The sequence below is a fragment of the Vigna umbellata genome, chromosome 1 (genome assembly GCF_029865625.1).
Source record: "Vigna umbellata cultivar VRB3 chromosome 1, Vumbellata_1.0, whole genome shotgun sequence".
NCBI lineage: Eukaryota > Viridiplantae > Streptophyta > Magnoliopsida > Fabales > Fabaceae > Vigna > Vigna umbellata.
The window spans coordinates 67,627,646-67,771,824 of NC_142165.1; the positions used below are offsets into that span (position 1 = coordinate 67,627,646).

The following is a 144,179-nucleotide window of genomic DNA, read 5'->3' on the forward strand; positions in this document are numbered from 1 at the left end:
AGTTAACCAATCAGATGTTGGACTCTAGTGTTTTTGATTGATTGAATGCTATTACTTTGGAAGCATGATTGATTTTTCCTAATTTTCTATGATTTAACCATTTGCTTGCTTGTGACATATGATCAAGGCCATGTTTTCTTCTCCCTTAGAGCCAATGCCAATAGGTGAACCCAACAAAGATCAATGTTTTCTCTAACCTTTGCACCTTGAGCCTAAATTTGAAAAGTGGAAAAACCCTTTTTGAAATCCTTACCTTGAGTTAAGTAGAGTATGTTTTGTGGTAATGGAGAATGGTTCAAGTTTGGGGTGGTGAGAAACCGGAAAGAACTTTGTGAAATTTATCAAAGAGCATTGCACAAAAGCAAAAAGCAAAAGAAAAAGAAAAGAGAAGAAAAGAAAGAAAGGAAAAGGTTGAGCTCAATGAAAGGAAAGTTGGGAATAAGTTGAAGATTTGCTGAAGCTTGATGAGATGCGGTTGCATGCATATGATTCATCCAGAAATTACAAATAAAAGGTAAAATTATATCATGATAGGAAGTTGATAAAAAAGTTTTTAATCCAGGGCAACAGGTGTTATTGTTCAATTCACGATTGAAGCTGTTTCCTGAAAAGTTGAAGTTAAAATGGTCAAGACCGTTCATAGTGAAAGGTGTGCATCCACATGGAGCAATTGAATTGGTTGATCCAACTGCTAGTGATCCACAGAGAAGCTGGGTAGTGAATGGTCAACGTCTTAAGCATTATCTCGGAGGAGAAGTGGAACGATTTTCCATAGTGATGAAGTTGGTTGATCCTTGAGCTTATTGGGTCAGGCTCGTGATGTTAAACAAACGCTTACTAGGAGGCACCCCAGTGTTCTAAACTAAGTTTTCTTATTTGCTTTTGTTCTCAAAATAGGTTGCTTATAACAGTTGAAAAACCGTTAGTTTAATACTTAATTTTGATATTAAAAACAACCTTTATGACTTAGAAACTAGCTTGAAATCATGCTTTTGCTTAAGTTTTGGAAATAAGAGAGTTGGATGGGTTTTATGCTTGGTTTTCCTTGTTTTGGCAAGAGTTAAGTTGAATTAGATGAAAGAAGTTGAAGTAGAAGGAGCTGGACTCAGGAAAGGAAGTAAAAGTGCACAAAAGAATAGCCGCACTCACTGCTCAGCGCAACTTTTACCGCTGAGCGGCGTTCTGAAGCACTACAGTCACCGTTGACGGCCAAAACTGCAACTGAGCGCTTTTTAGAAGAACCGCACTTACCGTTGAGCGGCAAAAGTGCCGCTGAAAGCCATTTAATTGGGCTTGGGCCTATTTTCTGCACTTTTTAATAAACTATATAAGTGTTTAGTCGATCTAGGGTTGGTATCTTTGGACAGAAAGAGGCGAAATCATACTTTCTTCACTCCTTGGAGAAGGATTTTGGATGCGGAAGCTCCTTTCTTCAAATTCTAGGGTTGTATATTTCATTCTTTCATTGTTTTTCATCTAGTTTCACCATGTATATGGTGAACTAAACCTCTATTGTTGTTGGGGAACCGATGTAATCCTTTGAAACACTCATGTATTGAATTGGTTCTATATTTTATATGCTTTGCTTCATTAATTGTTAGGGTTTTTCCTCTTTACTCTATGCATGCTTTGTTTAACTCATTCAATTGCATGATCATTGATGTTATCTATATGGACACATATAGGTAAATCTAGAACTGGGAAAATTCTCCTGGAAGCAATATTACCTAGACATAGGAATAGGAGGATCGGTTGCCTTTATGCTTCTGTGCAATTGTAATGCATGATTAATTGCTAGGGAGACAAGACATTGTAAACTAGTGATTAGGATTAGGCTTTCTTCACCGAGACATCGGGTTTAAGGTAAATTAGAAAGTGACATTAACATTAATGAAGAAAGAGGAATGGAAGTGAAAGTGCACAAAAGAAGAGCCACAGTCACCGTTGAACGCCAATTTTTCCGCTGAGCGGCAATCTGAAGTTCTGTAGTCACCGCTAAGGGCCAAAACTGCAGTTGAGCGTCAATTCTGAAGACTCGCACTTACCGTGGAGCGGCAAAAGTGCCGCTAAGCGCCATTTATTTGGGCTTGGGCCTATTTTCTGTAATTTTTAGGAAACTATATAAGGTTTTAGTCAAATTAGGGTTAGTATCTTTGGACAGAAAGAGGCGAAATCACACTTTCTTCACCGCTTGGAGGAGGATTTTGGATGCTCAAGCTCTATTATTCAACTTCTAGGATTCTATCTTTCATTCTTTCATTGTTTTTTTATCTAGTTTCGCCATGTCTATGGTGAACTAAACTTCCATTGTTGTTGGCGAACCGATGTAATTCTTTGAAACTCTCACGTATTGAAATGATTCTTTAATTTATATGCTTTCTTTCATTAATTGTTAGGGTTTTTCTTCTATACTCTATGTATGCTTTGTTTAACTCATTCAATTGCATGATCATTGATTTTTTTGTATGTGTCAATACCGAATTTCGTCCGGATTGATTTTTGGCTTTACTTTAATCTGTTCTCCTATGTTTTAATATTTATTTATTTATTTATTTATTTATTTATTTATTATTTTTTTTATCAATTTTATTTTTATTTTTATTTTCGTTTTTATCCCTTTTTATTATTTATTTATTTTTTTTGTTATCTATTATTATTTTTTTTTTATTTTATCTTTATTTATATAAGTTATCTTATTTTATTTTATTCTCCCCTTCATTTATTATTTCTTTTCATTTTTTTGTTTTTTGTTTTGTTTCACCTCTTTATAATTTATTTTATTTTAATATAATTAATATAACTAAAAAAAAAGAAGAAAAATGTGTGCGTGTATTGGAGCGAGAGGGGACATAAACGATCTTCTGCAAAGAGCAAAAGTGGTGACAGAGGTGGCAGAGGCGGTTTTGGCATACGGATTGGCAGAGTCGTTGGGACGTACGGAATTTATACAAGGCAATTTGGCGCATACAGAAGAAGCAAAAGAAAAGGGCACGAGATAAGGGAGAGGGGGAAGAAACCGTTCCTCCAGCAGGTAGAGGCAGCATCATCCTCCCTCACACGCACACTGGCACACTCCCTTTTTTCACTTCTTTTCTCATCCCACACAACACACACACAAACAAATCAAACCTCATGGCCGTTCAAGCTCAATATCCTTCCAATCCTCTCTTTCTAAAGAGGAACAACGGCCATATGCTATACACCGACGACAACAACATCAACAAAAAAGGGCTACACCTTCATCAGAATCATTCTCAACAACTCTTACTGCATGCCTCTCACTCTTCTGCTTTCTCGTCTCTATTGTCTCAAGCCCTGGCTTCTCAAATCAAGCAACAACGTGATGAAATTGATCAATTCCTCCTCGCCCAGGGAGAACAACTACGGCGGTCATGGGCAGAGAAAAGGCAGAAGCATTACCACGCACGGCTGAGAGCGACGGAGGTCGACACGATGACCAACAGTCACTTTGGTCGTGACTCGTGGCGCTGGTGGTGCCCTGGTTCGAGACGGCAGAGCTCGCCCAAGCGGCGTTTGACGACGGTCGTCATGGCAGCGAGGACCAGGCGGAGGGCCTCTTCACGGTAGCCGGTTTGGCGGAAGCGGCTGTACGCGCGCAAGGAGAAGAGAACCTTGAACCCAGCGTCGTGGCTAACGGTGGCTCCGGTGACGAAGGGTGGTGGCGCGATAGCCGTTTCGTCGCGTTGGCTGGATCGGAGGAGCAACGACCTGTGTGCGTGAGCTGACGGAGGCAATCCCCTCCCTGCATCACTGTCTTTGAAGATCGGAAGAGGTGGTGGCGTGGTGACTGGTCCGGTTTGGAGGCAGCAACTGGTAGCGGAGAGTGGCGGAGGTGTGGCGGCCGTGTCGCTGTCTCGCTGTGTCGAAGCGTGCCTCCCGAGCGCATGGAAGGAGAAATGCCGCAGTGTGTGGCAGTGTTACCAGCAAAGACGTTGTCGGCGACTTTCTCGGCTGGCCACAATGACGCACGACGGGCTGGTCTCGTCGAGGGCTGCGACTGCCATGGATGATGAAGAAAAGCAGCTCCCGCTCCCAGTTTTTCATATTGAGAAGGAAGACCCTAGTGGTTTCTGGATTGAAGATAGAAAGGGTATTGGGCCTGGGCCAACAAATACCAAATGTCATCCCAAGACTTCAATTGCACCCCTTCCATTTGGGTTGAAGCCCATTTTTTGTTTCTGCAAGTCAAAAGAAGATTGGATTTGGACACACATTTCGGGATGCACCTCTATTTTCATCTTCACACCTTGGCAGATACCAAGTTTAAACAAAAGGGATATGGGCTCAAGCTAAAGAGCCTCAATCTTACCCCACACCTCTGGTTTTTATCTCTGCACCCCTTTTCCTATTGGGATGTCCTCTTGTTTTTATTTCATTTTTATATTTGTTTTGCTTTTATTTTATGCTTTATTTGTTTGATGGTTAGGTTTTTATTATATGCAACCCCTTGTATGATGGTCCCCCACCCCTTTTGTTTTATTTATATCTAATTGGATTTTGTTTGTTTCGTTCTACACAAAAATTACAGAATAAAAAAAAGAGAGAAAGATAAAATATTAAAATCATGAATATTTTAAATTACAAAAATACATTTTAAAGGTTTAGGCACATGTGTGATCGCACGCATCGTCCTTGTGCTAAAACCTTTTCTTCTTCTTCTCTAAAAAAAATAATAATAAAATATTTTAAAGGTTTAGGCACATGTGTGATCGCACACATCGTTCTTGTGCTAAAACCTTTTCTTCTTCTGTTCTAAAAAATTACAAAAAATACGTTTTAAAGGTCAAGCACATGTGTGATCGCTCGCATCGTCCTTGTGCTAGAAACCTTTTCTCTTTCTTTTATAAAAATACAAAGATACGTTTTAAAGGTTAAGCACACATGAGACCGCTCGCTTCGTCCTTGTGCTAGAAACCTTCCCTTCTTCCCTATATAAAATTTACAAAAAATACGTTTTAAAGGTTAAGCACACGTGTGACCGCTCGCATCGTCCTTGTGCTAAAAACCTTTTTCTTCCTTTTTTTAAAAATAAAATTACAAAAATACGTTTTGAGGGTTAAGCACACGTGTGACCGCTCGCGTCGTCCTTGTGCTAAAAACCTTTTCTTCCTTCTTAAATAAATTTACAAAAATATGTCTTAAAGGTCGAACACTCGTAAGATCATCCGCATTGTCCTAGTGTTTGATACCTTTCTCTCCTATTTACATAAATTTAAATAATGGTATGAGTGCTCGTGTGACCGACCGCGTCAGCCTAATGCTCATCACCTTCTTTTTCTCGAAAATATTAAAAAACATAAAATCTTCAAAAATTAAAAACATCTGGTTTTTTCAAACAACAAACAGTCTTTCAAGCCAGAACTACGTGATCCTTGATTCTCCATCAAAAGTGGAGATACGTAGGAGCAAGGTTAGCCCTTGTCAGGTTCACTTCCCTAAAAATCCAAATTATTCATAATCATTTCCAAACAAATTCTCCCAAACAATTTTCTCAAGTAATTCTCCAAACAAATATTCTCAAACAGATTTTCAAAAAGAACTACGTAACCCTGATTTCTCATTCTGAATGAGAATACGTAAGAGCAAGGTTTATCCTTGTCGGGCCGAAAAAACTAAAAAATATATTTTGTTTCTTTAGAGTTTTATTTTAGGGGATAGTTAAACATTTTGAAAACCACATCATATTCGCGCATTTAGTTAAAGGTACTGCCTTAGGGCAGGCGTTGTAGGGTGTTAATACCTTCCCTACACGTAACCGACTCCCGAACCCAGAATCTAGTTTTCGCAGACCGTGTCTTTCTTTATGGTTTTTCCGTAGTTTTCCATAATAAACTATGGTGGCGACTCCAAAATCTCTTTTCAAAACCCATTTTCTTTTTGGATCGTCGTCCCGTCGCGATTCCGGTTGCGACAGATGGCGACTCCATTGGGGAGTGGTGGTGTTGGAAGTGGGGGTCATCTGGTCGTCACGTGAGGACAAATTCAAAGAGTCAGCAGACACGTGAGCCTGTTGGTGGGTCCTAATCATGGAGCCAGTTTTGCTCATGGTAGCTCCCATTTGGGCTACTTTCTGCAGCAACGCTGTGGCTGACATGTGAGGAGGGGAAGGTGCTGTTGGGTAGGGAGGGAGAGTGGGACCACCTCCACCACCACCACCTCTAGGGTTAGGGTTTTCATGGAGACTGCTCACATGATCCTGCTGAGAGAAGAATGAGGAGGAGGAGGAGGAGAGATCAATGGTGGAGGGTGGTTGTCCAAGCCAAGGGGGCATGAAACCTTGTTGCTCTTTCTTCAATGGGAAATTGTTACCATGGATGTCTTCATCATGATGATGATGATGATGATGATGATGATGATGAGAGGATGAAGGGATCACTACTCCTGCTGCAGGTGCTTTGTGAGGTGTTGTTGACGTTGTAGCTGAGTTGTTGGGAATGCCAATGCCAATGTCCATGCCTGTCACAGATCTTGCACTCTCCTCTGCTAATGCATCACAGAAGGCTCTGTGGGTTATGAAACTGTCCCTCCTTGAGAAGAGAGTTCCGCAGTCACATCTGTACTCTATTGTGCCACAGGTTTTTGAGTGAGCTTTCCAATCTGATTGAACAACATACTTCTTGGAGCACTTGTCGCATTTCCACTTCTTCTCGCCGTGCTTTCTGCAGAAGTGCTTCTTGATGCCAGTTAGGTCCCCCAGGGCCCTTGAAGGGTCGTGGTGGACGCAACTTGCTTCTGGGAAGACATAAACCTTCTTCCTTATCTCCTTGCTCGTTCTCTACTTCAGCTTCCATGGCAAGTTGTGCCCTCTTCTGTGGCAAGTTGCGACGGTATGGACACATATAAGTACATCTAGAACTAAGGAAATTCTCCCAAGAGCATTATTACCTAGACATAGGGATAGGAGGATTGGTTGCCTTTAAGCTTATGAGCGAATGTAATGCATGACTAATTGCTAGGGAGACAAGACATTGGAAACTAGTGATTAGGAGTAGGCTTTCTTCACCGAGACATCGGGGTTTAAGGTAAATTAGAAAGGGGCATTAACATTAATGAAGAAAGATGAATTCTTGAATACATGAGAGTGGATAGGATTAATTGAAAACCCCAACAACATCATCATTCCATATATTTCAATCATGTTTTGCTTCTTTTGTTCAATTGATCAATACATGCATTCATATTTAATTTTCAGTATTTGCATTTAAACCTACAAGAATTTGTTCACAAGTCTAATTTAATCAATAAATCACATAACTGTTTAGGTCGTGAGTCTTTTAGGAAACGATACTTGGTCTTACCATTTTATTATTACTTGATATGATTTAGTTACACTTGTCGAGGGTTAACAGGCATCCATCAGTAGACGCCTTCAGTAGCATCCATCAGTAGACGCTTAATCACATAGCATCCATCAGTAGACACTATCATTCATCACCCTCATCATAGCAGCATCCATCAGTAGATGTTGTCATATGAGTCCTCATAGCATCCCCTAGTAGATGCTGCCCAAAATCAATCAGTAGATGTTGTAATTCCTACAAAGCAAATTCAAATCCAAAAGAAAAAAAAATCAGAAATTGGGTTGCCTCCATTAATCACAATCTTCACGAGCTTGACATTAAGCACAATCTTCATCTATGATGTTGGTGTTCCTTTTGCTGTCATCACACCAACTTATCTGCAACATCTTCTTGTTCATCATCTTTACCCTCCTAGAATAAGGAGCCTCAATCTCAATAAATCCATTCTCTTTTATATTTGTAACCACTTCATGCACAAAACTTGGTGAACATGACACTTCAAGGATGGCGTTCAGCGCCCTTAATGGGGCGCCCAGGCGCGCCCTGCGACCTTCTTTGTCCTTCTTCTCTTGATGATCATGTACTCCTAGTACAAATTTATGAATTTTATCCTACAAACACTAAAGAACACTACACTAGAGCACCTAATTATCACAAGCAGATAAAAAAAATTAAAATGATAAAAAGAGGAAGAGATAGAAAGATAGAAAGATAAAAAGATAAAAAATTAAAAAGAAATGAAATGAAGAGATAGAAAGATAAAAAAATAAAAAGATAGAAAGATAGAAAGATGAAAAAATAAAAATAAAAACGTAAAAAGATAAAAAGATGAAAAGATAAAAATAAGAATAAAAAGATAAGTAGATAGAAAGAAAAAGATAAGTACCCTATGTGTATATTCAACACAAGGGAGATTAATCTCATATCTAGTTTTATTATATTGAACAAATATAATCATTTTTTGGGCACACAATTGATGAGTATGTAACTCTTAAGGATAAAATAGAGGAGCTTATCCAAGTTGGCCACCTTAAGAGGTTCTTGAGGAAGGATGATGTTGATAGCTCATGCGTTGAACTAAGAAGGTACAATGATTCGAGGGAAGGCTATTGAGATAGAGAGATGATAAGGATGAAAGGAATAAGGAGAAACTAACACATGGTGAAGAGAAATGTGTCGATAACAAGCTCCTACTTAAGTGAGCCATCAAAAGGGTTTGTTGGAGGAAGGTCATTGACAACAGGAAAAGGCACCTTAGAATGGTGTAGTCTATCAATGTAGTGTCTAAGACCTTTAGGAGGAAGAGGATGTCTCTTATCACCTTCACAGATGTTTACTTCCAAGGTGTTGATCCTGAGCAGGATGTCTTTATTGTCATTACAGTGGAGATTGAGAACTTCGTTGTCAACAAGATCTTGATGCACCAATCCAATTTAGTAGATATACTTTACTAGAAGCTATACAAGAAGTTGCAGTTGCTAGAAGAAGCTATGACCCCATATGACAAGCCCATAGTTATCTTTTTAGAGGAGAGGGTCAATATCACGGGGTATATTGACTTGCACCACTTTTGGAGAGAGAGATTTGGCAAAGACTATCATGTCCTTTCTTCATTAAATTCGTTACTTTTAACAAAATTGCACTGGGATAATCGATTATCATAAGTGATAATCAATTATTCCCAAGAAGCTCATAATTACACAAAACATACTATAATAATCGATTATCACTTAAGATAATCAATCACGAAGGTCACACTTGCCAACAAAAACTTGCCGCAAAGATGCTAAGGAACCAATTGTCACAAAGAAAGTGTCGTGCTTGAGCAACCAAAAAATGCCTCTCCTTCCTTGCAAAAAACCCCAACCAGAAACGGAAAAGGGAGAAGGAGCATAATGTCTTCCTTCCTATGAAAGACCAGTAACATAGTAAAGAGGAAGAAAGTCTCCCCTCTATGCGAAACACAACATATAACCAAAATAAAGGGGAAGAAGGAATAATACCTACCTTTCCTGCATCACGAGCTCGAACCAGAAGAAAAAGGAAGAAGGAAACCCTCCCTGAGTGAGGATCTTACACGAGACCGCTATGACACCCAAGGTTGGTCTGTCTGCGAACCATCAAACAAAGTTTGGGGTTGATTAGAGTTCTTTGAGAATGAATCCCATTTGAGAGTTAATTAGGGTTAAGGGGATTTAATTGAATTACCCGATTAGGAATATTATAGGTAATTAAAAATTTTCATTAAACAATGATTAAAAGACCCCTAACCCCTAATTATTTCTAATTGTGCTTGAAAGGAAACCTCAACCCCTAATTATAATTAAAAGAAAACCCTAATTCCTAATTTGTTCCTCTAGCCTCACATAACAAACTTTTCTAGTAATTACTCACTTTTCTTTAAACCATTATTCAAATATTTACTTGCTAAAATTAGATTCATGTGTGCTCATAAACAAGAACCAACATTTATTGGTCCTATAGTAACATTTCCATGGTATAGAGACTACCATAATCTCCTAATTCACCCAAACAATCACACATACTCAAATGAATCATTCAAAACATTCAAAATTACAATCGATCAAATAAATAAATAATTACATAAGGTAAGTTTCCCATACTTTAGCCAATTCTAAGGTTTTATCTACACAAGATCAATCAATCCCGAGTCTCTCACGCTTCGATTATCTATAGAGAAATTCCTCTCTCCTCTTTAAATTCGAGTCTCTTTGTCTCATAGTGTTCTCTTTCTTTTCCTTTCAATTTTTTAAGTGTCTCCTTTTTTACTTTCTCTCTCTCTCCTTTTTATTTCTAGTTCAGTGAAATATCTTTTTTTTTAAATTAATTAATATTATAAACTAAAAGTAACCGTCTAGATAATGCTTCCTATAATATTCCAACTGGTTTTTAAAAACATAACTGCTAGATTTTAAATCTTTTTTTTAGCTTATTTTATTTCAAGTGTAGACCTTTACTTCCTATACCCTCATTTATAATTCTTGCACCTCAATACACAAAGGAAAACGACATTCTAGCCCATTCATTTGAACTCCCATCCATTCGATCCTAGACAACCATCTCTACCAACAAGCCAACACATCACATTGAGAATATAAGACATCACAAATTTAGCAACCATAAAATAACATGTGGTGCACTTATATTAACAAAATAAATAACTAACATAGCATTTATGTTCTAACAAAGAAGTAACCACAAGACCATTTAGCCCATCAAGGAGCTCTCACCAAGTGAGCTACATAACACCCTGTTAAACATATGAACTCTTACAAGAAATATACTCAAGTCTTAATACTACTTTATTCTAAAATGCTATATTTTCTCAGGTCTTACAAAAGATAACCATTAATCGAAGATAATTGACTTTGTTGAGATTATGTGGCTTCTCGTATGAAGATATGTACTTTTCTACACCTTGAGAAGAACAATATTGCTTTCACAGTTAGAGCTTGTACAACTATGGTAGGAGATAAAGCATTAGGAAATAATTTAGGAATGTCTTCCTCTCTCACAACGTCTTTCTGATCCTCATGCAGTGCTTTTGAGTATATCTTGGTGTTATCAATATTTGCACAAATAAAGAGAAAAAAAGGAAGAGTAGACAAGGTACGATACATAGATGAATTTAATGATCTACACGTTCATATAATGTTGAGACATGAATAGTATGATAAACGTTTAGTACAAGTTTGAGCTTTTTCAAGTAATGACCATTAACAAGATGTAGTATTTAAGGCTTCTTTTACTAAACGTGTTTTTGACAACGGTTGTTTATTATGTTATACTTGCCACATCATGATTTGTTTTATACGCGTTTAGCAAGACTATTATGATGTGCACATTGTCCAAACGTCTTTAAACGATATTTCGTTGAATGTTGTTTAATAAAGTTCAAAACTACGAGATGCTAGACAATCTATTATTTTTAATTGATTATGTATTAACAATATATATATATAATATATATATATATATATATATATATATATATATATATATATATATTGTATTTGCCCCCTTCGAGTTAAGAATAAAATTAAATAAATATAATATTCTCATTAATAAATTAATACATCAAAAAATATTACACCATAATAAACATAATTATGATCACATTATACCAGAAATATCATTAAATTTGATAATTTATATAGACATATAAAAATAATAAATTAAATGGAGTATAATATATCAATCAATGATATTGGTAAAGCATAATTTGTCAATAAATTATATTATCAGTTAATTACCTTAACTATTGACATCTACCTACAAATATGATAAATATGATGTATTCTTGGAGAGAGTACTCACTTTCAATCTCATATATTCTTCTATACTTATAATTTTTATGTTCTTACTTACTTGGGCATTAATCTTCTGCATGTGGATCGTGCGTTAGTTTTATTTACATATCAACGATCTAGTCTCTTCATGTCACTTTGGATTACCCATGCTTTTTCTAGTAAGATTATTTGGTGCCCACTTGGTCTATATGAAACTCTTCTCATACCCTTTCAAAGTATTAAAAAAAATTATTTGTCATGAATGATGTTATTGCATTGTTCATTTTACACATTTGGGAATATCTTATGTGTTTTTCTTGCTTCTATTATACAAAGTACAACACAAGAACTAAAAAAAGAGTTACTTAATCCTTGGTCTTGCAATAAATGAGTTTAAATTAATACAAGGTTATTTTATATTCCACTTTCAACGTAATTATTTATATTCATTTGTTAAAGTTTTAAATATTTTTTCAAATAAGTGTTTAAGTGCTTTTGGGTTAAATGGTCTTTAATAAGTGTTAAACACTTAAGTATTTCTCTTAAGAGCATTTATGAAAACTTTAGGAAACAAAAGTAATAAGGCAAACTTATTTTTATAATGGTTCGCTCCAAACTAGTTCTCCCTTAAGCACTCTTAAGGGGTTTCACTAATCTTTCAAAAAATTACACCACTCCTAGTTTTAGGTTAGACAAGTTTCACCACTCTTTGTGTCTCACTTGGTCTAAGTAACTAGACCATTTAATTGCACTTAGTTAAACAATCAATTGTTTTCAATGCAAATAAATCTGAAGACTAGTAGTAAACTTTTCTTTTTCAATGACAATGTTAAATGATGAAAGCTTGAGAGAAAAAAAGACAGCGCATAAAATTCATATAGTGTTCTTCTGGTCTTCTCTTCAAGCAATCCTCTTTATATAGCCTTTTCTTCCAAAAAGATCTGTTACTCATATGCATTAGCTTTCTCGTAGGTAGATAGCCTTTTTTTTATGACGTCAGATGCTATGTGCTTTTGCAGAGATAACTTGTATGGATGAGCAAAGAGTAAAGCACTTGAAGAAATATTCCTAGAATGTCTTTCTATCTCTTAACGTTCTTTTGATCCAATGCAAAACATTTGAAAAAGCTTTGTACTTTTTGTGATCAGCATAAATAAAGAGAACACAACCCAACAGACAAAAGAGTACTATATGTACATGTATTTAATACTTTAGACATTAAGCGTTTAGCCAAGGTAACTTAGTGTTTGAACAACTTTTGATTTTAGAGTAACACTGAGTGTTTAGGATCATGTTAATATGATTATGGTGTTTAGCAATCTTATCCTAGACTGATAATTTTATTAGATGTTATTTCATTAAATATTATTTGTTAAACTTCAAAACATGAGTTGCTAGAAGATCTTGTCTTATTAAACGATCTTGTCTTAACGCAATCATGGTAGAAGTATAAATCTCTACCAATAAAGGTAAAAGGATAAATTCTTACCAAACAATCAAGGTAGAACTATTTAAGGCCCTCTACATTTAGAAAATCATATACTTGTTGTTAATATGTCAATCCATATAATTTTTAATGGCGAATTCATGTACACTTTAAAACTCTATTTCATCATGAATTCGGACGTGAGTTAGTTACATATTAGTATAAATTTTGGATTCATTTAGTAGAAAAAAGCTCATAGGCATGTTTCATGGTATATTATTAGAAGAATCTATCCAACATCATCTATTACCAATGTCTCAAGATTTATTTTCTAAAATGATTAGATTTATTTTTTTTATAGTTGACAATGAACTAATAATAGAATTGTATTCACCACTCTTCTTTATGCTTTATTATTTTTTATTTTTAACTCCATTAGCCAAAGACTACAAATGTTACCCACAAAGTGTAACTTCGAACAAAAGTATACTAAGTTAATCAGAATTATTTTTTAACCTCTTTATATATATATATATATATATATATATATATATATATATATATATATATATATATAAAGGTTGAGTAATGATTCTAATTTAACTCAGTGTATCTTTATTCAAGTTTAAACATTGTGGGTAGCATTTATATGTATCACAACAAATTATTTAAATTATGAATGGATTTTAAAGTTTCAATTATTAACGGATATAAATCTATCAATAATACAATTTTGTTTTACTAATAACAAAAATTCGTCAACAATTACATACATTAAAATCCATTTTAAAAAAGGAGCAGTAATTTTCCCACCCAATCCAAATCCCTTATTTTTCGGTCATAGAAGCTTTTAAGGTTTCTCATTCCTCTCCATGGCATCACTACACATGTTCTCATCTCCACCACAACTTCCATGACTTTCTCCTTCCTTCACATTTCCTTCATTAGTCTAGTGTGGTCGTGAGCATCGTTAATTGCTACTAGGTGCTTTGTTAGTATCTACTTTACTAAAAGTCACCATCCAGAGCACTACCACTAATACCTTCACAATTCCGTAGAGTTGTTATCGCTGTGATTGAACCTCACGTCATGGGAATACATCTCTTTTTCCTCTCTCACATTGTGTGACATGTTTGGCAATGTCGCTGGTGTCACTAACATCATTCCTTCTCTTCTCTAATTTTAGTTGCAAATCTAGGAACACTATAGTGAGTAGTCGTTGTGCTTCCATCTTCTTCACATAAACCATCTTCTCTTCTTCTCTTGCGAGATCACTATCCAAGCTTGAAACCACTACCATAACGTCCCCCACCCTAGACTTCACCATCAACGATGCTAGTCTCCATTCACGCAAGATTAAGAGCCATGATCCCCATCTTGACTACCTTGTTATGCTTCATGTTTCATCTTTATGTCTTTGAGCTTAGTATAGTGATTGATAGAGTATACATATGATATATTTTGTCTTTATATTATTGGTAAGGATGAGGAAGAAAATGAATCAGTTTGCAATATTCATTTAAGAATTTTATCGGTGAATTTTTTCTGTAGGTAATTACAGATGAAATTTCTATTTAGTCAATAAATTTTACTAATAAAGATTTTACCTAAGAATGTTTGACCATTATTATTTTGATTTACTGACAAATTTTGATGGTTAATAATATGAATTTTTCTTGTAGTAAATGTTGAGTAATGATTATGATTAACTCATTGTACCTCTATTCAAAGTAAAATCTTGTGAGTAACATTTATATATTTATTTATTTATTATGTTACTTTATAAATTATGAGTATTTTGACAATTTAAACAAAAATAAGAATATTGACAAAGATGGATATTGGCACGAGTACGGCGACGAAGACTATATATATATATATATATATATATATATATATATATATATATATATACCTCATAGTAAATTGAAAAAAAAAATAGTATTTCCTATATCCATATTTTTATCCTAAGGTATTTTGTCGAAACAAAAATACTTTTAATGGATATTCACATAAACGAGTTCATTTGTCATCCATATTTATGTATCACTCTTTAAAATATAAATAAAGAGTATTTTATTATATAATCCTTAAAAAAAGAATGATGTGGCTTTAAATGTCTTTATATCAATATTTATATTTTTACATTATTATATACTCTAAAGAATATGTATTAATTTTTTTTTGTTTCGTAAGATAATTACTTTTTCTATAATTATTTTACTTTCTTATATTTCATTATTATTTGATATTTTATCTATTATTTATATAATTATAATGTTTTCTATATTTGATATTGAAGGAAAGATAATATTTATTATTTTTATGTTTAATATTTATTATATAAGTTTATTATATTTTATAATTTTTTGATAAAAAAATTATTTATATAATATTTCAAATGATAAAATAATAAATACAAACGTGAATCTAAATATTATTGTTGTCATAATCTGTAAAAATCTACTAGTCAATACGGTCCACAACGAGTTGGATTGAGTTTAAGAAAATTATAAATTTCAGCATAGGTCAAAATTGGACCTAGTCCACCAAAAACTCATTTCACCCGGATTCAACAACTCATTTCATCCGGATTGAATCTGTGGTGAATCGGATTGACTCATTAACCTATCCATAAATTTTAAATAAATATTGAAAACTTTAAACCTCCTACATTGTAGATTATTTATCTAAGACTCTAATATTATAAATACATAAGTTAAAGATAATAATTTGTTTTGTTATTTTGTGTTTTTAGATTTCATCTAAAGTTTAACATGATTTTGAATTGTATTTGAATTATATATATTTTTATTTTATTTTAAACTATATTTAGATTATATTATATTTTTTTATTTATTTTAAATTATATATGAAATTTAACATAATTTTATATTATATTTAAATTAAACTTTATTAAAATTTTAATTAGAAACAATTTGTTACATTTTAAGATTGAAAAAAAATATATAATTAAATAAATTATTAAATCAACTCATTTAACTAAGACGTCAATCCATATTGGATTTGAATGTTTTAAATTTGGTAACAAGTAAACTGGGTTGGATTTACGTTGGTTCAGTGATTAATAAGACAATAATTTCATATTAATTTACACTAAAATCGACAATGAAAATGAATTTTATTTATAGATCTGATAACCAAACACAAATCCTCGTACTACCCACTTCCCATCATAGTTTTTACCAGATTACAAAAGATAAAATTTGATCCTGTCAAACTTTATGAGCAAAACTAAATTTATTCAGGGTTAAGAGAAAACCATCCCCATTGGCATCCATTACAGAGAGATTTAGATTTTTCACTTTCACAGCAGACACATAACTCAAACAACCTGCGAGACTTTCCCATCATCATGGAAGGGCAAGCTAACATATTCCTTTCCAAACTCCTCTACAATCTCAACGTTATTTGCCTTGCAGTATATGTACAACACTGTAGTAACAGCAATCTTAGCAAGCATAACAATAGCCTGGGTGTAACAAAATAACAGAATCAGCGCCCATTTCAACCCCGCAGCAAACCAACTTTCTGTAAATCCATCATGACCCCTCGTCAAATAAAGCAAGTTCCAAATCACGATCAACCCCAAGAATCCATAGAAGAAGATACAAGATAGGGCCACTCCTTTCATTCCCTTAATCAATTTCGCACTTCTTCTCAGGGGCTTTATACCCCAACACGATTCCACCACCACAATAACACTCGCTAGGATCCAGTTAACTTCCAAATACGTCTGCACGACTATTATAGGAAGAACAATTAAGAATCCTATGATGAAGGGTGAGGAGTGTGGAAGAAGCGTTAGATGGAAAAGCTTGGCCCCGTGAATGAGAAGAATCAAGAGAAGACCGTAGAAAAAAGAGATGAAGAAGAAGATGAGTTGGGAAACGATGCTGGTGGCGAGGAGGGGTAGGAAGGAAGTGGAAATGGACTTTATGGCGGATAGGAGGTTCACGGGTTCGTCATGGGAGAAGTGGAAAACGCTATAGATGATGGTGATGATTCCACAGTTGGAGGAAACCAAAAGGAAAAGAGAATAGAGGAGAAAGATGGGGTTGATTGTTTGTGGTGGAAGAAGGCTGGGAGAGTTTTGGGTGCAGAAGTAGTCGAAAAGGTTAGAGATGGTGGGAGAGAGGAGGAGGGAGAGCGAGAGGGGATAGAGGAAGATGAGAGATAGAATATGGAAGTGACGAGCATGTGCTTTGAGGATGAGCTGACTTTCAGAAATGAAGTTCCAGAGGCTCTTCTTCGGAGTCATATCGGAAGGAGAGAAGAACAGCGAAGTGAATTTGATCCTCTTTCTTCCCATATATAAACTACTTTTGATTTTAATAATTATTACATTTAGAATTGACTTGTTAACGCGTTTTATTTATTGATTTTTATTCTAGTACGTTCGTGGAAGCAAGTCTCCTCATACGAAATGACTTTTTCAAACAGGAAAAAGAAGCGAGAAAAGTCATATTAAAAAAAAATATTTTAACAACCTAATTTTGACAAAAAATTGACAACACCATGTGTCAGCGTTGTATTGGACCATTTTAAACAATTTTTTTTTGAAGAAATCTCATTTTAAAAAGGGACAGAGTTTCATATTTGAAAATTCTGAAACCACCCTTCTTTGTTCATTACTCTCTTCTCTCTCCATTTTAGGTTTTTAGTCTTTATTTCAACTTCTCTCTCCATTTGGTGAAGGCCTCGAAGTGGACGTTCAACAATCTCTCTCAACGTTGAGGAAGTTTCGTCGTCGCTGGCCTCGAAGTCTCTCTTTCTCTCTTGAGTTCGTGATTTCAACGATTTACGTTCAATGATCTCTATGGTTGGTCTGATCAAAGTGTCTCGTTCAGTGTCCATTGTGTCGAAGTTCTGAGCTTTTTTTGTACAATGGGTTCGTCCGCTGACATTGGTTTTTCGAACAAGGTATGCACTTTTTCCCTTTTCCGTATTCGTATTTTAGGTTGGGTTTTTGCTTTTGGCCTTTGTTGGTCATTTTGCTGGTTTTTTCTTTTGGGTTGTGACCTTTGTTGGTTATTTGTAACAAGAAATATTAATTTTTTTTACAACTGTTTGTTCATCATTCATTGAAAACGAAATGTGTTGCTACTTTGAATGGAATTTTGAGTGAGGAGCACAAGTCCATTATTTCGAAGACGCAATTTGGATGGTTTTTAGAACTAAATGATAACCTTAAGATTGGTAGGAATAGTCCCAAACATGACTAATTTATGTAATTTATGAATAGTGCAGTATTGGTAGATGTTCAAGTATAGATATAGTTGTATATGTATTGCAACAATTATTTTGAATGTTAATAAAGAAAGTGGTTATTCGAATTGTGATTGTTATATTCATTCCATTTGTTGTTTGATAGTATTATTTAAGATTCAACCTTTGTGAATGTTATAAGAAATGTCCAGTTCTGTCACCCTTATGTGAAGGGAAGACCCACTAAGGGTGTTTATAGTTTCAGAGATTAGGTCCTGCACCATTGACACAAGAATAATGCACTGGTAATCGATTATATAGGGACCTTGTAATCGATTACCAGTGGAAAAATCCTCATTTGTACCAAAAGTTGAGGAGTGCTACCCAGACATGGCTTAAGCACTCACCAGCAGTCCTAACGACTGTGTTTTCAAGGTTTTGTGGATTGATCCCCTTGTTGGCCATGGTTTAAGGTGTCCACAATAAGCAATTTAAAGTTTGATGAGTCCTATATGGATGAAAGACCCACTAAGGGTGTTTATAGGTTGAGAGGTGAGGTCCTGCACCATTGACACAAGAATGATGCACTTGTAATCAAGGTAAAATAGTAGTATAATTAAGGTGTGATGTGATTCTACTAGCACAAGCCAAACACTTATATGGACTTCACCTACCTTGGTTTAAACACCTATATGAACTATTTTGTCCACAATTGAATGGGGTAAATTGTTTTGATGCACTTGACACATATTTGAAAGCTCTTTGAGTCTAGATTCCAATAAAACAAGAATCAAGTCATTTAGAGTTCGGTGGAGAAAGTTAAGAACAAAACAAGTAGCAAAGGTCAGAAAAACAGAGTTGGGGAGTGTTGTTCATCCAGGTGGGGAGTACAGATGAAGTTTCTATACAAATGACAATTTTTCATTTGGTAATCGATTACAAGGGTCTTGTAATCGATTACTAGAGGAAAAAGGGTCATTTGTACAGAAACTTCAACTGTACTCCCCAACTAGATGAACACTACTCCCAATGCTCTATTTTTGTTGATTTTTTCATTTTTTGAGATGGGTGAGTGAGTTCAATGTTATTGGGTGTGCTCCCTGTTAGACCCTCGGCAAGTGTAACTGAATTGTATCAAGTAATAAACCTGGTAAGACCAAGTATCGTTCTCCCAAACTCACAGCCTAGACAGTTGTGTGATTTGTTGATTAGCTAAGACTTGTAAAACCGATTGATTAATATTTAAATGCAAATACTCAAAAGTAAATATGAATGCATTGATTGATCAATGGTAAGAAGAAACAAAACACGTGAATTGAAATATATGGATGATTATGTTGTTGGGGTTTATCAATTTCATCCTATCTACTCTCATGTATTCAGGAATTTATCTTTCTTCATTAATTGTTAATGCCACTTTCTAAATTACCTTAAACCCGATGTCTAGCGAAGAAAGCCTAATCATAATCACTAGTTTACAATGTCTTGTCTCCCTAGCAATTAATCATGCATTATAGTGAACAGAAGCTTAAAGGCAACCAACCATCATACTCATATGTCTACGTTTATACTACTATTGGGAGAGATTCCCTAGATCTAGATTTCCCCGTATGTGTCCATATCGACAAAATCAATGATCATGACATCGAATGAGTTAAACAATGCATGCTTTGAGCAAAGAGGAAAAACCCTAACAATTAATGAAAGAAAGCATGTATCTTAAAGAAGATTTTGAAGAACAAATTCCATACATGAGAGTTTCAAAAGGATTACATTGATTCCCCAACAACTATAAATGTTTAGTTCACCATATTCATGGTGAAACTATATGAATTACAATGAAAGAGTGAAAAGATAGAACCCCAGAAAGTGAGAAAGGAGCCTTAACATTCAAGATCCTCCTCCAAAGGGTGAAATAGTGTGTTTCTGCTTCGTCCCAGCCAAAGATACTTGACCTAGGCTAACTAAAACCTTATATAATATTCTAAAAATTATAAAAAGTGAGCCCAAGCCCATCAGAATGCCGCTCAGCGGTAAGTGCATGACATGTATTATGCCCCTCAGTTGAAGTTTTGCCCCTCAACGGTGACTACGGGTCTTCAAAGTGCCGCTCAGCGGTAAATGGTGTTGAGCGGTACTTGCGGCTTCTTCCTTTTTTTTCAATTTTTCTTCCTTTTCTGAATCCAACTCTTAGCTCCTTCACTTCTTTCACTCAATTAATCTCAAAATCCTGCAAAAACAAGGAAATCAAGCATAAAACATATCCAACTCTCTTATTTCCAAAAACATAAGCAAAAGCATGATTCCAAGCTAGTTTCTAAGTCATAAAGGTTGTTTTTTATATCAATTTTAAGTATAAAAATAAGAGTTTTTCAACAAAAAAATGTCCATTTAGGTGGTTTTCTCCAGCTGAGGTGAGGTGCATGACCATTGTTGTAACACCCCTTCTTGGAGTCTTATAGGAAAATTTTTCATTTTATTAATTAAGAAATATGTCATCTACTGTTGTTACGATGCACAAATTTTAAAAGGAATTTTCAATAAATAATAGATATGTCAACAAGAGGGAAAGATATAGGTATAAGATAACATGCTGTCAACTTTGACCTTTGCTCACTATTTTAATCATAACTTTTTCCACATACCTCAAAAATCCTTTCAATGACTACTAATTTATAATTTTTGGACATCTGAGTAGGTGCAGTTAATTCCTTAAAGTTAACGTTTTATATATTTCTACCACCTCTGATCTTTGCTGGTTGTTTTGCTCATAACTTTCTCCACCGAACTCCAAATGAGTTGATTCTTGTTTTGCTGGAATGTAGACTCAGATCTTTAAAATGATTACTAACTCATAATTTTTAGACCACCTTAGTAGATGTAGTTAATTTCCCAAAAACAACGTTTTTCTAAGCTTCCTAAATGAGTTTACTTTCACGTTATTGTCTCATGTTTCTTATATTATTCTAATTTATTTTCTTTCTTTATAAAATTTCCATAATTCAAGGTAAAATAGTAGTATAATTAAGGTGTGATGTGATTCTACTAGCACAAGTCGAACACTTATATGGACTTCACTTACCTTAGTTTAAACACCTATATGAACTATTTTGTCCACAATTGAGTGGGGTAAATTTTTTTTATGCACTTGAAACCTATTTGAAAGCTCTTTGAGTCTAGATTCCAACAAAAAAGAATCAAGTCATTTGGAGTTCGGTGGAGAAAGTTAAGAACAAAACAAGTAGCAAAGGTCAGAAAAATAGAGTTGGGGATTGTTGTTCATCCAAGTGGGGAGTACAGTTGAAGTTTCTGTAAAAATGACCATTTTTCCTATGGTAATTGATTACAAGACTCCTGTAATCGATTACCAGGGCAGAAATTGGCCAGAAATGCTTATGGAGCTCATCTAACTTATATGAAAACACCTAAATGACATTTTTTCTCAACAATTCAATGACCTAACATGTTCCTGCACCATACACATTGGACACATGCACTTGTAATCGCTTACAGAGAGGCTGTAATCAATTACTAGGTTAAAATTGCAGTTTTGTATTGAAAGTTGATCTACGCTACCCAAATGTGGCAATTGCGCTCCCCATTATTGTTTTTTGTTTGTTATGAGTATCTTTTTAAGATATTGTCAATCGAGGACCCTTGTTGGTCATGGTTGATGGTTTCCACAATTTGTGGTGTGAAGTTTGATAAGTCTTCTGTGTAGGTAAGACCCATCCTGGGTGGTCTTAGCAACGCATGCTAGGTCCTGCACCATACACACTGGAGAGATGCACTTGTAATCGGTTACAGAAAGGCAGTAATCGATTACTAGGTTAAATTTGCAATTTTGTACTAAAAGTTTATCTGTGCTACCCAAGTGTGGCAACCGCGCTCCCCATGATTGTTTTTTTGTTTGTTATGAGTTTGTTTTTAAGATTTTATGAATGAAGGACCCTTGTTGGTCATTGTTGATGGTTTCCACAACTTGTAATGTGAAGTTTTGTAATGAATCAATGGTGTGTGCGAAAAAAGCCCAAACCTTGGTGATACCAACCTCGACGGTGTGTGTGAAAAAACCCCAAACCTTGGGAGAAATACCACCAACCACAATGGGAGACAAAAGCCAAAGACTTACACAATCACGGAAATGCTTCCAACGACAATGCACGCCAAAATCAACAAAATTCCAGAACGGGGGATATATATATCGCCAACGAGCCCACGATCACACCATCAAAAATAGGGGAAATGGGTAAAGAGAGAGACGAAATCCTCGACAATGACCAAATGACCCAATAAACGAAGTAAGAAGAGTCTAACTCAAACTCAAAGGGAAGAAAGAAACAACATTTCAATGGTGAGACAGAGAGTGAAGAAAAGCAAGGAACGAAGAAGACCGAAACGGTGGAGAGAGATAGATGCTTCAATGGTGGAGAGAGATTGAAGCCTCAATTGTGGAGAGAGAGTTGAGAAAACCAAGCTGCGAAAAAGAGTGAATCTGAAAAAAAAAACTGCCAAAAGGAGTTTCTATCCAAATTCTTTCCAAAATTGCCCTTCTAAACAAATTTCACCTTTCTAAAAAAAAATTTAAAACCAACCAATGAAACAACCTCACGTGGCGTTGTCAAAATGTTGGCAAAACATAGTTGTTAAAGAAACGTTTTCCTAAAACAAATCCCCATATATTAACAATTGTCAACTTTATAACTTTATGGCAACACAATGTGTTAGTACAGGATTGGTTCGCTTGGAATAACATTTTAATAAAATTTTAATGTAAAAATGTGACATGGAAAAGAAACTAGGGTTCATAAATTATTCATTCCAAAATTATCCTAGACCTTCATCATCTCTTTCCATTCTCTCATTTTTCATTTTTCGTTGTCTCTTTTCATTTTCATTGTCCTTCCATTTTCGTCCTTTCTCCAAGCTTTGCGTAACCTCTTCATTTGCGTGGAACGGACCAAAAGCTTCTGTTGATGGTATTGTGTGCAATAACATCCTCCGGTGACGTTGGTGGTTCAAGTAAGGTAAATGGGTTTTTCCATTTTCGTGTTTTGGGTTTGACTTTATGTTTTCGCTTTGGGTTTTCATTTTGGGTTTTCGGTTTGGCTTTTGTGTTTGTTTAATTGGGGTTTTATTTCTTGTTTGAATTTATTTGTTATCGTTTTTGGGTTTTGCCATTTTTCTTAATTTGTTTTCTTTGATGCAGTTGTGTGTTCATCATTCTTTCAAAACAAAGTATGTTTGTACTTTGAATGAAAGATTGACTGAAGAGCATAGGTCACTTATTGAGAATACGTCATTTCGATGGTTTTTAGATTTGACTGATAAAGTTAAACTTGGGAGAAATATTTTGAGTGAATTATTGGTTAGAAATGAAGGTTGTTGCTTTGGAGGCAAAGTTGGCTGAAGAGAAGGATAAACATAGGAATAAAGATGATGGTTTACATAGTACACCTCATGAAGAATCCACATGAACACTTCCTTTATAAGTCCGGGAGGCATTTACACCAACCAACCGACTACAGAGAGGTTTGTGCGGGTTGGATCAAGAGAGTGATACATGAGTAGAGCCCTTAGAACTCCGTACACTGGAAATAGGACGAAACATGAGTGATTTGTGTATTTAGTTGTTATAGAAAGTAAAAGATCATTGTTTATAGATTAACAAAATAATGTATTGTAACATTTTCTTTAATGTTAATGAAGATGGATCTTGATTTGCATTCATTATTGTGCATGTTATTTGAAGTGTTATTCCTTTCCCTATTGGCATTGTCAAACGAGTTGTTGTTTGGAATGTTAAAAATAAAGTGTCCAATGTGATTGAGTATCATCCATTAATAATGAGGAATTGACAAAATTTTATTGGATTTCAGACATTTGCAGGGTATAATGTCACTTGTAATCGATTACAAGACCCTTGTAAACGATTACATGAAAAACAAATCTGGTTTTGTACAAAAACTTGTTCAGCAGGACCCAACTGTGGGAACACCACTAACCAAATTTTCTTAATTTTTTCATATTTCTTCAATGGATGAGACTTGTTTTTAGTGTTGAAGTGTGAGTATAGCCTTAAAACTGAGGTTTGGGCAGTCGATGGTGGAGGATAGACCCATTGTTGGTGTGATGACCAAGTTAGGTGAAGTCATGAAACAAGTGTAGGCCATTCTGTCACTTGTAATCGATTACAAGAACTTTGTAAACGATTACACAAAAAAAAATATGGTTTTGTATAAAAACTTGTTCAATAGGACCCAACTGTGGGAACACCACTAATCAAACACATTTTTCTTAATTTTTTCATATTTCATGAATGGATGAGACTTGTTTTTAGTGTTGAAATGTGAGTAAAGCCTCAAAACTAAGGTTTGGGTAGTTCATGGTGGAGGACAGACCCAATGTTGGTGTGATGGCAAAGTTAGGTGAAGTCCTAAAACAAGTGCAGGTCATTCTGTCACTTGTAATCGATTACAAGAACCATGTAAACGATAACACGAAAAATATCTAGTTTTGTACAAAAACTTGTTCAATAGGACCCAGTTGTGGGAACGTAACTCCCAATTGAAATTTAAGTATTTTTTTCATATTTCTTCAATGGATGAGAATTCTTTTTAGTATTTAAGTGTGAGTAAACCTTGAGAACAGAGGTTTGGGCAGTCCATAGTGGAGGAAAGACCCAATGTTGGTGTGATAACCAAGTTAGGTGAAGTCTTTAAACAATTGTAGGTCACTTTGTCCTTTGTAATCGATTACAAGGATCCTGTAAACGATTACATGAAAAAAAATTAGTTTTGTACAAAAACTTGTACTACAGTACCCAGTTGTGAGAACGTCACTTCCTGAAGGCAATTTGAGTGAGATAACATGCTGTCAACTTTGACCTTTACTAACTATTTTAATCATAACTTTTCCCACATGCCTCCAAATGATGTGATTCTATTTTTTATTACAAAATAGACTCAAAAATTTTTCCAATGACTACTAATTTGTGATTTTTGGACATCTGAATAGGTGTAGTTAATTCAAGTTAACGTTTTATATATTCCTGCCACCTCATACCTTTGCTGGTTGTTTTGCTGATAACTTTCTCCATCAAACTCTAAATGAGTTGATTCTTGTTTTGTTGGAGTGTAGACTCTAAGATCTTTCAAATGACTACTAGCTCATAATTTTTAGACCACTTTTAGTAGATGTAGTTAATTTCCCAAAAACAAAGTTTTTCTAAGTTTCCTAAATGAGTTTACTTTCAAGGTATTATGTTTGTTATTTTATTCAATTTTATTTTATTTCTTTATAAAATTTCCATAATTCAATATAAAATAGTAGTATAATTAAGGTGTGATGTGATTCTTTTTTTAGGCACCAACACTCCATTGAATTGGATCTTGTTTTTAGGCACCAACACTCAAGCCTATCAGGGTCGCTTACAGAATCAATTTTTGTACCAAGCACCCATAACCAAATAAAGGTTTCAATATATATGGTCGAACAAGACTAGAAAAAAACGTATAGTAGTATATCAAAATTGAAATTTTATTCATATAATATATTATCAATACATATTACCCAACATAATCATAATCTTTTGTATACAAAAAACATGTACAAGGCTCATGCAATGAATATCTAGGCAACTAATCAACATAAAATTGAAAACCTATAAAATCCTAAGTGTTTCAGCACTGGTTGTCTTCACACGTTGTCATTGTGTAGAATCCAGTCCATACATGTTTTTGTCTAAATACTTGCAACTGCTCCTAAAATCAACACAAGCCACTTTAAGAAATTAACACAATACCATATATGAACACAAGCCACATTACAAAGTTGCAATTAGTTATATGAAATTAACTTTCAACTACACAAATTTCATAATGATTTATTCACCAAGTGTTTCATTTACTTTTCAAACAAACTCAATTACTACATTTCCCTCAAACTCCAATATGCACAAAATAAAAATAATCATGCAAAAAAACCCTTTTCTCACCAAACAAAGCTCAAACCTTGGAGAAAGAAGACACCTTTACTCGTTGATAGAGATCGCGAGAGAGGTGGAATGCTACAATGCTAATGGAGCAATGTTAGGGGAGGTCACCTTGGAGCTCGCAATGGAGGGATGAAAAAGCAAGGATAAATCGCGAGAGAGAAGGGGAAACTAGCGCGACACAAATGAAAAGAGAGAGGAAGAAATAGAAAAATGCTAGTAGAGACAAGCGAGAATGGTAATGGAACAAGGTCGTTGACGAAGGGAAAAGGAAGAGCGAGACAGATAGGCGAGGGAGACAAAGTGAGAGCTTTAGTGGAGAGAGAATGAGAACTTTCGCAAGAGAAGAAGAAGATACAAAACGTAAGGATCTTCTTAAATAAAACTGTTGAACATTTTTCTTCTTCCGAAAATGCCCTTCATATAACATTATTGCTTTTATAAAAACATTTAAAATGGACTAATTCCGTTTCATCATCTGGCATTATCAAAAGGTTGACAAAGAAATAGTTGTTAAATAAACGTTTTCTTAAAAAAAAAAAAGTAACTAAGAAATACGTTAAATTTTGTGTTAATATCTCCGTAAGAAAAGTAAACTGCCTTACAATTTTATTTAAATATTTTATCTACAACCTTGTTTCTTTTAAAGTTTAGTTCTTACATTTTTTAATAAATCTACCGTTTTAATTTAACTGTTAAATTTTGTAGACTTTTTTTTAGATTTTAAAATAAAAAAAAGTACATTTGAATCTCAAACGAAGATTCACTCAATTTCAAATAAATTAAATTAAAGAATACAATTAGCGAACATAAAAAAATCCACATATTAAACAACATATTACAAAAATAAAGATTTTAAATAACTTTAAAACAAAAAATCATATAAAATTTTTAAAGGGACATGGGAACACCTTGAACATTGCTAACTCGGAAGCTATGGGAGGAGTCTCACTGTAAAAATGTTAAATTTTACTAGGGGTTAATTTTTTATTATAAACAATTTTAATCTCTAGTAAATGCATTTCTCTTTTCGCATTGAAAAATTTCTGACAATTTTATGGGAAATCACTGTTATTTGCTGGGATTCTGGAAAAGCGTCACAAATTGTTATGGTTCTTAAAAATCATTAAGACTTGTTAAGGTTCTGGAAAACCACTCGTACTTCTTAGGATTCTTCAAAATCGTCGCTAATTGTTTAGGTTATCTACTAGGAGTTTCTAAAATTGTTGGAACGGGAAATCATTTTTTTTTAATTAGTGAAATTGTAACATCCCAAAATTATACAGTCATCAAACTATATATTTAGAATAATCACATGTATCAATAAAGCAAAACAGTCTTAAAGAAAAAGGGAATCAGAGATTCAAAAGTGGCCGAACGGCCTAATGTATATAAACACAGATGAATTCGCGAGCGTTTACAAAAGAATGAGGACGAACGGTTTACAAAACAATTACCGAACATCCTAATATTTACAATCAGTAAAAGGGCGCTCGCTCACAGCGGCCCAATATCCTAAATATTCTAACTAAAAACCGAACGCGCTACTGTTCGACCTTCACTTCAACCTCAACTAAATTTTCTTCAGCAAGGATCCCATCTTCCAGTGTTTGCTCTAGAGACACATCTCCCTCTGCTCACATCCACACGGATGATCATTGCATTTGACAAGACGGATGTACATAACCAGACAACACAATGGAAATGCAAGGGTAAGCTTATTTAATTTAATTCAAGTCAAACAGATATTTCATACTTATCAAATTCAGCAAGTACATTCACAACATATACATTCAATTCATACATAAATTCCATCCAAATCCTGATACTAGACCGACCGTCCGGACTGTATGAATCCTGTGTAGCTAAGGCGTCCGTGCACCCAGGTGGGGTAACTGGAATGCTCATCAGTAGCCACCTGAGGTTAGTCTGTTCGGTCCAAGTTACAGTTATGGACTAGACCTCCTGCCATTCTCACGCATGACATACTCCTCTCTACTTGAGAACGAGCACTCACGGAATATCAGGATGAACCACCATCTAAGCTTACCACGTTCATACTTACAAATCTATATTTCCAACCAAGAGTCGTTCCTCCCTGGAATGCTCGTTCAAATTCCACAATCACAATTCCAGTTTTCATAGTGTTCACACATCTTAATTCTTCCTCTTAAATACATTTTCATTCTATGTTCCACTTTCATAAAAAGACGAACGTTCAATCCTCTTCATAACGAGGACGAACGTCAAAAGCGAGACCGAAAGGACTTCATTTACAAAGGAATAAAGCTAACTCATCTTTCATGACGAACGTTATTAAAGTTGAATCAGTTTAAATGAACTGATCCTAGAACAATTCAAATTATACTAAGTACCATTTAGTTGGAATAACTGCTTGCCAGTAAATGACCGAACGCGATACGCAATTTACTGAATTTTAGGACGAACGCTATTTTAAGTTTATGGACGAACGCTATTTCAATTCAGGACGAACGCTATTACCGCTCGTTGATAATTACGGAAGGAACGAACGTTCGGTATAGGACCGAGCGTTCTTTACCACATACGAATTTGGACGAGCGTTCGGTATAAGACCGAGCGCTACTTAGGACGTACGCTTTGGGTCAAGACCCATAGCTAATTCAATACATTTGAAATAAGATTTTTCATAAGTTATAATGTTGAAGTTACATTTGGAACAATATGACTAAGTGTTTAAATATATTCTCAGGCTTCTCAAATTTCTCACAAACACTCAGGGTATTTACGTTTGGCCGAACGCGCAAACGTAAGGCTAATATAAGAGGGCGTTCGTCCTCAAAGAGAATCCTTCCCAAATGAAAAGGTTCAACTACTACAAAGAATTTACTTAGGACTACCGAACGGTCAAAGACCGTTTCGATAACGAACGTTCATTTTCATATGATTTTCATATTCAATTTCAACATACAGTAACCATATTTTTCAGTATAAACTTTCATGCATTTAATCACTCATATCATGGCACAAATTCATACTTCTTCATACATCATCTCATCATACAACTCATTTTTCAATTTAATCCAACCATAGCACATTTCATCATTTACACGCATCATTTCAGAATCATATTCGCATACCAAAATACAATATCATGAATCATACATTCAAGCAACACTTAAACGCACATGCAGTACAACACAATCACATGAATTAAATCTAATAAGCTTCCCTTACCCGGATTTGTAGTAATCGCCCTAAAATGAGTGGATCTTGATTCGTCTATAAGAGGCTCTCTCAACGTTTCTCTTAAGCTCTCCAACTAAACTAACCAAAAGAAAATGAAGGGCTTAGTCTACACCATTGCATGCAACTGAATACAGTTTGCAGGAACTCCAGAAACGAGCGTCCAAGTGAAACTTACCAGAACTGTAAGTTGTTCGGTTCAATATGGAGCTCTCGGTGCAGGGAGGGTTTCTGCGTTTTCTGAAATGTGATCGGAGAAGAGGGTGGTGAGTTGCAGAAGAGAGAAAGATCAGAGTTCTAGAGAGATGGAGGAGAAAAGGAAAAGTCTGAGTTTGGAAAGGGAGAAGGTGCGCGTAGAGAGTGGGAGATTTTCCAGAAAGTTACTTTTGTTCAAATCCCACTGTCAGACGGACGAGCGTCCCTCTAGACGACACCTGCACCCCACCACTGACTTCAGAAGTTTCCAAATTGACAAGTGGCGTGCATGCAGGGCTCGTTCTCAGTGAATTTTTAATGCATTAAGTTGCGTAGCATGGTACATTAATGGAAGCTGACAGGTGACTAAGCATGGTATTTAATGAGGCGTGACAGAAATCACTATTTCTTCATAAAAAAATGCTTTAAAATTAAACCAAAATCAAACAATCTGAAACCAAAAAATATTATCATATAATGTAAGCTATCAACATTAGAAATACAGTTTTAAAACTTTCAACACAAGTAACAACATTGTTCAATTCTAATTCTTTTTCAGAAAAAAAAAACATATTCTCAACAACATCTATTAATTTTGTTTTTCGTTATCTTTATCATTTAATAATCTTTTTTATCAGATGTCTATAATAAAAAATAATTAGTCAGTAATATATTAAAAAAATATATTAGACGAATTTAAGAGTTATTATCATATATGATTAAAAAATATTAAAATGTGAAGATAATGAACTGTGATAATTTTGAATCATAAATGTGATCTTTACCTTTATTTCATTATGAAGATATCTTAAACAAAAAAAATATTTGAAAAATAAGAAAAAGTTTAGCCAACAAATTATTCATAATGGATGGATTTATTTATATATTATTATATATAAATAAATTTAATAAATTTGTATGTAATTATTTATAAATTTTACATAAAGATTTATTCGTATATTAGTTATGAATATAAATTTGTAGGCAATGTTTTTAGTAATAATTTTATATATGGATTTTTATCCGTAGATAACTCATAGATAAAATACTTTTATATATAGATTTTTTATATTACATAAGGATTTTATTTAACATTCATAAAATTATAGTTTTTTATATTTCATATTGGAGAAAAAAAATTATCATTTTCTATATTTAAATTATTTGATAATAGTTTTTTGTTGTTGTAATTTTTATATTTTATAAAAGATATTTTAATTGATATTTAAAATAATAGAAAAATGAATCCGACCAGAAATTTAAATATAGCCTCTCAGTGATAGATGATAAACTATGGAACAAGAATTTCATATGATTCAGCGTAAAAACAACAACGAGCACAAGTTTTACTTGGAGATCATACTCAAACACACTCCCCCATCCAGTCCCCTTTCCATAATAGTTTATTTATTTTTTCCTAAATAATTTTTATACAAAAAGATAAAATTTGATCCTGTGAAACTTTATGAACAAAATAAATTTCTACACGCCTAAGTGAAAACCTCATCCCCACTCGCATCCATTACAGAGAGATTTCACAATAAAAATTTTCCACTTTAACAGCACACACATAGCTCAAACAACCAGCGAGACTTTCCCATCATCATGGAAGGGCAAGCTAACATAGTCCTTTCCAACCTCCTCTGTTATCTCAACGTTATTTGCCTTGCAGTATATGTACAACACTGTAGTAACAGCAATCTTAAAAAGCATAACAAAAGCGTGGGTATAAGAACCTGTCAGAATCAGCATCCATTTCAACACCGCATCAAACCAACACTCTGTAAATCCATCATGTCTCCTCGTCAAAGAAAGGTAATTCAACATCACGATCAACCCCACGAATCCATAGGAGAGGATACAAGATAGGGCCACTCCTTTCATTCCCTTAATCAATTTCGCACTTCTTCTGAGGGGCTCCATACCCCAACATGATTCCACCACCACAATAACACTCGCTAGGATCCAGTTAACTTCCAAACGCGTCTGCACGACTATCATAGGAAGAACAATTAAGAATCCTATGATGAAGGGTGAGGAGTGTGGAAGAAGCGTTAGATGGAAAAGCTTGGCCCCGTGAATGAGAAGAATCAAGAGAAGACCGTAGAAAAAAGAGATGAAGAAGAAGATGAGTTGGGAAACGATGGTGGTGGCGAGGAGGGGTAGGAAGGAAGTGGAAATGGACTTTATGGCGGATAGGAGATTCACGGGTTCGTGATGGGAGAAGTGGAAAATGCTATAGATGATGGTGATGATTCCACAGTTGGAGAGAAGCAAAAGAAAGAGAGAATAGAGGAGAAATGAGGGGTTGATGGTTTGTGGTGGAAGAAGGCTGGGAGAGTTTTTGGTGAAGAAGAAGTGAAAAAGGTTAGAGATAGTGGGAGAGAGGAGGAGGAAGAGGGAGAGGGGGAAGAGGAAGATGAGATTGAGAATGTGGAAGTGACGAGAATGTGGTTTGACGATGAGCTTAACTTCAGAAATGAAGTCCAAAAGGCTCTTCTTGGGAGTCATTTGGGAAGGAGAGAAGAACAGCCAAGTGAAGTTGCAAGATTGTTTTGATCCTCTTTCTTCCCATAAATAAACTACTTTTTATTTTATTTAGTATTGACTTGTCAACGCGCTTTATTTATTGATTTTTCTTCTGGTACTTTCGTGGAAGAAAGTCTTCTCATATACCAAATGACTTTTTCAAACCGTGAAAAGAAGCGAGAAAAGTTAATAAAATAAAGTAATAATACGTTAAATTTTGTGTTAATATTTCCGTAAGAAAAATAGTCTGTCTTACAATTTTATTTAAAAAATTTATCTACAACTTTGTTTCTTTTTAAATTTCCTTCTTACATTTTAAAATAATCTACAGTTTTAATTTAATTGTTAATCTATATTTCATTAAATTAAATTTAATTAAAATTAACATTAATTTATATTTTATAAGGTTAAATTTAATTAAAATTAAATTATAATTTATATTTAATTTAATTTATATTATATTTTATATTTTTTTTATAATTTTATTTAAATTTTATTTTAATAATTTATAAAAATATATATATTTTTAAATAATTGCAGGTATCGACCAATATATGTGGGTTTTAAAATATTGACGGATATCTTTTAAGCAGGTATCCATGCGTGTAGCGAATCGAATAGTGGGTATATTTTTTTTGTCGAATTAGGTTGCGAGTACACATGCCCTGTTGTTATCCTAACCACAACTATACTTTAAACAAAACTTGAGAGTTTGTATATATGATTAAGTCTGTGGTGAATTGTCTATATCTGAAATAAGTGTTAGCATTCAATATGATTAGTAAGAAAGGTTATTAGTGTGTGCATTGGGATAACAGTATGTTAGAAATTTTGAAAGATATAAAAATAAAATTAAAAAATTAATTGAAAGAAAAATTCACAAATTAAAAGTTAAATGCGACCATAATTTTAATTTACGAAATTTTAAATATGAAAGCGATATATTATTTATAGTTACTTGGTTGGTAAGATTTTGCTATATAATTCACTGTTATATAATGAATTGTAATTCATAAATATGATCGTGATTATCTCTCCAAAAGAATTGTAATTCATAAAAAAAATAGCCCAGTTTTCTTAAAACATCAAGTACCTGTTAAAAAAAATCAACTAAAACTAAAAAATAAAATAATCAACTAAAACGTAAGAGAATGTATATTTCTTCTTATGACATTTCGAGTACTAAACTTTCTCGTTTGTAATAAGGCAATATATGAAAACTCAATGGCGACGTTTCAAAATGTGTCGCAATAAATATTTTTTTTCTTACTTTTTAGCAATTTTCATATTTTTTCAATGTATACTTCTATTTTTTTATCTTCGAGAAAACCTTTATATATATATATATATATATATATATATATATATGAAAACTCAACGGCGACGTTTCAAAATGGGTCGCAATATATGAAAACTCAATGGCGACGCTTCAAAATGTGTCGCAATAAATATTTTTTTTTACCTTTTAGCAATTTTCATGTTTTTTCAATGTATATTTCTATTTTACTATCTTCGAGAAAACCTTTATATTTATATATATTAAATAATTTTAAAAAAAAGCAAATTAGCTTCGAAACACATGAAAAAAGTTTGAAAATAGAATAAAATTTTGACAACTGTAAGAATAGTTTAGCAAAGTTGAAAAGTATAAAAATAATTCTAAATATAATATGGAAATGTATAAAAATAGTGTATTATAAAGGATATGTGTTTATATAAAATAGATATACTAGAATGACTTAATAAAGTTTATTAGGTCTCTATTTTGGAATCATTTGAACTTACGTTTATTAGGACAATATTCGTATATTATAACTAATATTTTCAATTTGATATTATGATTATTATTTATGATGAACTATCATTTTGTTATTATATATTTGAGATGTTGGCCATTCGACCCAACTCATATGTGGATTAGCTCTTTGGTCAAGCTTTGCAGGTAGATTGGTCATTCAACTAAGCTTATTTGAAAATTGTTGTGCAAGAATAGTCCTTCCGACTTGTGTAGTAAAATTTAGGAAGGATTATGCTTGGCTACCAGCTTGGGCAAACTCTAATAAATGTTGCCGACTTTAGGAAGACTTTGCTTAGTGTTGCCAACTTTAGGCGAGCTCCACTTTAATGCGACCAACTTTAGGTGGGCTTAGTTTTATGTGGCTAACATTAGGCGGGCTACGCTTTTGATGCAGCCAACTTTGTTGGGTGCTGCCAGTTTGTATAGGTCTTGCCGAGTTGATAATGATTTTAATTTCATTCTGAATTGGATTTCTTTATCGTCACTTCACTTCAAGCAATCCTCGTTGCTCTTTAAGTCCTTTCCACACTTATACTAGTGTTTCTTGTCTTTTCTTTTTAATTCACCTAATGTCAAAGGAAGTGAAGGCAGCCAGGTGAAGGGCGAAAGTGACATCCTGGACAACTTGTGTACTAAGGTCGGTCGAGAGCTAATAAACAGAGACTTGTAGTTCGTACAAAGTTGCAACTGTGTTGTTCAGTTGACCTTTGAACTTCCAGCAACCAAGAGATAAGAAGGCAACCTTCACAACAAAGTTTGAGATGGGCGAGATGAGTTCCGAAGATCTGCTTGAATAAACAGGTTTGCTAATTTTGAGGCTGATGTTGTTGGTCTGGATAAGAAGAGTACCAACTTTATGACTGGCGTGTTGGTGGCCTATGCTGAGAGTTTTGAGAAGGCAAATAGGCGGGCCACCTTCTTTAGTTCTAGTTCAGACTTGGGGTAGTGGACAACTTTTGTACTCAGGTATTGTCACATGCTAAACTGTTATCTACTCATGTACTCTCTACTTGAGTTAACCATATACTGGAACACTGAGTTGTTGATGTACTCGATCACTAGAAATGCTAAATTATTTATTATGTTTGGGCATTTGGGTGTTTGAGTAGTTCTTTTATTCAACCACTGGAGCATCGAGCTTCTATTGTACTCGGGTAGTGAGATGTCGAGTTTATTTCATACTCGATTTGAATGCTTTGAATTGTCCCCTTTTACTCGAATAGCTCAATGTTTCTTATTCTATTTTGTTTAAATGACTTAATGTCCTATATTGCACAGAGGGATTTTAGTTGATTACTTGGTGAAGTAGTTTGATTTTCTTGGTAAAGTAATGTGGTACCTCGTTTAGAGGTCTTTTTTATGAAAGTTACTTGGTGAAGTAACTCAATTTACTTGTTGAAGTAGCCTGGTGTCTCACTTGGAGAAATTGTGGTGTTTTGCTTGAAGGATTTTTGGTACCTCACATTGAGAGACCAAAATAATCAAATTAAGCATAAAATTACACATTAAAATACCAAAATGAACATTTTTCTAAAATTATGAACCAATGAACTGGATATCAAAACCATAAAGGTATTTAAACCAATTAAAATATATATATATATATATATATATATATATATATATATATATATATATATATATAATAGCTTTTCAAAGTAAATTGTAAAAAGTCATAAAACAGTTTAAAAATTTATATTGCTAGCATGGCATAATCTGACTAGGCAACCCGGTTTATCTTAAAGCTTAATTTGAACGAATTCAAGTTTTTCAAAAATTTTGTTTAATGGTATGATAAAAAGAAAGTGACGGAGTGTACAGAGAAACATGTGGTTTCTTTTTTATTATTGACTTTAAATCTTCATATATATATATATATATATATATATATATATATATATATATATATATATATATATATATATAATAAACATTTTGAAATCTTTCTTCAATGACTTATAGTTTTGATACAACAAGCAACATTAAAATGCATTGCTTCTCTCTGCATTGTTCTACCATAATAAACGTCATACCATGAGTGAATAGGATGTTTATCTTATTCATTAACATAAAAAAACACTTGTAGGAGACATAAATTTATGTACGTTGCATTTATAACCGACATAATTTTTAGTTTGTTGCAAAAACAACATATATAATTTTTTTTTACTTTCATTTAGATATGCACTAAATTTATTATTTTTCTTCTTCTTCGTCTTTTATTATTTTTCTTCTTCTCTTTTTCCTCGTACTTCTTTTTTTTCTTTTTCTTCTTTCTTTCTTCTCTTTTTCCTTTTCTTCATCTCATAAACATAAAATTATATAAATATAAAACATCTAATATAAACTAAAATTTAAGAAAGAAAGCACACAATGGAAGGGAAAAAACAAGTTGTTGGAAGCGAATGGCGAAACACAAATTCACCAAAATTTAAGAGAGAAAGCATACAATGGAAGGGAAAAAACCAAGTTGTTGGTAGCGAATGGAGAAACACCAATTCGCTTTGCCTTGACCCTGGAGTTGGGTGGAATCAGCATCGTGGTTTGCATAGCCTCCATTGTTGTTGGGTGAAAACACCTTCATCCCCATTGATCTTAGTTGCGTTTGTTTTTCATTAATATTATAGGATATGTGTTTTGGTTGAAAACCTCTCTCACCCACAATGTTGTGAGGAGTGAATTTGAAAATAAAATTTATGAGAATTAATATAAAATTGTATTGACGTGACAAATTAAAAAAAATTATTTTTAAATTCACTCTCATTTACCTTCATATTCGCTCAAAAAAAGGACAAAATAAATTATCTTCAAATCCTCTCAAATCCCCTCAAATCTACTCAAAAGAACAAGCCTTCCTCCACCTTTTTCTTTAACTCTGACCATCACAATCATTGTCACTAATGTGCTCCATCTATGCGTCACTAACACACCAAACCATCATTTTCACCCCCCAACCACCACCACCACCACCACCACCTCCTCCTTTTCTCCTCTCTTTTTTTCTTCTTCTCACTCATTTCCCTATAATAAAAAAAAAATCATCGGATTGAGCGAAAAACTTACTGTCCAAAGTGTCGACGAATTTACAGAAGAAATGAGACCATTTGTAACTGCAACGATAATGTATCGACAAAAATACGGTAAAATAGTAAGTTATTAACAGAAATTTCTGATGACTTTCGTTATTGATAATTGTAAAGATAAGTTATAAAAAAATATCTGTCAATAATAATTGTAATTTCTTATCAGGTTTTTCTGATATATTTTATACACAGATTTTATACTGATGAATACTTCTGTCTATAAATTAAAATGTCAAATTTATAAAAAAATATTTCAATAAATTAGACTTTATGACAGAATTGTGTCTGTCGATAATAATTTATTTCCCCTTAAAGGTTATGTCTCATTCCACACTAATAAAAATAAACCACTTTATAGTTTATCTTTTGATCTATTAGGCATTCTTAAAAGAGTTTCTGATTTACTTAACTTCACAACGGTCATAACATAATTGTTGTGAAATATAAATATCAAGCAATATTCTTATTTGAATCTTCAATTTTTGTTGTGATTTGAATGCAAAATTCATATCTTATCATCGTGACTTTTCTTTCTGTCTTTCTTGATTTCCTGATGTTTTAGCCTACAAGACTTAATTTGAGACTTTTAGTGAATATTTCTCATTGAGTCTAATTTCTTGTGCTTCAATAATCTATCATAATTCACCAGCCTATCATTAATGTTTGCTTCTTATCAACAACTATGTGTCCTCAGATCTTATAAGAATTGTTCCACCATCCATATCTCACCATAATTCTTCATTTAAAAGATTTCAAGTGAAATACTCAATCACTTTATACTCAAGGTATGCAACAACTCAAACTATCTCCTTGCAACTTCATGAGTATTGATGATGTCAGTAATGTCTTCAAAGTGAAAAATAGTTCACTTGAACACACATTTTATAATAGGTTTTATTTTGAAAATTGTGATAGATAGTCCTGTTTTCAAAATTGTTGAAAATATTCTCTCTTTTCAAATACAAGATCTCTAAAATACCAATTTTTGATGTTTAAAAGTAATTAATAAGAGAATATATAACCTGGATAAACTATATGTAATGTAATACATATCTCAAAAGAAAATTATAAATCTCTTAATTTACACACACACATATATATATATATATATATATATATATATATATATATATATATATATATATATATACACTTTATAATTTGGTTTATAATTTTGAACTATTAAAATAGTGTTTACATAAAATAATATATCAACGCATATATATTGAAGTTCTAAATAGTTTTAGGTTTGGCTTAACGCGCACTAGTACAAAAACAGCGTACAACGTCGAATATTTTGAGCCTTTAACGTCGAATTCGAGAACGACGTCATATCGATAGGCGTTAAATTGACGTTGAATTTAAAAAATTCGACGTTAATTTAACGTCGAATTTTGAACATATACGACGTTAATAAATTCTTTTTATTTTTTTAATTAATTATAATCCTTTTTAACAGCTCTACGAAACCTGAAAAGCAGAACTATGAATGGTAATATAGGATCAACAACAAATAACAATAACAAACAACAAATAAGTTCAATCAAACAAAAAACAAGTTCAATCAAACAGAAAACAGGTTCAATCAAACAACAACAACAAACAAGTTCAACTAAACAACAACAAAAAAATTCAACAAAAAAAAAAACAAACAAGTTTAACAAATAAGTTCTTCAAAACGAAAACGAAAACTAACCTTTAAAAGGTGGGTTCATCGGAATAAGGTGTTGCCACCAGTGAGAGAGAAAGAAAAATGCACCTATGATGGACAAGAACACGAAAATAATCGGTGAAAACAAATGAAAATCATACCTAAAGTAGTTAATTAACATGCATTTGTATCAAATGAAAGAAAGATTACATGTGATTCGTCAAACTTCGTTTGAGAAAAGTTTGAACAGAGAAGAGGGTCTCACGCGCTAAGATAAAGTGAATGAATTTTCAATCTCCCGCTCAAATTTTTATTGAATTCACTGGCTTTTTGACGTCTAACGGGCATTCGACATTTTATATCGTCTTACGTCGAATTATAATTCTAAACGTCGTTTAATAATTGCATTTATTTACAATATTACCACCGGTCATTTTTAACGTTGGTTATTTAGTGGTTTTAGACGTTAAATGCGTGACGTTATACACTGTTTTTCCACTAGTGACGGTTCATCCATCATGAACAATCAATCCACTTAGAGGTGACCTTAACTATACAGAATATTAAAGTTGATATATTATTTTAAAAGGTTAAATTGAACTGACTTTTTTTCATTTACTTTGAATTTCGAAGGGTGATATCGGAATTTAAATAAAAAAAAATGTCAAATACACTGCATAATTATTATACACCACTGCTTTGTTTTTTGTATTTTTTTTCCTTACCAACCATCTTTGAATAAAGAGAAAATATACTTGACACACTTCTAGATTCATTTAACACATTATTTCTTATTTTGTTTTATAAAAGTTATATTAAATAAGTGTAGGGGTGTCAATTTATCATTGTCCTTAAATAAACTATAACAAGGAGCTCTTGATGAAAACTTGATGGAATCCTTGAGGTTGAAATTTGTTGCATTTTGTAGCTCTAATTTTCAGTCCTCATCATGCACAAATTCAATTCCATTTGAGCCTCCATGTGATGACAGCAATAATAGTGAGACTAGAAAACATCTACATAACTATGATGACCATATATGTTGGGTTGGGATGATACTTGAAAGATTTAGGTCTTGTGTTGCAACCTTCAGTGTTGACACTGGAATCAAAGTGTACGTGTTAGTGTGTCGATAATTGTTGTTATTTGGAAAATAAATTCCAAAAAGAGATACTAAGAGAAAAAAAAGTTAAAAAAGATGTGAGTAGGGAATGTGATTTTAACAACTTCCTTAATAAGTCATTGGATCAAAATTTCGGTTGTTCACCGTTTCTAAATTGGAATTTTATTTTTAACTGTTTTCTTATTTAATCCTTCTAAATATTATATTTTTTGTTATTACAATTTTCAGTTGATCTCAATTTAAATAATATGAACGTCATAAGGTTTTTTAAAGAAATGCACCAACCTATCTAATTAACATTACTTAGACATTTACTATGTTAATATAGTCTAAAGAATTTTAAATATTTTTTCATCCTTCCATCCTATCATACTATCATATGTCAATGATTCAATTTTTTAAATCCGTCAAAGGTTGATACCGGTAAGATCTGGAAAAATAAGGATTTTAAAAATAAAGTAATTTTGAGACTTTAGATTTTTGTTTGAAAATTAGTGTTCTTGAGTGTATATTTTTGTTAGAACATAATTGTTATATTATTTTTTTATTTTTTTATTTTTGTCCAAGGGCAAAATGGTCTTTTACTTTTATTTAATTGGTGTAGAAATTAATTAAGAGATGGTTTGGTGTTTAGAAACTCTAAATCAAAGAGAGAAAACAGAAGAAGAGAGGAGATTGACGTTTTGGGAGAAGAAGAGAGAGAGCGACTGAAAACTCTTAGAGTAAAAGAAGATTGGTGGTGTTTTAGGATTATAGATAAAGCCTTATGATTAACAAAGGTATGAGGAAGCTTACCTTTGTTTGTTTATAGTTGTATGTTATATCACTAGTACATGTGAAGGAAATGACCTCGGTTGTTTTTGGTCATAGGCCTCGGTTGAGAAACCGAGGTATATCCGGACGAGGTAAAAAGTCCTCCTCTTATGCCTCGGTTGTAAACCGAGTTAGTATCTTGTCTTATACTGTCTCAGTTGAAACATGAACCGAGGTAGTAAAGTGGTTTTTTTTTTTCTGCCACACCTTGTGGAGCATGAGGAAGCAAAAGTGCGTCCAGAGACCAGAGAGAGTGGTTACACAAGCAGAAGTGCGTCAAGAGACCAAAGAACCTCTTCTCATTATTCAGTGCTTCCTGCAGGATCTCCAAAGCTTCCATGGCTTCCTCCGTGGTGCCTTCTCTCGCCCCTTCTCATCACTCCAGCATGCATTCCAATTGCAGGCAAAATTTACAAAAATAAAATTGAATGATGAGTTTTGAAACTGAAGGCAGAGAACCCAAAAACGCAAAGAACCCAAAAACGCAAAGAACCCAACCCAAAAACGCAGAGAACCCAAAAACGCAGAGAACCCAAAAACGCAGAAGCCCTCGCTGCCAAAAACGAAACCCTTGCTGCCAACGAAACCCTCGCCGCGCCACCGCCGCCGCACCATCAGCTCGCCCTTGTCGGTCCATCGTCGCGCCTTTGGTTTTCCATCACCTCGCCCTTCGGTTCATCCCCTACGAAGGCGAGATCCACCGCCAGCCGCCGGCCGCCACCAACGAAGCTTGAGTTGCGCCTCCCAAAGTGTCGCCAAGCCCCAAATCGAAACCCTAAATCGAAGCCGCGGACAGGGACCGTCACGCCGCGGACAACCTCCCACCTCCACGAACACGGACCGTCACACCGCAGAGATCAAGTCGCGGCGGCCGCCCCTACCTACGATAAATCGCGTCTGAACCTGAAAAGAAACAAGGGAAGAAGAGATCTCGCCGCCACCTTGCTCTGACCTCGCCACGACCTCACGATGCCTCGCCGCCACCTCACCATGCCTCGCCGCCACCTCACCATGCCTCGCCGCACTCGCCGCCAACGTTAAGTTGCTTCTGGATTTCGCATGGATGGATAAGCAAGGGGAAAGCGAATTTGGATGCGTGCTCTGGATGTTGCAAGTGAGGGAGTAGTAGAGGATACCCCTTTTTGCATTTCGGAAGGTTTATGCCTCGGGTTAGAGGACCGAGGTATTTGGAACGTTTATGCCTCGGTTGGGTTAGAGGACCGAGGTAGTAAAAAATTAACCAGTTTTAGGTGGGACGTGGCAGAACATCAGGTCTCGATTTTATTTTTAACCGAGTTAATTTGGTTTTTATGCTTCGGTTTTTTTACAACCGAGGCATATAAGTTTGTCGAAATTGCGAAAATGCCACCGCTTCTACATATGCTTCGGTTTTCTAAAAACCGAGACGTATGACCCGTGTTCTTATCTCTATTTTGTACTAGTGTATGTGTTCTTGATTATCTTTATTATCTTGATTGATAATCCTTGTTTTGATATATGTATATGATTATATGTGGTTATTGTTGGGTAAGAGTTTATGTATGAATGAGCATAGGGTTTATGTAATATTTGTGATGAGTTTTCCCTATGAATTTATTATGTATGTTTTGTTGGGTTGGGTTTGATGCTAAGGGAGAACAAAGTTACGATGCTTGGAGGTTTCTATGCAAATATATGTTGTAAGTGTTGGGTTATAGGGCTCCCTTCCTATGTGGAGAATAGGTCAAATAATGTGGACATTATGTCTCACTTTGATTTAGTGGAGATGAGTCAGATTAATAGGGCATATTAGAGTCATTTGAAGAAAGGGAAAAGCCAAGTGAGAGAGAAAGGAAGAGAAGAAGTCATTCTTGCATAACATAAAACCTGCACTAGTGTTTTTGTTGTTGTGAAGTCGTTCACCGTTGAATTGAGTTGATTTTTGGACAGTGAGTTCCAGATGCATGGTTCTTTATTTTGAAAATCCTATTTGGTGTTTTTATCGGAGACTCTTTTGCATCCTATTATTGGGGGTATAACATGTCAATAATTGGATCTGGATTATTCAAGTGATGTATTATATGTGTTTGAGTATGTTTACATGGGTACGTGATGCTTGAATGCATGTATGATGTGTTAACTATGTTTTCACATGATCTAGGGTTGATGTATGTATGTTTGAATGCTTGAATTATGTCGAGGATGTGTTTCGATTGGACAATAATCAATTATCATTAGTTATAATTGATTATCTGCGCATTGGTTTTAAGTGTGATTTTGGGAATAATAAATTATCTAGGATGATAATCGATTATCCCTTCCTACGTGATGCTTCTGGTAAATTTTAGTGAGATAATCGATTATCTTAAGTGATAGTTTATTATCACAGTGCATTTTGGTGAAAAGTGGCAAATTTGATTAAGAATGGACGTGAACCAAACCTGAGAAGCTATGGAACATGATGATAATAAGAGATTGAGGTTAATGGTTATGTTTAGGGTGAGTTTGACTTGTGGTTGAGAGTGGAGCATGAGTGAGTGTTGAGATGTACTTGAGTATGTAATTAATGAGCATGAGAGTGGAGAATAAGTCTACTTGTTGTATCTCGTAAATCTTGGTTCTATCTACGAATATGTGCTTCCTTTTGTCTTGTGTGCACTGGAAGAAGATAATCTATAGAGGAGGCTACAGATATCCTGTAGGAGAGGCTACATGTGGGCTATAGGAGCGACTACAATCGGTGAGGTAGGGTACAAGAGTGAGATAGACTCTTTCCACTATGGTATTATAGCACGATGATGCTCATGGTGTTGATGGTGGTGTATCTACGATGATGATCATGGTACTTGAGATGCTCTAAGTTATGTTATGTTGATAATGGTGTTACTATAATGGTTATAGTAAGTAGTTAACATGAGTGCTAATGAGTGGATAGACTAAGGGTCTATGTATGAGATGTTAGTGATGACATCAAAGATTAGAGATCAAGGATCAATGATCGAAGTTCGAGGATTGGGGATCGATGATTAAGTAATTCAGTATGATTGAATTGTTTCTGTTAGAAGATTATGAATCCTTTTGTTATTACTACTATGTATGAGGTGTTTGATTATGATTAATATAATCAGAAGGTATGCATCATGTGTTTGATTATGGTTGGTATAATAAGAAGATATGTATCTTCTTGTGTGTTTTATTATAGTTGATATAATCAGTATCTATGTTCTTGTTATTATGGTTGATTTATTGGTAGCCTACCCATACATGTTTGTGTTTACATGCTTGTGAATGAAATTATCAATTATGATTGTATAATGTGTTATATATAAGCAGATAATAAATTTTGAATTTTATCAATTTTTGATAATCTTTAACATTTCAAAAATCAGAGTGTTACCGTAGTACACTAAAAACATCCACGATAAAAATTCATAAGTTTACTACTTATAAACTATTCAACATTTTCTAATATCAAATTTACATTTAAATAATCTAAATCAAAAATATAAAATAACTTTGATAAAAAAAGCTAAAAATTTGATTAGTTTTATTTTTTATACACAAATCAATTTAAATCTTTATAACATTTAGTTTTCACTATTTAAGCCTTTAATGATTAAAAAATAAATAAATAATTCTCTCAACTCTTTTAAGTAATGATAGACGTGTACCAACCAACATTTTTCTCGACAACATACCAAGACTCTTTTTTAACACTAAAAATTTAGATCCTCCCTTATCTAAATTCTAGACGAGTTATTTTAATTTATTTTTCATAAAAAAATAATTTTACTTAATAATTAATATTTAATATTTTAATATATTTTTTTTAAAGAGTGTTTTATTTTTTTTTTCGGTTTTTAACCTTTTGACGAACTTGTTTTAGTCTCTACATAATTATAAATTTTAGAAAACAAGAGAATTTAATATTTTGTTTTAATTTCATTTCAGAAAAATAATTTCATTTTAAATGAAAATTGAAATATGAAAAATAATTGATTTCATATATTTTTAAAATTGGGAAGATTAATTTATCGATTTAAAAGTATAGCTACTAAAACTAAAGAAATGTATATATATATATATATATATATACTAAAATTTACTTTTTATCCTCTAGTATTACTTTACTTAAAATTTATTTCAATCATTAAAATAGTTTTGAAATTGTGTAATAATTTGTAGTATTTAATTGATTTAAATAATGGTAAATGACAAATAATGTTTAAATTTGAGATTATTAAAATTCAAATTATGTATTAAAATAATTGATGAACTATGAACACTTATAATCCACTTCTTTGAGAAAAAGTGGATCATACCCACAAAAGGCACAAAACAAATAAACAATTTCCAAAATATCTATCATGAAAAAAATATGAAGAATAGGGTGAAGTCTTCCACTGAACGTATTTCTTAACCGTTTTAGGCTCAACGGTTATTGGCATGCATATGCATATTTTATTTATTTATTCATTTTTCATAATAAAAAATAGTTACTTTTAGATTAATTAAAGCTTTATATTATATTCAGTTATAAAACAAAAAAAAAATCGAGTTTGAAGACAAGGAAACTACTTGATTTTGTTGAAAATACATAGTATAGTCCAATTTCAGTATAAAAAAACTAAATACATACTTTCAGTCTTTTACTCGAAATAAGTAATATATACATGTTTTAAACATTTAATTATTATATATATATATATATATATATTTAAAAGAATAAAATAAATAAATTAAAAACTCCGTTTAGAATTCGGATCGGGGACCTTACTACGGGAATCGCTATTAGTTTCTTAATAGATGAGGGTAAGTTAAGAAATTATGAATAATTGTCCTGTATTTCCCGAAACTCTAAAATTTTCTATGGAGCATTAAAAGTATAATTTATTATTGGATTGGAGCTACGTAGAATAGATACAAATCTGAATTTTAAGTTTCAACCCTTTCTTCTGTTACTGTGCTTAGAGACTCAGAATCCCTTTCTTCTTCATCTTCTTCTTCTTCTTCTCAAAGGCAATCTCATTCTCATTGCTTCTATCTGTAGCAAAGACCTTCAATGCCACACTTTTCAACGCTCCCAATTTTCAAATCCATTTTCTAGGTACTGTATTGTCTCAATTTCCTCATTCTTCTCAATTCATCCTCCATTCTGCATAATCATTCCCTTTTGAAGACATCCCAACTTCGTGATGATATCTTTCTGAGCTTAATCTAGCTGTATCAGATCTTGGGTTTCTCGTTAAACTTCGAGTGAATCTTGAACTCCAATGAAATAATCTTTGTTTTTTAGTTTTTTCATTCATAAGCCCGCCCCCAAAATGGAGATTTCGACTGGAGGTTGTTCTCCCAGAATCAGGTCTGATTACCCCAGGAAGGAGGGATCCGAGGGAACCCCTGTTAAGCAGTTTGAACTCTCTGGTCGTGATCGCAATTATGAAATGCAATCAATGAATGCTTTGGATATTCTCAGAGAAACTGTTAGGATTCTTAGGTTCGATTCATGGGGTTTCATTGCAATCGCTGTTATGCTTATTTGTCCTGTTTCTGCTGTGCTTTTGTCCAATGTGATAGTGGATGTGTCTATTGTGAAGAATCTATCTATTAGGCTTATGTTGGTTGCCCAAGCTAGTGGTCTTCCTCTGAGACCAATTATCAAACAGTCCTGTCAGCGATTTGCAGAGACCGTGGTTTCTTCAGCCGTGTGCTTTCCTTTGTATGCTACATTGTTGTTATTGTCCAAAGCTGGTGTTGTCTATACCGTAGATTGTACTTATTGCAGAAAGAGGTTTGATGCTTCCAAGTTTTGTGTGATTGTTTCTAAGATTTGGAGGAAGATCCTCTTCACATATCTGTGGGGCTGTGCGCTTGTGGTTGGTTGCATCACCTTGTTCTGTGTTTTCCTTGTTGCGTTCTGCAGTGCATTAGCTGTTCTTGGGTTTTCCCCTGATATTGTTGTGTACTGTGCAATGCTGGTTGGGTTGGTTTTCTCTGTCGTCTTTGCCAATGCCATAATCATCTGTAACATTTCGATAGTGATCTCTGTGTTGGAGGATGTTTCGGGAGCGCAGGCAATGCTGCGGTCTAGTATTTTGATCAAGGGTCAGACACAGGTTGGTCTACTGATATTTCTTGGATCGACTATAGGGATGGCCTTTGTGGAGGGCTTGTTTGAGCACAGAGTAAAGACATTGAGCTATGGTGATGGATCTTCAAGGGTGTGGGAAGGGCCACTCTTGGTGGTGATGTATTCATTTGTAGTGCTTATAGATTCCATGATGAGTGCAGTTTTCTATTTCAGTTGCAGATCTTCTAGCCTGGAGGTCTCAGATAGCGAAGGCAACTCAATTTTAGAAACTATGACCATTTCTGCTGAATCAATGGGAATTCAATGACATTGTCAGCATGGTATTGATTGTGCCAATTGAATGAATAAGAAGAAGAGGGAAGCTGTAAGCGTTTGTTCCCTGAAAACTGGGTTGCTATTGAGGAACCTTGCAAGTTGCAACATTTCATCCTTTGAGCATTAGATAGGAAAGCTACGTAGAGGTGATGACTTTGAATGGCTTTACCTTAACGAGCTAGCTCATTTCAGCGTGCGGAAATTACCTTTTAGTTATATTACAAATATGAAGAAAATGAAAGCCGGATAGTCAATGTATTTGTTTTTTGAGTGTTAGTAGAAAAGAATATATTTTATAGGCAAATTTAAGAAACTAATTTGAAACAAACCACATTTTTGTTGTTATATTGTTATACACACTTTGAAGCTCCTGCCTTCATAATGTATTGGGTAACAAATTTTCTGCTGAATTGATCTATTGCTTCAAACATTTATAGCTGCAACCAACTCATGTAGAACAATAAATCACTAAAATCAGTACTATTTGAGAAAAATGTCATAGGTGAGTGAGTCTATTGAATTCTGTACTTTTATCTGCCTCATTATTTGCTAATATATCTTAAGACTTAACGTTTCTTTCTTTTGTTCTAAAATATTTAGGGGTCTTTCAAGGTTAAGGAATCCCACAAACCTCACCGAGAGGTCTTAGGTTGGTATTTTCTGATCCGCCTGTTAAGGGAGAGTACTTGCCGTGAGGTTTGAAAGTTTGTTCCCAGTTAAATGGTCTTGATGCTCTTTTTTTTTTCAGTTTTTATTACATTGTTAAAATTTATACATATAAAGAATAAGTTTATCTGTTGATATTCAGTATGCTCCGAGTGGATTCTTGAAAAAAGTATCCAGAGCTCGTTTGTACCAAAAAATCTCTCATGTCTAGATCACGAAGGAATTCACCTTCTGATTTTACCATGCAATGAATGATCTTTCTGTGTGCCTAACTGCTTGTTCCTTCAAGCTCTATGTAGGAGAATATTTGTTATACTTGTCAAAATTTTGTTGTTCCACATGTTGACCGAACGAGGTTATAAAATATAAGTGTAGTATGATGATCTGCTCCTTCAATTTGCAACGAAGTTGAGCATGGCCATTCTACTTCCATGAGTGCACCAACCTTCCCTTTTCTACACAATGATCCACTACTAGAAGTACCTTACTAGAGAGCAAAAAATACTACGGTTGAGGCTTATTTCATATGGCAAGCAGGGTATTTCGTTCTACTTTGTTGGTTTTAATTGCATTTGTGGTTGGTAATTTTTTGTCAAATATTGTTTAGCAACCTATTTTATTCTTAAAAGAGTGTTAGTAACATGTTCTTAAACAATCCTTTTAATACACTCTTATATTGGTTACAAATTATTAGAAATTACAAGATTATGGAAAATTGGTGAAGTAAGATTCTGAGATCCACGAAATTGTTATTTTCGATAAATTTCAATCAACAAGAGTGTGCGTTTAAAATAGTGTATTTCTAGCATTTCTCTTCATGCCAATGGCATATTCAAGGATATTTTTGGGGCCAAATTTTAGTGGTCTACATATTGCGGTGTTAAGATGTGAATGAGAAATGCTCAAATCTTCTTATGCAAGACTAAGGTTCTATTTGGATAATTTATAAATAAACACTTTTTAGGAGAAGAAAATAAAAGAATAAAATGAATTAAGTTTTTTCATAACTCAAAATCAACTTGTGTATTTTAACTTCAATTAAAAGTGCTTGCACCTAACTTATCTAAAAGCTAATGTTTACGTTGATTTTAGGTAAGGAAAAAGATTGATTCGTTTTATTTTCTTTTTGTGCAAATACTACTTGTGGAACTTGGCAATAATACCAAATCCAGTAATAAAATAGTCAGTAAAAGTTGTATTTATAGAGAGACTTGTGTGATAAGTAGACTTCTTGATTGCAGACATTTAAATAATAAGGTAACCTAATTTAAAACACAAGTGTATACAAAATAAAAAATTACAAATTTTTTTTTGGAAATTTATCGTATTGTTAATGTGCGTGATAGGATGAATGTAAAACACAGAAATGAGATTGTTGGGGTTTAAGTTCTTTAGACTTTTTGATATATAATTATTGTGTTATTTTACTTAAATGAGATTGTTAAGTTTTAATATCTTAAACGAGGGAATATAAGTTACTAGATTATAACCCAAGTATACAAAGACGCTTGGTAAGAAAAACAAAAACAAATATAAGAAGAAATATCACGGAGAGAAAACATCCAACATATGATACTGAGTTAAAATCACTCATAAAACCTTTTATACCGTATAACTAGTTGGTCAATGTAATCCCTTACGTTGATTGATCGGACAATCTTGTCAACCGTATTTTTCCAAACAATTGAAAGAGGTTATATATGTTATAATTGGTCGATTTATGTTTCAAGAGTAATCAATGGATAAGTACAAATATAAATAACTCTTCATAAACCTTACACAATTAACCGAAACAAAATTTGTTCAGGAACATTTAGGTTATTTGGTCAATCCTAATTAAAAGTTCACCTCGAAACCTATAAATACATAAATAAGTGAGAAGGTAGGTGATAACATTTATTTTGAAAAATATTATATTGTGCGTTGAGAATGTTTTTGACAGGTACATCACCGCCTAAAGACTAAATCATAATAACAGGTAACGAAAAAAAGACTAATGCCTAAGTGTAGAGAAGTAGTTTTTGACCTCACTATTCGAAACAGTTTTCATTGTACAAGTATAAGAATAACTTATAGTATTGTTTTGTGATTTAGAAGATATGATAAATCAAACATGATTTTTATTCGATGATTAACTGTGAATTCAATGTATTTTTTTATTCGTGAACACACAGTATTTAGTACAGTCAACTAACAAGTGGGAAGAAACAAAACTAGCTTGCTGAATTGAAGAACAACGAAGAATGATTCACAAAATCCAAGAACATTCACTTTAAATTGTAATTCACAATTTACTGATACTAGTTTTTTTTTATTATTATTTACTCAATTTGACATAAAGTACAGAACAAAAGCCTTATCATGTCACAAAACTGAATTAGCTTTATTTGTAATGAAATTAAAGAATATGGGTTAGACCCATCTCAATAGTACAAGATTAAAAGAATATGAATTCTACTCCAATTTTATTTTCTTTGAAGCAAGAATGAAAATAAAAAAATGAGGTCCGAAATGAGTGGAAGAAAATATTGTTCCTCACTAGGTCTAACGTCAGAGTTACCATCCTAAAAAATTTTCCAATGGAAAATGTTATTTGGACAACAAAAGTTTGACACAATTTTGACAACGGCGACGTGGCAGCTGTGCATTGGCTCAGTGAATTGAAAACAAACCAGAAAAAACCCAAAATACCCCTCACCCCGGTTCACTGAGCCAATGCACAGCTGCCACGTCGCCGTTGTCAAAATTGTGTCAAATTTTTGTTGTCCAAATAACATTTTCCTTTTCCAATTCCTTTCCATTTTCTTGTCCAACTTGTAGCCTCAAACACTCAGACACCCCTGTTAAGGTGTAAAAACAAGCAGAGAATTTACGTTCATACTTCATCATAAAAGTTTCTCTGCCTAACGCTGAATCATCAACATCGTAATATTTGTTTTCCTCTATCGCTCCCACCATCTCTTCTGCTATCTCAAACGGACAAAAAGAGTAACTCAGTGATCCACCAGACTCCAAAAACTGAAAATCACAACCTTCAAACTCTCCTTTACCACTCACAATCTTCTTCTCTTCATCATAAACATTCTCAGCAAAATTATAAACGAAGCTGAAATCTTCCCCGCTACCCTTCTGGTTACAATCGTCTTCATTAGTTCCACAGCTATAGTCACAAGTAGTCATGGCAGAAGAACTATAACTAGCACCATGATAACTTTCTTCAACAATCCCATTTACTTCCATGTCTACAAAATTCTCGTAGTGGGGTTCTTCTGTTTGGAGATATAATTTAGGTTCTGGTTCTGGTTGAGGCTGAGATTGAGGTTGAGGTTCTACTTTGGTTTCTTGATCATAGTGGTTACTCGGAAAACGAGTACAGGATTCAAAGTTTCTAGCTTTGAGTCTATGAAAGAGGAGTTTGGCAATCTTTGGAGGAAGAGCAGAAACATAAGGAGAAGATTGGGAAGGAAAGAAGTTTGTGCGAGTGTTGGCACCACGAAGCAAACGTGCTGCTTCATCATAAGCTCTTGCAGCATCTTCAGCATTGTCGTAAGTGCCTAACCAAAGTCTAATGTTCTGAATGGTGTCTTTGATTTCAGCCACCCATCGCCCTGAGGGTCTTTGTCTCACCCCAATGTAACGTTTGTTAGCTCTTCTAGCTCCAAGAATAGCAGCAGCCATTGAAGCTGCTTCTTCCCTCAGTTTTTCCCATTCTGTCTTCCCTTCTTCACTCTTCTTTTCCCCTCCTTCACATTCCCATCTTTTTCTCTTGTTTGCCATTTTCCCCTTCATGATGCTTTCTTTTACGTTCGATCGGTAGTGCATTGCAGCATTGGCCAGTGCACGCATTTATAGCCAAGTGATTGCAGAAGCTGTTTAGTTGAAAGTGAGATATTTGGAATCTCAAATGCTTGTTGCTTCCTTTTGTTCCAACTATGAATCGGCTTTCTTTCTTAACTTGTTTTTTACTTAAAAAACAAACCTTGGTACCGTACATATTTCGCTTTCATTCTGGGGGAGATTACAAGACGTATTTCACAATGAATCTGGCTTTTTCATTTTGGCTTAGTATATCTTGCTTGAACTCACTAATTATCTACCTTTGTTTTAAGCTGAAATCATAGAATTTATTGGAAAATGAATATTATTATTGCATGGTTACATAGCAACTAGAGATTCTGGATTTCAAGAGTTAGAATTTTTTTCACTCCTTTTTATGTGAACAATATGGTGAAGTGTTTAGACACGAATTAGATTAAGATTCTCTGAGAGAAAAAAAATAGAAAAAAATTTAAGAAAGAAAGAAAAAACTATTGAAGTTTTTTAGAAAAAACTATTGAAATTTTTAGAAAAGACCTAATTGAGAGAAACTCTTACTAATTTTTAATCATATTAGTAAATAAACTTATACTTAATTTAATCTCACAAAATCAATATCCACAAATAAGCATTATATCTCGTATAATCGAACTTTCTTCATAATTAATATAAAATCTTTTTTTTTTTATAAATCATATTCTTCATAATTAATATAAAATCTTTTTTTTTTTATAAAACAGATTTGTGTGTTGGAGTTTGTTCGATAAATTAAGATTAGTTTCCGGCATGTGTATAGCTTTTGTCAATGTCAAAAACCTTGTAGAAATCACCTTTTACATCAGTCACAAAAGCATATGCCTTAGATTGATACTTGTACGATGAGATAAACTCAAATCTGTTTTCGTATTTATTAATTATACAAGTGAAACTATATGCATGTGTTACTTTTTTACAAAAAAAAAATAAATTATAGATATAAAAATAAATATAATTAATTTTTACAATTTAATTATAGATAATTTTTATTTATTTAGTATATGACTTTTATATATTAGATTTAAAAAAAGTAATTAAATTAAAAACGTAGTTAAATTTAAAAATCAATTAAATTTAAATAAAACAGTAACTTGTAAAAATAAAATAAATAGATAAAAAAAAATACTCCTTATATATAAGCACACATTCTTGTTTATCTTGCAAATGGTGGTTTATTTTTAGTAAATAATTTTAAAATGTGGTAATAACATTTTTTTTTTAAATTTACACAAAGAAACGTTAGTCCTATTAAAGTTTGCTTGCATGTTACAATATTTAAAAGAGTTTATGATCTGTCTCACGATCGATGATATTCACTTGTTGGTACTCTAATATCACACGGTTCTATTGCTGATAAAAAAAATAAAAAAAAATCACCTGGTTATATATTCCTCAGCTTTGCATCTTCAATTTAAAATTACATTTTATAAAAAATTACATTAATTTTTTTTTTTGCGTTTCAAATTTGAGTTATGTTAATGTTTAATAGTTTTTTTCAGATTTAGGAGAAGTTAAAATTTTCATTTATAATAAATATTCACTAGTTTAATAAGTTTGAAATAAAAAAAATATATAAACATGGATTGTATATATACACACAATGTCTTCATCTTTTATTATATTTTTATAAATATTTACATAATTGGTACCCTTTTTCTTACAAATTTAACTCAAACATATCATTACAGTCTTGAATATTACTTCTATTTTTTTTTTCTTTCTAATGCTTTTGTTTATTGTGTTAAGTTAATTTAGTATATTACATTATTTGTAAAAATAATTAATCTTTTTCATTATAATCAATTGGTTTTTAATCATCAAGACAAAGTTATGTAACTTAGAGTGCTTCAATCATATAAAAAGACCTAAAATATTGTGTACAAGAAAAATTAAAACATGACGACATAGTGTTCTTGCCTTGAGCTGTTATGTTCCTTGCAAGCCCACTAAAATAACTACAAGCGAATATTTGAAATACTTGGCTAGCCAATTTATGTCAATTTCTCCACCAACCTTACAAATTCTATCACCTTTATATCAGTCTATCAATAAGCTGAATAATAATAAAAAGTGCGTTTCTTTTTTCCTAACCGTTTTCTTTCTTCCTTCCAATCTGCGACATTATCGCTCTTTTTGTGATATGGAACAACATGTCTAAATAAAAATAAGCTTACACTTTCGATAGCATCACCTCTTATCACTTTGTTTTCATGGTTGACCAAAGCAAGCGTGTTATGATATCAAAGCTATGTTGTATGACTCTGAATTTTTTTTTCTTTATTTATTTTATATATTCTTTTCTTTGTGGTTTCAGATAGAAACTAACATTCACTTAGATATTTTGAATATGTTTTTGGTGTATGTCATACTTTGTCAATCACACACTTATAATTTATACACTTACATATTAGCTTTTTACCTTTAAAATATTGCTTAATAACCATTATATTAAATTATTGAATCCTTCCACTCTAAAATTGATAAGGAAAACGTTTCTTCAACAACAGATTTTTGACAACAATTTGACAACAACACGTGTCTCACTGTCATTGGTTGTTTTTATTAAATTTTGTTTAAAGATTCATTTTGTTTTGGAGGGCATTTTTGGAATAATTTTCAGAAACTTTTTGGCGCTTTTCAGAAACCCTGCAAAAGTCTCTTTCCTCATTTTCGAAACTCTCTCTCTATCTTTTCGAAACTTTCTCTCCCCCTTCACTGAAAGATCCTTCAAAATTTTATCTCCGTCATTGAAGTTCCTTCCTTTGAAACTCTCTCCGTCATTGAAGTGGTGTCTCTGTCCACCGTTGTTCGTCCGTCGCTTGGGTCCACCAGTGTCTTTGGAGGAAGTCGTCTCTCTCTCTCCGCCATTGAAGTGCTTTCTGTGCGCCATTTCTCCAAAGCTCTCGTTTTTCCGCTGACACCGTTGTTCCTTCGTCGCTTAGGTGCATTGTTCCTTCCTCTTTGGTTAGCGAGTGGTTTTGTTGACATCATTTCTCCAAAGGTATTGTTTTTTCGTATAAACAACCTATAAACAATGGTGCAGAACGTCACTTCTCAACCTATAAACAACCTTCGTGGGTCTTCCATCCACATAGGACTCACCAAACTCGAAATTGCTTGTTATGGACACCTTAAACCATGGCCAACAGGGGGATCAATCCATAAAAACTTGAAAACACAGTCGTCAGGACTGTTGGGGAGTGCTTCAGCCATGTCTGGGTAGCACTCCTTAACTTTTGGTACAAAAGGGGATTTTTCCACTGGTGCAGGGAGCACACCCAATAACGTTTAACTCACTCACCCATCTCAAAAAATGAAAAATTCAACAAAAATAGAGAATGGGGAGTAGTGTTCATCTAGCTAGGGAGTACAGTTGAAGTTTCTGTACAAAATACCCATTTTCTTTTGGTAATCGATTACAGGGGTCTTGTAATCGATTAGCAGAGGAAAAAGCGTAATTTGTACAGAAACTTCAACTGTACTCCCGAGCTAGATGAACATTGCTCCCCAACTCTGTTTTTCTGACCTTTGCTACTTGTTTTATTCTTAAGTTTCTCCACCGAACTCCAAATGACTTGATTCTTGTTTTGTTGGAATCTAGACTCAAAGATCTTTCCAACAAAACAAGAATCAACTCATTTGGAGTTCGGTGGAGAAAGTTTTGAGGAAAACAACCAGCAAAAGTCAGAGGTGGTAGAAATATATAAAACGTTAACTTTAAGGAATTAACTGCACCTACTCAGGTGTCCAAAAATTATAAATTAGTAGTCATTGGAAAGATATTTGAGTCTAATTTCTAATAAAAAAAGAATCACATCATTTGGAGGTCTGTGGAAAAAGTTATGATTAAAATAGTCAGTAAAGGTCAAAGTTGACAGCATGGGTTATGCACATCACCTCAATTGGAGAAAACCACCTAAATGAACATTTTTATTTTGAAGAAATCAATGACCTAACCTCATTATTGGTGCAGAGAGCTCACCGAATAACATTGAACTCACTCACCCATCTCATAAAAGGAAAAATTCAACAAAAATAGAGAATGGGGAGCAGTGTTCATCTAGCTTGGGAGTACAGTTGAAGTTTCGATACAAATTACCCTTTTTCCTCTGGTAATCGATTACAGGGGTCTTGTAATCGATTACCAGAGGAAAAAGGGTAATTTGTACAAAAACTTCAACTGTACTCCCCATCTAGATGAACACTGCTCCCCAACTCTGTTTTTCTGAACTTTGCTACTTGTTTTATTCTTAACTTTCTCCACCGAACTCCAAATGACTTGATTCTTGTTTTGTTGGAATCTAGACTCAAAGAGCTTTCCAACAAAACAAGAATCAACGCATTTGGAGTTCGGTGGAGAAAGTTATGAGCAAAACAACCAGCAAAGGTTAGAGGTGGTAGAAATATATAAAACGTTAACTTTAAGGAATTAACTGCACCTATTCAGGTGTCCAAAAATTATAAATTAGTAGTCATTGGAAAGATATTTGAGTCTACTTTCTAATAAAAAAAGAATCACATCATTTGGAGGTCTGTGGAAAAAGTTATGATTAAAATAGTCAGCAAAGGTCAAAGTTGACAGCATGGGTTATGCACCTCACCTCAATTGGAGAAAACCACCTATAGGTGTTTGAACCAAGGTAGTTCAAGTTCATGACAATTTTTGCACAACTCGTAGAGGAAGAAGTTATTAACTTCTGCTATCAATTTGATCGACAACCATCTTCTTAGATTACATTTCATTGTATACTGTTATGTATCTTTTCATTTCAAAACTTGTTGTTTCGTGAAATGTCATTACGTTTTTTTATTAATGTATGTGCTTTTTAATATTGTTATAATTTTTCATTACTCAATACCCTTCATTATTTCGTTTATATTTGTTTAATATTGAAGTATTCCAACTTGAAGTGTTCCATTAATGATCCATCCATAAAACCTTCAAAAGACAGTCATAACGAATCCAAAATATTCCTGGGGAGTGCTTAAGCCACGTCTGGGTAGCACTCTTCAACTTTCGGTACAAAAGGAGATTTTTCTACTGGTAAGCGATTACCAGCTCCCTGTAATCGATTACAACAACATCAGTTCTTTGTCAATGGTGCAGGAACTCACCTCTCAACCCAGAAACACCTTAACTTGGTCTTTCAATGATGACGAACAAACAACTGCAAAAATGGAGGAGGGAGAACACTGCTATGAAGAGAGAAGTTGAAATGAAATTCAAATCCCTAAAATGGAGAGAGAAGACAGTGATAAGGAGAGAAGATAGAGTGATAAGGAGAGAAGATAGAGTTCGAAAACGAAGAGGGCAGTTTCGGAATCCAAACTTCAACCCATTCCAAATCAGATTTTAAATTAAAAAAAACATTCAAATTCGACCAATTAAAACTTGACACGTGGCGTTGTCAAATCTTTGTCAAATTGGCGTTGTTGGAATATCGCGATCCAATTGATAAAACTCTTTAAACAAATAAACAACTCAATTAAATTTATCACTTTTAAATTTATCCTAACAAAACTATCCCTTAAACTTAAATGTTTCTTCTATCTTTCATCTATACTTTTCCAACTATATCAACCCCTCGAACTTGTTCTTGTCATTAAATGTTGGGTTCTTCGGTTTTACCTTGGCCGACTTGGTAATCAGGTTCTTCTTACCTTCATCTTCATCTTTTGAAATACCTTTCATTATAAGAGAAGATGTTTTCTCCAACGAAAAATATTGTAAATACTTACGCTTACCATATCCAAAATGACAACCCTTCCTCTTTGCCTCCTTCATCCTACGAGCACGTGATCAAGAGTGAATCTTAGTTAGCTTCCTAATGATAAACCCATCCTTTACCAATTTCCTGATGTTTGCCGAGAATTGGCCAAGGCAACTATAGCAATATCTTCATGGTCTTCTTTTGACAAATCTAGCACAATTTTTACCAACAATAGAGGTGAACCCTCTTAACACACTACATTTCATCACAAACAGCCTGGACCTGCTTACCAAGATTCTTTAGTTGCTTTCTATCCTTGAAGCATGCCAAAACCTGAGGTATTGGGCGATGAAACATTAATTACCAAATAATCACCATATTGAGACAATGTATGAACTCCTTGAACATAGCCCGCTACAACATCTTCACTTGTCTTGTTCATTCTAAGAGTGATACCAAGGCCAGCTTTTGCACCTTGTTTGACTTCATTGTTGGAAATCTAGTTTCCTCTTACCGTGCTGAGTGCTCAGCCTCTTCTGCAACAGCAACAATTCCCTCACTGTTGAAGCCACATCTATTTATTACAGCACCTTCGTTTTACAACTTAAAGATCTAGGGTTTAGGATTGCCATCCTAAGGAACAAGAGTAAGAGAGCCTACCTTCTAAATATCCGAGATATCAATTGTCAACCTTTACAATTTCTTCACCGAGTTCTCCAACGAACTCTGCACTGAGTTCTAGGAGCTCTCGAAGCACCTTTTCGGGCTGTTTGGATTCTCCATCAACTCCTCCAAACTCTTTAAGATCCTTTCCAAGTTCTATGGTTCTCCACCAACTCCTCCAATCTCTTTACTGAGTTATGTAGATGCTCTTTCGTGCTTCCATCACCTATTTTCAGACTCTTACTTAGCAGCTCGACAGTTTGACATCCAAGCTCGACATATTGGCATCCACGCTGGAAGCTCGTTACCCAAGCTCGACACCCCGGCCTTGCAACTCGGTAACCCGGTCTTAATGCTCGGCAACCTGACCTTGAAGCTTGGCAGCCCGACATTCGGGCTCATACTTGGCAGCTCAGCATCCGGGCTTCTTGCCATCAACAAAATTCCAATTTTTTCATCAACTTAACAAGAAAATTTGTTTCTTCCTTTTTTTCATCTCAACAGTATTTCTATATGACCAATCTTATTACCACAACAGTAATATTTGACCGATATGCACTCGTTTGCATATAGTGACCATGTTTGTCACATTTATAGCATTCAACGTTAGACTTACTTGACTGACTTCCTCGGTTTCCACTTTGTCCACGGGCATGCCAATTTTTTGACCAGTTTGTTTATTGTCGTTTTCATAATTATTTCCATCATCATCACTTTGGCCACGACCCTCCTCTTCCTTTAGGACCACTTCGGCCTTGATTTTTAGGTTAAGTTTGACTTGAAATACTTGATCAACTGGCTCAAACATTGTCACCCTTCAACCAAGAGCAAGGTCAAGTACTTGAACTCCTTTACACATACAATATTCTTGAAGTTCTTAGTGAGTGACTTCTCCACAATCCAGTTGGCCGGTAAATCCTCTTCATTTCTTCTGAGTTAATTCACTACTCCCTTTACCTAAGATATATACTTAGCCGATCATTTTCTACTCCCCATTCTTAGATTTTCAAACTCGTCTTTTGAGAGTTTAAAGTCTGACTCAGTTATCGTCTTTGTACACTTTTTCTAGAATATGTCATGTTTCTATTGAAGATTTTGCATTCATTATCTTCTCAAAGCCAAATTCATTAATAGCTCAATATAATATATACAAAGTTGATTGATATTTCATATGTAGTTTTCTCAATGCAACAACTTAGGTCACTTTTAGCTCTTCATCTTTCATAGGCTTTTCATAGCCATTCGCAACAACATCCCACACGTCTTGGGATCCAAGAGGAGCTCTCATATGCATAATTTAATTGTCAAAGTTGACTTTCTTTGTCAATTGAGGCAGGAAAACACTGTTTGCTAGGTTGGTCATTTCTTTCTCACTATCTTTTTCTCACTCGGACACTCATGCTTTCTCAACTCTGATACCAATTTGTTAGAAAATAACACTCACTTAGATACTTTAAATATGCTTATCATGTATGTCACAATGTATGTCAATCAGAAACTTACAATTTATAGACTTACATATTGACTTTTAACCTACAAAGTCATAAACCTTACCATTAAGACATCATTTATTCCCTACATCATTGTTTAATTACCATTACATTAAACTATTGACCCTTATACTTTAAAGTTGACAAAACTTTTAAACAAATAAAAAATCTAACACATTTAGGTTTACCCTAAGAGTTTCTTTGCTTTCTTTATCCTTGGTAAAAGCTCAACCAGTTCAAAATAGTCAACCCACTCAAAGTGATCAACCTATTTAGAGATTTCTTTTTCTTCATCCTAGTGAGAACTTGTCACTCCTATTATTGGGTCGCTTCATAATGCCATAAATTACCATTCATGGAGCAAGTTTATGATCACTTCTATAACCGTCTAAAATCACAAGGAAACACTAGAAAAAAGGGGGGGGGGGGTGGGGGGAGTTTGAATTGTGTTTCTAAGCTCTTTTTCAAAAACTAGCATTTAATAACTATTGCAAGAGTTAGACGACTGCAATAATTGTTAGACGTTTTTATTTTTAAGCAAGTGTTTAGGAAAACATTTTAAAATAATAAAGCAATAACAAGTATTTTATATTGGTTCACTTAATCTTGAGCTACGTCTAGTCTCCCTCAAGAACTCTTAAAAGGTTCTACTAATCTTATCCAATATTACAACCGATTACAAACCACACTCCTAGTATACATTGAGTATTCTCACCACTCTTGGTTCCCCTAGTCAATTCTGACTAGTATGAGATTAACCACTCCTAGTATCCAAGTATTCTAACCACTCTTGGTATTCAAGTATTCTAACCACTCATAGTATCAATTCTAGATAATTGTATAGAACATTTAACTCTCCTAAGCTAAACAATACAAGTATTTTATTTTTCTTCAAAATTCCAAACACAATTAGTGTTCATTTATAAGTACATGTTATGATAATTATAAGTAAGAGGATAAATGCAATATAAAGAAATCTGAGAACTTGTAGAGTTCTTTCATTTGTTCTATAAACAAACTTAGACAATGTAAGCTTATGAGAGAATAACAATGTAACGATATAATGATAGCAAAAGTTCTCCTATTCTCTTGTGTGAGTCATCCTTTTATGGTTTTCTTCGAGAGAAGAGCATTACTTAGAGATAATTGACTTTGTTGAGATTAGGTGGCTTCTCGTACGAAGATATGTACTTTTTTGCATCTTGAGAAGAGCAACATATCTTTCGTAGTTAGAGCTTGTACGACTATGGTAGGACATAAAGCATGAGGAAACATTATAGGAATTTCTTCCTATCTCACAACATCTTTCTGATCCTCATGCAGTGCTTTTGAGTATATCTTGGTGTTGTCAATATCTGCACATATCAAGAGGAAAAAACATAGCAAACAAGGTACAATACGTATATGAATTTAATGATTTATACGTTGAAATAGTGTTGAAGCATGTTTCATATATAATAAGCGTTTAATGTAAGTCTGAGCTTTTTCAAGTAATGATAATTGATAATATATAGCGTTTATGGATTCTTTCACTAGACGTGCTTTTTTCAAATGCTGTTTATTCTTTTATACTTGATAGGTCATAGTTTGTCTTATAAGCGTTTGGTAAGAATGTTCTGATGTGCATAATGTCCAAACTCTATTCATCTCTAAACGATATTTCATTAAATGTTTGTTTGTTAAATTGCAAAACAGTATATTCTCTTTAGATGATCTTCTCTTAACAGCGTCAAGAACAAGGTTGAGTTCATTCTTGGCACCATCGAATCAATTGACTAGAATGATCTAAGCTTCTTTATCTAGTATCGTTACAATAACATGGTTGCCTCCTGGCTCATTCATTTTGTCTCAATCGTCATTCATCAAAGCATCATTTGGATGGACAAGGCCTTCGATATTTGGAATAACTTAAATAGTAAATTCTTTCAAGGGATCTTTCACGTATTCCAGACCATAAAATGGAGACAACCACTCTCCATCATGATGACTTGACTGTTTATGACTATTTTACTAAGTTAAAGGTTATATGGGATGAGCTAGACAACTTTAGACTTGATTTGATTTGCTCTTGCAATACCAAGTGTTCTTGCCAAGTCCATTCTATAACTGAATCCTATAAAATCGATTTGTAAAGTGAGGTTTGCACTCACTTGTATATTGTAAATTGATCTTATAATTAGTTGATGTGCGATCTCCAACATACCCTATCATGCCAAAGCATATACATCTCAAGCGTGAGACTAAATATTTATGAGTGATTTGATAATGGGTGACACAATAGGTCCAACAAGCGCTATGATAGGATCTAAATGACTCTCATATCATATTAAGAAGTCCATTTTAAGCATAGCTCAATTCTAAAAAAATGACTTGTAAGGTGAAATTTACACTCATGGTAAATTTTTCTTATTTCTAATCGATGTGAAATATCTAAAAGACTTAAAAAATTGACTTATAAAGTAAGGTTTTCATCCACTAATATAATAGTTAATTTGTGTTATCTCTAGTTGGTGTGAGATCTCTAAAAACACTTAAAAAGTTGACTTCTAAAGTAAGATTTTCGTCCACTAATATATTATAACTTAGCCATATCTTTATTTGACACAAATAGTCTTCTAGTAAGTAGAGAAGTTGTTGCCATCATAGATCATACTAACTTTTTTTCTTTGAAAGGGATGTCATAGAAGAAATTTCTTCTCTTCCTCCTTTATTGCAAATACGACATTTTCCACCATAATGTCAACTAGAATGATCGTAGTTGACTATTTGAGAGTGAACAAACAAAAAGCTCTTTCTCAGTGTCCAAACCATATGTAATTAGTTGAAAAATGAAAGATGAATTTCTCCCCATCCTCAATCGTGAATACTTCTAGGTACTTAGGAAGTTCTTGCTTATCCTTCCTATTTTACCTCTTAAGAGTTTGTAGAAGATTTTGTTTCATCTTTCAATAATATGACCAAGGTTCTTCCCACCAACACTTGTGATGTTGATAATAAGGTTTACATAAAACCAAGCACCAATAGTAAGGATTTCATTTTTGTGTTTGAGTTCTTTTTTGAAGAGTTTAATGTTCTCTTTCCTTTTTCTCCTAAATATAAGATGTTATCAGTACATAAAATAGTCTCACATTATTTAAGAGTTGAAGTTAAAAGAAAATTTAAATATATTTTGCTCTCTTAACCCTCTAATATGCATTTTAAAGACAAAATCATGACAAATTTCTAACCTCCAAAATAAACAATATCTCAAATATAGTAATTGATCCTGACAATAGTATCTCAAGTCGAAGTAGAAATAATAATTTTAAAAATATTAAAACAATAATCTTAATTGTAAAAGCATATAAAAGTATTACAATTTATATTTATAATTAAATTTAAAAATTGAAATCAGTTTCATTTTTTTATTTAGTTTTTTTAAGTATTTTATTTATTTTTTAAAACTTAAAATTATTATTTATTTATTTTTTCTTTTAAATGGGACTAAAATAATCGTTTAATACCACGCTAAATTTTTTAAACCCATTTAAAATATGAGCCTGACTAACATAATATTTCACTTGCCCTGAGATTCAACAGTACAATTTTCCCATCTCAATGCACCTGTAATTGTTTAACCAATAATATATTGTTCAAATTTCTGATAATTTCATTTTGCATCTTCGCACTAAGATGCTAACAAAGTTACATATATTGCACTAAGATGCGAACAAAGTTACATATATAAGTTACACTATTTTGTAGAAGATTTTAAAGAGGGTCTATGCAAGAAGCAAGCATATTATTCGTTAATTTGTCAATATAATTAGACATGCATAAATTAATTATTTCATAAATGAGTCGCATTCCTATCTCAATTATGACAATGAAGACGATTATTTATCTGTGATGGAGTAACTCCAAAGGATAGTTTATGAAAATAAGTAAGAAAAATTAGAACAAATCACATTTCTCTCAATACTCCTGAGGTGAAAATATCAAGAGAAAATTTCTACATACAATTCCTTACACATACACATGAAGAAAAAAATGTCATTTGTCATTCTTCTTATAATGAATCTACGAAAAGTAAAATTTCCAATAATTTTACCATTGGACATACTTTAATTCCTGTGAGTTGGATAAGTAACTAAGAACAATACCATTTTAGTAACACGTCGAATCAGTCCTTGGATACATCGTTTACAATATGAATATGTTTCATGTGCATGAGAACAAGAAGAAAAGAAATCATTGAATTGTGTTTCCCAGTCGTTTCATGCTTTTGGTTCGGTGTGTATACTTTACACTGCATAACACTAAGACAGAGCATCGGTAGGTCTCACATTCTCATGATAAAATGACATTGTTGTCTGATTACAGAGCCAACGTAAAGAAATTGATCCTTAACAAGACATCATACTTTTGTTAATGATACAAATGGAAACTATTATCAAGTCATCAACATCTGGTAACTACTTACACAAATCACCACAGTCACAAGCCTTTCCTGAAATAATGATACATGATAGGTTCCATGTAGATAAACTACTTTGGACGATTTCATTGAGGATTCAACTAATGCTATAAAAAGAGGCAGGTTACTGAAAAACCTCTTATGATTTGCTCCAAACAATTTTTTTGTAGCTATCTAAGTTAGCCAACAGATATTCATAAGAAGAGCTCATTCCTACCAAACAGAAAAATACTGCTTTTCCTCGTGTAAAGAAAATTACACGAAAGATTTCGGTCAATTTATTATGGAAGATTTTGAAAAACAGTATAGAACTAAAGAGGTTGAGGGTAGTTCATACTCCTACATTAAAGTTATCACTATATATCGTCCCTCTGATAACAGTTAGGCCAAACTTCGCACTGAGGAAGCATTTTTGGCAATGAAAATCTAGCACCATCTGATGCAGATCAAGAAAAGTTTAAAATCTCTCACTACTACAAAAAAGAGCAATTCCCAATTTTCCATCAAACTACATGTACAAAAATGAGCATATCAGTTTGTAGTACTTAGAGGATACTTTCAGAAGAATCTGGTAAAGCTCTGGCCCACCATATCCTCTAAACATAAGGCACCAATTTATCTAATTATCGCAAACGACCTAAACATAGAAAAAACCAAAATGAAAATTCAATAGAGATATTTTTCAGTTTTGTATATATAGAATAGATATTTATCTAGTAAGATCAACACAAGCAGAAGCTGTTCTACCAAAAACCTCGGAACATCATGGAACACAAAGAGAACATTGACGAGTGGCAAGAAATCGAACCTTCCGAATGGAACATGGAAGTGATCAACGAAAATTACCTCGAAGTTGGTGACCAAGCTTCTTCCACTGACGACCCTCCAATTCCCCCTCCCACCCACCACGAACTCTCATCGTCACAAATCGTTCCAACCACAGTAACGGACCCCGAAGACGGAGCTTCCTCACCGTTACCGCCATCGACGGCGCCGTTAGATTGGCGGGTGCGAGTGGTGAACGAAGGGAAGAAGTTGTTGAGGCTGAGGTTGGAGGGTATGAGAGAGCGCGTTGTTGGCATCGCTTCCAAGGTTAGTAACTGGGCAATGTATACGGGGGCGTTTTGGTCATTTACGCATGTGGCCGGAGCTTCGGCTGCGGCGGCGGTGTTGGTGTCGCTGGTTTACGTGGGGATACGGCGGCGGCGTCGGAGGGCTGGTCGACGGAACGTGGTGGCTGATCATTGCGTTTTTCTTCTCAGAGAGAAAGATGAGGTGAGTATGCATATTACTTTCTATCAGTTCACATACGAAAAAAAATAGGATGTACTTTTATAATTAAAACTCAGAGTAAAGGTAGAAAATAAAAATAAGAGACTCTTTAATGATTGAAATTAGAGAAAAACTCCCATGATGTTAAGACACTCACACATACATTTTTTCTCATTTTATCTATACCTATATATTATATAATTATCTCTACTAAAAAGAATTTATTTATTTTTATACTTTTTTAATTTTATCTTTCGAATAACCTTTTCATATTTAATTATTTTTTTAAACTTAGCTATTTTTTTAAAATTAAATAAATAAAATTCATCTATAAAATAAATAAAAATGATCTATAATTAAATTATAAAAATCGTTTATATTTATTTTTATAATTATAATTTCATTATTTTTTATTATCATAAAAAAGTAAATATAAAGATAATTGTTTTTAGTAACTATTCCTTTAACATTTTTTTATACACATTTGACTACCTATTCTACTTTTATTAATATAAATTATTCTCTCAATTATTTGATTCTTGTAATATTAACGTCAGACTTTTGTTAAGAACATGCATTACCCAATTAACATTTGGTCCAAAACTTTTTGGGATACTTTTTGAAATGGTATGAATATTTCTTTCACCAACATATTAAGATGAATGCAAAGTAGTGGGTTACGTTCTATCGTATTTTTAGCATAAAAACTTGTGAATTCAGATGAAGTAAATTTGAGTCCACGATCTGTTCAACGAACCTTAATTTGCAAAGTCGTTTTACGTTCAACCATGACCTTAAATTCTTTAAAGAACTTAAATACTTGTGATTTCTACTGTAGAAAATAGATCCATGTTTTTTTAGTAAAATCATTGAAGAAAGTAAGTAAATAGCTATTATTACTTTTGAAAATTGGTTGAATAGTAGTGTGCAAATAGAGTGAACCAAACGAAACGATAACTCATTTCTCTATCAACTCTTCGTAGGAATTGGATCTCATTTTCATTCGTTCCTTGTACATTCTTGAAGGTTTTTTGAAATCTTTGTATGGTTTAAGATTTCCTCTAGAAGTAGCATAGTTTTGTCAAATCTTCCCCTTCCTCCTTCCCCGATCTCTTCTGCGGTGGCTATTTCAACCTCTTTCTCAATTAGAAAGTTCCTCACAAGCTGCCATCAAAGTTTGTTCCTCTTCTCAGTTAATCATTTTTTCTCATCCATTAGCAAACCACTTTTCATTTTATCTATGGACGGGCTGTTAGTTAGATGTGCCTCCTTACTTGAATATATCACCTAGTTGAACTTCAGATACAACAATATCTTTTCTATTATAACTATTTTCTATTATAACTATGTCAAAAGGTCCTCATCCATTACATTTTTTAAATCCAATTTAGATCCAATAAATTGTAACGGACTTATAATTATCTATTTTAACTAGATAAATTAAATTTGGATTTTTTTTTCAATCTATTTTAAATTAGATTCACTCTAAATTGAATCAACTTTTTCAATTAGATTAAATTAAGGGAGATCGATATAATATATTTGATTTATTAGGACTATTAGATATGAATTTGGTCAATTTGGATCACCTTGAATAACGGTTGACTCAGTTGGACTTTTGGTTTAGGTCGACTTGGCTTAATAGTTGGCCCAAACCGATTCAATCGACCTTTGACCTAGAACAATTCGACTCGACTTTCAATTTAGGTTAACTCAACTCAACTTTCAATTTAGGTTAACTCAACTCAACATTCGGTCTCAGTCTACTCGCCTCAATCTTCAATTTATACTGACTCATCTCAATCTTCATATTAGATCGGCACGTCTTGACCTTCGACCAGACTGACTTAATTTGACTTTTCAATTCCGTCAAACTCACTCAATTAGGGTTTACTCAATTTTATATAGATCAATTTGGCTCGACCTTAGTTTTTTACCGATTCAGCTCAACTTTCACCCATAATTTACTTTAGTGCACCTTGAACTTAGACACATATTTATATTTTTAAAATTTAAAAATAATTTAATGTAAATCTAATTCAAATCCAAATAAGTAGATTAAATTTAAAATCCAAAAACATAAATTCAAATTTAGGATAAATTCATTTAAATAAACTTAAAATAATATAAATTTAAATTATTATAAATTAATATCAAAATTTAGATTTTTTTTTTCCACCCTTACTATGTCACTTTCGCTTTGACCATTAACCTTTATCTTATCCACAAGCATAACTGTACTGCCAAATAGTTATTCGTGGTCTCTCCAACCTTCACATGGAATGTCACAAATTCCTTTCTCAATACTTGCAATTAAACTATATTATTAGCCAGCATCGGACCTTAGTATTACTTTTTCATTGAATCCTATATGTCGTACTTGAGAATTTTCTTAACAATAAAAAAAAAGCTTGAAAACATTATATTATATTCAAGTCCTTGAGTTTTTGTTGTCAATTTAAAGCTGATACACCTCAGTTAATATAATTTAAATAGGTACAATTGAAATTTCTATTTCCATCACATTCCATTATTCTTTGAAATGTAGAAGATTTTCCATCAACATTATTTTTTTGGATAAAGAAACTACATTTTTAATATATTATTAACTAAATTCTTAATCCTTGATTTCTAATAATGATTGAGTGTTTGTATATAATTTAAAAGAAAACCACTTTTATTAAAAAAAAATATGAAATCGAATAACTTCTCATAGAAATAATTTTCTAAAAGATATATACTTCTATTATTGAAAACAAACACATAACTCAAAATTATTTCACATTAAAATTAGATTTAAAATATATGATGGTAGCCTCTTTTGCTGGTATCTGACTTAAAACACATAGTCTTGTCCCTTCTAAATTTATCTTAAAGTTCTTTATATGCTCAAATGTATAGCTGTTAGCAGCTAAGCCTAGTGCTTAGTTGCAATTTAATTGCATAATCTGCTTCCATTTTTAAAATGAGGGGTTAACACTGAACTTACACTTTGTTGGTGCAGAAAATTAGCCAACTCCTACGTCAGATTGCACAATTGAATGAAGTGTTATCATCTCGTCGAAAGGTTCCAGTGCATCAAATAAACTGATGCAAGTTTTGCAGTATGTAATTACTATATTTTTGTAAATTCTAAATGAATTTGTAACTCAACTCTTACATAGGTCTTCACTGTTCAGTATCTTCATAAATAAACAATTTGTTGTCTTTTTATTAATAATTCACTAATCGTAAGCGCCGCATAAGCATATATTTAACAGAAAAATATATACTAGCCACTGCAAATTCTAAGTAATTTTTTTGTATATAAAATGATAAGACCTCTTACAATTACTCAAAATTTTATGAATATTTGTTGCTGCTATGATGTTTTTCATTTTGTTTTCTTAATTTTCTAAATATTGTGACCCCTCTCAACATGGATTATTCAATCTAAAGTATTATAACTTGTAGAAAAGTTGATTTTTCAACTGTTAGAACAGTAGAGATTGAGGTGTGATTTTTCTTCCAAATAAACTGGAGACTACTGACTATTCCCTAGGCTTTTTGCCAAAAAAAAAAATAGTAATTTAGAATGTTCCTCATTGTTGCTTTTATATTCGTGTTGAATAAAAAACAAACAAATGTTGATTTTTCCACCAAAAATTAAGGATCATTTAAAGCAATCAATCTCCCTAGGGTAATTCAAGCCATCATGACTTAAAGCATGTTGATGTGAATAAATTATCAATTTGGTTCTCAAACTATCACTTTTTTTTAAGTATTGAAAAATAATTAATTTGTTTTAATATTTTGATATATTCATCACATTATTACCTATTGGTATAAAAATATTAATTAGTTATATGATAAATTAATCAATTTCAAAGTCATTCCAAACATTTTAGTATTCCAACACCCGTCTTATTGTTTCCCAAGCTGCATTAGTAAAACAACAATTTTTCTTAACGGTTTAATTTTAGTGGTTATAATAAACTATTAAAACTAATATAATTTTTTTATATTATGTTGATGTTTTAAATTTTGTGTCAAAAGAAATTATTCTTATAACATTCATTATTTCTACTTATTTATCTACCTATCTATTATTTAACTGATAAGAAAAATTGACCACCATGAAAAATAAGATTATATTTTCTTTATGTTTTAGTTTTAATAAATGTTCTTGTGCTAAGAGTCACTACAAAAATATTAAATTTTACTAAGGTTTTTTTAACATTTTCAGCGGTTTTAACCCCTGAAAAATGTAGTTTCCACGGTTACAAAAATCACTGAGAAAACAGCGTCATTAACTGTTACCAACGACTTTTACTCAAACAGCAGCTATTTCTAGGGATTTTTCAAATCCGCCGGAAATTTCAGAGATTTTGATAACTGCTGGACCTACCGGGCAGTTTTTTTTTGTATTATTTACAATTTATTTGATTATGATAAAAACTCTTTAATATATCAATCCCAATTTATTTACAATTTCAGAGCTATATCACTATTAATTTGAATAAAGCCATAACAGCAAAGGAGATTATAACAACCAATAGCTTTATATGCATCACTTTGTCACGGTGGTGAAACAATTGAATCAGGTGAATAAGAAACACAAAGTAATTAGAGGAAAGGACAAATTTTGAGTGCTTGAATAGATAACTCACTGTCCAATAAGTGTTGTTGTCTCCATACAATTCACGACTGACCTGATTACCAGAACAGAAAAAAAAAATAGAAATTGGAAATTAGAAGGAAGGTGATAAATCTAATCTTTATGAGGATGCTGAATTTGAAGTCAATAAGGAGAAATCAATAAATAAGTAATAAACTTTTATCCTTTGTTTTTCCTTTTGCATAATAAGGAGACCTAATATGGTAGGTAGTTTACAAATTTTTCTATCTTCTTTTGCATAGAAAAAAGGCCCAATATGACAAACAATTTTTCCACTCTGACTGATGAGGTCTGGTTGAGGTTTAGCTGGCTTTGGCTGAGGGAAGCTCATTTCCTTCTTCTTTCCAAATTGTTGAATAGAGCTTGCCCTTAGTATGTCGTTCTTTGAGGTCCTTCTGACAGGAATTGTTCCTTGAGGGCACCTTCCATTTTGATGCCACAGCTGAGTAATAGGCTTCGAATTTGAAGAGACTTTGCTCTCCCCAAAAGGGTGCCCTTCAGGATGGAAATTTGGTTTCATCTGCATCAACTACTCGTGATTGTTTGAAATTCAAGTTTGAACCAAAGAAAAGAGAAAGAAAAATGGAGCTAACCAGGGAAGAATTTTGAATTATAGCATTAAAAGGCTCTAGATAAGAAAAGTAAAATTCTTCACCTATATCTTGTGATTTTCGAGGTAAGGGTGATCCAAAGTTGGCTGGTGAGAGACATGGAGGCAGTCAATAATATCTCCATCAGGACTCTGCTTTCAAAACAACAGAAATGTAAATTAGAAAGAATTATGCTCATGGATGTGCACAAAAAGCAAAGGAACCAAACCAAATTACACTACAATTCCTAGTAAACATAGATTTTGCTCAAAATTCAAGAACAAGTGAATCGTTCTCTACTCCTTTCATGTAGTCCCTAAGTTTGGTACCTTTAGAGAGTATATTAGCAACAACCTACACAAAACAAAGCAACCTAATAACTTAATACATGTCGATTCATTTCAACAGTAGTAGTGCTTTCAACACAGTACCGACAAAGTGACTCACACACTAGTACAGTCAGGAGAAACGACAGCGGTTATTTTTGCCCATAGACAGCGGTTCTTGAACCGAGGCATATCCATACTTTTTGCCTCGGGTGCGAACCAAGGCATAAAAGGGTAGGATTTTTCCTCGGTTCAGCGTTAACCGAAGCAGTAGAGTTTTTTATTTTTAATTTTTTTTTTGTAGGACTTTATGCCTCGGTTGCCCGTGAACCGAGGCAGTAGGGTCCTTTTTTTTCTCATCCGTCAGCCTTTCTGCTTCGGGTGTAACCATAACCGATGCCATAGGGTGTTTTTCTACCTCGGTTTTGACCTCAACCGAGGCATATACCCCTATTTTTTTTTAAATGAGGTTTGTTTCTGCAACATTCTCAACTACAGAAACAAACCTGCATATATTTTTATAGCCAGAACAGTCCAGAATAATCCATAAATGTATATTTTGAATGAAAATTATATTAAAACATAAATATATTCAATGGAATCATAAATTAACTTCTTAGAAGCATATATCAATCCAATGTAATCATAAATCAAGTTTGAAGCATAAATCAATGCAATGTACAAAGTTAAACTAATAATAATGTAGAAAAGCATAAAACAACTTAGAAACATAAACGTAGAACTTACCATATCCTAATATCTACTACATACTATTATATAAATGAATTACATATTTAGCCAGTACTTTCCTCACAAGTTGAAGTGACTTCTCTGGAATTGGAGCAGTCCTATTAAATCTCTGCATAAAAGAAAATGATTTTAATTAGTGTATATGAAATCTAAACTATAGAGAAAATAAAATTCAAACCTAAATATTATCGTTTCCCATCCACTAGTGTAATGTGCACGAATAATGGTCATCATCCAAAACATGACGTAGTAACCACATTCATATGACCCTATTTGTCTATTACACTACAATATATCATCATAATTATAAAAGGTTTAATTCCTATTTTGGTCCCACTTTTCGTAGGGTCTGTTCAAATTGGTCCTACTTTTTTTCAAATGTTCACTAAGATCCCACTTTTCACAAAAACGGTGCAAGTTAATCCTTTTTGGTTACGGCGTTAAAAAACTAACGGCACAACTGTCCAGCTGGAAGAAAACTGATGAGGTGTACAATTTTATTTGACGTGGCACTGTGAATTGGTGATTCATCCTGAGAGCTGTCCTCTTCTTTCTCCTTCCTCTCCGCCATCGCCTTCTTCAGTTCCGATGCCAACTCCGCTTTCGACTCCACTTCCGGTTCAGGCTCGGAACTCTCTTGGCTTTCCTCCACGACGCCGGCCACCAGAACCCTAACTTTGCTTTTCAATTTGGGTAGTTGAAGTCAACAACGGGAGAAACCGAAGGCGGTTCCCAAAGGATCAGTCAATTTCTGGGAAAATCTAGAAACTGCAGGCTTACTTTAGTTTCTCTCATTTTATAACACTTTTAATTATTTTCCTAAACACTTAAAAAATAGTAATAAAAACAAAATATTTAAAAAGAAAAACCAATAAAACCATCGTAATAAACATCACAAAATTTCAATAATATTTAATTGATTATTTTTTGTAGTTATAAATTCCACATAGAAGAGTTGTAGTGAAGCCTAAAGAGGGATTATGTTCATCTTCTTCGGGAAAAAATAAGTATCCAATGTATGAAAGCGAATATATAGAATTCTTATATGGTAGGCCTCACATATATAGGATTCTAGCAAGATAATCATTTCTCAGCAAAAATTGCACGATTTTGATTTCGTTTAGTATGGTGTGTGTCAGGAGAAGAAATCCTGAATCCCTTTGCCTGCAAAAACCCGGTCAGAAAGCTCGGCTAAAACGGCATTGACAGTAAGCAAAACAACGCTGGATCCAAAGATCACGCCGAGGACTACGCCGCTGGTACCCAAAACCTTCCCGAATGTGGGCCACTCAATCTCGTCGATCTCACGCGCCACCCCGCTCAACAAGCTGTCCTCTTCTTTCTCCTTCCTCTCCGCCATCGCCTTCTTTAGTTCCGATGCCAACTCCGCTTTCGACTCCACTTCCGGTTCAGGCTCGGAACTCTCTTGGCTTTCCTCCACAACGCCGGCCACCAGAACCCTAACTTTGCTTTTCAATTTGGGTAAAACAGCCATAAATCCTCTGCTCTCAGGATGAATCACCAATTCACAGTGCCACGTCAAATAAAATTGTACACCTCATCAGTTTTCTTCCAGCTGGACAGCTGTGCCGTTAGTTTTTTAACGCCGTAACCAAAAAGGACTAACTTGCACCGTTTTTGCGAAAAGTGGGATCTTAGTGAACTTTTGAAAAAAAGTAGGACCAATTTGAACAGACCCTACGAAAAGTGGGACCAAAATAGGAATTAAACCATTATAAAATGTTAAGTAACACCATTTGAATGGAACCAAATGTAACAAAGTATGGACTAAGATATCAAACCTTAAGGGCAACCCATGCAAGCTTTTTAGCTGTAGCAGTAGATCTCCCAGATAACATCATATGTGTTGCAAGGGAACTATTAAAAAAAATTGCTTTAGCATACATTTATATAACAAAGAAAGTTGAAACATTGAGGTTCTTACGAATCTACTACATGTCTAAGAGGGCTGGGAGGAGACTTGTGCAATGAACAAAACCAGACAGTAGTGTTCTCTGATATGGAGATCATAAGTAGCTGTCAATGACACTTGAATTTGGTAATAACTTAATGGCTTAATAGCCTCTTTTGTCCCTAGTTGTGCTTGGTTATGTCAATTTGGTCATTGGTTTTAAAAAAGTTTCTACTTGGTCCTGACTTAGTAAATTTTGTGTCAACGTTATCCCTTCCGTTAAAAAACACTGACAGTGTTAATGAATTGATGATATGGCATTATAAATTGGTATCGTGTCAATTTTAAGTTGTCTGCATGATGACGTGGTAAGCAATGAAAGGTCGATGTGGATTTTACAGATTGAGTTTTAAAATTTGGGGAAGAATTGAGTTTGGACACAGGGCGTCGAGGTTCGTTGGTGCTCCTGCAAGATCTTCTCCATGCAGGACCACGCCGCTGCTGCCATCGCCTGCTACAACACCTTGATTGGGGCCCCGGCGGGTGTTAAGGCCGAGGAGCTCTATGAGAAAATCGACGCGTTCCCCGACCCCGCTTCCACTGGCAATGCCGAGTTCCAAATCGTGCTTACCATCATCAGAGATGGGTTGACGACCGACCCCACCAAGTACCACAAGATGAAGGAGCGTATTGTTGGGGTTTTTGAATAGACTACCACTGGTGTGAAGAGGTTGTACCAGATGCAGGCCAGTGGGACTCTTTTGTTCTCTGTTGTTAATGTCAATGACTCTGTCGCCAAGAGCAAGGTATTGTTCTTTTTTTGTTTTTTTTTTTCAGATTTGTTACTTTTCTAGTGTTTAGATGTTGAGCTCGATGTAGATCTGTCTGTTTTAAGGGATTTGTGGCATGGTGGCGTGTTGCGAGGTCATGGTGGCGCTAGGAAAAGCTTCTAGGTCTCGCAATGGTGGCGGTGGGAGGGTTGATTGATCTGCACGAATTGGGAGTTTGAATATTGGGAATTTTTGTGGGTCTTAATCGCGAGGAAGAAGATGATGTTGTTGGTGGTGATTTGGGTTGCGCGAGATTGATGATGAAGGGTAGGTTCGAACCTGGTTGTGAGATTTCCGACATGGTGGTGACGACGCGACATGGTGGTGACGACGCAAAATGGTGGTGACGACGCGACATGATGGTGATGACGCGACATGGTTAATGGTGGTGGATGGGTTTCACGGTGTGGGTGGTTGAAGCATTGATGGTGAAAGACGATGTGGTGGTTGCAGGTTCTTTGCGACATTGACGGTGTTTGGAATTAGGGTTTCTGCTGTTTGGGGAAGGCAAAGTTGATGTGGCAAGAGGGAATAGGTGGTCCAAAGATTAAAAATAAAATTAAAAAGAAACTGCCATATCATCAATTCATTAACACTGTTAGTGTTTTTTAGCGGAAGGGATAAGGTTGACACAAAATTTACTAAGTCAAGACTAAGTAGACACTTTTTTAAAACCAAGGACCAAATTGACACAACCGAGCACAACTAGGGACAAAAGAGGCTATTAAGCCTAACTTAATTGTCATTTACCAAAATTAATAAGTGAAACTTTAAAGTTAACAAACTTCACTTACCCAAGTATATAAGGAGAAAATATATCTCCTTCCCCATTCCAAAGCAGGTGGTGATGTATGTTTAGATATCATCAAATTTATTTCTTTCATGAGTCATAGAGGGGTCAATGAACCCATTTACATCGTTGAACCCCTTCTTGTTACTAACATCAAACATATACCTAAAATGAAGAAATAATCTGATATAAGTAACTTGATAAAAAATAATTATATAAAAAAGTTCTCATAAACTTACATCATCCACAACTGAAAGAGTGTAATATTAATTTCTTCTCTCCCCGATGCAAGCTCCCTAACATCTTGTTGATGCAAGTATAATGGGATCCGGGCTTCTCTTCCAAATGTAGTAGAATCCTAGTGTACGGTCATCGGAACATCTGAAATGATTTTAGCAAGCTCGTCTAACGCACCAAGAGGGTCGTCCTCAGATAAATGAGTCTTCTTCGGCGTAGGACTTCCCTCTTGACCTATCTGTTGTTTCATGAAAAATGTTTATGTTATAACGTCAATTAGAAGTAAATATTAAAATTGAGAAGTATATAGTACGAGTGTTTACTGGGGGATCAGATACATCACCAACCAAATGTCTAGGCCTGGCGACAAAGGACTTAAATGCCTCTTCCACAGTGAAGAACTCATCTGTAGGCACAGGAAGAACAACATCTGGTACGACAACTTCATCCACCGTGACCTTGACCTCATCTTCTACAAGCTGTACACCATGCACTACAGTGGCTGTCTCATAAACTGTACCACGAGCCACTAGCATGGTCCTAGTATCAGAGAGAATATATAGCTGACATGGACGAGTGTCATCCATATCGTCCCCTTGGGCACCAGCAGCTGAGCAACTTCCTTTACCACTTCTACCTGTCAAATTAAATGTTAGGTTATACAAAAAGTAAATTAATAAACAAAAATCATTAAGTTTACCTATAGGGGACACAACATGTTCCGCTACAGGAGATGGCGGAGGACGATTGCCATAATCCTCATAATGCTGCTGGAACTTGCGTGCAACCATTTCAGCAACTTCATCATACAACTCTGCCTGAACCTTCTTTGTGATCTCCTGCGTCATCTCTTTTCTTATGTCCTCCTTCATCTTTTCGTATGAATATGGATGCGAGGAAGACCCAAAGAACTGTCGTATGCCTATGCCATTCCCAGCAGCACGCACCCGTCCTGGGTGCTCAAGTCGTCCAATAGCTGTGGCAAGAATATCTTGACGACCTTCTTGTGTGAATTGACCTTGGGACCTCTGCTCAACCAAGGAGTCCTATCACATAACAAAACTTCAAAATCATTTGAAAGATCTATGTAATATATATATAACAAAAATAATGTAAAAATATGAGAAATGACATCTTACAATTCTTTCAGATATCTCTCTGGCAGAGTCGGAAGTGTAGGAGCCCGATGGTCTTATACGGGCTAACTTCCACTTCTCGTGCCGAGATGGTGGTGAAGGAGGAGGAGGAGGGTCACCACCCTCAGAAAGTGGAAGTCTATTATCTGACTTCTGCTTCATTATTTTTTCCTCAAGCTTCCTATATCCACCACGAGACAGTAGGTGTGAATTTTTATTCTGAGCACTTATTCGCTGTGCTTTTGACCTTTTTTCCTATGACAGAATGAAACAATTGTCATAAAAAAGAATTATGAATGATGAATTGAATGATTTTACTACACTTACCTGCCACGCCTCGGATGAACGAAGTTATACAAACTGACGCCATGTTTCTTCGTCAATTACTGAATATTTTGAACATGAAGTTTCATTACTTTTTGGTCCAAATATATATCTGGACATCAATTTTGTCTTAAACCCTCGAAATCTTTCTGCAATTGCAGATAAACACCTATTCCTTAAGCTCTCGACGTTTGGCATATCAAATGTCATCTACAACAAAGAAAGTAATAACCTTATATCAATACAAATTTATCAATATAATGAATCTAGAATTTGGAGGAATTTTGCTTAACTTACCAATAGATCTTGGCAGATGAGATTCCGATCAACCTCAGATACATAATCAAAGGATGGAGTAAGTATAGAGATACGATCACGTGCTAATACTCCAAGGTAAGAGCTAAATACATCTGCATTTGGGCCAGATGCAACTTCAGTGACCACGTCAATAATGACAGGTGTCCTCTCACCTGCATTTCTTCTAAGTATAAGCTATCGTAACCTCGTCGCTCCTCTCGTCCTTCTAGATGTGGTGGGGACTTCATCCCCTGACAAATGAGGTGACTCAGCCACATATCTGTCACAATAAATAAGATGAAATATAAATAAAACACTTATAAAATAACATATTATTTAACAAAAGCCATAAATATTTACAAAAACATGAAATTCATACATAATCATATGGATTGGTCATATATATATTCCCTCATTGTGATCTTCCCGTATTGCTTGTATATCATCAATCAGAGGGTCGTCATTCAAATTTATTGTCGTTTTAAATGGATGGTTGTCAGTAATATGAAGATTACTTAGATTCTCTTCTTTATCTTTAATTTGTCTTTTTCCTTGGAGAGCAACATACCAATGGTCAGACGCAGGATCTTTGACATAAAAACCTGACTTGCTTGATAAGCCATGATGAACGGTTCGTCTCCATAACCAACCTTTCGAAAATCAACAAGTGTCATACTAGATTCATCTATTTTGACACCACTCTTATTGTCGACCCACTTACATTCGAAGAGTGCAACAAAAAACTTAGTGTAATCAACCTCCCATATCTCTTCAATTCTACCATAATATCTCATGGATCCAATTACAGGATTTTGATCTTTGGATGTGGAAAATTGTAGCGACTCAACTTCTAGACTGATGCCACTATTTTGTACTGTGCTTTTATCATCCAAAGTCTTTGTATAGAATGTGCAATTATTAATTTCGAAGCCTGTACAACATACAACATCAAACTTCAAACCATTTACTAGCCACAACAAAGTCTCAAAGGATCGTGATTCTTTCGAAACTTCAGATTTGAACCAGGACAAGAATGTTCTGTTATGCTCCATCAACTGCCATTTCTCTATCGTGAATAGTTTTCCTTTACAACGGCTTTATGTGCTTCCAAAAATGGGATCACTTCATCTGTGTTCTTTAATATGTACAGATGTGCTTGTATCAATTATTCACGACTTTTCGTCACCACATTCACACCTCGGATGTTTTTACTTGTAGAATATCTATTCAACCATGATGTCCAAGGGACTCCTATCGGATTTGCTTTAGTCATATAATAAGAGAAAAACTCAATACTTTCTTTAGTAATATATCTTTCAATCATCAAACCTTCTGGACAATATTGATTTTTGACGTATCCTTTCAAAATCTTCATATAACGCTCAAAAAGGTACATCCATCTTAAGTATACTAGTCCACACAACTTTATTTCTCTGACCAAATGTACAAGTAAATGCACCATGATGTCAAAAAAGGATGAAGGGAAAAACATTTCTAGCTGACACAAGATGATGATAATTTCGCTTTGAAGTTCATCTAAATTTGTAGGATCGATGACTTTACTACAAATTGACGAGAAAAATGAGCACAATCGAGTTATGGTCTGCCTAATTTTTGTTTTTCCCTGGATATTTAGTAGTGTACCAATCAAGCTATCACAAATATTTTTCTCTACATGCATGACATCTATGCAATGTCTAACATCTAACTTTGACCAATATGGAAGATCAAAGAATATTGATTTCTTCTTCCAAGGGGTCGTTACAGAAGACTTCTTCGACGTTTTCCCAAATACATGATGTACTCTATTAACTTTTTCAAGAACTTCAAGTCCAGTAAGTGGAATGGGTGCATTGTCTTTCTCTTGTTCTCCATTGAATGCTTTCTTTAACCTTCGATATGGATGATTAGATTGTAAAAATCGCCGATGACGCATATACACTGTCTTCCTTCCGTGTTTTAATTGATGAGCTGTAGTGTTTTCTTCACATATCGGACATGCTTTATGACCCTTCACACTGTACCCCGACAAATTACCGTAAGCTGGGAAGTCATTAATGGTGCAAAATAACATGGCATGCATCATGAAAGTTTCTGAAGCAAAGGTATCAAATATTTCAACCCCATCGACCCACAACAACTTCAAGTCTTCAACAAGTGGCCTGAGATAAACATCGATGTCATTTCCAGGCTACTTTGGACCAGATATCAACATTGACAACGTCATGTACTTTCTTTTCATTCACAATCCAGGAGATAAGTTGTAAATTATCAGTATAACAACAGGCCAACAACTGTGATTGGTACTTAAATTACCAAATGGGTTCATTCCATCAATAGCTAAGCCAAACCTAAGATTTCTACATTCTTCACCAAATTGGGGGAATTCTTGATCAATATTTTTTCATTGCTTTGAATCAGCTGGATGACGAAGCAGCCCAACAGTTGTTCTTTCATCTGCATGTCATCTTAGGTTTTTAGCGTCTTTGGGATTCGCGAACAAACGCTTAAGTTTGGCCACGAGTGGAAGGTACCAAACTACTTTCAAAGCAGAACCACTCTTTTCTATGTGACCACTATCTTGACCGTTGTTTTTTAACTTGTATCGTGATAACCCACATTTTGGACACTTTATCAAAACTTCATTCTCATTCCTATATAATATGCAATCATTCGGACATGCATGTATTCGTTTATACTCCATACCCATCGGACAAAGAATTTTTTTTGCATCATAATTACGAGTTGGGTAATGTATTTCCATCTGGCAGCATTTCATTCAACAACGACAACAATTCTGTAAAACTCTTATCAATCCATCCATTGGTCACCTTTAAACTCATGAGCCTTAACACCATTGACAACCGTGTGAACTTAGTTGAACCAGCATACAAAGGAGTCTTCGCATCAGTGGACATCGTTTCATACACATGCGCTTGGGCAAAAGCTTCTACGCCAACATCACGGATCATGTCCTCTAAGTTGTCTTCTTCTGCTTCATCTTCCATATCCATTGTGGAATCATATACATTTTCAGTTGGAGAGACAGTTGGAAAGTCTGTTAATTCGCCGTGCCATATCCATGTTGTATAACTTCGTATGAAACCATCACAGATAAGATGTTCCCTAATATTAGCTGCGTTCAACTTCCTCCCATTCAAACAGTTCACACAGGGACATTTGAATTTGACTTCACCATCACCACTTGTACTCGCATTACGTTGCACAAACTCTATAAATTCTTCTACCCCTCTCTCATACTCAATGCTCATGCGTGGTAAATTAATCCACCCTCGATCCGTATGCATGTTTACTGAAATTATTTACACAATTTCAAGAATCTTGAATGATCACTTTGATCGTGTTTATATTCAAGGTGTGACCCTATCCCATTCAAGAAGTGACCCTATCCCATTCAAGAAAATTCATTTTTTTAGTTCATTAAACATATTAATTTTAAACAACATATCTTAAATTTCACGAAATTTTGCCAGCATTTCGCATTGGTCTTCAGGTTACACGAAATGAAAGTGATTATAAATCACAATCAAATATGCACCCGAAGATCAATACAAAACACAACGACAATTTTTCATGAAATTTAAGACATGTATATTAAAATTGATATGTTATAATAAACTATGAAAAAGTTATTACTCTTCTTAAACTGTCCAACTGGACAATTCAAGATTCAATACTTGTAAATTATTATTACCATCTCTTCTGTTCATTTGTAAAAAGTACGTTTGTTCAAAAAATCTGGAGATAGTAAATAATTTTTGTATTGAATCTCAAACGGGAAACTAAGGCTAATTGTCAACAACAACAATATATTCAAGCAAATTAATAATTACATATGCAACATGTAATATATTCTACCAAACAATATATTGAAGCAAACAACTCCCACATCGCGTGCATTCTCAAGTTGGCTTTCAACTCCCACATATTGATGTTAGTTTCTCTTCTTTCTCTATCACGTGTATCTTTTCTAGAAAATTATGTCTGATCATTATGTCTTCATTTGAAAGTAACTGGAGATTAATTAAATACTATAATAAATATCTATTTAATATTGTCTCATAGAACTTGCAATTTATGTTGAACAAGGATTGTACCTTTATCCTTCAGGCTTATTGGTGCTTGCCCATACAAAATTTAGGGTTCTCAATAGACAAGATTTATCAGTATGTGTTGGCCATGAATGGTATAATTAGGAAGAAAAGTATTAAAGTTGTTGTGTATATATATCACCTTAGTTTACATAAAAATTGGACTTTATATCTCGAATGTATATTATATTATCTTGTATGGTAGAATTTCTCTGATATGATTGATGTCCTGAGCAGACAAAAATTTTAATTGTTGGGGCTATTGCTCTCAAGGGTCTTGGAGGAGTTCTTTTCATATTTGGCAGCTCTTTTGGAGCTCTCCTTCTTGTTGAAAATAAGAAATATTTTTTTGTTGAAAATTTGACTAATTTAGAGGGAATGGTTTAAAAATAGAAGGCATATTGGAAGGAGGGGACAGGGTGGGTCACATTAGGAGTTGTGACGAAAACTTTAGAATTGAAGAAGGCTATACTTTATAATTTAAAATTTGGTATGATAAATATTGGCATAAGTATTAGGATTATGATTAATTATGCTTTTTAAGTGGAAGACTACAAGCCTACAAAAAGCTCTCACTCTCACTCTCTCTCGGAGCTAGTAAGATTCACAACGATCTCTCTCAAAGCTAAAACCAATATATAAATTATATATACATTTCAACGTCAATCACGCAAACATCATAAACAATAATTCATCAACATCAACACATAACGGTGGGGACCCAAACCCTAACTTTCTTAAACACCTGAACCTTATAATATTCAATTCAATGCCCTTCATGTGATAACATTACAACACCCTTTCAGACAACCCCAACTCACAAGTGTTTCATAACTAAACAAAACTTAGTATCATCCACAACCTTATTCTTCTAAAGACATTTCAAAAACTTACCGTGATGCACAGTAAGGGCGCGGGCAGCAACGGCTACGACGACAACGACCAAGGCAGCACCAAAAATGAAGGCAGCGAAGCGGTTGATAACAGTTGAAAAACTGTTATTTTCATGCTTAAAATTGACACAAAAAGCAACCTTTACACTTAGAAACTAGCTTGAAATCATGCTTTTCTTCATATTTTCATAAATAAGAGAGCTGGACAGGTTTATGCTTGATTTCAGTGTTTTTTGTGCAGGTTTTAAGGTGAATTTAGTGAAAGAAGTGAAGAAGGAGAGAGATGAAATCAGAAAAGACATCAAAAAGTGAAAAAGGAGAAGCCGAAGTCACCGCTCAGCGGCAGTTTACCGCTGAGCGGCACTCAGGAAGTCACGGGAGGTCCGTTGAGGGGCAAAATGGCCGCTGAGGGGAAGAAACGACTCACGCACTTACCGCTGAGCGGTACTTTACCGCTGAGCGGCACTTTTATGGGCTTGGACCTAATTTTCTGTAATTTACGAATAATATATAAGCTTTAGGGTTTCCTAGGGTTAGGATCCTTGGCAGAAACGAAGCAAACACTCTCTCTTCCACCGATTTGAAGGAGGATCTTGGATGCTCAGGCTTCCTCTTCACCTTTTTAGGGTTTTATCTTTCATTCTTTCATTGTTATTCATCTAGGTTCACCATGAATATGGTGAACTAAACTTTGTATGTTTGTTGGGGAATCAATGTAATCTTTTGAAGCTCTCATATGGAATTTGTTTTTTACATCTTTTATTAAGACCTATGCTTTCTTTCATCATTAGTTAGGGTTTTTCCTCTTTGCTTAATGCTTGCGTTATTTAACTCATTCGATGCATGATTATTGGTTTTGTCGATACGGGCACGTACGGGGAAGTCTAGATCCGGGGAATCTCTCCCAATATTATATTGGTTGTCGTTAAGCTCCTGCACTTATGAACTAATTATTAGGAATGCTAGGAATTGTATGAACTCGTAATTAGGGAGAAGCCTTCTTGAAAGGTACTTTAGAGAGTGGCATTAACAATGATGATTTGAATGTTGAATTCCTAAAATATATGAGAGTGGATAAGATGAAATTGACCCCCAACAACATATTCATACATATATTTCATTGAAAGTGTTTATCTCTTGCTTTTGTCATCGATCAAAACCTCATGCATACATGTTTATTTTCGTCTTTTGCATATAAAAATCCAAATATTTCATCCTTAAGTCTTATCTAATCAACAAATCACACAACTAAACTAGGCCGTGAGTCCTTTGGGAAGAACGATACTTGGTCTTACCAAGTTTATTACTTGAACGATTCGGTCATACTTGCCGATTGTAAAACAAGTTTGTGACATCATATTTTGGTGATCATAAATTTGTCCATCAAGTTTTTGGCGCCGTTGCCGGGGACTCGTGGTTTAACTGGTTAATTTGTGTGATTATTGATTATCTTTGACTTTAATTTTGAATTTCTGTTTTTATTTTCTGTTTTTATTTTTTCGGTTTTTATTAGATTAGATTTTATTTTATTTTATTTTATCTTATCCTCTGAATCTTTTATCTTCTGAATCTATATCTTTTCCTATATCTTTTTGTGCTAACAAATTTTTTTTCTAGGGTTTTGTTTTCTTGTGTATGCACGAGGCAATTCGAACAAGGAGCAAGAAAACAACAGAACCTCTTCTTGAAGGTCTAGACGAGAGTAGACGGAGGAGAAGAATCCGAACATCTAGAGAACTTTTCCCTCCTCCGGAAACTCTGTTACAACCATCACCACAAGGTTCTGTTCATAGCACAGAAAATATGGAGAACAATAATATCAGAAGAACTCTTGCTGACTACACCAATATAGTTGGACCTCAGCACTTTAACAGTATAGCTAGACCTAGAGTCAATGCAGCTAAGATGGAGGTCAAACCAGCACTGATCCAACTGGTGAAAAGCAACCAATTTAATAGGTTATCTCATGAAAGCCCATATGAGCACCTCACTACCTTCAATGAGATTTGCAACACAGTCAAGATTAATGGGGTGCCAAATGAAGCAATCAAACTTAGTTTGTTTCCTTTCTCATTGGGAGGCAATGCTAAACTTTGGTTGAATTCTTTCCCAGAAGGAAGTCTTACAGAGTGGGAAGCAGTGGTAACAAAGTTTTTAAACAAGTACTTTCCACAATCAAAGGTGACAAAAGGCAAGCAAGAGATATCTTCATTTAAGCAGGGCATGGAAGAATCACTGGGGCATGCATGGGATAGATACAAAAGTCTGCTAAGAAAAACACCCACGCATGGCTTTGAAGAACAGGAAGTAGTCTTAACTTTCCTTGGAGGGCTTGGTTCACAAACCAAGATGATGCTGGATGCCTCAGCAGGAGGCAATATTAAATGGAAAACTCCAGAGGAAGCAACAGAGATTATAGAAAACATGGCTACTAGTGATAATGAGCTGCACAGTGAGAGAGGAGCTCCTATGCAACAAAAAGGGGTTCTCCAATTACAGACACATGATGCCTTGCTAGCTCAAAACAAAATTCTAACTCAACAGCTGGAGACTCTGACTAAAACTCTTGCACAATTACCCAAAGAGTTGAAAACTGCTGCACAGGTACAAACCCAGTTGTGCGAATTGTGTGGAGGTGACCATATCAATGGTCAATGTGCCTTTCCAGTTGAAGCTGTAGAGGACGTTAATTTCATGGCCAATCAATTTCCATACCGTCAAGGGAATTACAATCAAGGGTGGAAACCACACCCAAGCATTGGTCAAGGACAAACTGGGCAAGCTAGTCAATATAATAAGCAGCAGCAGCAACCTACCTTCTGGCAACAGTTATCTATGCTTAATGAAAGATCAACAAGGTTGGAAGAAACTCTTCAGCAATTCATACAGAAAACTGAATCTTCTCAAAAGAGCACTGAAGCTGCTATAAAGAACTTGGAGATTCAAATGGGTCAGATTACCAAGCAATTGGAAGAAAGGCCAAATAGAAATTTTGGGGCTAATACTGAGGTTAACCCCAGAGAAGAATGCAAGGTGGTAAAGAGTGTTGATGATGAGAAAGTTGAGTTAGATACAGAAGAGAGAAGAGAAATAGAGAGCAAAAGTACTTTTCCTTTTCCAATCCATCAAGGGAAACAACTGGACTTCACAGAATTATTCAGAATGGTGGATAATGAAGCACCTTGGGAACAGATTCTACAACAAATCGCAGTTTACACAAAATCTGATGAAAACATCTCTACAAAGAAAAGACGTAGAGATGATGAAGCAAAGGAGTGTATAATTGTTAAAAAAGAGTCATTCCCTCCTAAAGCAACAGATGCAGGTAGTTTTTCTATCCCTTGTACCATAGGGAAGAAAAAGGTGAAGAAAGCTCTCCTTGATTTAGGTTCAAGTGTTAACTTGGTACCTTGCTCTTTACTGGAGCAAATAGGCAATGTTAAAGTGAAACCTGTAAAGGTTAATCTAGTAATGGCCGATGGATCTTCAAAGGAGCCATGTGGGATTGCAGAGGACATTATAGTTTGTGTTGGCAAACTTCAGTTCTTGGCAGACTTTGTGGTGATGAAGATGGAGACAGAGAACATACCTATCATACTTGGAAGACCGTTTATGAAAATGACCAAAGCTATCATTGATGTAAATGAAGGTATAGTAGTGCTCCAGGACAGAGAGGAGAGAGTGGTGGTAGACGTCTTCAAAGATGAGACGCAAGCACAGGAGGAAGAAGCTAGTTATAAAGCTGCATTTCAAGATGCACCCATGACTAGCCGTAAAGATGAAAATCTCAAGGTTGCAGGTAACCATTGTTTGTTGTTTCAGGTACCCAAGGAAGAAAATATTGGAAGAGAAGGAGAAATTCCTAGTGACTGGGAGAAAAGAAGACTCCAACTTGGCACACCTGTAAGAATCAAGAACAAGTTGTGGGTTGTGAAGGGCTTTAAAGAGAAGGAGATGATAGAGATATAGTCTCCATATTCTAGAAGGACCAAAACAGTTCACAGGAAACAGCTGAGGAGTTGGTGGAATGACAACATCAACTATAAAGAAGATGGAACTTAAACTTTATTGGGTCAAGCTAATGACGTTAAAAGAGCGCTTGTTGGGAGGCAACCCAGTGGATTTAAAAACTTTTGATTTGGCTGTGTAATTTTTAATTTGTGGACTCTATTTTTGTAACTATTTTGTTGGAGATAGCATCTACTGAAGAATGGATGCTAGGTCCTTAAGTATCTACTGAAGGATACTATGTTTGTAACACCTACTGATGGGTGTTGGTAAGAAAATTTTGCACCTACTGATGGGTGTTGGTGGATTTTGGGTCAGGCTCGTGACGTTAAACAAGCGCTACCTGGGAGGCAACCCAGTTGATTGAATATTTCTGTTTGTTTATTTTAGTTAGGGTTTGCATAAGCATTTTAAACATTGAATTGCAGGGAACCAGTGAGGGGCATGTATGGGAGGCACGTAGATTAAGAAAAGAAGGAGAAGAACACATCACGAAAGTGCCGCTGAGCGGTAATTTACCGTTGAGCGGTACTCTCGCAGATGGGCTTTAGTTCCCCTTAGCGGGACCCGAGCCCAGTAGGGTATTTTTATACCCCAAGCTGCGTTTTAGGTTTTCTTTCCAGGCTCTTCTCTGCACAAACACTCCCACATACCTTTTCCAAGGTTTTCCACATCTTTTCATTCTTTCCTCTTGAAAATTTCTCTTCCACTCACTTGCTCACTAGTGTTCCATTCAAGTTTGGTGTTGGAAGAGAGTATCTTAGATTGGAAACATTCTCATTGCATCTAGTATCTCCACCCAAGTAAGTAAAATGCATTTTGTTCATTCTAGGGTTCTTGAATTTGAATGTGGTTGTCAAAGCATGAATATTTAGGGGTTTTGATTTCTATGCATGATTTGATGATATATTTGATGTTTGAATCGATTAAACTGCATGATTATGAACTGGAAAACTGAAAATTGCATTTGGGTGGAGTTAGGACAGCTTTAAAACAAGATTTTCAAAAATCTGCAAAGTTACCGCTGAGGGGTAAACTGCCGCTGAGCGGTACTCTGCCAGATTTGGCTTTTCTGATTTTTTGTGATCTGGAATGTGGCACTGGTGGCGCTGAGGGGAAATTCTGGCCCTCAACGGTGGTTTAGCTTCGAAAGGAATTGTGTTCTATGTTTTACTAATGATTAACATCATGTTCTGTGGTTTTGTATTTGTGTTTGAAGTTAGGAATGGCATCCTCTTCAAGAAAGAGATTGAAAACCATGGCAACCAAGAGAAAGGAAAAGGAACCAGAGCAACCCCACTCTAGCAGGTTCCTCTCTAGGAAACATGAGAAGCACTTTAGGGTGGTTCAGGACAGGAGACTTCTGATGGAGAGGAAGGTTGGAATGATACCTAACTTTGCTCCTCAATTTGGAGAACAAGTGTTAGGGAATGACTGGGGAAAGCTAGCCACCTATCCTGCACCTGCCAACATAGCTGTGGTAAAGGAATTTTACACCAATGCAAAGAAGATTGGTGATTATCCAACTGAGAATTATTTGGGCTATTCATCTACTGTGCTATCAGAAACTTGAATGTTAATATTGGGCATGTGATAGCTGATGAGATTAGTGTGTGCGCCAATACCTCAAACAACAAAGCACCACTAGGACATCCCTCTTTGATCACTCACCTTTGCAAGATAGCTGGGGTAGACACTTCTGCTCCACCATTTGAGAGGCCAAGAAAAGCTATTGATGAGGCTTATTACAGACAGTATTGTGGAGGTGAGGAAACAGCTTAGCCAGTTCCACCACGCCGTGCTCGTAGAGAGAGGGGACCAGCACAGAGCCAGACATCTGCTGAGACACATGAAGCAGAACCATTCCAGATGAGGGACATGTATATGTCTCTTATAGGTGCTCAGTTGCAGTCCATTCACAGAGGGCAGGTGGCCACTGCTGAGATGATTGTGGGGATGTATGATACACCTCCAGCCCACAGGTGGACTATGGATGAATTCCATAATGTGGTAGCTTGGCCAGAGGAACTAGTGCATGGAGGAGGAGCTGGAGCAGCTGAAGCTTCAGTTAGAGAGATGGAAGAAGATGAAGCTGATGATGATGATGCATTTGAAGATGATGAAGATGAGGAAGAAGAGGAAGATACAGAAGACAGCTCAGACTGATGAGGAGTTGAGATAGCATTTACTGATAAATGCTATCATATGATTATGCTTTTGTGGTTTAAGTTTTCTGAACTTATTTGTTTTTGTTTTTAGATTAGGGTTTGATGTACTCTATTGAACACCTGGTTTGTTATGATGGTTTGCTATTAACTGTGATTGTGTGATAAGTAATGCTGAATGATGCTTATTGATTGATTGATGTTGAGATGATGTGCACATTAAAATGCTTATACAGGTGATTCACAAGCTTTGTGAACAAATGCAGGATATCATGATTGTGATTGTGAGATTAAGCAGGATGTGTATGTCAAATGTGAATGAGCTTATATGTGAGGTTTTGGGCTCCAGAGTTGTTATTGTTAAATGCTATTACTTTGAAAGCATGAATGACTTTACCTAGGTTTTCTATGATTGAATCAATTGCTTGTTTTGCATCATATGATCAAGGCTGTTTGTTGGAACCCTTTTTTATTGGCCAAATTCATAAAGTTAGCCCACTAAAAGAAAACACTTTGTGTTCTATCCTTTGAACCCTTAGCCTTGAACATAAATTGAAAAAACCCTTGATTGAAAATCTTTACGTTGAGTTAAGTAGAAGATCTTGTGTAGTATTGTTAAATGTTCAAGTTTGGGGTTGTTGGGAAAACATGAAAAAGGAAAAGCATTGAGCTAAGAGCTGAAAAAGTAAGAATATGCAAAGAAAAAGAAAAAGAAAAGAAAAGAAAAAGAAACAAAGCTCAATGCAAATGCAAAGGCAAGTTGGGAAAAATAAGAAATTGTGTTGTTATGATTCTCTTAACTCAAGGATTTTGTGATCCAGAAAAACCAATTTTCTTGTTAGCCCAGCCACATTATAAGCCATTGAAAAGTCCTTGTGATGATGCATGCTTGTAAATGTTTTTGATTGTGGTAAAATGAAAGGCAAAGTTAATTCATGTGACATTGTGATAGTAAAGTGAATGAGTGATTACCTTTTAGACACTTGTGTGTTGAGTGAAACACTTTACCTAGTGAGGAAATATTCCATTAGCACATGAACATCCATGCTTAATTGATTGGTCATTCATGAAAAAGAGCATTTGTTGGGTATTAACTGACTTTGTGAAACACTAAAGCATGTGCACATCTTGATTGAACTCTTGGTCATAAGTTTGATTGAAGTTTTTACTTATCTAAAAAGAGGATTTTTGAATGAGTGAACCATCATATGAATTGGTTGAAGATTGAGTTACATCTTGTTTGCTTGAGGATAAGCTAAGTTCTAAGTTTGGGGTTGTGATAACACTTGAAAAACTGTTATTTTCATGCTTAAAATTGACACAAAAAGCAACCTTTACACTTAGAAACTAGCTTGAAATCATGCTTTTCTTCATATTTTCATAAATAAGAGAGCTGGACAGGTTTATGCTTGATTTCAGTGTTTTTTGTGCAGGTTTTAAGGTGAATTTAGTGAAAGAAGTGAAGAAGGAGAGAGATGAAATCAGAAAAGACATCAAAAAGTGAAAAAGGAGAAGCCGAAGTCACCGCTCAGCGGCAGTTTACTGCTGAGCGGCACTCAGGAAGTCACGGGAGGTCCGTTGAGGGGCAAAATGGCCGCTGAGGGGAAGAAATGACTCACGCACTTACCGCTGAGCGGTACTTTACCGCTGAGCGGCACTTTTATGGGCTTGGACCTAATTTTCTGTAATTTACGAATAATATATAAGCTTTAGGGTTTCCTAGGGTTAGGATCCTTGGCAGAAACGAAGCAAACACTCTCCCTTCCACCCATTTGAAGGAGGATCTTGGATGCTCAGGCTTCCTCTTCACCTTTTTAGGGTTTTATCTTTCATTCTTTCATTGTTATTCATCTAGGTTCACCATGAATATGGTGAACTAAACTTTGTATGTTTGTTGGGGAATCAATGTAATCTTTTGAAACTCTCATATGGAATTTGTTTTTTACATCTTTTATTAAGACCTATGCTTTCTTTCATCATTAGTTAGGGTTTTTCCTCTTTGCTTAATGCTTGCGTTATTTAACTCATTCGATGCATGATTATTGGTTTTGTCGATACGGGCACGTACGGGGAAGTCTAGATCCGGGGAATCTCTCCCAATATTATATTGGTTGTCGTTAAGCTCCTGCACTTATGAACTAATTATTAGGAATGCTAGGAATTGTATGAACTCGTAATTAGGGAGAAGCCTTCTTGAAAGGTACTTTAGAGAGTGGCATTAACAATGATGATTTGAATGTTGAATTCCTAAAATATATGAGAGTGGATAAGATGAAATTGACCCCCAACAACATATTCATACATATATTTCATTGAAAGTGTTTATCTCTTGCTTTTGTCATCGATCAAAACCTCATGCATACATGTTTATTTTCGTCTTTTGCATATAAAAATCCAAATATTTCATCCTTAAGTCTTATCTAATCAACAAATCACACAACTAAACTAGGCCGTGAGTCCTTTGGGAAGAACGATACTTGGTCTTACCAAGTTTATTACTTGAACGATTCGGTCATACTTGCCGATTGTAAAACAAGTTTGTGACATCATATTTTGGTGATCATAAATTTGTCCATCAGCGGCGACAATAGAGGCGGCACAGATAAAACGAACGACTCACGACGACGACGAAGCAACAGTGGTGGCGGCACAGACGAAGGAACAACGCGAGGAAGCAGCAAAGAAGCAGAAGCAACGAAGCTTATTTCATGCGCAGAGAAAGAAGAAGAAGAAGAACGAACCAGTAGCGCGAGAAAAATGAAACGTGAGCATGAACTTAATAAACGATACTACCTCGGTTTTCAAAAACAACCGAAGCCATACAACAGTATATGCCTCGGTCAGAAGATAACCCGAAGCCGAAATTGCCAATGACACCGTTTCTAAAGCAACCGAGGTTGTAACTCTTGGACAAAATGAATTGAAGCTTCAAAAGGTCTTCAAAAAGTGGTACAGGGCAGAGGTGGCAGAGGCTTTGTGCCTCGGGTCTGAGAAGAACCGAAGCAGTACATCCTTTTATAAAGTTGTTACACTCTTTGATAACAGTTGAAAACCTGTTATTTTCATGCTTAAAATTGATACTAAAAGCAACCTTTAACACTTGAAACGAGCTTGAAATCATGCTTTTGGTCATATTTTTAGAAATAGGAGAGCTGGACAGGTTTATGCTTGATTTCAGTGTTTTATGCAGGTTTTAAGGTGAATTTGGTGAAAGAAGTGAAGAAGGATAGAGATGGAATCAGAAAAGACATAAAAAAGTGCAAAAGGAGAAGTCGCAACTACCGCTCAGCGGCAGTTTACCGCTGAGCGGCACTCAGGAACTCACGTTGGATCCGCTGAGGGGTGAAAATGCCGCTGAGGGGGAAGAATCAACTCACGCACTTACCGTTGAGCGGTAGTTTACCGCTAAGCGGCACTATTTTGGGCTTGGGCCTAATTTTCTGTGTATTTTAGAATAGTATAGAAACTTTAGGACGTCCTAGGGTTTGTATCTTTGGCTGAGACGAAGCAGACACTCACTTTTCCACCCCTTTGAGGAAGATCTTGGACGCTGAGGCTACCTGCTCATCCTTCTAGGGTTCTATCTTTCTTTCATTCATTATTGTTCATCTAGTTTCACCATGAATATGGTGAACTAAACCTTGTATTGTTGTTGGGGAATCAATGTAGTCTTGTGAAACTCTCATATATGGAATTTGTTTTAACATCTTATTTTAAGATTTATGCTTTCTTTCATCATTAGTTAGGATTTTTCCTCTTTGCTTAAAGCTTGCATTGTTTAACTCATTCAATGCCATGATTATTGTTTTTGTCGATATGGGAACGTACGGGGAAATCTAGATCCGGGGATTTTCTCCCAATAGCATATTGGTTGCCTTTAAGCTTCTGTGCTTCAGAATTAATTATTAGGAATGCTAGGAATTGTATGAACTCATAATTAAGGATAGGCCTTCTTGCAAGGTGATTTAGAGAGTGACATTAGCAATTGATGAAAAGAATGATGAATTCCTAAAGTATATAAGAGTGGATAAGATGAAATTGATAACCCCAACAGCATATTCATCCATCTAATTCATTAAAGTGTTTGTATTCCTCTTTTCCATTGTTCAAATTCATGCATACATGTTTAATTATTGTCTTTTGCATTTAAACCCTACAATCAATTGTTAACAAGTCTTAAATAATCAACAAATCATATAGCTAACTAGGCCGTGAGTCCTTTGGGAAAACGATACTTGGTCTTACCTAGTTTTATTACTTGATACGATTCGGTCACACTTGCCAATTGTTAAACAAGTTTTTGGCGCCGTTTTTCGGTGTTCATAAATTTGTCATCACTCTTCCAGCTCCTGCTCTAGTTCTTCAACCGATATATCATCGCTGCAAAGTCAAGTTAACGAAACACATGAATCAATTAGTAATCCAATTTTGATTCCAAAGTTTCAGGCTTCAAAGTGTATGAATTGAAACTAAACATGGTAGAAAGCGAAGAAAACCTGCTTGGATCCTCTTCCAAAGCTAGGTCACCAACAAATGCTCCCAAATCGAACACATTCTTTTGTGCATTGCTGGTTTCACCAATAAGTGACATCAAAATTCCATTTTCGGACTCGTGAAAACAGTGCATAGCACATTCCCCCAAACATACAATTATACCCAAAAGAACATTAACACAGGGGACAAGCAAATCGTACCACATACAAGCACTCAATCACACTAAAATAACTCTCCATCCCTGAAATTTCTTCTTCTCCATGGCCAAACCCAAAATCGCAAGACACTAGAAGAAAACCCCATTCAAATCCCTAAAATCAGAACATGAATTCAAACCCTAAATCAATCACGAATTCCATCCAAATCTTTATCACTGCTAAGACGCTGGAAAACGAGATTCTTGCGTCATGAAAACACCACGCGTAAGCCACCGAAAACTGGTCGTGAAGACGCTGAAACATCGTTGTCACAAAGTAAACGCCGCTGCCGCCACACCCATGGACGGAGGCCATCATGCCGCGGATTAGGTATAACTCTATCAGATTCTCTGCGACGGGGCATCCTTGTTTCTCTTCTTAACAGATTTGTTTCCAAGTTGAACTATATTGATTGTGATCAAGCCCCAAGCGCTCCACACCATCTTTGAAGATGAACAAACAGAGGAGGAAAATGATATGATTGAGGGAAAATGAGAACACAGAGGTGAGAAGCGGGAATGAGTTAATAGAAAATGAAGAGGCACGGGAGGAAACTAGGGTTTTGTAGAAAATGAATAAAAAAATGTTAGGAAGGATTATTATCAACAGTAGAAAAAAATCAAAAGTTAATAAAGAAAAAAACATAACGGCGATTTTAGTTATAAACAACAAGAAATTATTGGGGTTTTCAAAACCCCGAGAAAATAACCCTCTTAAAATATATTATTTTTGTAGTGAATTATTTACATTATATGAATTATGTGATCTATTAATATTTTTTCCGTTTTGTTTTCATCTTGATTCATCTTAAAATGAAGTAAAATAAAATATTTTTTTCCTAAACAAAAGACACTCAGATTGTAACAACCAACCATGGTTGGAAAGATTGAACTAGAGCCTGTAATCATATATTATCATTGCAAGATTGATAGTTTTTATACGAATTACTCTAAAATAATATTAAAGGGGTTTAACTTTGTAAATATTGTAAAAGTTTTTGCATCATGCTGGATTTAAAAAGTCTAATAAACCTGAATTGTTAATTCATTATAATTTAGTTACCATAGTTTTTATAAGAAGACTTATATGATTTATTCATAGCAAATGAGATTATATTTTGAAGAATTAATGATTTTATCGAAGTGTTTTAACAGAACACAAAATTATTTTATACTCATTCCAAACTGTTTCGGTAGTAGGTCCGAGTGATGAGTCCATATTTTGTTCACTTCACTTAGTTTATTGTGCTAGAATTAATCGGGGAATTGTGCTTAAATGTCCAGTATTTTCCCATTTTTCCTAATTGTGCTCAATTTGATCAGAAATTCGTATTTTAATTAATTTGAATTATCTGAGACTAATTATTTGCATTATTAATTGTAGGGAAATTGTTGGATAATATTTTGGGACTGAAAGAGAAATTTCTCATCAATTTCAATTTAAACTAAAATGAGAAACAAAAATGAAAATTTATTTTCACTTTGCACAAGGAAAGAAGTCAGCAAAATATTGAATTTCCAATTGAAAATTGTATGATGGACACACGGAACCAGCAGCAGGTTACACATGGCTTGGGCCCATGGAAAATTTATTTTAGCAATCATCAGAGAGTGAAGCCACGGCCCACAATGGACAAAGGAATTCTTGGGTTTTTAAAAGAGTGGCGCTAGAGCACTGGAAAAGGCTGGACATCACGGCCTAGTCCATCAAGGGAAGAAAGCAACACGTGAAGGGAATTGAAGCTGCTTGGTGACGTCCTGGGGAGAAGTGGTGCACGGCCTGGACACGCAACAGCTGCAACACGGCCCAGCACACTCCACACACACGTCCAGGGCAGCAGCACTCTACACAAGGGGCCCACGGACAAATTAACTTGAAGCATCCAGCAACGCTCCAGCACGTGAGGCAGCTCATCCATTCTACATCCAGAAGCGGTCCAGCAGCTTGGCACAAAGAGGGAGGCTTCAATGGACAGCAGCAGCGAAGCCCAATTAATAGGAGGTAGAGCAGATCCAGTTCGGTCACGGTCTTGAAGAGCTGCCACGGAAGAGAAAGAAAGAGTGAAGCTCACGGCCTTTGCTGGATGCACACACTCCACGGCCCTTGAGAGCTGATTCTACCCAGCAAGCTTGAAGAAAGAAACACGTCCACGCCCACGTCCAGCTGAAAGAAAGAAGCACGCGGCCCACACCTTCTTCCATCCAGCTAGCATCCAGCTGAAGCACGTGGTGTCCAAAGGAGAAGCACGGCCCACACCCGGCAGCAGCCTTCACGGTCTTGAGTTTGGAGGTGCACGAAGAAGAGGTGCAGTCCAGCACGTCCAAAGCAAGGAGGATGAGATTTGGAGTCCACGGTCCAGCAGAATCACTTCACGGCCCAGCAGTCCAGCGCGCACACGTTGAAAGAAAAACCAGCCACCACTTGTTTGAGAGAGGAGGGTAGTGTAGGGCAGGGAGTGAGAGTAGGTCAGCCGCCACGGAGGAGAGAATGGAGAATGGTTGAGCTGAATGCAGAGGAAGGGAGGAGGTGCTGCACGTTGGGCTGGATGCTACTCTTTTGGCTGGAATTCTCGGAGAGAAAACTGGTTGGAGGGCAACGAGTAGGGGGGTGCGTTAGCTGCCACAAAGAAGAAGCTTTTGGTTAAATTTTATTGAGTACAGCTTCCAGAGGTTTTGCTTGTATCTTAATGCTTGACCAAGAATCATTTGCTCATTCTAAACACTGAAATAGCTTTGACTGAAATAGCTTTATTCCCTTCTCTGTTAACGTTTTTATGTAGTGCCATCTTCACTAAGAATTGTATTTGAATGCTTGTTTTACTTGTTGCTTCTTTATTTTATTCCATGAGCCTTGTCACTGCATGCACGGTCACAATCAATTATTTGCTTGTGTGAAAAGAGTATGATATTTGTTTAGTTGCCTTTTGGGAGGAAATAGTGTTTGGTTTTGCTAGAATAAAGTGTAGTACGGGGAGTGGTCATGGCATATTTAATCAAGAGCACATTACATTTATTAAAATGAGAAAGAGAGTTGTCTGGAAAGAATAGCATATGCGGTGATGAATAAAAAAATGAAGATGGAGAGTAAATTGGAGTACGTGTCACTGCGGCTGGAAGAATGGAAGAAAAGAGAATATTTCTTGATTTAACCAAAGTGCTTGTTGATTTGATGGGAGTAGGTAGCGGAATGGAGATTTTTTTTACTGCACCAAAGAACCATACATCTAATTTGGTACTAATAGTTGCTCCAATGTTCATTACTTTATTTTAATGGAATTGAATTCTTGTTGGAAGAATATGCCGTGTGATACCACGTGAAGAAGCCATAAACTTTTGTATTAGAATAGAATTTTCATTTTGGTTTCATATGGAATGTGTTAGAGTTAAAGTGGTTGAATGTAGAAAGTGAATACGTAGGCTACGGTTTTGGATGAGAGAAACAATTTCCTATTCTATTTTTTTTATTTATTTATTTGAATTTTTACTGTTCCAATTTAATTTTCACTGTGTTAATTTCATTTTACTGTTTTAGAATTTACTTCGCCGTTTTTAATTCAGTCGTGTTTAATTTTCAGTCAGTTTAATTTAAATTTTACCGCAACCAAAAAAATCACAAAACCCCCTTTTTTCCGTGTGTGATCTGAGATTGAACCGCAATATTGGTCCTTGTGAGACGACCTAGGAGTCAATGCCTAGTCTATACTGCATTCTTTTATGCACAACTTTTGTTGGGAGGTGCGACCCTCTCATCAAAATGGCGCCGTTGCCGGGGACCAACGGTTCAGTCTTAGGTCTTTTTGTTGTGTTTGTGTGTGTTGTGTTTTATCTTGTGTTGTGATGTGATGTAATGTGATGTTTTGTTTTGTGTGTGCGTGTTGCATGTATAAATGTGTTGTGTTTAATTTGTTTCGTGATTTTTAGTATTCTTCTTTTTCCATGTCTACCTATTTTGATTTCGTGAACACTGCTTGTTTTGCTAGTGCCTCTGATTATGATTCTCCTTCTGCATGTTACTCTGATTGTAATTCATATTCTGCTGATTTCTATGTTGAGAACAATATGACTCATCCTCTAATTTCTGAGAGTGCTCTTTGTGAGCCGGTTTCACTTAAAGAGGATGATCTTCATTGCGATCTCACCCCTGGACTGATACATTTGCTGCCTAAGTTTCATGGTTTTGCAGGAGAATGCCCACACAGACATTTGGAGGAGCTCCACATCATGTGCTCTTCAATGAAGCCTCCAGATGTCCCTCTTGATTACATTTTCTTGAGCGCATTTCCGCATTCATTACAAGGAGCAGCTAAGGATTGGAAAGACTCTCTTCCTCTGAGATCCGTTACCGATTGGGGATATCTTGAGCATCAGTTTCTGAGCAAATTTTCCCCTGTGCAATATGCTTACAGCAACGGTCTTGGATGGAATGACCCTACCTTGGGATGGTATGATGCTCCACAGCATCAATATCAAGAACCACCATTCCAGAGTACTTTTATGCCTCCACCAGTTCAACAATACGAGAGTCAGCAGTATAGTGCTCCTGCCGAAATAGCTCCTCAGCCTTCTACTTCTGAGCCTACATTGAAGGAGTTGTTGGAGCAGATGACCATGCAGAACCTTCAGTTTTGGCAAGAGAACATGCAGTTCCAGCAAGAAATAGGAGCTGCCATTCAGAGTATGACTGATCAGATAGGGCAGATGGCCACTCAACTCACTGAGGAACAGTCTCAAGATTCAGAGCTACCATTTCAAACTGTTCAGATTCCAGATGATGATGATAGTGGCATCAACATAGAAGATTGGGAGAAGAGTCATGAGCTTACTACTGTGCCATCTACTTTCCCATCATCCTATGTCCATACCCTTGCACCTGAGGAGAGTGATGAGTATTTTGAAGAGCAGGCAGAAATAAGCAGTAATCCTGAACCAGGTAGACCACCTTCATCTTCCCACACTTTAGCAATCTTCAAGGAAGAGGAGGTGAGCATACCTCAATTTGATTATATTGATGATTATGTTGTTGAGAGGTATGCTGATGATTATATTGTTGTTGAGTCTGATTTTAATTTTCCCTCTATGCATGATGAGAACCAATTTTTGCTGTCGCATCCGAATGTTTATTCTCCATGCATTGAACATGAATCTGAGTCTGTAGTTGATATTGCTTGTGATTTTGAAATTGATTCATGTTCTGAGGATGTATCTGAGGTTCAGTCTGATAAATTGGGATTGGGTGTTATACCCCTGCATGAAATTTCTGTAGAGCCACATTGCACTAACCCTATTGCAGGAGGTACAAATGAATTTGATCAACAAACACCCACAGTGGAAAATAAAGGTGCTAACACTGACAAAAGCTTCAAGATCAATAGGCACCAGCTGAACCTGTTCATCAACAATCTTTGCTTCTTAGATCCAGCTGTGGATGATATCTCCCTGCTAGATCAAATCTGGAGGATGAAGCAATTTTTCCTCAAAACTTCCTGGCTGGATCCAACGGTGGAAGACATCTCCCTGCAAGTCCAAAATTGGCAACTGCCACCATGATCAGGGGAGTTTTCTTTCTCTCTTCTCCTCCTTTTCCTACTTTTATTGCACTTGTCTATGATGTGTTGATTGTTCTGATTTCTGATCTTATGCTTATGACACATTGAGGACACTGTGTGGTTTAAGTGTGGTCTATTGGGGGAGATTCTGATTTTTCTTTGTTAGTTTTTGTTTTCCGTGTTAAATTTTTTTTTTCTTTTCTAGGTAGTTTTTGTTGTGTCTTGTGTACAGTTTTGCATGCTTTTCGTAAATTCTGGATTGTGGTTAGGTTGTCAGTTTTCCTTCACTTCATTGATACTCTGAGATGTTGGATTCCTTGCTTTTCTTTGCTTGGAAGATGATTATGATGTTTGAGAGGTTGAATTGATTGTGACAATTACCCTGTGTGAGATTTGAGCCACTTGATGTTCTTTCTTGTGTGTGATATGTCTCTTGATTGCTTGCACATATGCCTTGGCTTGACTCTTGTTGAAAATTCTTGATTGATATGCATGTTTGGAAGTGATAAAGGCATTTTTGTTCTTGAGCCTCTCTAGCCAAATAAGCTTACCTTGCTCTAATCCTTTGAAAACCCTTTTTGAGCCTATACTTTCCCCCATTTCTTTGTTTTGAATGCTCATAAACTAGCCCTAAGTGAAAAACCATGATTACCTTAACCTTAGGGAATTTTGGAGCTTTGGAAGTGTTTTGGGAACAAGTGTGGTCTCCTTGGGGATTCTGATGAGTTGGCTAGTTGGTTCCTCTTCTTGTTTTGTTTTGGTAAATATATGTGTATCTTGTCTTTTACAATTTTGTTTTGAAAAGAGGGAAAAGAAAAGAGATAGGATGAAAAAAAAAAAGTAGAGAAAAATGAGAAAAATAAAAAAAAAATATTTGTGAATAATGGAGTCAAGAAGAGGATGGAATTAGAGGTTGTGGGTGTGTTTGAATGTGTTTACACTTGTTCCCCATTGCTCCTCTGTTCCTTATGGTTTGTAGTTTCTTATCTAGATATATCCTCCCTTGTCCTTGGCCCCATTACAACCATGAAAAGACCTTTTGATTTGAACATGCGTATGTGCTTGAGTGTTGATATTAGAGGCTTGCCAAGTCCATTTGTGATTGCTTTCTTGAGTGCATTGAGTGACATTGATTTACCTTAAACACTTGAGAGAAACACTGATTGTGTGCATTTGTGAGTTTCTGTTGCTTTTGATTCACCTCTTGAACTGATTGATCATTTTGCCATGTTTTGAATTGCTTGGATGATTTCATGAGTATCTGCTATCTTTGATTATGTGTTGGATATTGTCTACTTCCTTTCTTGGTCCAGATTCCTTGAGAACTGTGTAATTCTGTTTCTGTCATTGTTAGTCTTTGTTTTGTGTTTGCTGAGTTGTGTCATCTCCCTGGATGTCCTCTGAACTATTCCTTGATTTGCGTCTTGATTTTGCCCAGGAGTGCAAAAGACTAAGTGTGGTCTATTTTGATGAGTCCATATTTTGTTCACTTCACTTAGTTTATTGTGCTAGAATTAATCGGGGAATTGTGCTTAAATGTCCAGTATTTTCCCATTTTTCCTAATTGTGCTCAATTTGATCAGAAATTCGTATTTTAATTAATTTGAATTATCTGAGACTAATTATTTGCATTATTAATTGTAGGGAAATTGTTGGATAATATTTTGGGACTGAAAGAGAAATTTCTCATCAATTTCAATTTAAACTAAAATGAGAAACAAAAATGAAAATTTATTTTCACTTTGCACAAGGAAAGAAGTCAGCAAAATATTGAATTTCCAATTGAAAATTGTATGATGGACACACGGAACCAGCAGCAGGTTACACATGGCTTGGGCCCATGGAAAATTTATTTTAGCAATCATCAGAGAGTGAAGCCACGGCCCACAATGGACAAAGGAATTCTTGGGTTTTTAAAAGAGTGGCGCTAGAGCACTGGAAAAGGCTGGACATCACGGCCTAGTCCATCAAGGGAAGAAAGCAACACGTGAAGGGAATTGAAGCTGCTTGGTGACGTCCTGGGGAGAAGTGGTGCACGGCCTGGACACGCAACAGCTGCAACACGGCCCAGCACACTCCACACACACGTCCAGGGCAGCAGCACTCTACACAAGGGGCCCACGGACAAATTAACTTGAAGCATCCAGCAACGCTCCAGCACGTGAGGCAGCTCATCCATTCTACATCCAGAAGCGGTCCAGCAGCTTGGCACAAAGAGGGAGGCTTCAATGGACAGCAGCAGCGAAGCCCAATTAATAGGAGGTAGAGCAGATCCAGTTCGGTCACGGTCTTGAAGAGCTGCCACGGAAGAGAAAGAAAGAGTGAAGCTCACGGCCTTTGCTGGATGCACACACTCCACGGCCCTTGAGAGCTGATTCTACCCAGCAAGCTTGAAGAAAGAAACACGTCCACGCCCACGTCCAGCTGAAAGAAAGAAGCACGCGGCCCACACCTTCTTCCATCCAGCTAGCATCCAGCTGAAGCACGTGGTGTCCAAAGGAGAAGCACGGCCCACACCCGGCAGCAGCCTTCACGGTCTTGAGTTTGGAGGTGCACGAAGAAGAGGTGCAGTCCAGCACGTCCAAAGCAAGGAGGATGAGATTTGGAGTCCACGGTCCAGCAGAATCACTTCACGGCCCAGCAGTCCAGCGCGCACACGTTGAAAGAAAAACCAGCCACCACTTGTTTGAGAGAGGAGGGTAGTGTAGGGCAGGGAGTGAGAGTAGGTCAGCCGCCACGGAGGAGAGAATGGAGAATGGTTGAGCTGAATGCAGAGGAAGGGAGGAGGTGCTGCACGTTGGGCTGGATGCTACTCTTTTGGCTGGAATTCTCGGAGAGAAAACTGGTTGGAGGGCAACGAGTAGGGGGGTGCGTTAGCTGCCACAAAGAAGAAGCTTTTGGTTAAATTTTATTGAGTACAGCTTCCAGAGGTTTTGCTTGTATCTTAATGCTTGACCAAGAATCATTTGCTCATTCTAAACACTGAAATAGCTTTGACTGAAATAGCTTTATTCCCTTCTCTGTTAACGTTTTTATGTAGTGCCATCTTCACTAAGAATTGTATTTGAATGCTTGTTTTACTTGTTGCTTCTTTATTTTATTCCATGAGCCTTGTCACTGCATGCACGGTCACAATCAATTATTTGCTTGTGTGAAAAGAGTATGATATTTGTTTAGTTGCCTTTTGGGAGGAAATAGTGTTTGGTTTTGCTAGAATAAAGTGTAGTACGGGGAGTGGTCATGGCATATTTAATCAAGAGCACATTACATTTATTAAAATGAGAAAGAGAGTTGTCTGGAAAGAATAGCATATGCGGTGATGAATAAAAAAATGAAGATGGAGAGTAAATTGGAGTACGTGTCACTGCGGCTGGAAGAATGGAAGAAAAGAGAATATTTCTTGATTTAACCAAAGTGCTTGTTGATTTGATGGGAGTAGGTAGCGGAATGGAGATTTTTTTTACTGCACCAAAGAACCATACATCTAATTTGGTACTAATAGTTGCTCCAATGTTCATTACTTTATTTTAATGGAATTGAATTCTTGTTGGAAGAATATGCCGTGTGATACCACGTGAAGAAGCCATAAACTTTTGTATTAGAATAGAATTTTCATTTTGGTTTCATATGGAATGTGTTAGAGTTAAAGTGGTTGAATGTAGAAAGTGAATACGTAGGCTACGGTTTTGGATGAGAGAAACAATTTCCTATTCTATTTTTTTTATTTATTTATTTGAATTTTTACTGTTCCAATTTAATTTTCACTGTGTTAATTTCATTTTACTGTTTTAGAATTTACTTCGCCGTTTTTAATTCAGTCGTGTTTAATTTTCAGTCAGTTTAATTTAAATTTTACCGCAACCAAAAAAATCACAAAACCCCCTTTTTTCCGTGTGTGATCTGAGATTGAACCGCAATATTGGTCCTTGTGAGACGACCTAGGAGTCAATGCCTAGTCTATACTGCATTCTTTTATGCACAACTTTTGTTGGGAGGTGCGACCCTCTCATCACCGAGATTGCTCTTCCTTCCTCTCCATTGCTGCACCAATGCGACCCTCACCAAAATAGCTTTTCTCCATAATACCGACTGGCCGTCTCCTGCAAGAAAACACTCCGACGCTCAAGTTAGTCTTGATTCAAAAGGTACCAATGATGTCATCATTCAGAAAAAAGTCCTCTTACCTGGACCTCAATCTCATATTTATAACCCTAATTTCTAATAATAATCGTTAACTGCTAATTAATACCATATCCCTGCCGTATATTTTATTTCCTATTGTTCGTTCTCTGACCATTAATGCCTATATGTTCCGTTTCTCACTGCATTGATTGACTTTTAATGCTCATTAACCGTCTAAGATTCGCCTCTGTTCCATCTCCGTCCTAACCAATCGGCCCACCTCCTCATCAGGCTGAGGTTCCTTCGGGGTGCTCACCGAGTACACTACATAAGCCCCCAAGCCCCGAGCGAAAGTAAGCGCAAAGGGGTTGTATGATTCTAGTGCTAATTGAATCGTAATGATCGGTGATGGATTGGCTATGACATACTTGTTGGAGCTGAAAGGTTGTGTCCTTCAGTATTAACACCGTCATTGCATGCGAAGAGTCATGTCTTCTCCACCGTTGGATCTCCTAACCATGAAGGGTGATGATCTACTCTTGAAAACGCTTTTGTGGGCTATAAATAGGGATAGGGTCCACTTCATTTTCAATGCCTTCCTTCTTCTTTTCCCGCCCCGAATTTCGCTACCAAAAAAGGTGATTATGTCTTCCTCCACCTGGTCTACCAGTGAGCTTGCTAGCGAAGGTCGTGGGTACGCTGATGACGTAGTAGAGTCATCGCCGTCAGTGGGGTCCTCTATCCTAGGGTCAGAGGGCAACAGTGGTCGTCCCAAACATACTTCCGGTGAGATCGTATTGAACGTTGACAACTCCCTTGAATGGTCTAGGATCAACCCACCCTCTCCAGTAAAGGGGTACCAATGGGCTCCCCATGAGGTTTGTTGTTACTCCCCCTACTTCACCACTAGTGATTCCATAACATTATTAGTTGAATGAGTAAACTTGTTAACAAATCTAAAGGATGCAGAATGCATTTCTTTAGTAGTATGTCGACCAAACGAGCGAGCGTGTCACGGTTGTGAAGGTTATGGTTTAAACTACTTGTACGTTTATGTTACCTTGTTTTGCGATCTAGGGGTACGCCTTCCCTTTTCTGAGTTTCAAATGGGTGTCTTGCGATAGTTAAACATTTGCCCGACCCAACTTCATCCCAATGGGTGGACCTTTATGCAAGCCTTTTGCGTCCTGTGTACCGCTCTCATCTTAACCCCTACCCCAGCTTCTTTCCTCTACTTCTTTCGCGCTCTTCCCCATCCAAACAAATCTTGGATTTCACTAATCCCTGTAAAGGATAAGCAACTATTTACCCTGTTTAATACTTCGTATAAATATTTCAAAACTAACTTTTTCAAAGTTGCCATAAGAGATTCTGGCCGGTCAAAATTTTATTTCAGCGACGGCCAACCGAAGTTTCAATTTTACTGGACCGAAAACCCTATGAAAGTGGTCTCCTAGGCTAAAACTGACATGACTCCAGAAGAGCTAGATATAATTGGCCAAATCGATCAGTTACCCTGAAGGACCTCGTCTCGCAAGCTCATCGGCCTACTTGGGTCCGACAGTCTACGTGCTAGAGTGTTTGGTAAGTTGTCTTTTACTTCCTATTTGTCGATCAATCACTATTGACTCGTCTAAATTTGTCTTATCATTTCAGATATATTTGGCGGGATGGAGAAACATCAAGCTTTTTTACGAATGATGTCTCGTAAGAGAGATCTAGAGAAATCAGGCGAAGGCACTTCCTCCTCTAAGATGGTCACCCAAAAGTCTCCTTCCCCCATGCAAATACCACCTTGAAAGCTCCAAGCACCGAAAAGCCTTCACCTGCTCCCACCAAACCCCCGAACGCCAGTGTTCCAAGGGATGATTCGAAGAAGAAAATACCTCGTGACAAATCCATTCCCTCCAATAAGAAGAGGAAGATCACTGGTCCCCACCTTTTCGGTCCTCTTGATTCGCACGTGTAGGTCACCGAACGAATTCAATTTAACCTTACACTTGAGGAAAAAACTCCTTTCAAGCAGATGTCGCCCGGGGAAGCGTTGGACATGGCTTACGAGCTCACGGCTCGGGCTAGCATTTGTATGAATTACGCTGCTGGCTCCACCAAGTCTCTGTTAGCCGAAGAACTGGACACCGTGCGTCAAGAACTAGAATCTTCCAAAAAGGAAAACGTTGAGTTATCTCGTTGTCTCAAAGAGACCCTAAAAACTGTCGAAGATAGTTGGGTTAAGTCTACCACAGCAATGACGCAAGCTCAAGATGATCTCTGCAAGCTTAAGCGATCCAATGATGACTTAAAGCTAGAACTTCAAAAATCTGCTTCACAATATCAGGCTTTGGTAAAAGAAAAAGATTCTCTTCTTTCTGATCGGAAATACTTAGTTGCTGAAAACCTATCGCTAGGAGACGAAATATGTAATGAACGCCTCATCGGTTTTGAACAAGGCATCGCTCGGTGTCACTACTTCTTTAAGACTCCCTTGAGCTATGCTGGATTTGACATTATGAAGGTTTTGGTGGACGGTCAACTAGTAACTCTATCCATCCCAGAGATGACTAACGTCGACGCTCCTACTGAATCCCCACCTTTAACCGATCAAGTTGTTGCCGAAGACACCTTGAATGCTTCTTCATCTGCTAGAAATACTACTACCTAGTTTATGCTTTCCTTTAAACTTGTAATTTCACTTCACCAACTTGCCTTATTTCTGCTTTCTGTAAAAACTCCTGACTATTGCCGAAAGGCCATTTTGTTATACGCCTGCAGTAACTAAGTACTCTTTATAATGGTCATTTTTGCCCTAACTTCTATTACTTGCGATGAATACTCCCTTTAAGTGAATGTTCCCTACAACCGATCATACACGTGTGTAATGAATGTTCCCTGTAAGCAATCATAGATGCACTTTTAGACACACTTTGATCTTCGGCACGAAGGAGTCATTTTTCTGACTTCCTGCGCTGAGTGGGGATTTCTAGTCATTTTCTTGACTTCCCCTCGAGCGTATTGAGGCAGGAGTCATTTTTCTAACTTCCTGCGTTGAGCGGGGATTTCTGAAGTCATTTTCCTGACTTCCCCCCGAGCGTTTTGAGGCAGGAGTCATTTTCCTGACTTCCTGCGTTGAGTAGAGATTTCTGAAGTCATTTTTCTAACTTCCCCCCGAGCGTCTTGAGGCAGGAGTCATTTTCCTGACTTCCTGCGTTGAGCGAGGAGTTCTGAAGTCATTTTTCTGACTTCCCCCCGGGCGTCTTGAGGCAGGAGTCATTTTCCTGACTTCCTGCGTTGAGCGGGGATTTCTGAAGTCATTTTTCTGACTTTCCCCCGAGCGTCTTGAGGCAGGAGTCATTTTCCTGACTTCCTACGTTGAGCGGGGATTTTTGAAGTCATTTTTCTGAGTTCCCTCCGTGCGTCTTGAGGCAGGAGTCATTTTTTTGACTTCCTGCGTTGAGCGGGGATTTCTGAAGTCATTTTTCTGACTTCCCCTCGTGCGTCTTGAGGCAGGAGTCATTTTCCTGACTTCCTGCGTTGAGCGAGGATTTCTGAAGTCATTTTTCTAACTTCCTAATAACAGTTGAAAAACTATTATTTTCATGCTTAAAATTGATACTAAAAGCAACCTTTAGCACTTAGAAACTAGCTTGGAATCATGTTTTTGCTTATATTTTTGGAAATAAGAGAGTTGGACAGGTTTATGCTTGATTTCAGTGTTTTATGCAGGTTTTAAGATGAATTTGATGAAAGAAGTGAAGAAGGATAGAGATGGAATCAGAAAAGAACTCAAAAAGTGCAAAAGAAGAGAAGCCACAAGTACCGCTCAACGCCATTTTACGGCTGAGCGACACTACTTAACACTCGTTGGCACCGCTGAGGGGTGAAAGTGGAGCTGAGGGGAAGAATTCAACACATGCACTTACCGTTGAGCGGTATTTTATCGATGAGCGCCATTATTTTGGGCTTGGGCCTACTTTTCTGTAATTTTTAGAATAGTATATAAGCTTTAGGACGTCCTAGGGTTTGTATCCTTTGCTGGAGAAGACGCAAAACACACTTTTCACCCCTTGGGGGTAGAATTGGAGATGGTGACGGCTCTCCTCTTCTCTTTCTAGGGTTTTTCTATCTCTTCCATACTTCCATTATTGTTCATCTAGTTTCACCATGAATATGGTGAACTAAACTTTGTATTGTTGTTGGGGAATCAATGAAATCTTTTGAAGTTCTCATATATGGAATTTTGTGTTTAAACATCATATTTATGATACATGCTTTCTTTCAGCATTAGATAGGGTTTTTCCTCTTTCCTCAAAGCATGCATTGTTTAACTCATTCGATGTCATGATTATTGGTTTTATTGATATGGACACATACGGAAAATCTAGATCCGGGGAAACTCTCCCAAAAGTAGTATAAACCTAGACATAGGAATATGATGGTTGGTTTCCGTTAAGCTTCTGTTCACTATAATGCATGATTAATGGCTAGGGAGACAAGACATTGTAAACTAGTGATTATGATTAGGCTTTCTTCGCCAAGACATCGGGTTTAAGGTAATTTAGAGAGTGACATTAACATTGATGAAAAGAATGATGAATTCCTAAAATATATGAGAGTGGATAAGATGAAATTGATTGCCCCAACAATATACTCATCCACATATTTCAATTCACGTGATTTGTTTCTTCTTTCCCATTGATCATCACATGCATACATGTTTACTTTTTGTCTTTTGCATTTGAAACTTATAACAATTTGTTCTCAAGTCTTAAATAATCAAGAAATCATATAACTAACTAGGCCGTGAGTCCTTTGGGAGAACGATACTTGGTCTTACCGAGTTTATTACTTGATACGATTCGGTCACACTTGCCGAGGGTTAAACAAGTTTTTGGCGCCGTTTTTCGGTGTTCATAAATTTGTCATCACTTTCCCCCGAGCGTCTTGAGGCAGGAGTCATTTTCCTGACTTCCTACGTTGAGCGGGGATTTCTGAAGTCATTTTTCTGACTTCCTCCCGGGCGTCTTGAGGCAGGAGTCATTTTCCTTACTTCCTACGTTGAGCGAGAATTTCTGAAGTCATTTTTCTGACTTCCCCCGGGCTTCTTGAGGCAGCAGTCATTTTCCTGACGTCCTACGTTGAGCGGGGATTTCTGAAGTCATTTTTCTGACTTCACCCCGGGCGTCTTGAGGCAGGAGTCATTTTCCTGACTTCCTGCATTGAACGGAGATTTTTGAAGTCATTTTTCTAACTTCCCCCCGGACGTCTTGAGGTAGGAATCATTTTCCTGAGTTCCTGCATTGCCTACCAAATTTTCACCCAACAAGAGAAATAAGGAAAATTGATATTATTCATTATTTCAATCTTGCAACAATCATTTAACTAAAATAATATTTCAAGTCAGATGTGTTCCATGTATTAGGTATGATCTTCCCGATCAGGTGTTCTAGCCGATATGCACCATTATTCAAGCTTTCTCGGACCCTGAACGGTCTTTCCCAATTAGTTGCTAGCTTCCCATGCGCTGCCTTTTTCCGAGCATCAGATGTTTTGCGTCATACCAAGTCACCTTCAACAAATTGTCTTGGTCGCACCTTCGTGTTATACCTGCGCGCCACCAACCTTTTTTGAGTTTCTCTCCGTACGGCAGCCACATCTCTTCTTTCGTGCAGTACACCTAAGTTGGTCCTTAATTGTTCTTCACTCAAAGTCATATCTCCCAATTGTCTTCTTACAGTTGGCTCTCCTACTTCCACTGGCAACATTGCATTTGTCCCATATGTTAAATTTAAAGGCGACTCTCCTGTAGTGTCATGCGGGGAACAACGATAACCCCACAATACCTGTGGTAGCTCATCCACCCAAGCCCCCTTTGCCTCCCCGACCCGCTTCTTCAACTCCTGAACAATAATTTTGTTTGCTGCTTCGGCCTGTCCGTTCGAATGAGGATGCTCCACCGAGCTCGTAATAGGAGTAATCCCCAAGTTTCCATAGAAAGCCACAAGTTTTTTGTCCACGAACTGTCTACCATTATCAGTGACAATCGTTTTTGGCAAGCCAAAGCGACATATCAGCCTCCAAACGAATTTCTAAACCTGGGCAGCCGAGATGCTTGCTAGAGGTTCGGCTTCCACCCACTTAGTGAAGTAATCCACTGCTACCAGTAAGAATTTCTTTTGTGCCCGACCGATGGGGAAAGGTCCCACAATATCCATTCCCCATTAGGCAAACGGCCAAGGGGAAAACAAACCATGTAACTCCGTTGCCGGGGCATTGAAAATATTGCCATGTTTCTAGCAACTTGCACACTTTTGCATGAAATCACCACATTCTTTCTCCATCGTTGGCCAAAAGAAACATGCCCTCAATACTCAGGCTCTTAGCGCTCGACCACCCGTATGCTTGCCCCAAATTCCCTCGTGCAACTCCCTCATAACGTACTCAACCTCCTCCTTAGACAAACACTTCATCATTGGGGTGGTATAACCTCTTTTGTACAAATCCTCTCCCACAATGATGTATCTAGCAATTCTCTTCACCTCCTTCACCGGAAGGGTTCTCCCATCGTCCTGCTCCCTAATCAGTTGAATCACTTCCTTCCTCCAATCGTTTTGCCCGATGGTGTTACACACATGAATGCACTCAATGTTTGGTTTCATTAACACTTGTCTGATAACAGAAGACAATTGCTCCTTCTCCTTTCCACCAGCCAGCTTGGACAACCTATCTGCTCGAACTTTTTCCTCCCGAGGAATATGCTTCATCTCTACAGCTTTAAATTGGGCTTCCAACTGCTTAGCCTTGCGAAAGTATTGCAATAATTAATCATCCTTGACCTGAAAATTGCCCTTCGTATGCCCCTCCACCAATTGAGAATCCGTCTAGCATTCAAGAAATTCGGCTCCCAAGTCACATGCCAACTCCATGCCCGCTAACAGATCCTCATACTCCGCTTGATTATTACTGACTTTGAACCTAAAAAGTAGTGACTGCTCAACAAGTAGGCCTTTCGGTCCTTCTAGGACAATTCCTACTCTTCCACCATTTTTATTAGACGACCCATCAACATAAAGCCTCCAACATCCTGCTCCCCCCTCTACGGGTAACTCAACAGCAAAGTCAGCCAAATGTTGACCTCCTACCGACCCGCACAGCTCGTAATGCAAATCAAACTCCGAAAGCTCTACCGACCATCCCACCATTCTACCAGCCAAGTCGAGCTTTCGCAACATTTTGGCTACGGGATTATCTGTTCTAACCACCACTTGATGCCCTTGGAAATATGGTCTAAGTCTCCGAGCGGCATTAGGTAAGGACAGAGCCACTTTCTCCACCTACTGATAACGATTCTCAGCATTCTTGAGACTCCTGCTTACAAAATAGATTAGTTTAAATTGTGGGATCTCCTGCACCAAGGCAGCGCTAACTGCTTCATTTGTCGTCGCTAGGAAAAGTTGCAACACATGTCCTGGTTTCGGCCTTCCCATGACAGGCGGTTCTGTAAGAATTGCTTTAACCCCTTTAAAGGCCTCCTCGCACTGATCACTCCAGCTTCCCTGGGAATCTTTCTTCATTATCCTCATTATAGGGTGTATACGCTCGGCTAATTTGGGAATAAACCTAGATAAGGAGGTTAAACATCCTACTAGCCTTTGAACTTCTGATGGACAAATTTGTAAGCACCAAAATATGATGTCACAAACTTGTTTCACAATCGGCAAGTATGACCGAATCGTTCAAGTAATAAAACTTGGTAAGACCAAGTATCGTTCTTCCCAAAGGACTCACGGCCTAGTTTAGTTATGTGGTTTCTTGATTAACTAAGACTTACAAACGAAATATTTGAGTTTAAAATGCAAGACAGAAAATAAACATGTATGCATGAATTTTGATCAATGGCAAAGACAAAAGATAAACACTTTCAATGGAATATATGAATGAATATGTTGTTGGGGGTCAATTTCATCTCATCCACTCTCATATATTTTAGGAATTCAACATTCAAATCATCATTGTTAATGCCACTCTCTAATGTACCATTCTAGATGGCTTCTCCCTAATCAAATAGTTCATACAATTCCTAGCATTCCTAATGATTAGTTCATGAGTGCAGGAGCTTAAAGGCAACCAATAGAATATTGTCAGTATAATATTGGGAGAAATTCCCCAGATCTAGACTTCCCCGTACGTGTCCGTATCGACAAAACCAATAATCATGCATTAGAATGAGTTAAACAATGCAAGCATTGAGCAAAGAGGAAAAACCCTAACTAATGATGAAAGAAAGCATATGTCTTAATTCAAAGATGTACTCAACAGATTCCATATATGAGAGCTTCAAGAGATTACATTGATTCCCCAACAAACATACAAGGTTTAGTTCACCATATTCATGGTGAACCTAGATGAATAACAATGAAAGTATGAAAGAATAAACCCAATAAAGTGGAAGAGGTAGCCTGAGCATCCAAGATCCTCCTTCAAAGGGGTGAAAGAGAGAGTGTTTGCCTCGTTTCTGCCAAAGATCTCTAACTAAAGGACGTGCAAGCCCTTATATACTAATCTAGAGTTACAAAAGATTACAAAAGCCCAAGCCCAAAAAGTGCCGCTCAGCGCCATTTACCGCTCAGCGGTGGTTACGCGTCTTCTTTCTTCCCCTCAGCGGCCATTTGCCCCTCAGCGGTTCCAACGCCACCTCTTGAGTGCCGCTCAGCGGTAGTTTGCCGCTGAGCGGTGCCTTCGACTTCTCTTTTTACACTCTTTCTTGTCTTTTCTAATGTCCTCTCTCTCATTCTTCACTTCTTTCACCAAATTCACCTCAAAACCTGCACAAAAACACTCAAATCAAGCATAAACCTGTCCAGCTCTCTTATTTCTTAAAATATAAACAAAATGCATGATTTCAAGCTAGTTTCTAAGTCTAAAGGTTGCTTTTAGTATCACTTTTAAGCATGAAAATAACAGTTTTTCAACTGTTATCACAACCCCAAACTTAGAACTTTGCTTGTCCTCAAGCAAACAAAATGTAACTCCATCTCCAACCAATTCATATGATGGTTCACTCATTCAAAATCCTCTTTTCAAGATAAGTAATAACTTCACTCAAACTTATGACCAAGAGTTAATTCAAGATGTGCACATGCTTTAGTGTTCACAAAGTCATTTAAGTTCCAACAAATGCTATTTTTCATGAATGATCAATCAATTAATCATGGATGTTCATGTGCTTATGGAATCTTTCCTCACTAGGTAAAGTGTTTCACTCAACACACAAGTGTATAAGAGGTAAAGTGTTTCACTCATTCACTCCACTATCACAATGTCACATGAATCAACTTTGCCTTTCATTTTATCACAATCAACAACATTCACAAGCATGCATCATCACAAGGACTTTTCAATGGCTTATAATGTGGCTGGGCTAACAAGAAAATTGGTTTTTCTGGATCACAAAATCCTTGAGTTAAGAGAATCATAACAACACAATCTTCTTATTCATTCCCAACTTTCTTTTGCCTTTGCTTTTGCATTTGCATTGAGCTTTGCTTCTTTTTCTTTTCTTTGCTTTTTCTTTGCATATTTTTACTTTTAGCTCTTAGCTCAATGCTTTTCCTTTTTCATGTTTCCCCAATAACCCCAAACTTGAACATTTAACAATACCACACAAGATCTTCTACTTAATTCAAGGTAAAGATTTTCAATCAAGGGTGTTCAGTGTATATTTAAGGCTAAGGGTTCAAAGGATAGAACACAACGTGTTCTCTTTTAGAAGGCTAACTTTATGAATTTGGCCAATAAAAAGGGTTTCAAAAACACGGCCTTTGATCATATGATGCAAAACAAGCAATTGATTCAATCATAGAAAACCTGGGCAAAGTCATTCATGCTTTCAAAGTAATAGCATTCAACAATAACAACTCTGGAGCTCAAAACCTCACATATAAGCTCATTCACATTTGACATGCACATCCTGCTTAATTTCACAATCACAATCATGATATTATGCATTTGTTCACAAAGCTTGTGAATCACCTGTATAAGCATTTTAATGTGCACATCATCTCAACATCAATTAATCATAAGCATCATTCAGCATTACTTATCACACAATCACAGTTAATAGCAAACCATCACAAGAAACCAGGTGTTCAATAGAGTACATCAAACCCTAATCTAAAAACAAAAACAAATAAGTTCAGAAAACTTAAACCATAAAAGCATAATCATATGATAGCATTCATCAGTAAATGCTATCTCAGCTCCTCATCAGTCTGAGCTCTCTGTATCTTCCTCTTCCTCTTCATCATCATCTTCATCAAATGCATCCTCCTCCTCTGCTTCATCTTCCTCCATATCTCTGGCTGAAGCTTCAGCTGCTCCAGCTCCTCCATATACTGGTTCTTCTGGCCAAGCTACCACATTATGGAATTCATCCATAGTCCACCTGTGTGCTGGAGGGGTATCATACATCCCCACTATCATCTCAGCCGTGGCCACCTGCCCTCTGTGGATGGACTGCAACTGAGCACCTATAAGAGACATATACATGTCCCTCATCTAGAATGGTTCTGCCTCATGAGTATCAGCAGAAGTCCTGCCCTGTGCTGGCCTTCTCTCTCTACGAGCCTGGCGTGGTGGAACTGGCTGGGCTGCCTCCTCACCTCCACAGTACTGTCTGTAATAGGCCTCATCTATAGCTTTTCTTGGCCTCTCAAATGGTGGAACAGAAGTATCCACCCCAGCTAGCTTGCAAAGGTGAGTGATCAAAGAAGGATGTCCCAGTGGTGCTTTGTTGTTTGAGGTGTTAGCACACACACTAATCTCATCAGCTATCACCTGCCCAATATTAACATTCAAGTTTCTGATAGCACAATAGATGAATAGTGCCCTGCTGAGAGTGATATCTGACACATGTGAGCATGGCTGAATGTTGGCATGAGAAAATGCCATCCAATACTTTGCAAGAGGAGTCAAGTCTGTCCTCCTAATGTTAACCACTGCTCCAGATCTATTCCTTTGAAAATGTCCTCCAGGTATGCACAATACTCTCTCAACATCCTCAAAGTCAGCACCTTCCTCCATGCTAAGAGCAAACTGGCATTGCTCACCAGCCCACACAGTATCCAGGAAGTTATTGATGGAGTCAGGATCATACCTGATAGCATGGCCTCTAACATAGCCCAAATAATTCTCAGCTGGATGATCACCAATCTTCTTTGCATTGGTGTAGAATTCTTTCACCACAGCTATGTTGGCAGGTGCTGGATAAGTGGCTAGCTTCCCCCAATCATTCCCTAACACTTGCTCTCCAAATTGAGGAGCAAAGTTAGGTATCATTCCAACCTTTCTCTTCATTAGAAGTCTCCTGTCCTGAACCACCCTAAAGTGCTTCTCATGTTTCCTAGAGAGGAACCTGCCATTATGGGGCTGCTCTGGTTCCTTTTCCTTTCTCTTGGTTGCCATGGTTTTCAATCTCTTTCCTGAAGAAGATGCCATTCCTGCATTCAAACATAAATCCAAAACCACAGAACATGATGTTAATCATTAGTAAACACAAAACAAAACTCCTTTTGAAGCTAAACCACCGCTGAGGGCCAGAATTTCCCCTCAGCGCCACCAGTGCCACATTCAAACACGCAACAAACCAGAAAAAGCAAATCTGGCATAGTGCCGCTCAGCGGTAAATGCCGCTCAGCGGTGATCTGCAGATTTTTGCAAATCTCGTTTTTAAACTGTCCTAACTCCACCCAAATGCAATTTTCAGTTTTCCAGTTCATAATCAAGCAGTTTAATCGGTTCAAACATCAAATATATCATCAAATCATGCATAGAAATCAAAACCCCTAAATATTCATGCTTTGACAATCACAGTCAATTTCAAGAACCCTAGAATGAACAAAATGCATTTTACTTACTTGGGTGGAGATGCTAGATGATATGAGAATGCTTCCAAACTAGAATGCTCTCTTCCAACCCCAAACTTTGATAGCACACTAGTGTAAAAGTGAGTGGAAGAGAAATTTTCTAAAGAGGGAAGAGTAAAAAGATGTGGGAAACCTAAGAGGAGATATGTGGGAGTCTTAGTGCAGAGAAGAGCTTGAAAGAATGTAAAAACGCGCAGCTTAGGGTTTAAAAATACCCCAATGGGCTCGGGTTCCGCTAAGGGGAACTTAAGCCCATCTGCGATAGTACCGCTCAGCGGTAAGCGGCACTTTCTTGATGTGCCCTTCTCCTTCTTTTCTTGACCTACGTGCCTTCCTCGCATACCCCTCATAGGTTCCCTGCAATTCAATGTTAAAAATGCTTATGCAAACCCTAAAAATAAACAAATAGAAAACAATCAATCAACTGGGTTGCCTCCCAGGTAGCGCTTGTTTAACGTCACGAGCCTGACCCAAAATCCACCAACACCCATCAGTAGGTGTTTCAAACTTACCAGCACCCATCAGTAGGTGTTACAAACTTAGTATCCTTCAGTAGATACTTAACCACCTAGCATCCTTCAGTAGATGCTAAATCCAACAAAATAATGTCCAGAATAATGTTCACAAATTACAAATTATAAAACCAAATCAAAAGTTTTTAAATTCACTGGGTTGCCTCCCAGCAAGCGCTCTTTTAACGTCATTAGCTTGACCCAATAAAGCTCAAGTTCCTTCTTCTTTTTCTTCTTTCTACTGAACTTCTTCAGAAATTTGATCAAACCAGGAACCTGTTGCAGTGTCTCAATCATAGGAACTTTAATCTCCAATTTCTTGAAGATTTCCATAAAGCACTTAAATTTCTTTTCCTTCCTATGATTCTTCTTTAGATGAGGATGTGATTTTTCATGTGATTTCTTCTTCTTTCCTCTCATCTTCTTTTTCTTCCTTTTTCTCTCCCTAAATTTTCTCTTTTTCTCTTCTTTTATTTTTTTCTTCCTTTCTCTTTTTCTCCTCAACTTCTTTATCTTCACACAAATTTTCTTTCTCTCTTCTCTCTCAACCAATTCTTTTTCTTTTTCTTCATCTTTATCTTTCTCACTCAACTCTTCTTTCTCTTTTCTCTCTACCCTTTCCTCATCTCCCTCTAATTTTTCCTCATCAAGAATCTTGTCACTTTCAGTGATAATGACTTGCCCTTCCTCCTTAAGGTTAACATCAGTATTAACATCATCATTTAATATCTGACTAATGTGACGAAGTTGCATCTCCATTCTTTTACATGATTCTTCAATGCTTTTCTGAGTAGAGTCGGAATTTTTCAAAAATCGTTGAAGGGTGTCCTCCAACCTATCCAAACTTCCTGATAGAAAGGGTTGTTGCTGCCATTGTTGTTGTGGTTGGTTCTCAAATTGTCCAGCAGCTTGCCAAAATTGGCTTTGATCCATGCTTGAGTGAGGTTCCCACCATTGGTTGAGATTACTTTGGTAGAATTGAGTGCCCCTATAGTTAAACTCTTGACCAAATTGCATTCTGCAGACAATAGGCACAAAACTCTAGAAAATATTTGTTAGCACAAAAAGATAGAGAAGAAGATATAGATTCAAAAGATAAAAGATTCAGAAGATAAGATAGAATAAGATAGAATAAAATAAAATAAAATAAAATAAAATCTAACCTAATCTAAAAAAGATAAAATAAAATCTAACCTAACCTAAAAGATAAAAATAAAATAAAATCTAATCTAACCTAAAAAGATAAAAAGATAAAATCTAATAAAATAAAATAAAATCTAATCTAAAAAGATAAAATAAAATCAAATCAAATAAAAACCGAAAAATAAAAAACAGAAAATAAAAATAGAAAACAGAAAAACAGAAAACAGAAAAATAAAATAAACTCAAATAAAATACAAACTGAAAAATATAAACAGAAAAATAAAATAAAATTAAAAAAATTCGAAATTTAAATTAAAAATAAAAAAAATAAGTCAAAGATAATCAATAATCACACAAATTAACCAGTTAAACCATGAATCCCCGGCAACGGCGCCAAAAACTTGATGGACAAATTTGTAAGCACCAAAATATGATGTCACAAACTTGTTTCACAATCGGCAAGTATGACCGAATCGTTCAAGTAATAAAACTTGGTAAGACCAAGTATCGTTCTTCCCAAAGGACTCACGGCCTAGTTTAGTTATGTGGTTTCTTGATTAACTAAGACTTACAAACGAAATATTTGAGTTTAAAATGCAAGACAGAAAATAAACATGTATGCATGAATTTTGATCAATGGCAAAGACAAAAGATAAACACTTTCAATGGAATATATGAATGAATATGTTGTTGGGGGTCAATTTCATCTCATCCACTCTCATATATTTTAGGAATTCAACATTCAAATCATCATTGTTAATGCCACTCTCTAATGTACCATTCTAGATGGCTTCTCCCTAATCAAATAGTTCATACAATTCCTAGCATTCCTAATGATTAGTTCATGAGTGCAGGAGCTTAAAGGCAACCAATAGAATATTGTCAGTATAATATTGGGAGAAATTCCCCGGATCTAGACTTCCCCGTACGTGTCCGTATCGACAAAACCAATAATCATGCATTAGAATGAGTTAAACAATGCAAGCATTGAGCAAAGAGGAAAAACCCTAACTAATGATGAAAGAAAGCATATGTCTTAATTCAAAGATGTACTCAACAGATTCCATATATGAGAGCTTCAAGAGATTACATTGATTCCCCAACAAACATACAAGGTTTAGTTCACCATATTCATGGTGAACCTAGATGAATAACAATGAAAGTATGAAAGAATAAACCCAATAAAGTGGAAGAGGTAGCCTGAGCATCCAAGATCCTCCTTCAAAGGGGTGAAAGAGAGAGTGTTTGCCTCGTTTCTGCCAAAGATCTCTAACTAAAGGACGTGCAAGCCCTTATATACTAATCTAGAGTTACAAAAGATTACAAAAGCCCAAGCCCAAAAAGTGCCGCTCAGCGCCATTTACCGCTCAGCGGTGGTTACGCGTCTTCTTTCTTCCCCTCAGCGGCCATTTGCCCCTCAGCGGTTCCAACGCCACCTCTTGAGTGCCGCTCAGCGGTAGTTTGCCGCTGAGCGGTGCCTTCGACTTCTCTTTTTACACTCTTTCTTGTCTTTTCTAATGTCCTCTCTCTCATTCTTCACTTCTTTCACCAAATTCACCTCAAAACCTGCACAAAAACACTCAAATCAAGCATAAACCTGTCCAGCTCTCTTATTTCTTAAAATATAAACAAAATGCATGATTTCAAGCTAGTTTCTAAGTCTAAAGGTTGCTTTTAGTATCACTTTTAAGCATGAAAATAACAGTTTTTCAACTGTTATCAACTTCTTTAATGTTTCGTGGGCTCCTCATCTCCAACACCGCCCTGCACTTGTCAGGATTAGCCTCAATTCCCCGTGCGGTCAGCGTGAAACCCAAAAACTTTCCTGCTGGTATGCCAAACGTACACTTTGTCGGATTCAACCGCATTTCAAACCGGCACACCTGCTCAAACACTTCCTCCAAATCCTGCACATGTTCCTCCACCGACCAGCTGCTTACAACCATATCGTCCACATATACGTCCATACACCTCTCAATCTGCTGTTAGAACACCTTGTCCATAAGCTACTGGTACGTGGCCCCTGCATTCTTCAAACCAAAGGGCATCACTTCGTAGCAATAATTAGAGCGTTCGGTTATAAACGTCGTTTTCTCACGGTCCGGGTGATACATGAGAATTTGATTATATCCCGAATACGCATCCAGAAAGCTAAGCACCTAGTACCCTGAGGCTCCATCAACCAGCCCATCGATACTAGGAAGCGGATATGCATCCTTTGGGCACTCTTTGTTCAAATTAGTAAAGTCCATGCACATTCTCCATTTTCCATTGGATTTTTTCACCATCACCACATTAGCCAACCAAGTTGTATACTTTACCTCATGAATAAAACCTGCCTCCATCAACTTTCGGACCTCCTCGTGCACCGCTCTTCTTTTTTCCAGTCCTAGCCTCCTCTTCTTTTAGGCGACCGGTCGTGCATTTGTAAACAAGGATAACTTGTGAGAAATTATGCTAGGATGAATCCCCGGCATGTCAGCTGCAGTCCACGCGAATAGATCTTTATTTGCCATCAAAACCCGGCCAACCTCTCGACTCTATGCCTCCGTAAGGCTTCTCCCAATGGTAGTACTCTGATCCCCGTTGTCCCCAGTATGAAAGGTTGCACCTCCCCTAACGGCTCCATCCGATCCTCCATATTAACCCTCGAATCTAACTCTGCCATGGCCACCTCTGATCGCTCTACCTTCTTAGTTGAAACCCATGGTTTTACCTTTAACCCCGCCACATAGCATTCCTGAGCCACGCTCTGATCCGCCCTAACAACCCAAATTTTCCCATCGTTAGATGGATATTTTAGTGTCAAATGTGGTGTGGATACGATGGCCCCGAAGGCATTCAAACATGGACGACCCAACAAAACATTATAGGATGAGTTAGCTTCTACCAGCAAGAAACGAACTCTCAACTCCTTGGCATTATTCTCCGTTCCCAGACACATTCTCAGATCATCATAACCCCTCGTATCTACTCTCTCCCCTGCAAATCCTAGGATTTGCTCATGGAACGGCATAATCATGTCCTCTGAAATATCCATCTGCTGAAAAGTCTTCCAATACAAAATGTTGGTCGAACTCCCTTGATCAACCAAAACCTTTCCCACACTATACCGAGCAATCACCGCCATTATGACCATCGGATCGTCCTGATTAGGGTCAGGAGCGTGAAAATCCTCATCCGAAAATGTAATCCTTAGAATTGATCTTCTTGTCACCTCCACACAGTGAACATTATGTAGACTTCTCAAGTGTCATTTTCGCGCCGATGCCGAAGATTCCCCGCCAGCAAATCCTCCCGAAATAGTGTTGATGATACCCCGTAAGGGTCGCTCTCTGCTCCTACTTCGACTTCTCTGATCTTTCTTTGACCGATCGTCCCTCCTGGGATGATTACTCCTCTTAGGTGGACGCACAGCTCCTCCCAAGGAGCTTCGTCCCTTATCTTGTACATACCTTCTCAAATGTCCTGCCTGTACTAAGCTTTCCAACTTATCCTTCAATGTGATACAGTCTTCCGTGGTGTGTCCTAAGTTCTGATGATATTGACAATGTTTTCGTCCATCAGCTCCCCTGGGAGTAGGTGATTGTGCCAAGGTTAGCAATAAGCTCTTAACGCTTCTTCCAACACCCTCGTCCTAGGTGCATTCAAAGGCGTATAATGAACAAACTGAGGCACCCTAGGGAGGTCTCTAGGCTTCTAATCGTTTGCTCTCTCGCCTCTCCCCAGCATTCGTCCTCCATCCTTCCTCCCCGGTTTGATCTGGCCAGCGGAAGTGCCTCTTCTCTCTGTGCTTGTTGGAAAGAATGCCCCTCCTCAATTCGAATAAACCTTGTTGCCCTATTCTGCAGCTCGGCCAATGTCTAGGGTTCCTCCGCGTAGAGGAAATCAACAAAAGGTCACGGTCTTAACGCAGTTGTCAGGGCACCTATGATCAATTTCTTATCCACATTTCTTATTTGACGCGCGGTTTGATTAAAGCGATCCATAAACACCTTAATTGTTTCTTCTCTCCCTTGTCTCATCCGGACTAAAGCAAGATATGTCAACCCCTACGTTCTCTTGGACGCATACTGTTGACTGAATAAATATCTTAGCGTTGTGAATATGTCCACTTCTCGGGCTGCAATGAATGAAACCAATCCAACGCCTCATCTTTTAGGGACAACGAGAATACTCTACACCAAACGAAAATCATCTAAAGAATAAATCGCCATGGCATCCACAAAAGACCTAAGATGCTTCTCGGGATCGGTTATTCCTCCATACTTTTCCATCATCGGGAGCACTTTATTTTCAGGCATGGTGCCCTCATCATTGCTGCAGTAAAAGGATGAAGCCCCTCGGCTTGATCAGGGTGTTCAACAACCGCTAAGTAGTATTCACAAACTGAGTTATTCATAGGCATCAGATTCTCCACATTGTGTCTCGGCCGATTACCCACATTTTGCCCCTCATGATTCTCTACATTGTGCCCTACCTGATTCCCTGCGTTTTGTCCAGGTTGATTCTCCACGTTTCGACCTCCGCCCTGCGTATTACGTCTTGAGGCATTGGTTACCTCCCTCGTTCCATTTTCACGTGTGGGATGATTACTCCCCCCCCCCTGGTTCTTCGGATTGGTAACTTCATTATTCACCGACTGCACCGATTGTCCTCCCACCCCATTGCCCCGATCCGCTCTTATTGCTGCCATCTTCGCCCTCAACTCTTGCATTTGCCTCTGCATTTCTTGCAACACCTACAATTGAAGCTCCTCTGCCATTGCGGTCTCACTTGGGTTTCTTCAGCACTCTCGGCCCCACGGTGGGTGCCAAAATGTTTCGGTAAGTAGGTCTGAGATTGCTCTTCCTTCCTTTCCACTGCTGCACCAATGTGACCCTCACCAAAATAACTTTTCTCCAAAATACCGATCGGCCGTCTCCTGCAAGAAAACACTCCGACGCTCAAGTCAATCTTGATTCAAAAGGTACCAACGATGTCATCATTCAGAAAAAAAGTCCTCTTACCTGGACCTCAATCTCATATTTATAACCTTGATTTCTAATAATAATCGTTAACTGCTAATTAATACCATATCCCTACCGTATATTTTATTTCCTATTGTTCGTTCTCTGACCATTAACGCCTATATGTTCCGTTTCTCACTACATTGATTGACTTTTAATGCTCATTAACCGTCTAAGATTCGCCTATGTTCCATCTCCGTCCTAACCGATCGGCCACCTCCTCATCAAGCTGAAGTTCCTTCGGGGTGCTCACCGAGTACACTACACAAACTATTAACCATAAGAAAATATATTTAAACTATCAGTATACAAACAATAAGACTTAACAGAACAAACTAAAACGTTACCATATTATGGACAAGACACACTACAAATATGGAGATGTGACTTTTAAAATCGTTGGGACGTCTATTAAATAAAAAAAAGTTTATGCACATCTTACTATAATGATTATGACATATAAGTGCACAATAAACCAAGCTTTTATGTATGATAAATATGTTGTCAATAGAAAAAGGATAATAAGATTTAAAGCTTATAAATTAAGTTCATCTTCCCATGTAATAGACATGTAACCTTCGGATGACGTGTTATTATTAGATCTAAAATTCTTTTATCAAGATAAGTTTTAAATAGATAAAAAAATCTATTATAAATGTTATTTATTTTTTTATTTTAAGTTTTATCTTTTTAAATCTCTTTCTTCAACTCTCTCTAAAGTTAAAGGATAATTGGGTTATAGTTGTTTTGATATATTATAGTGTATGGATACTTGTTAGTATAATATCTTACAAAAATTTTATGTTCACTCTAAATTATAAACTATAACATACACTATAAGAGGATCAAAGTAAGATTTCATTCATCTTACCATCTTTAGATAGATGGAGAATTGAGGATAACAGTTCAATATTTAGAAGTTTTATTTAAGGATACGTAAATTAATTGAAATGTACTTAATTATCAATTAATTATATTATATTGAACTAGAAAAACTAAACTATTTATAATAAAAACTGAATGATAGTATTTTATAATTAAGAAAACTTAATTTCTAATGTTATAGTTCAAATAACTGCTTAATAACTTAAAACTAATTTATTTTTTATTTTTTACTTGTTTGATAGTTTCTAAAGTTATAGTTTAGTTTGGCTATTGTCGATTAGACCAAACTTTGGTCGGAACCAACTCGATTGAATTCTATCGATTTTCAATCGGAGCTAACTTTCTGATTTGGCCAATTTTCAATAAGGGCTGACTTCGTCGAATTTTGGTTGAGACTAACTTAACTGAGTTTTTCCTGTGCCTAACTTAGCTGAATTTGGACAATTTTGGCTGATGCTAACTCAGTCGAATTCGGTCAATTTTTGATCGGGACCATCTTGACCATTCGTGGTTGTCTCAACCAAATTTCGTTGACTTTCAACCAGTGTCGACTCTATCAAATTCGGCAAATTTCGATTGGGACCAACTCAACTAAGTTTTGGTCATGGTCGTCCTAACCAAAATCGACCTATTTTTAGTTAAGGTCAACTCTACAAAATTCAACAAATTTTTTGTCAAGACTAAATCGAGCAAGTCTAGACTGTGGTCGTTCTAACTGAATTTGTCCGATTGTTTACTAGTACCAACTCGATCGAATTTCGGTTGAGATCGAGTTGACTAAGTTTCATTTGTGGTCAGTCTTGGCTGAATTTGATCGAATTTCAGCCTGACCTATTTCGACATTTTGCTCGACTTGGTTCGTCTCAACTTTTGGTTCTACCATATTCATCTTAATTTTTTAATTTTTGTTGTTTATTGGAGAACCTATATTATGAATGAAGGGGGTAAATACTACCTTTTTAAGTTTTTTAGTTCAAAAATATTGCACTTCGATTCAAAATTAGTGTAGTTCAGTTCAAAAATTATGTAATTTAATTCAAAATTAATGTAGTTCGAAAGTAGGTTAAGGTACACAACAATTTAGTTCAATTCATATTGCAGTTTAGTGTAGTTTAATAGAATGTAGTTTGATAAAAACAAATAATAGTTTAGTTCAGTTTGTTTGAAATAATTTTCAAGTCAATTCAGACAAACTAATTTTCAGCTCAATGTAGTTTTTAATAGTGCAATTCATTTTGTCCACCTCTAGCTTTATTGATGTAGCCCAGCAACTCACTAGTTAAAGCCATAAAGGAAACCCACCAAGGGAGGATACCTCAAGGCTAGAGCCATGGGCAACCACTAGAGTCATGCTGTCAAAGTTTATAAATACTAGAATTCTAGACAACTATGAGAGACTTCGATAACTTTAGTTTTAGATACTTTTAAAAGCACTTTCAATGAGATAATCTAGAGAGTATTCTCACCCACATCCTCTGCAATTAATAAAACATATTTAGAGGATTAGGAGATGGATTCTCTTCATTGCTTGTACTTCTTTTTATTATTCATGAGGAGCTAAATTTCCATGTGTTGGAGCAAGATGTAAAGAAATTTGAACTCTCTTGTATTCTACTGTGTATGAGAGAATAGTGAGTATCATGAAAATTTAAGATTCTGTGTGTGTGTGTTTTTCATTTAATTGAAAATAAAAGAATTGCTTACAAGTGGTATCAGAGCCAGGTTCTGAATTTTATGATTCTCCATGAATGGTAATTTTCTCAATTTTGTGAAACCCTAATTTTTGAATTATAAAATTAGGGATTTTAAAAGAAAGCCAATTGAAAAAAGAAAGTCAATTACATGAAATCATCTGGATGCCGTAAATGTCAATTCTAATTGAATTGAAAAAGAAAGCCAATTGAAAAAGCAGTAAAGCAATTTTTTTTTTACTATTACATGATTGTTTGAATTCACTAGAACGTGAATTTCATTCACCCTAGAAGCCGCAATTTTGTTTACTTTTTCAATTCAATTAGAGCAACTTTTTATTCATTATTGCATTAAAGCAATTTACTATTGCAGATTATATTATTATATTTTAAACATGGTTACTCTTACTGTACTGAATCAAAATTAAATGTGAATTAAAAGTTTGAAGGTTTCAAATACTTTTAATTTGAAAAGTGTATCTACTGACATGTATGATATAATTTTTGTTTTATGAATTATATGTAACTGTTTATTAATCTTGGATGAAGGAAATTCAATTAAGTTGAATTTCGGATGAGTTATAATTCTAATCAAAATTAAAAGTTTTAGCAATTTCGCTCTTCTTTTAAATTGCTCATGTTATTGTGAACATTATTCATAATATAAAGGATGTTAAATTATGAATATATATATATATATATATATATATATATATATATATATATAGTTATTAGTCATTGGTATAAGGATGTTATGGATTACCCAAAGGTGAACCATTGTTTATAATTGATGACATTAAAGTAAGACATTTCATGTACTTAGTAAATATGTTTGTATATCCAAAGATAACATACATATAGACTTAAGTATGATTGATTGTTTATTAAAGTGTATATGGAATTTGTCAGTTTAAGTATCACCCAAAGGTGAACTTAAATGAATGACTTAAATGATTACCTATCAGTTTAAGTGTCACCCAAAGGTGAACTTGAATGTATGACTAGTGTAGTAATTTGTTTGAATCCATTAATTTTATCAAAGCATTAATGTATGAGTTTGTGTATTATTTCCAGCTTACATGAATTTATCAGGTTTGAGCAACAATGTGGTCAAGTTTAATGGGCTCAATTATGCTGATTGGTCAGAACAAATCCAGTTCCAACTGGGTGTGTTAGACTTGGACATGGCAATTATGATGGATGAAATGCCCGTAGCCATTACAGTGACTAGTACAGATGATGAGAAGTCTCTTCATGAGGCTTGGCATAGGTCTAACAGGCTGTCACTAAACTTGATGTGCATGTCTATGGCAGAGAATGTAAAGCCTTCAATGCCTAAAACGGAAAACGCAAAGGAATTCATGAAACTGATCAAGGAGTACTCACAATCAGACATAACTGACAAGTCTATTGTAGGAACTCTTATGAGTGAGCTGACTACCAAAAAGTTTGACTGGTCGCAGCCCATACATGACCATGTAACTGGAATGACAAATATAGCAGCAAGATTGAAGTCAATGGGAATGGAGCTGAATGAGTCTTTTCTAGTACAGTTCATCATGAACTCTCTTCCTCCTGAATTTGGCCAGTTCCAAGTGAACTATAACACTCTTAAAGACAAATGGAACTTTCAAGAAATTAAAGCCATGTTGATACAAGAGGAAGGGAGATTGAAGAAAATGAAAGATCATTCTATCCATCTCACAACTCATGAAGGTGCTAGCTTCAGTAAAGCCAAATCAGGAAAGAAGAACAAGAAGGACAAAGCCCCAATGAAAGTGAATAAGGGCAATATCCATAAGGACCATAAATGTTTCTTTTGCAAGAAAGTAGGTCACTTCAAGAAAGATTGTCCGAAAGGAAAATCTTGGTTCGAAAAGAAAGGTACTTTTTATGTTTCTGTAAGTTTTGAAGCAAATATAATTGAAGTGCCTAATAATACCTGGTGGTTGGATTCTGGAGCTACTACTCATGTTTCTAATATTATGTAGGGATTCCTTTCAATCCAGCCCATAAAAGGAACTGAAAAGTATTTATATATGGGGAACAGAATGAAGGCACAAATAGAAGGAATTGGGACTTACAGACTGATTCTAGACACTAGCTATTGTCTGAATCTTGAAAAGTGTCTCTATGTTCCTGGTTGTGCTAGGAATTTAATTTCTTTTGCAAAGTTGGATTATTTAGGTTTTAACTTTAAGATTGAAAATGGTATTTTTCATTTGTATAAACTTTCGTACTATTATGGTTCTGGTACATTATTGGATGGTTTATATCGTTTAAATCTTAATGTTAATTTTTCTGAATCCCTGTTTAATGTTGAACATGTTGTTGATAGAAACTGTGGTGTAGGAAAAGAATGTTCTGCTTTCTTATGGCATAAAAGATTAGGTCACATATCCAAAGAAAGGATGTTGAGGTTAGTTAAAAATGAAATTTTACCTCAATTGGATTTTGATGACTGGGATGCATGTATTGATTGTATTAAGGGTAAACAAATAAAACACATATCAAAATATCCTGCCACAAGAAGTAGTCAACTTCTTGAGTTAATACACACTGATATTTGTGGTTCTTTTGACATTAAATCCTGGAGTGGTGAAAAATATTTTATCTCCTTTATTGATGATTTCTCAGGTTATTGTTATATATATCTATTACATGAAAAATCTCAATCAGTGAATGCCCTTGAGGTGTTCATAAATGAGGTGGAAAGGCAATTAGATAGAAAAGTAAAAGTGGTGAGATCTGATAGAGGTGATGAATATTATGGTAAAACTGATGAGAGCGGACAATGTCCAGGTCCATTTGCAAAGTTTCTTGAAAGTCGGGGTATATGTGCACAATATACAATGCTCGGTACACCACAACAAAATGGTGTAGCAGAAAGGCGGAATCGTACTCTTATGGATATGGTTAGGAGTATGTTAAGTCATAGTAATATTCCTTTATCTTTGTGGATGTATTCATTAAAGACTGTTGTATATCTGGTTAATAGGGTTCCTAGCAAAGCAGTTTCTAAAACTCCTTATGAACTATGGACTGGAAGGAAACCCAGTTTGAGACATCTTCATGTTTGGGGTTGTCCGGCAGAGGTAAGGTTATACAATCCACATGAAAAGAAGCTTGATGCAAGAACCATTAGTGGTTACTTCATCGGTTATCCTGAAAAATCAAAGGGATATAGATTTTATTGCCCTAACCATAGTACAAGAATAGTTGAGTTTGGAAATGCTCGGTTCATTGAAAGTGGTCAATTTAGTGGGAGTGAGGAATCACGCATAGTGGATATTCAAGAGCATACTGGTAGTGTTTCTACATCTAATGTCTCTTCTGAAGTTGTTATCCCTCTTGTTGTATCACAGTCACACAACAAGTAGAGACAACAAGTTAATGTTCCAATCCCACAAAATGAACATATAAATGTTGAGTCAATTGACAATGAGCAAGTCACAAATGAGCAAGTCATAAATGAGCAATTGATAGAGGAACCACAAGAAGCAGCATTAAGAAGGTCTGTAAGAGAGAAGAGACCTGCTATTTCGAATGATTATGTGGTTTACTCTGTTGAACATGAATGTGACCTAAGCATTGATGAGGATCCAGTCTCTTTCAGACAAGCCATGGAAAGTAATAATTCAAAGAATTGGTTGAATGCTATGAAAGAAGAATTGAAATCAATGGATGACAATAAAGTATGGGATCTAGTTGAATTGCCTAAGGATTCAAAAAGAGTCGGTTGTAAATGGGTCTTTAAGACTAAACATGACTCAAAAGGCAATATTGAAAGGTATAAAGCTAGATTAGTCGCCAAAGGTTTCACTCAAAAGGAAGGCATTGACTACAAAGAGACTTTCTCTCCTGTTTCTAAGAAGAACTCTTTGAGAATTATTTTGGCTTTGGTGGCTCATTATGATTTAGAGCTTCACCAAATGGATGTAAAGACCACTTTTCTGAATGGTGACTTAGAAGAGGAAGTTTATATGGACCAACCAGAAGGTTTCACAATAACAGGAAAAGAAAATTTGGTGTGTAAATTGAAGAAATCAATATATGGACTGAAACAAGCTTCCCGACAATGGTATCTAAAATTTAATGATAACATAACTTCATATGGTTTTGTAGAGAACACCGTTGACCGGTGTATATATATGAAGATTAGTGGGAGTAAGTTTGTTATATTGGTTCTATATGTTGACGACATTCTTCTTGCTACTAATGATGTTGGTATGTTACATGATGTAAAGAAGTTTCTCTCTAGCAACTTTGAAATGAAAGATATGAATGAGGCATCTTATGTGATAGGAATAGAAATATTTCGTGATAGATCACAAGGATTATTAAGTTTGTCTCAAAAAGGCTATATTAATAAAGTGTTAGAGAGATTCAGAATGGAAAAATGTTCTCCTGGAATAGTTCCAATTCAAAAAGGAGACAAGTTTAGTCAAATGCAATGTCCCAAGAATGATTTGGAACGAAAGGCCATGGAGTCTATTCCTTATGCATCAGTGGTTAGGAGTTTGATGTATGCTCAAACTTGTACTCGGCCAGATATCAATTTTGCTGTTGGAATGTTAGGCCGATATCAAAGTAATCCCGGAATGGATCACTGGAAAGTTGCAAAGAAAGTTCTTAGGTATTTACAAGGTACCAAAGAATACATGCTCACCTACAAAAGGTCAGATCATCTTGAGATGGTTGGCTACTCGGATTCAGACTATGTTGGATGTGTGGATTCAAGAAAATCCACATTTGGATATGTTTATCTATTAGTTGGAGGAGCAATTTCTTGGAAAAGTGCAAAACAATCAGTCATTGCTACTTCCACCATGGAGGCTGAATTCGTGGCATGCTTTGAGGCCACGGTTCATGCTTTGTGGTTGCGGAACTTTGTATCGAGGCTTGGCATTATTGACAGTATTGCTAGGCCGATAAGGATTTATTGTGATAATTCCGCAGCCGTCTTCTTCTCTAAAAATGACAAGTACTCAAAGGGTGCTAAACACATGGATTTGAAATACTTGTCAATCAAAGAAGAAGTGCAGAAACATAGAGTGTTAATTGAGCATATTGGTACTGATATGATGATAGCAGATCCGTTAACTAAAGGACTACCGCCCAAAACTTTTATTGGCCATGTTGAAAGTATGGGCATTATGGATAAGTCAATATTAACATGATGATGTTATCTATCTTTATGGATATGTATAGTTATATGCTTGTATTGTCATGACACTTGTGAATTCAATTAAAGTTATGTTTCTCTTTATTCTATTGTTATCCACATTAAGTTATATACATGTATTATTGATTGTGGTAACATATTATATCTCTTTTAGAGACATGAAAGTTAAAAGATTGATTAAAGTTATGTTGAGTTGGTTTGATTATGTGATACATGGAAGGAATCTTGTCGTTCATGACTTTTGCCCGCCATGATCCGATCATTTCAATTCATATAAGGATGATGACTTGATAATTCTAATGAATGGTGCGCACTTAAAATTTAGTTTAGATCTTCAAGTCATCATATGAACCAAGTGGGAGAATGTTAAATTATATTAATATTTAAGATTGGTTCATGTAATTTAAAGTATAACTTTGATGTACAGATTCTAATGTGATGATTATTAGAATATAATGTATTAAAGTTATAGGGATTATTTTAGAGTTATTAAAATTAATCCCTCTCTTCTCACTTTAATAAAGGGCATTTTGGTATTTTATTAAAGTTAATTAAATATCATAAAAGAGGGAAAAGATGAGACTACGGTTGACAGATTAAGTTTCTGAAAAGAGAGAAAGAAAGGTTACGTTCTCTAAAAAGAAAGAAACTGTGACATCCCTCAGAATTTTCTATATCATCAAGAAAGCATTAAAGAGGAGTAAGAGAAGGGAGAACATTGACAGAAAGAAACTATACAATGGATCCAGGTAAGTTCTTTTCTACTGTGTATAAGAGAATAGTAAGTATCATGAAAATTCAAGATCCTGTGTGTGTGTTTTTCATTTAATTGAAAATAAAAGAATTGCTTACAGGTGATCTTAGGCTCTAGCTGCCAAGAATGGACATAGAGTTACACTTAAGTGAACTCTCAAGACTTGATCATCTAAAACTTCATGTTTTGGATGTAGATCTAATGCAAAAGAGTGAAAATATGTGAAGTTGAGCTTCAAAACGATTTAACCATTTAAAAGTCACTCATTTAGTAACGAAAACTGATTTCTAATTTATTTTACAATATTTTCACCCATACAAACGGGTTTTCTACACATCAATTGTTTTACAAAATATCAAAATAATTAAAACATTATGTTTTCTTCCAAACTCATGTGAATAGGACACTTATTTACTACAATAACCCACTATACTTATTGGTATATTTCAGGTTGCAAACTACAAACAAACAATATTTTAGGGCACCTGTCGTGGTAGAGTCGCTTTTTGATTAGGAATCGGTAAACTACACCCAGCTCTAATTATAAATTACTACAAAATTGTTAAATTTTGAAATAAAATTTCTAAAATTAAAATTTAATAAAATTTTAATTAATTGATGATATAAAAATCCACTCTATCAAAATGAAAATCTTTAAAAAATTTATTTGTTCTGAAGGAGTTTTTAATCTCGTGATTTATGATAAAAAAAAATTGAAGATTAAAATACTAAAGAAAAATTTAAACTCTCCCTTCAAACATCATTCTATTACAAATGAATCTATTTCTTATACTGAAGGAAAGGATTGAAAAATAATTTCGATATTACGAAAAATTGTGTACTTTTATTTTAATAACATATTAAAAAATAGTAACGATATATTTAAATAAATTGTTGTATAAAGATTTTAAGAAAATAAAAAGTAAAAAACTAAATTTACTTTTTTATAAATTACAATAAGTAAAACATAAAAATTCTTTATATTTTTTGCTTATAACACATATAGCACGTATTAAAATTAGGTTTGATTTGCTTGAATACATTTTGAATAATACAAATTCCTGTTTCCTAGTCCATATTTTATATAAACGTGATAGCCATTTCTCACCTAACAAAAGAACGCAATTGATAGCCATTATAACGTGAATTTGAAGCATGGAAATGTGGAATATCCACTTTTATATGTGAGGTGAAGACTTTGTTTCTATTATAATTATTGAATAAAAATTAGCCACAAAAGTTATATTTTGCACAAAACGAGTCTGAAAATAGAGCATGAGAATTCCATTTTCACTTGTAATAATTAAAAAAAATTATATAATAATTGATTGGTTGAAGTAGTATAATTATGTATGGAAGGTATTCAGTTGAAGCGGTTAAATGGTAATTACGATGAAAAGTAAGGCCACGCGGATTGGAAGAGGGTGTGAGTTGACATTGAAAACATGGTTGAGTAAGGGAGCAACCAAACCAAAGGAAACGCAAAAGAGAGGAAGTAGAAGAAGATAATATAATTAGGCGAGTGTTGAAGAAAGGGTTAAGTTTGAAGCGATGAGTTCGGGAAGCCATAGTGATAAGGAGAAGGACAAGCAGAGGGTGAGCCGCACGTCGTTGATACTGTGGCATGCTCACCAAAACGACGCCGCAGCGGTGCGGAAGCTCCTGCAGGAGGATCCTTCGCTGGTGACGGCAAGGGATTACGACAACCGCACCCCGCTCCACGTCGCATCCCTCCACGGCTGGATCGACGTCGCTAAGTGTTTGATCGAGTTCGGCGCCGATGTCAACGCGCAAGATCGTTGGAAAAACACCGTAATACTATTATATAATAATCACGATTATTACTCTCAGCATTGTTATTTTACTGTATGCATGATTGTGAAATGGTGAATGAACTTTAGGTTTTGGTTGTTGTTGTGAACAGCCTCTGGCGGATGCGGAAGGAGCTAAGAAGACTGATGTGATCGAGCTTTTGCAATCTCATGGAGGCTCTTCTTATGTGAGGTTTTTTTAAGTATTGTGTGTAATTCTGTGTTTGTGTTGTGAATGATGAGGGAAGTTGAGGTTTGATTTTGAACGGTGATGGTCGTTGCAGGGGCAAACTGGTAGCCATTTTGAACCGAAGCCTGTTCCGCCGCCGTTGCCGAATAAGTGTGACTGGGAAATCGAACCTACCGAGCTTGACTTCTCCACCTCCACGAGAATTGGAAAGGTAGGTTTCGCTTCTGCTCGTTTTCTTGGTTTGACTTTGGTCAACGAATTTCAAAGCCTGCTCTTTACTTTGGTCAAACTCGTTGTTTCACTACATTTCTGCGACTGTTATATAACACTGACATAGATTTGTGCTATGCTTTAGTCCCTAGAGTGGCAAGTTTGAAGTATTTGCTGCGTAATCTCATTGAAGGACGGTTGTCGCGTTTCAAGTCTTTTTATCGATGATTCTGGGAAGAAAGGAAAAAATTTCTGTTCAGTTTCATTCCGCAGACGATTTTTTGTGTGTGTTAAAAGCTGTTTTCTAAAACAATTTTACATTAAAGATCAATCGGTTTTTAATCTGAAATGAATGAAGTACTTTTTCTTTCTTTTCTTTTTCAAATCAGGTGTTTAAAAATCCCAATAACAGAAACAACTGAAAAGTGTTTTTTCCATTGTCTTTCTTTTGTTTTCTTTTTAAGGGCTCTGTTTATGTGTTCAGTCTGAGGATAAAGTCCCTAATAATCTTACCTGGATTGAACAAGATTTTATTTGGTGAAGGATATATATGATCTATGTCAAAACTAGCAAAGACCTCTTTTTCCAATGGTTTAATATGTTTTCGTGTATGTTTTTATGTTTCATGAAGGGGTCTTTTGGTGAGATTTTAAAAGCCCAGTGGCGTGGAACACCAGTTGCTGTTAAACGTATTCTTCCATCTCTTTCAGAAGATAGATTGGTGATGTGAGATTCTTTCTTTAGCCTCTAGCATTTGTTTCAATTTGGTTGCTTGCTAGTTGGTCGTTGTTTGCGAGGCGAATGCCTTTAGATTGCTTGTGACTGGTGTCGTTGCTAAAACGAAGGTCTAGTAGCTTACTTTTACCTGTTATCTGTCAGAACTAGGAAAGATTTCGACAATTTATTTAAGTGTTTTACTGAATGTACTCATGATTTATTCTAAACCTATTGGATATTGGATGCATAGTCATCTATGTTTATGATAAATGATAAAAAATTAAAGGAATTGGGGAGGGGGGAGGGGTGTTGCAGCATATAAATCGTATGTCACAGGCTTTTTGGATATCTCATTTTGTGTGTTAATTTTTAATACAGTCAGGACTTCAGGCATGAGGTCAATTTGTTAGTGAAACTTCGACACCCCAATATAGTTCAGTTTCTTGGAGCTGTCACTGACAGGAAGCCCCTTATGTTAATTACTGAGTATCTGAAAGGGGTATGTGAATAAAATATAACTCCTTCAGATTGAGTGAACTTAGTTTTTGATTTAGCGAACTTCTTTAAATTGAACTTCTGTTTCGTTCATAAATAGGGTGATCTTCATCAGTACCTCAAGGATAAAGGTGCACTTAGTCCAGCAACAGCTATCAACTTTTCCATGGATATTGTGAGGTATGGTATCTTTCATATTTTCTTTTACTATTTTTGTTTTATAAGAAAAATATTAAGAATAAAAATTAAATACATTAGAGAAGGAGGATTGAAGGAAATTACCATTGAAAAATTAAACCACGTCAAAAGAAATTACCAAAATGATCTCCAGTTATTCTTACATCTGTTATATAACACCCGTCGATCTTCTGACCGGCGTCATTGTGCTCCAGCCACAGCAGCTCCTCGTCTCTCTTCAACCCTTTCTTGGCCCGAAACCTCAACTCACTCTTATTATCATTCAAAGTCCTCTCAGTAATCCGGATATTAGCTAACTTGTTACCACCCATCATTATCTATCCTAATTTCATTTTGAGCTTGCGATTTGCTTACTTTGCCTTTTCAGTCATTCCTTTATTTCTTCTAACACGGTATTCATGTGCTCTAATCGTAGATGCATAGCTTTCAAGATCAAATAATCATCTTCTTATTCCTCTTTGTATCTTGAATTAAAAGTTATGATAAAATCTGTTAGTGAACAAAATAGAAAGTCTCACAATAATATTCTCCCATGTATGCGCTCAAATAAGGATCATACACACTCGTATTTGTTAGCTCGATTTGACTTCTAGCCTCTAATAATAGCATACTCCTTTGACTTCCACCGGTCAATTCTTTCAGTGGAGAGCTTAAATATCACTAAATAAGATCGAGAGTAATATCCCAGTTGCTAGCTGGCAGATACAAAGGGGCTTAGGACCATTCCAAACACTTTTGTGGGCAAAGATAAAAACAGAAGAATTTTTTAAAGTACAAAGTCCTTTTTTAGCTTTTGGTTCTTTTTCTTTTCTTTCTTTTTTAGCATATGCTCTTCTTTTTTCTATTCTGTTTCCTTTTTTAGAATGCTTATGTAAAAGTGAAAACAATTCAGGGTTATAGAAAGATTAAGGGAAAATACTTGGTTGATTGAATGTGTGGGCAAATCTAGAATATCTAAGATGGATAATTGACAAGAGATGAATGCGACAACTTTATGGTTACAAATTAACAAATAATAAGAAAAAAGTATGGATGAAAAAGAAGGGTTGATGATGATTCCAGTAATGGTGACCAAGAGAATTCATAAAAACTGATAATTTACCAATAAGGATATGAAAGAAATAGAAATAACTCAGACAAACTGTCAACAAACAAAAAAGGATGTAGAAATGAGAAAAATAATTGAGGAATATAAGGAATAAAGTTCAAAATGCACAAGTGGTTTTTTTAGTACTCGTTTTTAAATATGAAACTACCAAAAGAATAATATTTAGCCCACAATCAAGAACCTCTGATATCAAACTAACGCAGAAAACAAGATGGATAAGAGGTATGTGGACAACACAAAAGCAAGTCTTCAATTGAAATTCCTAAATCCCACAATAATGTTCACCAGCTAACCAGAAATGGTAAACTTTGACCCATGAGAATTTTTGCAGTCTGTGAGGAACTTACCACATGAATCATCTCGATTCTTGGTGCTAGTAGTATTTTACAACCCCTAAGGAGAAAAGAAACTCTAATGGATATTTGGAACTTCTTATTCAAATTAATGTTCAACTCCTAAAATAAATCTTGTTCTTACTGTACATGGGCAAAACATAACTGATAAAAATTTGATCATAATTAAAACAAAAGACACAGAAACTAACCTAAAATCCATAACCAACTGGCGAAAGAAAATCATAAACTTTTACTAGCTCGAATTAGACCTTATCGATTATTCAAGACTCATTAATTTCAACTAATTATTTAAGTTATGGTTCACTTTCTAACATAGCCTAAACTACTACATTTAGTCTTCCAAAGCTTCATCAAGTAGACCATACTGTCCAAACGGTATCTGTGACTACGAATTTTAGCTACTAGGTTTGCCATGGTCTTTTAGATCTAATAGGCGTACAAGCTCTTTTCACTGGACCTGGACCTGGACCAACAAGAATTACCAATGCATCACTTGTATTTGGCTTTAACTAGCCTCCTTCATCTCCATCAAATAATATGGCCAGTGTATAACTAAGCCAATTTAATATCAACCTGTATTTTATCAACCAAGATAATTGAATTAGTAAATCCAGAGGAATCTGTATACATTCATTTTCACTTAATTTGATCGATATGCTAAAGTATATTTTGTGGATATTGTTTTGCAGAGGAATGGCCTATCTTCATAACGAACCAAATGTTATAATTCATCGGGACCTAAAGCCAAGGTATGTTGGTTATATGCAACTTATATGTGAAAATATTATGGACAACATGCTATGACAGCATGTCAAGATGCATTGTGATAAAGACTTGGTTATTATAAGGTGCCTAAATCCTGCATCAAGTAATATAGGATACTTATTGGAGTATTTAAATGTTTGGATCTTCCTTCCTTAGTATATAACTTTTGGGAGTAAATTTCCAAGTTCTTGAGTGTTTATGTATTGGTATCAGAGTTGGTTGTAGATACCAAGACGGGAGCAAAGTGTTGTAGAGTGAAAGCTGCCTAGCTTTTGAGGGTGTTGTAGGGTGAAACCCGCTAAGATGTTGACTCTTTGGGATGGTGCTAAGATAAGGACTTAGATATTATCAAAAGCCTAATCCCACATTGAGTAGAATGAGATGCTCAATAGATATCTAAGTGTTTAGTTTTCTCTCCTTAATGTCGAATTTTTTATGGTGAGTTTCCCAATGTTTGGGTCCTTATCATATATGGCTTATAAACAAATTGAAGAAACTAGGTTGACTAAATTTTGTCTAAAAATCATCCAGCTGGAATTAAAAAGCCACTGTATTATATGTTAAAGTTTATTTTCTAAAATTTCAGGAATGTTCTTTTAGTCAATACTAGTGCCGACCATTTAAAAGTTGGAGATTTTGGATTGAGTAAGCTTATCACTGTCCAGAGTTCTCATGATGTATACAAGATGACCGGTGAAACTGGGAGCTGTGAGTATTCTCTGAAATTCTTTTAAAATATTAGTATCCATTCTTATGCAAAACTTAATTTTATTTCCTTGGGGATGAAAAAAGACCGCTATATGGCTCCTGAAGTGTTCAAACATCGGAGATATGATAAGAAGGTTGATGTGTACTCCTTTGCAATGATTTTGTATGAGGTAATTCCGCTTGCTTAAATGCAGAAATTTTATCTGATACAATTTGAGCTAATTATAATGCATGATACCTTTATTTCATGCAGATGCTTGAAGGTGAACCACCTTTTGCAAATCTCGAGCCTTATGATGGAGCAAAACGTGCTGCTGAGGGTCAAAGGCCTTCATTTCGGTCAAAGGGTTATATCAATGAATTGCAAGAGTAAGTCGTTTATGATACATTATTCAATTTTCTAGCTCTCTATTTTTAAAGGTAGCTCTTGGCATGATGTCATTCTCTTCTTGACCAAATGGTCAAGAGCTTGTGTTGCTATCATTCTTCTAAAGTTTGAGATGTATAAAATGGCTTTCTCATAACAAGCCATATTTCAGATGTATAAATCATTTCTAGGCGTGCATCTTATAGCTGCAGCTTTCGAGAAAGTAGGTCCTTTACATTACTTTAAAAAAACTCAAATGTGTTTCGTGATGTCCTGGCGTATATCTTAAAATCGGTACTGTCAGAAGTCCACCTACTTTAGACGGGTCTTATAAACGGACTTACAAGATGCTTCGATTAGAGGAATATACTTCAGCTCAGAGCAATGCATTCAATTGATCATATTCTTGACATGTTCAGTCTGACCTCCCATTTGTTCAACATCTGACTTAGGACTGATTTCTTCTCTTTGGTTTATTTACTATTTGTTTTGATTTGAAATTTTCGACTGTACATACTCAACTAGTGATTTGAGCAAATGTTCTATGATATCTAAAGCCATGCGATACGCCATTGCTAGGATTGCTATTTATATTGCCCAATTGTCACGAAAGACATCTTAGTTTCATTGTCCCATTTTTTACCTTCACACTTAAAGGGATGGTCAATAATGATTATGATTTTGCCACCCTTTACCATAAATGGAAGAATCTTGACAACTCTTACTATTGCTGTTCAGTACATCTAACTTCACAAACCACCAGTTGACTGGCATTAATATGATTTAACTCTTTCTGACCATTTCACTAGATGTTCTGGTATGATTTGTAAATTAGGCTATTAGTAGTTATAGCAAGCAAATATTTATTTCGTTTAGAGCAGCCCTGGATCATAGAAGTAATCTAATGAACTTTGGCCTTTCGTGTTCGTAGATTAACGGAACAGTGTTGGGCTCATGACGTGAATCAGAGACCACCCTTCATAGAGATCCTTAAACGTCTTGAAAAGATCAAGGAGAATTTACATTCAGATCATCACTGGCATTTGTTTGCATCATAAATGTCTAATAGCATTAATTTGTTCAGAAATTCAGATTATTTATTTATCACTACCATCTGGTTTGCTGCGGCATTTATGGAGTGATTGGGCCAACTGGAAATCCTGCAAAGTCAATACTTGTTTTCAACTGTTTGGATTAATGAGCAGAACAGGTGATTTTAATTGCCTGCCTTTGGTTTCTAGTATTTTTATCTCATTTAAGCTCTCGTCTCTTTCAAGTGAGAGCGCATGCAATTTGTTGCCTATGTGTAAAGCGTTTCAAGTGTACAAACAAATTGAGCAAGTAGGTCACTTCATGCAATCCGTTGTTTTATGTTTCATCTTTCGTTTAAAAAGATAGTGATAGTTTCCTTTGGTATTAAATGCTACCAACTTTTTTGGGATTGCAATTCTGGTAGCAGTTTCTTATTGGTGGTTTTCACGTGAATTCAAGTAGGGGGAAAACTGTTATTTTGAGTTGTAGATGTGAAGACCGTCAGGAGTAAATAGCTGCAACCTCCAATCGTACTTCCTGCCTAAAACCTTTTCTTCTTTTTCTTTTTGCACAAAGGTATTTTATTTACAGTAAAAAGTTAATTCCTTCCATAGTTTAAATATTACCTACCGATTGACCTTTAATCTTTCATATTAAAGTCTTATCTACATACAATTTAAAATTAAACTGTAAGCAATATGTTTTTTTTTCCTGCAATGATACATAATATATTATATATAGGGTACAAGGTAGACCTCCCTTTTACGTTTAACTTAAACTGAACAATCAAAGAATTTTGTTTCCTACATAGTTCCTTAGTTCACAGACGCGGTCAAAACCCCAAACATAGAGAACCTAGTGACCTAACACCATAAACTTCTACAAAATACAAGATCCTATTTTCAAACTTTCACATAGCCAACTCATTAGTAAAACAAGTTTCTTATACATGTTTCAGGGTTGGCACACCATTGGATAAACGTTGGACATCTCTCCTTATCAGTCAGTTTATACCACTTTCAATATACATCTTGATGCGTTGCATCACATCCTGTCCGCAAAACAGTTTCCGTTCCATCAAACACCTATTTCCCTCTTTCCATATACACCAGATAATTGCAAACTACAATCTAAACCATAGTTCTTTATTGAATACACACTGCCTCTATGCTGATAGAAACGTGTTTCTGCTAACTCAGGGAAAACACTATTAATTCTCACTCATCAATTGCAATTTTCATACCCAATCAAACATCCTGCAATTGAACAGAAGTATGTATATGGGAGACAAGCAACTCTCTTCTCCTATTAAACTCCCCATCCATATTCCTTCCTCCCACTTTCCTATCTAACAGTATTCAATTTCTGTTATGATATTATGAATAATATATTAAACTTAGTAGACAATGGCCTCTGTTGTTGTTCCATCCAGATGTCTGAACCTTACTTCATTTTTGTTACCAAGATTCCTTTTAGTTTTCTCATTAAACCATCCATTTTTACCTTTGTCTCTGCATACTTTCTTTACATCCTTCCACCATGTAAATGATTTTCTATTATTTTGAGTAACATTCTAATGTATTAAACTGAAGTCAATATGCTAACAAGTAATCGTGTAATTTAAAAAAAAAAACAGAAATAAATCAATAACGAAAAGGGTTCGAAAGAACAAAGAAATAGGACGAAAAGAGAAACGTAGAAATAAAAAATGAAAGAAACATAGAAATAAAAAACAAAGGATAAATGTAACATCCCAAAATTATACAGTCAGCAACTATATAATAGAATATTAACATGTATTAATATTATATAGCAGTTTTACAATTAAAGAGAGCAGTGTGCAAAAAAAAAATGGCCGAACGGCCTTACATATACACACAAAAATAACGAGCGTTCACAAAAGAATTAGAACGAACGGTTTACAAAATATTGACCGAACGTTCAACTATTTACAATCCCCAGAAGAGCGCTCGCTCACAGCCGCTCGCTATCCTAATATACTAACTAAAAACCGAACGCGCTACGGTTCGGCCTTCACTTCAACCTCAACTAAATTTTCTTCAGCAGGGATCCCATCTTCCAGTGTTTGCTCCAGAGACACATCTCCCTCTGCTCACATCCACACGGATGATCATTGCAAGGACATGACGGATACACATATACAGACAACACAATGGAAAGTGCAAGGGTAAGCTTATTGAATTTAATTTAAGTAAAACATATATTTCATACTTATCAAATACAGCAAGTAAATTCACAAACATGTACATTCAATTCATACAATAATTCCATCCAAACCCTGATGCTAGACCGACCGTCCGGACTGTATGAATGCTGTGTAGCTAAGGCGTCCGTGCACTCAAGTGGGGTAACTGGAATGCTCATCAGTAGCCACCTGAGGTTAGTCTGTTCTGTCCAAGTTACAGTTATGGACTAGACCTCCTGCCATTCCCACGCATGACATACTCATCTCTACTTGAGAACGAGCACTCACGGAATATCAGGATGAACCACCATCTAAGCTTACCACGTTCATACTTACAAATCTCAATTTCCAACCAAGAGTCGTTCCTCCCTGGAACGCTCGTTCAAAAACCATAATCATAATTTCAACTCTTATAGTGTTCGCACATCTTAATTCTTCCTCTTAAATACATTTTCATTCTATGTTCCACTTGCATAAAAAGACGAACGTTCACTCCCCTTCATAACGAGGACGAACGTCGAGAACGAGACCGAGAAAGACTCCTTTGAATCAGTTAAATGAACTGACTTTAGTACGACCCGGATAATACTTAGAATAATTTAAATTCAATAACTCTGGAACGAATCAAATGGATAGATGTATCACAAATTGTTTAGATAAAGGATCTGAACACGAATTAATTCAAGAGTCAACCGCCAGTCAACGACCGAGCGTTAAATGAAACTTTTGGACGAACGTCACTGAAATCTTGGACGAACATTTCTAGGATTATTGAACAACCGCTATTTAGATTTTAAGGACGAACGCTATTTCAAATTTGGGACGAACGCTATTACCGCTCGTTGATAATTTATGAAGGAACGAACGTTCGGTATAGTACAGAGCGTTCTTTTACCACATACTCATTTGGACGAGCGTTCAGTTATAAACCTAACTCTGCTTTGGACGAACGCTAGGTAAATGACCGAGCACTAAATGGAACGAACACTCATTTAGAACGAACGTTCGGTATTAGACCGAACGCTAACTAGGACGAACGCTCAATCTAAGATCGAGGGCTCATTTGGACGAACACTCAGTATAAGACTAAGCGCTACCTATGACGAACGCTGGAATATAAAACCGAGCGTTACTAAAATACTTCAATTTATTTCAATCGTTGGACACGCTAGGCTGAGCCGAACGCTCAAACCTAACCCTTCACTCAAAGGACGCTCGTTCTTAATCAGAATCCTTTCCAAATGAAAGAATTCTTATTCTAAGTCATTTCAAGGGAAACCGAACGGTATAAGACCGTTCGATGACGAGCGTACATTATCAAGCAGAGAATATGAAAATTTCCAGATTTTTCATTTTACAATCACTTTACAGTTTTCATACGATTCATAACTTATAATTTCTCTCCACCATAAATCTCATACATTACAAAATTCATATTATCATCCCAAACTATACAGAAATTTAATCATACTCCAAATCATACGTTTCATTCTCAGCATACAGTTCAAACAATATTCATCATATACATCCAGTGCAACCATGCTCGTTCATGCATACTTAAACATCAAATATATCATGCATTTCAGACATCCAGTACACTTCATTGCTTTCATACACATCAAACAAGTATTAAATTAAATTACTAAAGCTTCCCTTACCCGGACTTAGCAACGTGCGTTCTATAAGTGAGTTGTTTCTACTCGTCCAAAGGTGGCTTTCTATTCTCAAGGTTCCGCTTAAACTCTTCAACTAAAAATTTACGAAAAGGAAAACGGAAGAACTGAGTTTACACCTATGCATGCAGCTCGATCAGGTTTTGTAGTAAATCCAGAAACGATCGTCCAAGGAAACTTACCAGAACTGGAAGTGGTTCGGTCCAAAATGAAGCTCACGTCGCAGTGGTCGTTCTCACGGTGCTGAAACGTGAACGGAGTAGAGAATAGTGAGTTACAGAAGAGAGAAGAGGAGGGATTCTAGAGAGAAGGAGGAAAATGGAGGTTTGGATTTTTCTGAGGAAGATGAAGATGCACACAGGAAAAGGGAAGAGTGTTTCAGAAAACTTAATCTTCTTCCCAAGTCAAACGGACGATCCCTCCTGGAATGACACCTGGCTTCCAAATTAAATTTAGAACCTTCCGATGTGACACATGTCAGAGATATTCAGAGAATGAAAGTGCACATTAATGGCACAGCACATGGAGGGGCGTGGGTGTATTAAATGGGGTACAGAGGCATTAAATGGGGCGTGACAATCCCCCTAACTACAAAAATTTTCGTCCTCGAAAATTAAATCTTACCAGGGAAGAGGTGAGGGTATAAATCCTTCATAGCGTCTTCCACTTCCCAGGTAGAGTCGCCCGTCTTTTCGTCCCACACTACTTTAACTAACCGAACGTCCTTTCCCTTATGTAACTTAGTGCGTTCGTCTTCAACGCGAATCGGGTTCATCTCTAGCGTTCGGTCTTGTCGAAGACGAACGTTCTCCAGCTCCAATATGTGCGAGGGATCGGCCACGTACTTTCGGAGTTGCGAGACATGAAATACTGGATGAAGGTTGGATAGTTGAGGAGGCAAGGCTAGCTCGTACGCTACTGGTCCAATCTTCCTTAGAATTTGATACGGCCCCACGAACTTGGGAGATAATTTCTTTGGTCGTAACGCTCTGCCTACTCCAGTAGTTGGATTCAGTCTCAGGAAAACGTGATCGCTAGCTTCGAACTCCAAGGGTCGTCTCCTCTTATCTGCATATGACTTCTGCCTGCTTCTGGACGTCTTCAACCTCTCTTGAATTAATTTCACCTTTTCAGTCGTTTGTTGAACGAGCTCGGGTCCAGTCAATATGTTTTCTCCTTCTTGAAACCAGCAAAGTGGTGTGCGGCATTTGCGTCCGTAAAGAGCCTCGAATGGAGCCATTCCAATGCTTGATTGGAAGCTGTTGTTGTAGGTGAACTCTACTAACGGCAGGACTTCATCCCAAACGCCCATGTGATCAAGTACGCACGCTCTTAACAAATCTTCAAGCGTCTGGATTGTTCTCTCGGATTGACCGTCCGTCTGAGGAGGGTACGCTGAACTCATTTGGAGTTTGCTGCCCAGTTCGCTTTGCAACGACTGCCAAAACCGAGAGGTGAATCTTGTGTCTCGGTCAGAAATGATACTGGACGGCACTCCATGCAGACGAACGATCTCTTTGATGTAGAGTTTGGCCAAGTTAGTCATGGACATCTTCAAGTTGACCGCTAGGAAGTGAGCACTCTTTGTTAGACGATCCACTATTACCCAAATAGAATCGTGATTCTTGACCGTGCGAGGCAAGTGAGTCACGAAGTCCATTGAAATGCTGTCCCACTTCCATTCAGGAATCTCCAAAGGTTGTAATAGGCCGCCCGGCCTCTGATGCTCCGCCTTCGCTCGCTGACAGGTCAGACAAGATGCCACAAAACGTGCAACGTCATTCTTCATTCCTGGCCACCAGAACGAACGTCGAAGGTCTTGATACATCTTAGTCATACCAGGGTGTATGCTGAGACGACTATGATGTCCTTCCTCCAAGATAATCCTCTTCAGCTCGCCATCATTGGGAATGCACGTCCGTCCCATGTAACGTAACATGCCGTCCGTTCCAACGTTGAAATGCTTGGCTTGATCCGTACCGAGCGCGCTTAAAATCTTCATCAATTCTTCGTCCTCTCGTTGTTTCATCCAGATTCGGTCGAACACATCACTTGATATCCTCAAGGTGCAGCATTTAATACTGTTCGGCTCCAACTCGAACTGCAACCTTAGGTCTCTAAAACTTTCCACAAGGTTCAACTCACGTACCATCATGGACGACACATGCACCACCTTTCTGCTCAACGCGTCCGCCACAACATTCGCTTTACCAGGATGATAAAGCAACTCGAAGTCATAATCCTTCAAGAACTCAAGCCACCTCCTTTGTCTCATGTTTAACTCCTTTTGATCGAAGAGGTACTTGAGGCTCTTGTGATCGCTGAAGACTTGGAAAACGGATCCATACAAGTAGTGCCTCCAAATCTTCAAGGCAAAGACGACCGCTGCCAGTTCTAGGTCGTGCGTTGGATAATTCCTCTCATGTATCTTTAACTGCCGAGAGGCATACGCCACCGCTCGTCTTTCTTGCATTAGAACGCACCCCAACCCTTGGTGAGACACATCACAGTAGACTTCAAAGGGTTTGGCAGTGTCCGGAATCACCAAAACTGGAGCGCTCGTCAACTTATTCTTCAACTCTTGGAAGCGCTCTTCACACAAATCAGTCCATGCGAACGGTTGGTCCTTCCTTGTAAGACGAGTCAATGGTGCTACTATCTTAGAA

At 35.9% G+C, this 144,179-nt stretch overlaps 10 protein-coding genes and 4 pseudogenes across 11 annotated transcripts in view; 4 read left to right on the forward strand and 10 right to left on the reverse strand.

Moving 5' to 3' along the window:
- Positions 1-3,547: 3,547 nt before the first annotated feature.
- On the reverse strand, positions 3,548-14,358 carry LOC124825379 (uncharacterized; annotated as a pseudogene).
- Positions 14,359-16,183: 1,825 nt separating this feature from the next.
- LOC124825378 (uncharacterized) lies at positions 16,184-17,375 on the reverse strand. Its single transcript, XM_047297979.2, has one exon. It carries the CDS (start codon positions 17,338-17,340, stop codon positions 16,405-16,407), a length of 936 nt encoding a protein of 311 aa, XP_047153935.1. The 5' UTR covers positions 17,341-17,375; the 3' UTR covers positions 16,184-16,404.
- A 13,605-nt stretch (positions 17,376-30,980) lies between these two features.
- LOC124848229 (uncharacterized) lies at positions 30,981-32,250 on the reverse strand. Its single transcript, XM_047325869.2, has one exon. It carries the CDS (start codon positions 32,209-32,211, stop codon positions 31,276-31,278), a length of 936 nt encoding a protein of 311 aa, XP_047181825.2. The 5' UTR covers positions 32,212-32,250; the 3' UTR covers positions 30,981-31,275.
- Positions 32,251-45,571: 13,321 nt separating this feature from the next.
- LOC124825380 (uncharacterized) lies at positions 45,572-48,317 on the forward strand. 2 transcript variants are annotated; one of them, XR_015783466.1, is made up of 2 exons: positions 45,572-47,228; positions 47,683-48,317. XR_015783466.1 is itself a non-coding variant. In XM_047297981.2 (1 exon), the coding sequence occupies exon 1, from the start codon at positions 46,001-46,003 to the stop codon at positions 47,072-47,074; it is 1,074 nt and encodes a 357-aa protein (XP_047153937.1). In that variant the 5' UTR covers positions 45,572-46,000; the 3' UTR covers positions 47,075-47,427. The 2 variants fall into 2 exon arrangements, 1 of the variants encoding a protein (XP_047153937.1); XM_047297981.2 differs by lacking the exon at positions 47,683-48,317 and having other exon boundaries at positions 45,572-47,427.
- Positions 48,318-50,578: 2,261 nt separating this feature from the next.
- Positions 50,579-51,594, reverse strand: LOC124825382 (uncharacterized). The gene is made up of 2 exons (XM_047297983.1): positions 50,630-51,594; positions 50,579-50,588 (listed from the first exon to the last, which is right to left on the reverse strand). The coding sequence occupies exons 1-2, from the start codon at positions 51,592-51,594 to the stop codon at positions 50,579-50,581; spliced, it is 975 nt and encodes a 324-aa protein (XP_047153939.1).
- Positions 51,595-63,582: 11,988 nt separating this feature from the next.
- Positions 63,583-68,412, forward strand: LOC148206128 (uncharacterized). The gene is made up of 2 exons (XM_088104104.1): positions 63,583-65,195; positions 68,197-68,412. The coding sequence occupies exons 1-2, from the start codon at positions 64,686-64,688 to the stop codon at positions 68,281-68,283; spliced, it is 597 nt and encodes a 198-aa protein (XP_087960230.1). The 5' UTR covers positions 63,583-64,685; the 3' UTR covers positions 68,284-68,412.
- A 4,179-nt stretch (positions 68,413-72,591) lies between these two features.
- On the reverse strand, positions 72,592-73,010 carry LOC124825384 (preprotein translocase subunit SECE1 pseudogene; annotated as a pseudogene).
- A 2,272-nt stretch (positions 73,011-75,282) lies between these two features.
- Positions 75,283-76,132, reverse strand: LOC148206129 (uncharacterized). The gene is made up of 3 exons (XM_088106712.1): positions 75,985-76,132; positions 75,608-75,921; positions 75,283-75,405 (listed from the first exon to the last, which is right to left on the reverse strand). Exons 1-3 carry the CDS (start codon positions 76,130-76,132, stop codon positions 75,283-75,285), a joined length of 585 nt encoding a protein of 194 aa, XP_087962838.1.
- A 20-nt stretch (positions 76,133-76,152) lies between these two features.
- On the reverse strand, positions 76,153-92,846 carry LOC148206130 (uncharacterized; annotated as a pseudogene).
- A 15,283-nt stretch (positions 92,847-108,129) lies between these two features.
- LOC148206131 (uncharacterized) lies at positions 108,130-108,789 on the reverse strand. The gene is made up of 2 exons (XM_088106727.1): positions 108,670-108,789; positions 108,130-108,594 (listed from the first exon to the last, which is right to left on the reverse strand). Exons 1-2 carry the CDS (start codon positions 108,787-108,789, stop codon positions 108,130-108,132), a joined length of 585 nt encoding a protein of 194 aa, XP_087962853.1.
- A 666-nt stretch (positions 108,790-109,455) lies between these two features.
- On the reverse strand, positions 109,456-110,148 carry LOC148206132 (uncharacterized). The gene is made up of 2 exons (XM_088106730.1): positions 110,002-110,148; positions 109,456-109,908 (listed from the first exon to the last, which is right to left on the reverse strand). Exons 1-2 carry the CDS (start codon positions 110,146-110,148, stop codon positions 109,456-109,458), a joined length of 600 nt encoding a protein of 199 aa, XP_087962856.1.
- Positions 110,149-128,129: 17,981 nt separating this feature from the next.
- LOC148206133 (secreted RxLR effector protein 161 pseudogene) lies at positions 128,130-128,918 on the forward strand (annotated as a pseudogene).
- A 2,148-nt stretch (positions 128,919-131,066) lies between these two features.
- VIK (VH1-interacting kinase) lies at positions 131,067-137,980 on the forward strand. The gene is made up of 11 exons (XM_047319588.2): positions 131,067-131,489; positions 131,602-131,676; positions 131,773-131,889; positions 132,520-132,614; positions 132,984-133,104; positions 133,201-133,280; positions 135,452-135,511; positions 136,114-136,235; positions 136,320-136,405; positions 136,489-136,604; positions 137,534-137,980. The coding sequence occupies exons 1-11, from the start codon at positions 131,229-131,231 to the stop codon at positions 137,658-137,660; spliced, it is 1,260 nt and encodes a 419-aa protein (XP_047175544.1). The 5' UTR covers positions 131,067-131,228; the 3' UTR covers positions 137,661-137,980.
- Positions 137,981-143,195: 5,215 nt separating this feature from the next.
- The window catches only part of LOC148206134 (uncharacterized), a 3,479-nt gene continuing 2,495 nt past the window's right edge, over positions 143,196-144,179 (reverse strand). The window contains exons 2-3 of the mRNA XM_088106744.1: positions 143,413-144,179; positions 143,196-143,254 (exon numbers count right to left, since the gene is read on the reverse strand). The exon at positions 143,413-144,179 is cut by the window's right edge and continues 991 nt beyond it. Coding sequence (XP_087962870.1) covers positions 143,196-143,254; positions 143,413-144,179 — 826 coding nt within the window. The remainder of the gene's footprint in view (positions 143,255-143,412) is intronic.

What these genes read in the sequence shown, in the direction of transcription:
- LOC124825378 (XM_047297979.2), bottom strand. Translation starts at nt 17,340, where the DNA reads ATGACTCCGAAGAAGAGCCTCTGGAACTTCATTTCTGAAAGTCAGCTC.
- LOC124848229 (XM_047325869.2), bottom strand. Translation starts at nt 32,211, where the DNA reads ATGACTCCCAAGAAGAGCCTTTTGGACTTCATTTCTGAAGTTAAGCTC.
- LOC124825380 (XM_047297981.2), top strand. Translation starts at nt 46,001, where the DNA reads ATGGAGATTTCGACTGGAGGTTGTTCTCCCAGAATCAGGTCTGATTAC.
- LOC124825382 (XM_047297983.1), bottom strand. Translation starts at nt 51,594, where the DNA reads ATGCGTGCACTGGCCAATGCTGCAATGCACTACCGATCGAACGTAAAA.
- LOC148206128 (XM_088104104.1), top strand. Translation starts at nt 64,686, where the DNA reads ATGGAACACAAAGAGAACATTGACGAGTGGCAAGAAATCGAACCTTCC. An exon ending in TTCTCAGAGAGAAAGATGAG is followed by an intron (nt 65,196 to 68,196) that starts GTGAGTATGCAT and finishes TTGTTGGTGCAG; the next exon opens with AAAATTAGCCAACTCCTACG.
- LOC148206129 (XM_088106712.1), bottom strand. Translation starts at nt 76,132, where the DNA reads ATGACGCAGGAGATCACAAAGAAGGTTCAGGCAGAGTTGTATGATGAA. An exon ending in ACATGTTGTGTCCCCTATAG is followed by an intron (nt 75,922 to 75,984) that starts GTAAACTTAATG and finishes TTAATTTGACAG; the next exon opens with GTAGAAGTGGTAAAGGAAGT. An exon ending in GTGATGTATCTGATCCCCCA is followed by an intron (nt 75,406 to 75,607) that starts GTAAACACTCGT and finishes ACCGTACACTAG; the next exon opens with GATTCTACTACATTTGGAAG.
- LOC148206131 (XM_088106727.1), bottom strand. Translation starts at nt 108,789, where the DNA reads ATGGATATTGTGGGACCTTTCCCCATCGGTCGGGCACAAAAGAAATTC. An exon ending in CAAGCATCTCGGCTGCCCAG is followed by an intron (nt 108,595 to 108,669) that starts GTTTAGAAATTC and finishes AATGGTAGACAG; the next exon opens with TTCGTGGACAAAAAACTTGT.
- LOC148206132 (XM_088106730.1), bottom strand. Translation starts at nt 110,148, where the DNA reads ATGAAGAAAGATTCCCAGGGAAGCTGGAGTGATCAGTGCGAGGAGGCC. An exon ending in TAGCGACGACAAATGAAGCA is followed by an intron (nt 109,909 to 110,001) that starts GTTAGCGCTGCC and finishes CGTTATCAGTAG; the next exon opens with GTGGAGAAAGTGGCTCTGTC.
- VIK (XM_047319588.2), top strand. Translation starts at nt 131,229, where the DNA reads ATGAGTTCGGGAAGCCATAGTGATAAGGAGAAGGACAAGCAGAGGGTG. An exon ending in AAGATCGTTGGAAAAACACC is followed by an intron (nt 131,490 to 131,601) that starts GTAATACTATTA and finishes TGTTGTGAACAG; the next exon opens with CCTCTGGCGGATGCGGAAGG. An exon ending in TTACTGAGTATCTGAAAGGG is followed by an intron (nt 133,105 to 133,200) that starts GTATGTGAATAA and finishes GTTCATAAATAG; the next exon opens with GGTGATCTTCATCAGTACCT.